General features: G+C 36.3%; 4 protein-coding genes across 16 annotated transcripts; 3 read left to right on the forward strand and 1 right to left on the reverse strand.

Moving 5' to 3' along the window:
* Positions 1 to 4949: 4949 nt before the first annotated feature.
* On the forward strand, positions 4950 to 12518 carry LOC141379554 (uncharacterized). The gene is made up of 2 exons (XM_087298100.1): positions 4950 to 6839; positions 6921 to 12518. The coding sequence occupies exons 1-2, from the start codon at positions 6392 to 6394 to the stop codon at positions 9287 to 9289; spliced, it is 2817 nt and encodes a 938-aa protein (XP_087154226.1). The 5' UTR covers positions 4950 to 6391; the 3' UTR covers positions 9290 to 12518.
* A 22507-nt stretch (positions 12519 to 35025) lies between these two features.
* si:ch211-142k18.1 lies at positions 35026 to 49409 on the forward strand. 2 transcript variants are annotated; one of them, XM_087298139.1, is made up of 4 exons: positions 35026 to 35175; positions 40879 to 41518; positions 44190 to 44376; positions 47430 to 49409. In XM_087298139.1, the coding sequence occupies exons 2-3, from the start codon at positions 41010 to 41012 to the stop codon at positions 44362 to 44364; spliced, it is 684 nt and encodes a 227-aa protein (XP_087154265.1). In that variant the 5' UTR covers positions 35026 to 35175; positions 40879 to 41009; the 3' UTR covers positions 44365 to 44376; positions 47430 to 49409. The 2 variants fall into 2 exon arrangements, with proteins under 2 accessions (XP_087154265.1, XP_087154264.1); XM_087298138.1 differs by lacking the exon at positions 47430 to 49409 and having other exon boundaries at positions 44190 to 47036.
* On the forward strand, positions 49263 to 80929 carry chrna2b (cholinergic receptor, nicotinic, alpha 2b (neuronal)). Of its 11 annotated transcripts, none has more exons than XR_015518277.1 (7): positions 49263 to 49790; positions 72079 to 72230; positions 74631 to 74675; positions 74832 to 74941; positions 77201 to 77600; positions 77698 to 78350; positions 78984 to 80929. XR_015518277.1 is itself a non-coding variant. In XM_087298114.1 (7 exons), the coding sequence occupies exons 6-7, from the start codon at positions 77346 to 77348 to the stop codon at positions 79107 to 79109; spliced, it is 1131 nt and encodes a 376-aa protein (XP_087154240.1). In that variant the 5' UTR covers positions 49263 to 49794; positions 72079 to 72230; positions 74631 to 74675; positions 74832 to 74941; positions 77201 to 77256; positions 77337 to 77345; the 3' UTR covers positions 79110 to 80929. The 11 variants fall into 11 exon arrangements, 10 of the variants coding, with proteins under 10 accessions (XP_087154240.1, XP_087154239.1, XP_087154241.1 ...); XM_087298114.1 differs by having other exon boundaries at positions 49263 to 49794; positions 77201 to 77256; positions 77337 to 78350; XM_087298113.1 differs by having other exon boundaries at positions 49263 to 49781; positions 77201 to 77256; positions 77337 to 78350.
* Positions 80930 to 82889: 1960 nt separating this feature from the next.
* On the reverse strand, positions 82890 to 119900 carry ptk2bb (protein tyrosine kinase 2 beta, b). Of its 2 annotated transcripts, none has more exons than XM_087296314.1 (31): positions 119199 to 119825; positions 114362 to 114605; positions 109978 to 110156; positions 107703 to 107790; positions 107544 to 107623; positions 107385 to 107447; positions 107190 to 107244; positions 105692 to 105832; positions 104959 to 105033; positions 104777 to 104878; positions 104334 to 104463; positions 103983 to 104022; positions 102003 to 102031; positions 101864 to 101911; positions 101656 to 101750; positions 101364 to 101445; positions 101080 to 101180; positions 100234 to 100349; positions 97195 to 97295; positions 96894 to 96983; positions 94640 to 94844; positions 93780 to 93888; positions 93622 to 93681; positions 89970 to 90092; positions 89536 to 89685; positions 89402 to 89437; positions 88199 to 88223; positions 88002 to 88048; positions 87744 to 87878; positions 84056 to 84136; positions 82890 to 83927 (listed from the first exon to the last, which is right to left on the reverse strand). In XM_087296314.1, the coding sequence occupies exons 2-31, from the start codon at positions 114551 to 114553 to the stop codon at positions 83691 to 83693; spliced, it is 3015 nt and encodes a 1004-aa protein (XP_087152440.1). In that variant the 5' UTR covers positions 114554 to 114605; positions 119199 to 119825; the 3' UTR covers positions 82890 to 83690. The 2 variants fall into 2 exon arrangements, with proteins under 2 accessions (XP_087152440.1, NP_001410482.1); NM_001423553.1 differs by having other exon boundaries at positions 83048 to 83927; positions 119767 to 119900.
* Positions 119901 to 123374: the final 3474 nt, after the last annotated feature.

Raw genomic sequence — 123374 nt, forward strand, 5'->3', positions numbered from 1 at the left:
AAACGCAGAGCACTCAGCTGACCTTAAAGTACAAATGAAATCAAATCTAACCATATGATTTTGTTAGCTCTCATTGCTAGTTTCATCTGTTCAAGCCAAAAAAAAAATAGTTTTCCCTTGTAATCTTCAATTAAAATCAGTTAAATTGTCAGATTATGTACAGTGGGTGACATTTTAAAAAGAGCATTACCACTGCGAGAGATACCGCTGCCGCAGTAAGGAGTAAGACGTGCCACCAGGGGGCACAAAGGGACGGAATGCAAACGGACAGAAATATAGAGTAGCTGCAAATACTCTGCTACTTGTAAAGGAAGATGAAACGATGAAACAAAGCGTTATAATTCCTTCATTAGTTATTAAAAATTTGTGAACAAGTTTTATTATCATTGTAAACTTGCTAAGTAAAGTGAGGATTAATTTTGAAAAGTAAAATCAAAGAAATAAAAGACAACTAAAATAATTGTACAAACATACATTCAAATAAGTAGGCCTAAATAAATAAATAAACAAAGCATTGTTTTAGCCTTAATATAGAGCAATGTGCAGTGTTTGTTATTTTAAAGTGATATGACTAAGACAGTCAATAAATACGGTTTTCTCATTTACAGTTTTAATTTACATTTTTGTTGTTGATCATATATAGACATATATAAATAACTTATATAATATATTTTATAAAATAATTAATAATATTTATAAAACATTATAAATCTCATTTTATGTCCCAATTACTGTACAAAAATAATAAATTATTAACTAAACAATTTATTTATTCAAAGACATTACCAGCGAAACATAGAGAAACAGTCCGGCACATGGTCTAAAGAGCTGGTCTATAAATTGACCTACCTCAAGCAGATCAAAAATTATAGTAAAAATACATTTGCCACAGGATGTAAATTAAGTCCCGCAAATTTATTTTCAATAATATAGTTTCAGTTCAGTTTTCAAAACGTCAATGTTCTTCTTAAAATTATGATAGATTTATTTTTTTTACTTTTTAAACTATTAATGGCTCAGTATTTTTGTGTTTTAATTTTATTTTTAGTCACCTTGCTTATGCGTGTGAACATAACAGCATAAAAAAGATAAAAATCAGTCAAAAGTTATAGCTAATTCATCAAAAGCTATATTAAAATGCATCAGAAATATAAAAAGAAAATACCTCGCTAAAACAGTCTGTCTATATGGGCTATTTTCATTAGTTATTAGTTAACATACTTAAATACTCAGGGTGCTTTCACACCTGTGAATCGATTCAGTTGTTCCGAAACAGAGATTACAATTGTAACATTGTTGCTCTTTGCTCTTGGAGCGGTTCGCTTTCACACTGCAAAGTTTCTAATTGGACCAAAAGAGCTAAAACAAGTCACGTGCGAGTAAACTCTCTTCACATTGGTCAGAGTGTCAGGGTTTATTTTGCAGCGTCCCGCTCAGCTGTCAGGAGAGGTGGTGGTTTGGTTGTGATTGACAGGGTGCGCGCGCGATGTGTCTGAGGAGAGATGCGGTGGGGAGGGGTGAGAAGGGTGGGCGACGTAGCCTATTTGAGGACCGGGAGGGAGACGCGAGATTACCGGGAGATCATCACTCGTTTGCGGGCATCCGGAGACTCGCGAAACTTCCCGCCATACTCATAATTCTCTCTTCATATAGCCGTAAGCCTATTACATATCCATAAAACACTGTGATATAACCGCGCTCGTATCGGATCGCTTTCTCACTGCAATCGCACCGCTCCAGGGTTCGTTTCAATCGAGCCGAGACCACCTCATTCAAGCGATCTCGGTGCGATTACTTTGGCGCGGAACAGAGCGTGATTGCCCTGTTTACATATGCCAAACGAACTGCGCTAACTGGGCAATCGAGATACGTTCCGAAACAAAAGTGTAGGTGTGAAAGCACCCTTAAACAGCCGCTCAGCACCTTGTTACGCTGCAGGCACTCAAAAAAAAAAAAAAAATGCTTCTGTGAAAAAAAATGCCCTAATGCTTCTGTGACAAAGCATTAGGGCAACTGCATTTTATGCATATGGCAAATGAGTGCGACCTGAACGCTCCGTTGTTGAACGCTAAGATGCTATAGTACAATAATAGACTGAGAGCCTTGGTAAAGAGATTTAGGTTTTGTTGATGGAATAAAAATAAATTAGACTTTTTATTACATTTCGATGTGGGTGAATAACTTAAAATACTAGTGTAGACAGATGAAACTAATCATTTCAAAAATAATATCTTACCAATAAATAAAAAATAAGTCAAAATTAAGTATTTTTTTCCCTTTAAACAAGCAAAATAATCTCAATGGCGCAAAATAATTTTTTGTTTGTTTGAAATATGATTTTTCTTTTTTTTTTTACTTGTGCAATTAGCTGATTATTTTGCTTGTTTAACTTAAATTAAACATTCTTTAATCAAAAAAGCTTTTTGATCAAATCATTTATAGATATTTGGACTAAAAACATTTTTTTTCCATTTTTAGATGCAGCCAAACAAATCACGGTCATCCATCTCATCTCAAACACACTTTAGACCAGGGGTCTCAAACTACCAGCCCGCGGGTCATTAATGGCCCTCTTCCTCCCTCCGGCTTGCAACTCATGTCAGAAACATAACGAGATTCGGCCCCCCAAAACACATGTTTTTGAATCACTATATTCCACCCCATTCCCCCACCTATTGAACGTTTAAAGTACTGCACTATATTATACTGTATTTCAGTTTTACTTTCGGGTTTTCTCAGCATGCGGTCGGGAGTAACGCACAACCATATTATTTCTGGGGCTGATTTAAATGTTAAAATAAATGTAAGTGCTTTAATTTTACAAACACTTTTTTTTGTAAATATTCAAAGGTCATTTGATTATTACCAGTTTATACTACCGGTATATTGTATATTCACTTTTTATGGCTTTCACGTTGTGCGGGTGATGTAACAAATATGCTAATTTTGCTAATATTCGATTCAAATGTTCTCATTTAAAATATTTTCCTCATATGCGCTTTAAGATTTCTTATAAAACGATGTACATTTTACTGCTGGTTTAATTGAACATGTAAAACTAAATTTGAATATATACTTACTTTCCCCCTCTTTGTTGAAGTTTTACCAAAAAGAAAGATACTAAGAAGAACAACTGCCAGTAAAGACAGTAAAGGTACACCAACACAATCTCACTGCAATTCGGAACTTTTTGATTTAGTGGCTAATTCCTATAAATTTTTACGATCTAATTCGTACAAATTAGTATGATTTGCTCACCCCCCAATGACATTTGGGGTTAGGGGTAGGGTTAGGTGCCACGCCTCCTTTTTATAATCGCACATTTTCGTATGACTGAACTCGTACGAATTCATATGAATTAGTTACTAAACTGACAAAATGTAAAATACTAACGTTTCCTCATGAGATCAGGCTGGTAAACATCTGGTAAAGCAACAATCAGTTGGGACAGAATAATAACATAAATTATTATTATTATTATTACTATTTATTGTCAAAATGCTAATTTAAACAGCCACAGATATATTTCAGCAGTTGGTTGAAGCAAAAACGTGCTGGTTCGCATTATCACTGGTGACAGGCAATGCTTGAAATATATACATCAGTTGTGTTGCCCTAGATGCATCAATAACGTATCTTTTTTGTGCTTGAATGTTAAAACGGCCCTCCTATGAATTATCAGTCATTGAAATGGCCCCCCACCAATTTGAGTGAGAGGCCTCTGCTTTAGACCTAAGAGTGTCATACAATGAAAATAAAAACAACAAAATTACACATTAACTCTTTAACAGGCATCATAACCACCTGGTTGATCTTTTATCCATAGGTTATCATTATTATTTTAATTGCATATTACTATTTATCAAAGTTATGTCAGTGTATTATTCAATCCAATATGTGCACCTTAAAGGGTTAAGCCATGCTTTCTTCAAGACATATGAAAATATAAAATGTCTTTTTTTCATGTATTTTTGTTTTAAACTGGCATTGTAATGCCTTTGCCAGCGTCCAGTACAAATGAAGCAGCAGCAATCAGCCTAATGTACTCGAGTGTGTCCAGCACACAAAGCCTTCTCACTGAAGCATTAGCTCAGCAATCTCCCAAAGTGAAGCAGCCCTCATTAACATGAACGACCAGTATCCATCATCATCAGGAGGCTTTGTTCTTTCTAGACATTGACACAATAACAAAAAACAGGTGAGGGTGAGCTCTCCTTCAGTCTAACTGTATGATTGATCTGTCTGCTGTCCTAAAAACAGGTTTATTTTGTTGCTGTCCAGCTTTATTCAGAATACAAAATATCTAAAAGTTAGTTTCACTCCATTCGGATCTTGAGGGCATTTAGGACATCATTCATTCATTTTCCTTCAGCTTACTCCCTTTTTTGTCAAGGGTTGCCACAGTGGAATGAACCACCAACTATTCCAGCATACATTTTACACAGTGGACCAGTGCTTGAACCAGTGACCCTCTTGCTATGAGGCGACATCACTACCTACTGCGCCACTACATATTGGGAAAACAGTAAATATATATATATAAGTTTTGCAAGTTGTAAACCGAAATAAAAGTACAAAGACTGCCACCTGGTGGTTCAAAGAGAAAATTCATTGATATTAACTTTTTTAAAATTTGGAGAAGCACTTTAGCAGCATCTAGACCAGCAGCCTGTAAGTACATTTAAGATTTGTTTCAGTTGTTGTGTATGGTTTGAGGACTTGTTTCCAGCTGTTTGTGTAAAGTTGTAGGACATTTAAACTTGCTTTCAGTTGTGTATAATACTAGAAGTTGTTTAGCCACTGTTTCCTTGGTTACTATAAGAGCTTGTGTAGCGAACGCAGACGCGGTTTCGCGTCGTCCGCCTCAGTTTCGGCCCTTGTTTTGACTCGGGAGGCGTGTCCAAACGCCAGGTAACCACTATATAGTGAGCACGCTAGCATTAGTCGGCAGGAGAAGCAATTTAGCAGCATCTAGACCAGCAGCCTGTAAGTACATTTAAGATTTGTTTCAGTTGTTGTGTATGGTTTGAGGACTTGTTTCCAGCTGTTTGTGTAAAGTTGTAGGACATTTAAACTTGCTTTCAGTTGTGTATAATACTAGAAGTTGTTTAGCCACTGTTTCCTTGGTTACTATAAGAGCTTGTGTAGCGAACGCAGACGCGGTTTCGCGTCGTCCGCCTCAGTTTCGGCCCTTGTTTTGACTCGAGAGGCGTGTCCAAACGCCAGGTAACCACTATATAGAGAGCACGCTAGCATTAGTCGGCAGGAGAAGCACTTTAGCAGCATCTAGACCAGCAGCCTGTAAGTACATTTAAGATTTGTTTCAGTTGTTGTGTATGGTTTGAGGACTTGTTTCCAGCTGTTTGTGTAAAGTTGTAGGACATTTAAACTTGCTTTCAGTTGTGTATAATACTAGAAGTTGTTTAGCCACTGTTTCCTTGGTTACTATAAGAGCTTGTGTAGCGAACGCAGACGCGGTTTCGCGTCGTCCGCCTCAGTTTCGGCCCTTGTTTTGACTCGGGAGGCGTGTCCAAACGCCAGGTAACCACTATATAGTGAGCACGCTAGCATTAGTCGGCAGGAGAAGCAATTTAGCAGCATCTAGACCAGCAGCCTGTAAGTACATTTAAGATTTGTTTCAGTTGTTGTGTATGGTTTGAGGACTTGTTTCCAGCTGTTTGTGTAAAGTTGTAGGACATTTAAACTTGCTTTCAGTTGTGTATAATACTAGAAGTTGTTTAGCCACTGTTTCCTTGGTTACTATAAGAGCTTGTGTAGCGAACGCAGACGCGGTTTCGCGTCGTCCGCCTCAGTTTCGGCCCTTGTTTTGACTCGAGAGGCGTGTCCAAACGCCAGGTAACCACTATATAGAGAGCACGCTAGCATTAGTCGGCAGGAGAAGCACTTTAGCAGCATCTAGACCAGCAGCCTGTAAGTACATTTAAGATTTGTTTCAGTTGTTGTGTATGGTTTGAGGACTTGTTTCCAGCTGTTTGTGTAAAGTTGTAGGACATTTAAACTTGCTTTCAGTTGTGTATAATACTAGAAGTTGTTTAGCCACTGTTTCCTTGGTTACTATAAGAGCTTGTGTAGCGAACGCAGACGCGGTTTCGCGTCGTCCGCCTCAGTTTCGGCCCTTGTTTTGACTCGGGAGGCGTGTCCAGCTGAATTCAATCAGCTAGTGCTTTGGGGTTATATAAACAACTAGTTCACCGCGGCAGCGGTCGCGGCAGCCTCGTGTGAAGACCGCCTCGTGTGAAGACCGACGAGGGTACAGACCATCGACTCTACCTGCGCGACTCCACCGAGCAAAGACACCGACAAAGCACTTGAGTACTTTACTGTATTGTTTTACTTTACACTTATTTTTTGTTGTCAGTGCACTTTTATTATGTGTTTTCTAATTCCTGTTGTTACTAACACTCGCAAAACACGGGAGGTACGCTGCAGACGTAATCCTCACAACCTTCGTTCAATACATGTATCTACTATTTCACAACTCTCTCTCTCCGTGGGCCTCTGGAATTGTCAATCAGCTGTTAACAAGGCTGATTTTATTACCTCCATAGCTACATATTCTGACTATAATCTCATGGCTCTAACTGAGACCTGGTTGAGGCCGGAGGACACTGCTACACATGCTACTCTTTCTGCTAATTTCTCTTTTTCCCACACTCCTCGTCAGACAGGGAGAGGGGGTGGGACTGGACTACTAATTTCCAAAGAATGGAAATTTACTCTGATACCGTCCCTGCCAACAATCAGCTCCTTTGAATTCCATGCTGTCACCATTATCCACCCCTTCTACATAAATGTGGTTGTCATCTACCGCCCACCAGGTAAATTAGGTCACTTCCTAGATGAACTGGATGTTCTTCTCTCATCTTTTTCTAATTTTGCCACTCCCTTATTGGTGCTAGGTGACTTCAACATTTACGTTGACAAACCGCAAGCTGCAGACTTTCAGACTTTGCTTGCCTCTTTCGACCTAAAAAGAGCACCTACTTCTGCTACCCACAAATCAGGTAATGAGCTAGACCTTATTTACACACGACACTGCTTCACTGATCAAACAATAGTAACTCCACTACAAATATCTGATCATTTCCTTCTGTCTCTCAACATCCACATTACTCCTGAGCCGCCACACACTCCAACACTGGTTAGCTTTCGCAGAAACCTACGATCTCTCTCACCCAATAGACTATCCACCATTGTTTCAGACTCTCTTCCTCCATCTCGCAAACTCACTGCACTTGATTCGAATAGTGCCACTAATACACTCTGCTCCACACTAGCATCATGTCTAGACCGATTATGTCCTCTTGCATCCAGGCCAGCCCGTGCCAGTCCTCCTGCACCCTGGCTCTCGGATGCTCTCCGTGAGCATCGTTCAAAACTTCGGGCTGCGGAGAGAATTTGGCGGAAAACTAAAAATCCTGCACATCTCTTAACATATCAAACTCTTCTGTCCTCTTTCTCAGCTGAGGTTACTTCTGCAAAGCAGACGTATTACCGTCTGAAAATCAACAATGCCACTAATCCTCGCCTACTTTTTAAAACATTTTCCTCCCTCCTCTATCCTCCTCCTCCACCCGCATCCTCCACACTTACTACTGATGACTTTGCTACATTCTTCTGCACCAAAACTGCAAAAATCAGTGCTCAATTTGCTGCACCTACAACAAACACGCAAGATACAACACCAACACCACACACACTCACCTCTTTTTCTCAGCTCTCTGAGTCTGAGGTGTCCAAACTTGTGCTATCTAGCCATGCAACCACCTGTCCACTCGATCCCATTCCCTCTCATCTCTTGCAAGCCATCTCTCCTGCAGTCATACCAACACTGACTCACATAATTAACACATCGCTTAACTCTGGTTTATTCCCCACTACATTTAAGCAGGCTAGGGTAACCCCACTGCTAAAGAAACCCAACCTGGACCATACGCTACTTGAAAACTACAGACCAGTATCCCTGCTTCCATTCATGGCCAAGATTCTGGAGAAAGTAGTGTTCAATCAAGTCCTGGACTTTCTTACTCAAAACAATCTCATGGACAACAAGCAATCCGGTTTTAAGAAAGGCCACTCAACTGAGACTGCCCTGCTCTCGGTCGTGGAGGATCTCAGACTGGCTAAAGCAGACTCTAAATCATCAGTCCTCATTTTGCTGGACTTGTCAGCTGCTTTTGACACTGTCAACCACCAGATTCTGCTATCTACGCTTGAGTCACTGGGCGTTGCGGGCACTGTTATACAATGGTTCAGATCTTACCTCTCTGACAGGTCATTCAGGGTGTCTTGGAGGGGAGAGGTGTCCAACCTACAGCATCTAAACACTGGGGTACCTCAAGGCTCTGTTCTTGGGCCACTTCTCTTCTCCATCTACACATCATCTCTAGGACCAGTCATCCAGAGACATGGATTCTCCTACCACTGCTATGCTGATGATACCCAGCTATACCTCTCTTTTCATCCTGATGATCCCTCGGTTCCAGCTCGTATCTCAGCCTGCCTGTTGGATATTTCACACTGGATGAAAGATCATCATCTTCAGCTGAACCTCGCAAAAACGGAAATGCTTGTAGTTTCTGCCAACCCGACTCTACACCATAACTTTTCAATCCAGATGGATGGGGCAACCATTACTGCATCCAAAATAGTGAAAAGCCTTGGAGTAACGATTGATGACCAACTAAACTTCTCTGACCACATTTCTAGAACTGCTCGATCGTGCAGATTTGCACTCTATAACATCAGAAAGATCCGACCCTTCTTATCTGAACATGCAGCTCAACTCCTTGTTCAAGCTCTTGTTCTCTCCAAACTGGATTACTGCAACTCTCTACTAGCTGGGCTTCCAGCTAACTCTATCAAGCCTCTTCAACTGCTCCAGAATGCAGCAGCACGAGTTGTCTTCAATGAACCTAAACGAGCACATGTCACTCCGCTGCTAGTCCGTTTGCACTGGATGCCAGTTGCTGCTAGCATCAAATTCAAAACTCTGATGTTTGCCTACAAAGTGACTTTTGGCCTAGCACCTTCTTATCTGCTCTCGCTTCTGCAGATCTATGTGCCCTCCAGAAACTTGCGTTCTGTGAATGAACGTCGCCTCGTGGTTCCATCCCAAAGAGGGAAAAAATCACTTTCGCGAACGCTCACGCTCAATCTGCCCAGTTGGTGGAATGAACTCCCTAACTGCATCAGAACAGCAGAGTCACTCGCTATTTTCAAGAAACGACTAAAAACTCAACTATTTAGTCTCCACTTCACTTCCTAATCTGCAATTGCCTCTGAATATCACACTAACTGTACAAAAAAAAAAAAAACTACTAACACTTCCCTTCTTAGACTTTACAGACCTGAAACTTGCCTTTAGTACTTATTCATTGTTGCTCTTGGTTGTGTAAATTGCTTCCTTGTCCTCATTTGTAAGTCGCTTTGGATAAAAGCGTCTGCTAAATGACTAAATGTAAATGTAAATGTAAAATAGAAACGTGTACAATTACTTTAGTACAAATTGTGATAATAGACATGCACAATATCCAACTTTTCTTTAAAGGAATAATACATTTATGCAGTCATGCACATGTTTCGACAGTTAGGCCCAATCCCAATTCTATTTTTGTATCCCTTTCCCTTCCCCTTGGCCCTTACAACCGAGGGCGAATGGGAAGGGCTTCAAAATTTACCTCTAAGAATTGGGACAGCACTACAGCACCTGCACATGTCATCATATGTCCTCGCTATCTCATGCTTCATATGACATCAGACGATGGCGACTGCTGAAGTTATTCTAGTTGTGGTATTTTTTGGTATTTACCTTCATAACAATCATAACAATCATAACAATCTAATGTGGCAATAAGATTGTAATACTGTGCATTTAACACGATGGCCATACTCATCTATGTAAACACACCAAAAACAACATTAACATTACAGCAGACATAGTAAAAAGCCCATTACCAGCCACTAGACATTACTGACAGGGTATTTGAGTGTCATCAAGTGTCAGAATGTTGTGGGACTGCTGTACAGGATTTATGATTATGGATTATAGTTTGCGTAATTTAGCATTTTTTATTTTAGCTTTAAAAGTTTTTTTGTTTTTTTTTAAGCATGACAGTAAAAACGCTGTTATGAATATTTAAAAACATATGCTTGCGTGTTGTAAAAATTCGTAATAATGACAAAAAAATATGTGGATCTCTTTACTTCCTGGTGCAGTGATTCTGCTGTTGTGGCTGGTGTATTCTGGGAAATTTTCTTACCCCTTGGTTTCGAGTTTGGTGCTGAAAAATCTTCATTCGAAGGGGGGAATTCACTCCTTCCCCTTAGCCCTACGCCTTCAACCTAAAGAGAATTGGGACACCCCTACCCCTTAACGTGAATGTGCAAAATGAGGGGTAGGAGTAAGTGCTAAGGGGTAGAATTGGGATTGTGCCTTAATATGACGGTGATTTGACGCTTTACAAAAGTTGCAGACACCTTTACCAAAATCAAAATGCTTTTGTGATGCAAAATTAATTTAAACTTCCAGTTGTTCTTTACACCGATTAAAAGAAACGGCTACTATAATACTATGACTACTATAAAAAAAAGAAAATACGCTCTAACTGTAAAACTAAATAAATAAAGACCAGTGGTGGAAAGAGTACTCAAAATTAATACTCAAGTAGAAAGTACCATTACTTGGCCAAAATGTAGTATGAGTAAAACAATCTATTGTAAATATAACTAAAAATCTGAGTAAAAAATTGCCATTTTAAAAGTACTCAAGTGTATAGTGAGTAATGCAAAAAAAAATTGCATTTACTTGCAACTTGGCGATTTTGGTCACCATACCTGTAAACAAATATCATCTTCCCATTAATGACATGCAGTCTAAACAGTCTCTGGGCCATTGAGCGTAAAGATTTTAAACTTCTTCTTGAACACTTTTGCCTCCACTAATGCTCAGACAGTTTACTGCATTTATAAAGTGTCCATGTCTCGGGGTTGCTCAGTATGATGCGATCTACTTTTTTATGTGCGATTTCACTGGACTGGAATCACAGAACTTGATTTTGACCACAGGATTTTTCTATTAAGCCAATCACGGTAGACCAAAGATTTATACACTGGATATTGCATGTGGACCCTGAGCATGTGTCAATAGCGCTGCTATATTTGTACAGGGCATCCAACTCAAATTTCATTCAACCGCACAAGTCAAGACTAAAGTCGATCTGATGATGCTGGACTTTAGCGCTGTGTATTGGTCTAGTAACGAACTAACAAAGAAAACAAAGCACAGAGGCAGAACATTTCATAGGTAAAAAAAAAATTTCTTCCATTTATGTATGTACGAACTTTTGTGCAAAACAAGTATTAATGATAATACAGTTTCTTATTACACTGACCATAAGTAGCACCAACTCACACTTAATTCTAGGCTTATGCTAGTTTTGTTAAATAAAATAAGCAAACATTGTAAATAAAGTATGACAACAAGATGCTGTGGTGCAAAATCTTGCATTACTGTCGGCTAAGTGAAGTAACGGCTAGTTACATAGAGTGTATACTGCAGAATGCATACTGTCCTTCTTAAATAATTGAATATTGCAAATGTTATATACCATTTAAATCAAAAAGGTGGATGGGCACATTGAGACGCAGGGATATCGATGGTTCACACAAGTTGTTCGTAAGGGTGATTCAGTCTTAGCGAATCACTCCCTCAAGTATAATAAGAAGTTAAAGATTTTTAAAACTACTTAGTAAATTACAAGTTCTGAGAAAAACTACTCAATTAAAGTAATTTTTAGTATTTGTAATTTGTTACTTTACATCTGTTATGTGGGTCTGTGTTATTTAATTCGTTTACTTATTTGTTGCCGGTTTGTGCTTGTTGCACTCGAGTTATAGGAGGAGTGTTTTTACTCTGCTTATCCAGGATTGGATGATGCCCGTGACGTCACTAGGGATTCCCGTATATAAGGCTGACAGCAATGGCGGCTCAGTCTCTCTCTGTCCTCTCTGTTTTTTTTTTTTTTCTCTTCTCCTTTATGTTTTTTCACTGATTTCATTCTTGTTAAGAAATGTAAAGTGATTGTATTGTATCGTATAAGAAAACTGTATATGCTTGGTGGTGGCTTGCGCTAAGGTGGTCTGGCTGGCGGTGCTCCGCATGCCAGGCGATCGTCCATCTACATGCCACTCCATTTTGTGTTTTGTTTTTGTTAACCTTTTGATTCTTTAGTTTGTAATGTGTTAACTAGTTTGTTTGTTTTGATACTTTGTTTTGTAGCAGGTAGTGGTTTATTTTTCATAGTCACGTTTTGTTATTTATTTAGTTTAGCGAAGGTAAGCAGTAGGAGTTGTAGGTAAGATCTGTCCAATTAAAAACAGTATAGTCAGAGACCTGTTTTCCTTAGCTGCCCTACCTGTGTACTGGATTTTTGTTAATGTTGTTTAATCTATGATTTTGAAAATTAAAGAGTATTGACGGGATGTCAATTTATTAATCCAATCGTCTGTGTCTTTCATATGTTCAGCTCAAAACCTTGAATGTTGTTGTTGTTATTCGAGCCAGTTTTGAGTTTTGGGTTGTAACAACATCACTGATAAAGACTTTTTATTTCTGCATTTGAGTTTGGATTTGAGATTGTCAGTGTATACGAGCACATGTTTGTATAGATATTATCACTTAAACTTTATCTTGTTTAATGTGTCCTTTTTTATATTTAAAATTTTATTTAGCATTTATAAGATATTAAGCAAAACACTAGTAATTTTTGAACTTATTTTGAGCATATTTTTGTTGTTTTCCAGTGAAGCTCCTTTGGGAATATTCTTCTGTATATAAAGCATCATATAAATAAATGCGACTTGACAAAGCGAAGCCACCTTGATGCTGACCATTATAATTGTGTTTATGCAAAGTGGCCGTTTAAGAAAATCAAATTAAACAAGAAACATCAAGTGCAGCTTTCTAGCTCAGAGAAAAGTTAAAGGAGGTTAATAATGTCCCCGTTTGATCCTTCTATTTGGATGAAATGTGATATGATTACAGTTGTTCGGCTGTGAGCAGATCCCACACCATCAGCCACAGTAATATGAGCAGGTTCTGTAGCCAGCATTGTTCTCATCTGAACCCATGACTCTTTCATTTAAGAGCAGGAGCAGACTGATAAGGGCTGAGCAGATCACACAGGCCAAGGTGAACAAGGACGCTGTCTGGACATTTACTCCACTTACACCGGGCAGACAAAATGCTAAATCATGAGGATATGCACACCAATACACTGATAATTCACACAAAAAAATCCAGCTTTTGGAAATGACACACAAACCAGCCTCATGTTAATAAATCATGTTATCCTACTGTTGTGATATAATATGAGCCTTTAACAGTGCTCAACATATATGAGCACACCCCTCACAAATCTCTCATTGAAATGAATATCTTCTATAGGAAGCTTTACAATATTATATTTGTGCATATACATTAGAATATTCAGTGCTAAAGCCAAAACCGAAGCTAATCTAACGGTTCAAAATTAGTACACCCAAATGCATATGTTAAGTAAATATATTAAGTATTTTTTAGCAAAATTCAAAAGAAACTAAAAATGTATAATGAAAAATGTATAATTCTTTTTCTAAAAATGTTTGGTGACTAAAATATAATTTTAATAAATATATTACTTTAATAGATCTGTTTTGTTCAAATGCACCAAAATATATTACTTATGTTGACTGAGAAATGAATAAAAATATTCATTTTTAAAATGGGTGTGTACTGTATTGCTATACTGTACTGTCAGCTGATACTGTATGATCCTTTCAAGATTCATATTTCAGCTCAATCACTGCCATTTGAAAATTGTTGACCAAGTGGATATAATTCATATTCATTTATATGATCTCTTTCGAACATTTTAGTATGATTAGCTCATCCCTCAATGAGGGGTAAGGAGAGGGGTTTAATAGAATTAAATTGTACGAATTAACCACTTTTCTGGCAATACATCAAATAGTTATCACCTTTAATTTCAACTTTTGATTTATATAAAACATAAAGCGTTTTCTTACACCACACAGATCAGCTTTTTAACAGAACTAAATTCAAATTTCACTGCCATACACAGTATGATTTGATGTGAAATCCTAACACAATCACTCGTGTGACCTTAAAAATAATAACAACAATAACATATTATTATTATTATTATTATTATAAGTATAAGAATCTAAATTATGGAAAAACAGAAGTTATGCAATAGAAAATGAAAGAAAATATGATATATTTAAAGACTTTATATATAGAGTATGTGGCTGTAGAAAAACTTACAAAGTATAAAAATATTGTCATGCTGGTAGACAAGGAAGGTTATCTTTTATAAGTTTTATTCAAAACAAAGTCACTTAATCAATGTAAGGAAGCAAAGGAGTGGTAGTAATGCTGTAGCGATCTTCTTTCACAGCATAGCTAATGTACACATCAGATGCTAACGATCTCACATATGGTTTGCTCGTGGGAACATCAGCAGATCAAATCAAATCAAATCAAATCAAATCAAATCAAATCAAATCAAATCAAATCAGGCCTTTATTTGTCACACACACTTTTAAATAGTGAAATTGAACCCACCCGACCATTCACAAACATTAAAATTTTCAGGGGAAGACAGGTCACAGGAGGTAGCATTTAGAAAAAGGAAGTAAGATACATTTCAGGAGAGGGAGGCAAAAAAAATCTCCCTCACCTTGCTCTTGAATTAAGGCAGTGTAAGATCAGGGAGGGAAAAAAAGCCCTAGTAGTCAAGCAAATGAACATACAGACAAGACAATATGTCAACAGGGGATGGGAACAGGGGATGTGGATATAGTCTGATGAGGGCGGGCAGCCATCTGGTCCAGCAGCCAGGGGGTGCTAGTCACAGACCCACCTACCCCCTCCAGTGGGTGAAAGCACACTAAAGCGTGGGATAAGGGGCTAGGTGGTGATAGTTTATCTGTAGGTGTGTATGTGTGTGTGTGTGTGTGTGTGTGTGTGTGTACAGGTGTCCTTGACAGGGAGCAGGAATTTCAGAGAGTCTCCTTATCTTGCTATCCTGGAGAAGTTGTTTTTCTCCAGCAGAGGCCGTCTGGCAGGAAAAAAAACAAGGGAACCGAAAGAGTAGAAAAGTACTTCAACTCTAGGTCAATATCTGCCAGTTATACAAATACTTAATGTCCATCACTCGTTTCCAGATCAGGCCAAATGTTGTTGCTAGTTTCACCTTGATGCTTTCCAATTTGCGGTCTAGGACCAAAGTCTGATTATTAGCGACCCTACCCATTAGCGTTTCAATCAAGCCGGCCAGCCTGGTGGGGTTTTGAACAGCACTGACTGCTTTCATCGTCGATACCCCAGGGCCCCGCATTAGCCCATCAGCAGAAACCCTGTTATCAAAGTTCCGAATAGGTAAATATCTTCAATATCCTCCAGAGACAGAGTAGCCAGGCACAGGACGCGCCACTTTTCCCACCTGTCCATCATGTATCCAGCTGCAAATGTCCCTGCAGGACAAGTGGGCTCTCCAGAGCCCAAACTTCTTGTCGAGAAGATGGTGTCAATCGCATTCAGACACCAGTTGATCAAATCCATAATTCCTTATTTGTTTGAATAGCAGAGCACAGAGAGCCTCAGAGATAGAATAAGATGAAGACAAGAGGAGCTAGCAAGGAGAGATATGGGACGGCGTGGAAAAAAGTGCGACCGCCTTCACCAAGAGCCAAAGAGAGAGGGTGAGAAAGGTCAGTATACATAAACACAGTTCATCAAGTCAATGGCAGATCTTCTAGTAGACATGATATTAGTGTAAGCACTTCTCTTGATCAGTGTGAAGGACTCGAAGTCTCATAAGGAAACATCCATGGAAGAAGGGGGGAAAACGAAGGACCGAAGATGAGGACAACCATCCGACTTCAATACCGGCCGATGACTGAGAGGAGAAGGTAGGTTTTTATAGTGTCCTTTGGTGATGGGGAACAGGTGCAAGTAATTAGAAAGCTGGTGAGAGTTCACGGGATTGGATGGAGGTGGTTTGTTAGGGAGAGGGATGATTGGGTGAGCAGGAACGAGACTGGGATGTAACAAATATAAAATACCTATCTGTGCAAACAGAAACATAGAAATGTCTCTAACAAAGTGTCTGGTGTATAAGAGAGGAAGGAATGTATTCTATAGATGGTTTCAATAAAATGTTACTGTACAATAAAATGTATAAATGTAAAATGTATTTAGTATGATAAAACAGAGCTGCTTCTTCCCTATATTATCATGACCATAAGAACCAAAAATGGTGGACTGTGGCATAATAAAAGCTTTGCTGCTTTCGTACCGCATTGCGCTCATCTCTCATCAGCAATTGCATCAGTGCTGGTTTCACTTTAACAGCTTTCAGTCTTACTCTGCTTCATGCTCCCATGAAAATAATGAACATGACCTCTGCTGGAGTCTCGTATAGTAATAAAGATGACAACTTCCATGATTCCACACTCAGTCACAGCATCATCAATCTGGGCTTTTGTTTCACACACTCTAGTGGCAGAAATTACATACTGTGCCTAAAATTGAGTGTGTCCTCGCTGCAGCCTGCAGTTCTATAACGTACTGGATGTTATGTATTTGTGTTATTTGTGCTCTGTTTATGTTTTTCTCTCTCTCTCTTTCTCTCTCGCTCTGTTCTCTCGTATCTGCTTTCATATTCTCAGGATCTGATTATTGGTCAATTCAGTCGTCAATCATTTCCTCCCCGGTTACATTAATCTGACGTCATATCGAATAAGCAAAGACCACCCTTTATAAAAGTCTGACTGAAAACCCTGTCTGACTGTGTATTTTTGTTGCTGCCTGTTTTTGTGTGTACGTTATCCGTCCGTCCTTCATAGCATATATCATTCCATTTCTCATTTACATTGTTTACGAGGCTTGGACGGAGCAGACAGGTAAGCTTGTCACATGACATACAAAATGTAGGACAACTCTTGTGTATAGTATACATCAGTTTAGGGGCGAGCGCCACCTCTTGTACTTTTTGGAAAGATAAGAGTAGATTGTTAGGACTCGGAAGACCCTTCGCGTGTTTGTTATTTTGTTTCATATATTTAGTTAGTTAGATGCTTCTGGGGAGATATTGTTTGGGTTTTGTTCTTTTCATTTCTTTAGCGCCACCCACATCCCTTCTGCTGGCTGTCTTGTTTTTCCCCGTCTTTGTGCGAGTCCATGTGTTGTATATATTGTAAATATATACTTTTGCCTTACTTTTTTTTCTTTTTTTTTTGATTATTCGTTGTTTTTGTTCATTTTGGGTGTTGTAAAAAAAGACTAAATTTTTTGGTATTTACGTTGGTTGTCTTTTGCATTTAATTCACTAATTGTATAAATTTATTATACATAAATGTCAAATCTCATTCCCTAGACTAACAGGAGGGGTTGGTAACACTGGATCAGGTCCAATACATTGTGGACGTGGCACGAGAGTTTTTTGCTAGAAATTCTAGATGATAATTTTTTATATTTATTAATAATTTACCTATTGCATTGTGTGTTAACGTTTATACCTACCCAAACCCTAAACCCAGTCATCACAGTTGCATGGGTGTTACCATAGTGGGTGTTACAATGTCCACTATGTATTGGACTCAATCCAGTATGTAAGGTGCATATACATTTATAATGCAAACAGAATTATTTTTTTTTTAATTAGATTCGTGCTTACTTAAAGTATGACTTCAGCTACTGTATATTAAACTCAAATTCCTGTTTACATGTCAGATTGATAAACAGAGTAGAGTCTGAATCGTGTTCATATTAGAATATGATTGTCCATGTAGATGTATTGACCGTGATTAGAGGACGAAGAGTGTTATAGCATCACATGGCTGTGAAACAGAGGAGCTGAACAGGACTATCAAAAACTCTGTAAGTCAGATTTTATTATAGCAGACAAAAGACAGAGCAATGTTTTGTCAGTGTCTGATTCTGGGAATCCTCGTGGCCTGCTGACTTGGAAAACGGTTTTATGATGGTGTTGGTCTGCTGAGAGGAAAGCATGAAGAGATTTTGTTCATGCTGAGCAGCTGCTTTTCTGTCCTGTAAAATCAATATTCTGTACTGTTTCTGTGGCATTTTAATGCTCAGGCAATATAAAAGTAAATCCACCAGATGGAATTTTTGGTGCTAAACTGCTCTTTTTGGATCGCAAAAGGGTATTAATTTTTTAGTGAGTGAATGGTAATAAACATCTTGTATTTTTAAGTAATTTCAATATATTATTATTATTTCATTCATTCATTTTCTTTTCGGCTTAGTCCCTTTATTCATTAGGGGTCGCCACAGTGGAATGAACCGCCAACTTATTCAGCATATGTTTCACACAGCGAATGCCCTTCCAGCTGCAACCCATCAATGGGAAACACCCATACACTTCTATTAACATACATAAAATACAGACAATTTAGCTTACCCAATTCACCTATACCACATGTTTTTGGACTGTGGGGGAAACCAGAGCACTCGAAGCAAACTCACTCGAACAAGGAGAACATACAAACTTAACACAGAAATGCCAACTGACCCAGCCGAGGGTCGAACCAGTGATCTTCTTGCTGTGAGGCGACAGATTTACCTATGTAGCTTTACCTATTTAACTTTGTTTAATTTATATATAATTTTTATTTTGGATATGTTATTTTAGTCAATATATGTTTAAAAACATGTTATAGGATTTGTACAAATAAATAATAAACAAAGCAGTTTAAACTTTAATATTGGGATAAAAACCTTACAGCTTTATCATTCATTTTCTTGTTGGCTTAGTCCCTTTATTAATCCAGGGTTGCCACAGCGGAATGAACCGCCAACTTATCCAGCAAGTTTTTACGCAGCAGATGCTCTTCCAGCCGCAACCCATCTCTGGGAAACATCCACAAACACACATTCACACACACACACACACTCATATACTACGGACAATTTAGCCAACCCAATTCACCTGTACCGCATGACTTTGGACTGTGGGGGAAACCGGAGCACCCGGAGGAAACCCACGCGAAGGCAGGGAGAACATGCAAACTTCACACAGAAACGCCAACTAAGCCGAGGTTCGAACCAGCGACCTTCTTGCTCTGAGGCGACAGCACTACCTACTTACCTAGATCAGCTAACTCCTTCTCCCTGGTACCACCTTGCACTCGATTGAGCGCAATGGGAGACAGATCTTTTAGCTCTATGGCTCCTCGGCTATGGAACTCGCTTCCCCTAGATCTAAGGAGCAGTACTAGTCTTCACACTTTTAAATCTCGTCCAAAGACTCATATTTTTAAGCATGCTTTGCTTTAACAATTTTTTATCATGTTATTTTATATTCGAGATGTGTGTTCATACCTGCTTGGTCAATGCTTGTTTAGTAATGTTTTATAATTTGTTTTAGCATGGCTGTTGATGCTTATTGTAAGACAACCTTGGGTGTCTAGAAAGGCGCCATTTACAAATAAAATGAATTAATTCATAAATTTTCTTTTTGGCTGAGTCCCTTTATTAATCTGGGGTCGCCACAGTGGAATTAACCGCCAACTTATCCAGCATTTATTTTATGCAGCAGATGCCCTTCCAGCCACAGCACATCACTTGAACCAGCGACCTTCTTGCTGTGAGGCAACAGCACTACCTACTGCGCCACTGCATCACCTTAAATGAATTATTATTATATTATTATTTTCCTTGCCTTGACGGTTTTGACCCTCGCCTTGTTTGTTTGTTTGTTTACATTGTATTCTGCCTACCTTTTGACCATCCACCTGTTATATGACCACAACTCTGGAATTGCCTGTTTATATCTGTTTGCTATTGTGTTGACTGTTGCTTGCCTGACCATTCCGTTTAATAAACCTTAAAATCCGATTGTCAGCGTCCACTTAACATAACAAAACTACTGTTTTAATTAACAACCGTTTTAATTAACAAATTTTAAATACCTAGTAAATAGCATATAAACTGAACTTCATTTCTTTCAATTGTTAACTGCCTCAGTTTTTTTTTAGCCAGTAATCGTTTTCCTTTAGGTTATCTGGTTTAAACACTGGCATTAAGAAAATTGATTAATACATGAAAATTCAGACTTAACTATTAAATATTGATTTATTGTTGTATAAAAACACACATACACACACATCAAGATCTCCAAAATGCTTGAAGTGACATGAGGTTTCTCCTGTCTCATTAATAGTATTCTGTACCACTCTGCTCAGGTTCAATGTGCAAAAGATATATTAGGTGTTCAGCTAAGCCAATCTGTTGACCAATCCTGGATATCGAATATGCCATAAAATATTTCCAATCTCAGCAAAAGGTTTTACAGCTTAGCCAAAGGCAACTAGTTGTCCTTGAGGAGAAGACTGACAGATGCAAAGCTTTTCAGTGGCTTATAAGAGCCATAAGGTAGACATCATGTTACAAATGCTGCACAACGTCTTCCACCTTCTGCTGTGATTTAGGAAGGATGTAAATCACCGGCTAATAAGTTTTATTTTTATTTTCCTTTCAGAAATGCTCCACTTCTTTTTCTGGCATACGCAGCTGTTTGATCATGTGCTATAATGGTAGTTGCTGTCATATACTAAGTCAAAGATTTAGTTTGGAGGACACTTTACTACGTCACTTGGGGATTTTAACTGATTTTCATGTCTTTTAAACATCTTTGATCCTAAACAGCAAGGGGCCGAGGGCAAATGCAATTAATTTGCGTTTACAAAATGAGATGGGATTTGCACAATCAAGCCATCATTCAATTTTGCCCACAACACGCTTGCTCCCAGTAGTGCTGAATGTCGGCTTGAAGTGGTACCGTGGGCCTCTTCAGGCCAAGAGTGGAGTCACGTAAAAACAGACTGAAAAGAAAATAAATAAATAAAATAATTCTTAATGGCTGGAGTGGAGCGGCCATGAAATCATGAACAGAAGCCAATCAGCCCATTCAATCTCTTGTGCTTTATGAGCCGTGCGAGTTCTTAGCACTCTATGCAATGAAGTGGGACACAATTAGCATGCCAGCAATTAGATATGAAGTTCTTACACTGCATTTAAGCAGCAAGCTCTTTGCTTAAAGGGGGTTTGGTGAGGTGGTTTGCAGAAAATTGCTTTCGGCAGTGAATCGCATCAACGTACATGCTTGGTTTGGTCATATTTTCTGCTGCTTGTTAGCTGTCTCTGAGAACCTGCGTGCTTGATTTAGGACTGTTACATGTTAATTAAATGATGTGGATGGATTGCTGTGTACTGTAGATTTATTTTGACTGATCTGGTAATTAGAAAAAAAGCTAATTTGTCTGTTAAATGCCTTCGCTCCATCCCCCACCCCAATCCAAACAGTTATATATTTGATTAATGTTGGCTTATTAATTAAAACTTTGATTACCAGTCAATAAAAACAGTCAGTTACCAGTCGGTTCACACACTCTCACTCACTTTCCTTTGGCCTATTCCCTTTTTACTAGGGGTCACCACATCAATGCAGGTTTTACATGTTTGCCACAAATGACCTTCCTGCCACAACCCAGCCCTCAGAGTGCAGTAACTCATGCAACCCCCAGTGCTGCAGGAAACACCCAAATACTCTCTCATTCACACACTACGGCCAGATTACTTCATCCACTTCACCTTTACCACATGTCTTTGGACTGTGGGTAAAACCAGAGCACCAAATGGAAATGGATCAGATCCATCCTGACTTAGTTAGGACTTGAACTGCAGAGCATGTTGCTGTAAAGCAACCTTACTAACCATTATGTCACTGTGCCACGCCGGTTTCAATTCAATAATACAAGACCTGCTGATCATCCTCCCTGATCTTGCAGAGTCTTTGTAAGTAGGCTTAATTAATCAAATCTGTATCCTGCTGAGGGGGTCCTCAGTCAGGTAACAGAACAGCTGGCAGTGGGAAATTTACTAGGAAGCAAACAAGTCTACTGGGGCCCTCCCTGAATTCTCGGGACCACCTGTGGGTGGAGTTTCCATTCTCCTGGGAATGTTATCCCATTGCCATGATATTCATCTTTACCAATGTGATGTTTTAGAAACAAGTTTGGGAGGAGCACACACAGATAAATGACAAAGCTAATAGAGTGGAGGAACTATGACGTCACTTTGTAGGCTAATCGGCTGCTAGCATAAAACTGGTTCCCTCGTGAAAATCAATAAAGGATTTTTCCATAGGCTTTTCAAAGATTGCAAATAACAAGCTCTGTGTTCAAACACAGTTCATTACACTTACATGTCCAGCTGGATAATCCTCACACGAAAATACAACTTGGAGCACTTTTGGATCTTAACGCCCTATTCACACGGGGCTTCAGCGTCAACGCTTGACTGAAGGCGTGTCTGAAGTTGGAGCTGAAACGATCGTCAAAGAAGCGTCAGCCAATGAAATTCAGTCAGCAATAGGCCACTGTCTGAGCTGGTGTATTTGCATACAGCGATCTGATTGGCTGACGCTTCCGTCGGCGCTTGAAAAGTTGAGCTGGTCCCAACTTCTGCAGCGAGGAACGCTCCTGAAGCGGCGCCGACGGATCCACAATGCAGTTCGGCAACGCCTGACGTCACCCTTTCAAAGTGAATGGGAAGCGTTGACGCTGACGCCCCGTGTGAATAGGGCGTAAATGTAAACGCAAGAGTTAAAAAGCTAACATTAGGCTATAAACGGACTACAGTGCCCTCGGGGCGCTCGTCTGTGACTTCAGCCCCACCCTGCTACAGACAACTTATCAAGCTTATTTTTAGAAATAATGTCCATGACAAAGAGTTAATCTCTCTGTATATTATATTATAATCCACGCTATATATTATAAACAAATAAATACGCAAAAAAAACATAGACCTATGTGCCTTTTGGATCATTTTTACGTGGGAAATACATCTGTTTTGCTTTGCTTTTTCTAAAAGTTTTAAAACTGTGTGTATAAATTTGCCTATATAGTATTTTCATCAGACATATTTAAATAAGTGTATCGCTCGCGCACACAGCCTGCTTACCTTAACAGATGACAGAAATGAGGCGTGAGGTGGAACAAGTCTATCAAATGGCTGCAAGTTCCATCATCATGGACACAGAGCAACATTCAATATTCCTTTTATGTCACGACGTACAGCGAAAAGCAGCCCATACAGTCACATCTGCTATACGTTTTATGGAGGAGTGTAAATATTGCAGTTATGACTGAGTAAAATGTGTTCAGATGAATAAAAAAGATGAAAAATCACTTGATCACGTTAAAATGACAGTTAATATGTCTGTATTTTTACACATTTATTCACACGTTTGCATTACTGAGGGCAGGAGAGAGACAGGCTGCACTGGTGAGCAGTATCTTCATAATATACAGTAGTTTAATTAAAATAAATGATCAACAAATGAATCTGTCTCGACAGCCTTTACATGTGAAGGCATTATCTATACACAATCTGAATTCTTAATTAGAAAAACACAAAAAACTGTAAAATACTATTCATAAAAATACCTAAATAACAGACAAATCCAAATGCCCAACAGAAGCGAGCTGCGCTCCAGACCAGATCAGCTCGATGACGTATAATGTCTCCGACACCGCCTGTAGTCCCATTTAGCAACTTGATAGCAACCGTCTTTTATGCTGCAAGTTAAAAATTCAAAAGTGTGCTGTAACTGATGTGTTTTATATCGTAGAACAAAACGTGAAAATATATTGAATTTGTGTTTGCCACGGACCTTATTTAAACGATTTTACTGAAACCCTATTCAAAAAACCCATTGACTTTGGGGCGAGGGAACCGGAAGTGCTAAAATGCAAACTCGCTTCCAGATTTTTGCATACAAATTGACGTCATAGTTCCTCCACTCTATTCATCATTGGCAGTCACACTACTACCCAGTCAGCACAATAAATAATAGATTGTGTATAAACAATCAAGTATGTCCAACATCCATTATCTCTCTAATGTCACCACCCTGACCCCTCATCTTCAAACCAGACTCCTTTCTCAGCTCAGAGTGGAGTGGTCTTTGGCCAGGCTAGACACTGACCTCGGACCCATCTCTAAGGACAAAGGGAATAACCTGGGCTCAGGAATCTTTCCAAGCACAGAGATCTCTTTATTTACAGCACACCAAATACGAATTTGCTTTACTCAGTCAGTTATCTGTAAGTGTGGACTTGTGAAATGTACTTGACCTGCTAATGCAGTCTGTGTTCAGTCCACAAAGCTGAGGCTTCGTGCTCATTGAAGATGGTGCTCCAACCTGCTCTATTGTTACACTTGTTTGAAGGGCACTTCTGTCCAAGCTTCAATTTATCCCAGTTAACCAGAAACTTCAACCAGCTGAGGTGCTGGAACACCTTGTTGGTGTTGTTGATCAACAGTTTCCAAAACTGGGCTAAAATAGTCAGTTGGTGAGACTTGCAGAGTTAGGTGGAGCCAGAACGGTCGGATGTTGTACTGATTTGGTCAACCTTCAAAGAAAACTGCAACAGTCCCTGTCAAAATAAAACTGAGATTTGAAAGTATCTTTTGACTGCTGCAAACCAATCCTCATGAATGAGTTTCTGCATCCTTTAGAGCAGGGGTGCTCCATCCTGTTCCTGGAGATCTACCCTCTTGTAGAGTTCAACCCTTACCAAACACAACTAAACCAACAAAGTAGCATCTGAAGGAGCACTTGGTAATTTAAATCAGGTATGTTTGATCAAGGCTGCAACTGAACTCTGCAGGAAGGTAGATCTCCAGGAACGGGGTTGAGCACCCCTGCTGTAGAGTGAGTGGTTCAAGAGGTAGCAATCCAGGGTTGACCTCTTTTTGGCCATGAGGAAGTAAGACCTGTAAAACTCATGCTTCATCTTGTCTGCAGGGATTGTAAGGACAGCAATCTCCTTGTGCAAAATAGGAACATCATCAGCTGTGTTTCCATACAAATATCCACATTAGGCTTATGCACAAAAATGCAATATCGCGTAAAATATTTGAAATTAAAGCACCTTTTCCATTCAATGAGTCAAAGGCGACAGAATTGTCACTTTCTGATAAACTGGTACCAAATATCAAAACAAAAAAAATGGAATTTTCTGTGGTAGGAGAAGCCACTGTGGGTATTTTTCTTATAAAATAAATTACTTGTGCTATTGAAGTAAAATTGAAGTATTGAAGCAAAAAATGCATAGTTGATTTTGGAGGCCCTTTTGGAGCGCAACTGATGAAAACTGTTCTTGGAGGTAATAATACTGAACCACTTTGATGACAGACTTTGGCTAAAAATAGGTGGATTAAAAAAATAGCTTGTGACTGCCACAGATATGAAATGAATATCCCTGATCTTGGGAGACCATCTGCTAAACTGAATCTGAAAGGGCAAAGTCCTCTGTCTCTGGGTGGACTGTCTAAGGGATACTTCACAGCGTTATTCAAAAGCTCAGCTGTGTCCTGAGACAGGGAGGTGTCACCTTCCCAAGGGAAGCTCTCTATGGCTGCTAATATGGATGGCTTTTGTGGATAAATTAGGTGCCTTTCCAAGCCTTGGTGAGCTCTTCATGTTCTCTTGGAAAAAAAATAGCATGTGAGTGGGGCATGGTCAACACCAGACCAATGGCCACTGCTTCAAAGTATATAAGCATGTTTGTCAGCTCAGTGTAAATTTCATTTATAGTTTGCCCATGTTTTTATTTATTTATTTATTTATTTATTTATTTATTTATTTATTTATTTATTTATTTATTTATTTATTTATTTATTTATTTAAGTGTGCAGCAAGGGCAGTTGTATAATGCACATGTGACTTTTATAATATGTCCTGTCTAAGTTTCATAAGGCAAATGTAAATCATACCTAACACAGGCCTTTATGACATCCTGTCTGGCTCATGCTGACTGACCTCAGCAATAGAGGAAAGGATGCTGACTGAGACGCCCTTTGACTTTCACAGCCGGCGATGTGACACCTGTATGTGTGTGCATGGAACAATGCTGACCCAGGATTTCTGGACACACCAGGACAGCAGTGTGTGCTATTCTGAGCTCAGCTGTCTGACTATTTATAATTTGGTCTTTAAAAAAAAAATACACGTTGCACTATAATGTAAGACAAAATTTATGCGAGTTCTCATTTGCCTCAACAATGAAGTAACTCAGACTGCACTAGAAAATGTTTGTTAGGTCCACCAGGGTTCAGATGTTGGCATTTATTTAATTTAACCCCACTAACAGAGAAATCATACCAAAGCTTGTTTAAATTCAATCAAACTAAACCAGCCAAACTCAAACACCCTTTTATTCTAGAAAATAAGACCCAAGTGGGTAAAAATCTGGTATGGTTTAGAACCATATGAGTGTATGTGATAGTTTCAATATGGAAAGCATGGCCACGGAAGTTTGATTCAGTGGGAACAGAAGATCAGAAATGGTTATAGATTTAATGAGATGATTTCTAGATAGAGAAGATATGATGAGTCACAGATCCTGTGAGCAGTCAGTGAAATTACAGCTCTCCACTGGCCACTCAATCCATTATTATTTCCCAGACAGAGAGCACTGTTTCCATCTGAAACATATGATGCTTTCAAATTGAATTTGGAGACTGACTAAATTAAATCCTTTTATATACTTGTTTTTTTTCCCCATTTCCAGCATCTGTTCCAAATGACTGCCAAAATGATATCTTTTATCCCAGACAGATCAGGAATTGATAGAGTTTTGGATTTAGAATTACTCTGATGTGTACATACTGTACTAGTTTAGGAATAAAGGCAATTATTAATGCATCCAGGAACATATGTCTTCCGTATTCTGCTTCTGCAGTTACTCTGCTCTTAGGCAGATGGCAAGTAAATTCAATATAAAACTGATCTGAGAGGAGTTTTGTAATTCAGTTTAGATAACTAAGGGCAGAAAGATTGGTTATTGAATAAAAAGGCAAGAAACCTATATAGAATATTAAAGACAGGGAATAAATAAATAAATAAAAATCAAGGAACAAAACAGTTTAATATTAGAATAAATTTAAGAAATTTAAAAGTAAAAACGTCAATACAGCTTTAATTATTTCCATACATGTGTGCCTTTTCATTTTTTAGTTCTTTATAATAATAATAATAAACTATGATAATCACACATTTTTTTGTTTTGTTTTACAAGAATTTAAAACCTTCACAACAGTTTAAATAGTTAAAAGTATGCTACTCTGTTAACCCTTGCTGTAGATTATGCGGTAAATAACTGTAAAATAGTCAGTGTTTTGCTGCAATAATAATTGACTTTAAACAAATTACAGTAATTTACTTTATGTACCCATTACAGGTAGTAACTGTAATAATAAACGGTAAATTACTGTTCAACCATTGCTGTCCCATCTACTCTGATGCGTTGTGTTGCTATTTATAGAGAAATGCTGTCTTATTCTAAACATAAAGTTTTTAGACTTAATTAATAAATGCTGGCCCTTTAAGGAAACCAGGTGTTTGATGTGTTTACTTTTGAGTGCTCCATTCTCTGTTTATCAATGCAGATGCAGAGTCTGATATGTTTTAACCTGAAATAAGAATCTACAATGAGTCAAATGTAAAGTAAAATGTGTTCAAATGTTTTTGAGGATTTCTAAAATAAGTCTGTGTATTGTTGTTATCTTGAACTGTACTTTAATGCTATATTGTTAGCTAGTTAGCCTCTTCTCATATAACTTTTTACATTACTTTCATTTAAGTATAAGTATTAACTGGAAATTGCATATTGTAATGGTTTGGCTAATACCGTAATGGTTTGGTTACAGTAAATAACAGGCAACTCTGTTGCCAGTTACTCACTGTAACCAAACCATTACAGTGACTAACTGGCAACAGTGTTGCCAGTATTCTACTGTAAAAAAAAAAAAAAAAAAAAAAAAAAAAACAGTAAGGTCTAACAGTGTATATTTAGAACAAGAATTAATTGATGACAAATTAAAAGCCCCAATATATTCATTCACTTTTGTTTGGCTTGTTTGCACTGCCAATTATCTTGGCATATGACAAATTAAAACTACGTAAATTTCTTAATTTAATTGTTCTAAACCTGGTTGAGTTTCTTTTTTTTTCTGTTGAACACAAATCAAGAATATCTAAAACATGTTGGAAAGCAGCAGCCATTGAAATCAATAGTAGGAGCAAAATACATGGAAATAAATCGTCACCTTGGAATTATAAGATTCTATCTGCGTTCTAATTGGTTTTGAGATATTGAGCTTCAAAATTTTTGCATTCCATATAGCAAACAGCATGTCTTAAAATGTAAACAACTTAAAAAAAACTTGCATAACGTAAATAAGTTGTCAGATAAGAATATGTCAATAACTCAATTTTGACAAAAATGTCAGATAAAACCATATAATTCTAAGGTGACGAAATGCTGCTTCCAAGATTCTTCAAAATATCTTGGTTTGAATTTTAATTTGGGGAATGCACCAGTGTGCAGCATCCACTTGGATGACATGATGGCAGCCATATTGCGCCACTGCACATCAGCTGATTGGTGGAGAGGAGACACAGTGATGAAGCCAATTCTGATATGGGGATGGTTTGGAGGCCAGTGGGTAAATTTAGCCAGGATGCCGGGATTAAACATCCTGGGTTTTTTAACCACCACAAAGAGTCAGGACTTCGGTTGAACGAGTAATTTTTAAAAAACTGCACTCACTGAGCAGTATAAAGCCCCCATCGATATACTGGGGTGTTAGGACCCATTTCCCAGAGATGGGTTGCGGCTGGAAGGGCATCCGCTGCGTAAAAACTGGATAAGTTGTCGTTTCATTCCGCTGTGGCGACCCCGGATTAATAAAGGGACTAAGCCGACAAGAAATTGAATGAATGAATGTTTAGACCCACACAACCCACAGGTTGAGCGCCCCCTGCTGGTCTCACTAACAGCACTTCCAGAAGCAACCTAGCTTTCCCATGTGGTCCCCCATCCAGTTACTGACTCGGCCCTTCTTGCTTGGCTTCAGTGGGCAACTATATGAGAGCTGCAGAGAGCTATAGCTCCCAGCAAATGTGAACTAATTATTATAATTTAAGTTAATACAAATCAAATCAGTTAATTAGTAACAGCATTAGAGTTTACAGTGAATCTCTTTTTACAGAAATAAACCAAAGACACTCATCCATAATAATTAAACATGTAAGACTTGTTTCCCATACATGCCCAAGTAGGTGAAAAATAAATATTTGCATGATCAATATTTTAATACTTAAAGAATCTTAAAAAATCTGTATAGAAAAGCTCATGGAAGCATCTATTTTCTTATATTTAGTTGTTTTGAGATGTTTATTGCTGCTTATTGAACTCTGACTCTAAATTTTTGGCTGTATTATTGATTCATTTTGGCATCTTTTGTCAGTATATTTGAATGCAAGAAAAGAAAGAAACTCTTAACATCCTTTATTACAATACATTCACTTCTACAATAGATTTATTACAGTTTTCAAATGAAGCTAGAGTTCACAAAGGCTTTAAGTGTTGACAAAAGGCTTTTCTTGTGTTCTCATTAATGTAACAGGCGTCCTGCGTTTGACCTGCATTAACTGTGTTGAAAGAATGTAGTTTATAGAATATCATTTCATTTGTTTAATTCTCCGCACTGAGAACATTATTTACTGGCGTTCATATGTATTTCTCAACCAAATCTAAAGCACATTGGCAAGTTTACACAATGAATAAACAGTGTCCTTCTGTAACTGCCAGACCAATTTTGCAGAGTGATGACGAATATAAACCATAAGGAGAAGAACAAGATTTTATCCTCTTTCCATCCAGCATCGACATACTGTAGAGAGCTAGTTCATTATTTGTAATGGCCCTTTTTTCTTAGTATAAACTGTAGCACCATCTTTTTTTTTTTTTTTTTTTTTTACAAAAGTGGGTTTTCAGTTTACAAAGAGTAAGTCTGTGGTCAAGAGTACACTGCAAAACCCAAAAATTTAAGGTAACTCAAAACTTTTAAGGAAACGATTGCAACAAACCATTTAAGTTCAATAACTGGGTTTTACAGTGTACTTAAAGAAACTTTCACACTTAAATCTACATTTTCAAGTAATCTGAAATGAGACTTTCTAATCAATTACTGTATAGGGATTTTAAATTCACAAAGCGATGAGACTGAGTTTTCTACGGCAACATCTTTGCCGTTCTTATATTAAATGAAACTTGCAATGTAAAACTAATCCTAATGAGTTCTGTGAACTTAATCCATTTGAGTAAACAAAGCAATCTGAGCACAGTAAAACCCAATAAATGAAGAGTACTTGAACCAACTGAGTACAGTAAAAACCCAATAGGATAAGGCAACTTAAACTATTTGAGAAAACCGATTGCTACAAACCATTTGAGTAAAAAAACTAATCTATATGACTACTGTGAACTTATTTCAATCAAGATGAAGTGATCAACTCATTACCTTCAACACTGAGTTCAAAACTCTATGAGTAGAATTAATGTTCAGTAAATTTTGAGTTCACTACACTCATTTTATTTGATAAAGTTGACTGTTGGGTTTTGCAGTGTAGCGTTTTTATGGTCACTTTATTTTAAGGTAAAACTCTTGCAATAAACAAAACATAAAACATTTAGCTCAATTAAGTACTATTGTGCTGCTTAATTTAGTTTGGGTACTGGTTAGGATTAGGGGTGTAGACTATAATCATGCTTTATGAGTTCTAATAAACAGCCAATATCTTAAGAATATGCAGGTAATAAGCTTGTAGTTAGTCTTAAACTTAATTCCTGGAGGACCGCAACTCTGCACAGTTTTGCCCAAGCCCTAATCAGACACACCCGATACAACTAATCAAGGTGTTCAAGACTACTCTGGAAGACCTCGATTAGCTGGATCAACTGTCTTAGTATAGGGTTAGAGTTTGAGTTTGAGACCTATGAGTCAGAGGGAATTGGTACTTAAACTAAAGTGTTACCATATTTATGTGTATTTTGTTTTAGTTTGATTATTTTAGTTTGATTAAAAATACAACAAAAAATACTTTTATTATAATATTTTTTTGTTTTAATAAATTTTAGGATATCATTTATTCATTTGGTTGATGATTTGATGACCATAATTAATAATGTCCCTCATGTTCTTAAAAAATATAGGTTCTTTATAGGCATTTATGGTTCTATAAAAGAACATCCAAACAACCTTTTCATTCCACAAAAGCTCCTTTTCACACTGTAAAAAATATTGGTCTGTATTCGGTTGTAAAATTGCACTATGGGACCTTGATCTCTGCTCTGTCAACTTCCAGCCGCAACCCATCACTGGGAAACATCCATTCACACTCATTCACACACATACACTATGGGCAGTTTAGCCTACCCAATTCACCTATACCACATGTCTTTGAACTGTGGGGGAAACCGGAGCACCGGTTCAACTCTACAATTTAACAAAGTGACTTTTACTGACATTTGAGTTTGAAACAATATAACATATTAGAACTAATATATAGAGAAATAAATCTGTAAAATAACAGAAATTGTACTTTTCTGGCAGTTTATTACAAGGTTTGTAGCATAATATGCAACACCACACTCACACAATATATCACTTTAAACTATTAAATTGTTACTAAAATTCACTTTTTCCAAGGTCAAGGTACCATAATTTAATTTAAAAAGCATAAATAAATGGGAGAACATAAAAACATGAATTACAAAATATGGAAAAATGCTGATTTTAGATATTTTTACAGTGCAGTGTCAATAAAGTTCTTAAGATTTTTCTAAACTAATTTTATTTTATTTTTTAACTGCAAGGTCTATAAAAGAAACTCAAAATAAAGCTTAAATGACAATAAACTATTTTTGGACCTCTCTTTTTAGAGTCAATTTATGAACCATTGCTGAATAAAACTAAGGACTTCTGTTAAAAATCTTGCTGACTGAGTTGGGAAAAAAAAAACAGGAAAGTCTCATAACATTCACCACAGTTATTATCTCACCCATAAATCAAAAGCTTCTCTTCCAAAAAAACATCCACATTAGAAACTGACGTCATGGCCCACTATTGATAGTGAGATCTATGGTAAGAATAATATTACAGTACATGTGTAAAAAACACTTTCTAACCCCTGAAGTATTTCCTCTAGTGTGTGTTCTTGTTTTTCATGAATAAGCTCTTTATGCCCTGTTTTTAGCACAAGCAATGAGAGCCGAGGAGTCAGACAGAAACTTACAGAAACTGCACGCTGAGTTTTCAAGAGCCGCTTAGTAAAAATGTGCAATATGTCAAGGAGAAAAGACTAAATATACAACTAAAAATAGGTGATTGACATGGGATTGTTTGTTTGAAAGTATTTCAGGGTGGTAAAACATCTGACCTTCAGACTGACGTGTGCATTGGCTGACAGAATGAGCACTAAATCCCTTCAGTGAGGTTTTGTTGAAAGAGAGCTTTATGCTTTTTTTTATCTTTTGAAGGGTAACAATAAACTTTTGGATTTTAGAAGCTCTTGCTGTGTTTTTTTTTTTATATATAACTGCTTTTATCCCTTGTGAAGTTGAGGGAAATGCATTGTGCTGTTCAGTTGGCTATGAAGGCTTGTGGAAAATAAAATGTTCCAGTATTAACATTTTGACAACTCTAAAATCGTGTCTGTACACACAGTTTGATGCACTGTTCACCTGCAATGAATACTAGAGGCAATTTGACAACAACTTATTTTCTGTTGCGACCCCAGAATAATAAAGGGACTAAGCCGAAAAGAAAATGAAAGAATGAAGTTCTGTAGTTTTTAGTGTTATGCATGCTTTAGTGAACCAAATTCATTCATATATTTTTTTCAAAAACGTTTTGATATAAAACGGCAAATTTGGTTAAAGGGATCGTTCACCCAAATATGACAATTCTGTAATCATTTAATCACCCTTTACTTTAAACCTGTTTGACCTTTTTTTCTTCTTCTGTTAAACACAAAAGAAGGTATTTTGAAGAAAGCTAGAAACCTGTAACCACCTGTCACCTGTGACTTTCATAATATTAGTTTTTTTTTCTAATATGGAAGTTAGTGGCAACAGGTTTTTAGCTTACTTCAAAATATCTTGTTTTGTCTTCATAAAAAAATAATAATAATAATTTGAAACCACACAAGATGGGGTAAATGCACAATCCATTTTTCATTTTTGGATGAACTACTTTAATGGTAAAGTTTGTCTCTTTTGATCTATAAATAGATGATCATGAAGCAGTGACATGTTTTATTAAATAGGATTGTGTACATATAGCGGATTGAGTGTTTTATGTTACAGGGTGAATTTATACGAACACCATTTTAACTAAATGTAAATCTTTTTGTGTTTTGACCATTAACACAATGGCTGATCCTGAAAACAACAAGAAAAATGCATGTGCAACCTGCACGTTTTTGAGCACAATACCATTAGCATTTCTATTTAAACTACAAAAAATGCTGCTATAAATGGAAAATGGAGGTCATTTCACCTTGAAATCGCTGTGAAATGTGTAAGAGGAATTACAGTGCATCCAGATTCATAGCGCTTCACTTTTTCCACATTTTCTTTTTATGTTATAGCCTTATTCCAAAATGGATTAAATTAAATTATTTTCTAAAAATTCTACACACAATCAATACCCCATAATGACAATGTGGAAAAAAGATTTTTTGCAATTGTAGCTAATTTATTAGAAATAAAAAAAACCTGAAAAATCCTATGTACGTAAGTATTACCAGCCTTTGCCGTAAACTCTAAATTGAGCTCAGGTATATTCTGTTTCCACTGATCACTCTTGAATTGTGTCAGAAGCTTAATTGGAGTTCACCTGTGGCAAATTCAGTTCATTGGACATGATTTGAAAAGGCATACACATGTCTATATAATATAAGGTCCCAGGGTTGACAGTGCACGTTAAAGCACAAACCAAGGATGAAGACAAAGGAATTGTCTGTAGACACCAGAGACAGGATTGTTTCGAGGTACAAGGCTAGGGAAGGTTACAGAAAATTTTCTGCTGCTCTGAGAGTTCCAATGAGCACATTGGCCTCCATCATCCATAAGTGGAAGATGTTTGAACCACCAGGACTCTCCCTAGAGCTGGCTGGCCATCTTACCTGAGTGATCGAGGGAGAAGGGCCTTAGTAAGTAACTTTATTAAACTTTTCGGTCCCACTTTATATTGTGTCCTTAACTATCATGTACTTACATCAAAAAAAAAATAATACAATGTACTTACTGTGTTTATAATGTATTTGAGAACACTTGTGGTGCTTTTGAGTTGGGATAGAGAATGGGTTATGGACAGGTTTGGTGGTATAGGTAGGTTTAAGGGTGGGTTAAGGTGTAAGGGATGGTCAACAGTGTATTTACAAATGTAGTTACAAAAGTTAATTACACATGTAATTACATACATGTATTTAAGCACAAGTACACAGCAAATACATGTATTTACACAATAAGTATATTGTAACAAACTATTATTTCCTGTTTAAGTACATATTTGTTAAGGCCACTTAATATAAAGTGGGACCAACTTTTCAAGGTTGAGAGTTTTTGAAAGAAAGATCAAGGCACAATAATGCAATTCAAAAGCTCATTTAAACAGGGAAAAATACAAAATAAAAATGTGAATCACAAAATAAAGAAAAACTGCTAATTAAATTATATTGTTTTTAGCAGCTTTCATTCCTTTTGTTGTTCCTGCTATTAAATAAAATGGACGAGTCAGGTATAGTCATGAAAAGTATTTTCCACTTTTCTGCAAAACTATGGTACTTTATCAGACATCAGGGCACAGATGTGAAGTAAATTACCCCGCACTCTCCCCTAAATATTCTGCTCTCTCTCTCTCTCCCTCCCTCTCTCTCTCTTCCTCTCTCTCTCCCTCCTGACCACAAAAGAAAATAATCATTGAGTTTCTCCTTTTTTTATAAACACTCCCTCCCCTTCCAGTAGTCTCCAAATAGGGGCACAGACTTTCAGGTTCTCAAACTTTGCTGGAAGAAGTGAAAAGAAGTTTAGGGCAGGCTGATTATGTGTGCTCCACTTCTCTGCCTCTGAATGGCAAAGCAGAGAACAGAGCTGTGAACGTTTTGACCAGACACATGGCTCTACCTTGTGACATGCCAGAAGATTCTGGTGAGTTCTGCCAGTTTTTTGGGGGGGCTTTGTGTGTTTGCTTAAATGTATTAGGACTTTTACCTCTTAAACCAGATATAAGCACCGATGGAGCTAGTTTATCCATTTTGCATGCTTTCATGGTCTAAATATTAAACTGACCACTGATATGAGGGCATGACTCAATGCTTCAGTGATTTCTGGAAATATATCTTTATTACATTCTTTTAGTCATAGGAATTGCTGTAAGATGCACTGAAACATATTCTCTTTGTCACTGTTATTAGCTTTTAATCTGGATAATATTGCTTGAATTCATTTTTACATTTGTAAGAAAATAAACCGAAATCTAGCAATGCAAGTTTTTACTTCCAGTTCAATGAGAACTGTGGAATTTTTTGCATTAAACTTCCAAATGTGTTTGTCTACTCTGAAGCATGAGTTTTGGTTGAGCAAGATGAGTTCCAGACACTTGGCATTATTCTTGACTTTTTATTTGGGCATCAGGCTTTTTCATTATAAAGATACACACTTCCTCGACTTTGAACTGGTTTTGGCATTCATTTTAGGAATGACACAATGCTACTAAAAGGTGCCTGAAGGAATTGTAAAGGTCAAAAGTGCTGTTTGAATGGGCGTCCAACTCTATCATTTAGATGTCTAATATGTTTAATTGTTTTCTCCATTGTAAAACATTACATGCTCTGGACTGGCGGTGCAGGCGATTATGTGGGATAACAATGAAGGAGAAAATGTAATCAAAACCATTGTTCATTCACAGTGTTGATCAGTAAATCTAAAAAATAATATTTGCATGCTGTCCGTTGGTTTAAGAATGATATGCATCTTAGCAAAAGTTGCAATGTTTCTCATTCAGACTTAAAAATGCTAAATGTGTTTCAGCTTTTAATTCACATTGATGAAAAAGATTCATTTATTTTCTCGATGTGTTTCAGGACTAAATAAGAAATAAATCCCTGCTTTCATCACTGCATGCACTGCAGAGCAGAAGTTCATTACAGGCTGTGTCGGTCTGCTGAGTTACAGATATTATCATTCCTCCATGGAGCACAAATGTCAATCAGCGAGCATGAACAACTAATTACTGCTGTGAAGAAGCAAAGATGCTCCTGATTATACTTGTTTAAATTGTTCTTAGTAAAAGAGCTTGATAAACATTGATATAGGAATAATAACATTTTTTTTTTTAAGAATGCATCCCCATTGTTAAACGAAGGTGACTGCAGATTTTTTTATCTATATGAAAACACAATAAATATAAACAAAAAATTCAAATAATATATATGTTTAGGCAAATTGTGCTGAAGAACCTAAATGTGCCAACCCAGTGGAAAAGAGCTGCCGTTTTCCCTCAAAGACAGCTATCGCATTTCACACATTTCCAGATGTTGAGAGTGTTGGGATGGCCTGGAATAGACAGGGCACTGAAAAAGACATTACAGACGAGGCAATGAGTCCTCTGTATGATATTTTAACACCACCGCTGTTTTGTAGCAAAAATAATGACAAGATTAATTAAAGAGTCAATACTTGTTTTTCAGAGACATGGATGGGTAGTATTTATATGACACATGTATTTCAAAGATGTATTTTAAATACAAAATAGTATTTTGTAATTTGCTTTGATAGGGTTTATGAAAGTGGGTTAATATTTTGTATCAAAAGATTCCTGTATTTTTGTATTTTTGTATTGATTTGGGCTTTCTCATGTATGTGCCTAGGCTTGAGATGAGAATGCAGAATTGATTTATATTGAAGAAGGTGGATAATGCTTGGAGTATGGAAGGAAATTATGTATTGCATGACGATATCTACAATTCCTTGGCTGTTTAAATTGCCTGTAGTATAGTTAATGAAGAGGAAAGATGTCTGCAAACAGATGTCAAAGTGGGACAATATATGAAACAAAAATATTTAATAATACAGCAACTCAGTTTATACAGCCTTGTCACCCAACTCAGGTTATTCGGCATCTGCAGGATATATTCAAAAAGTTTATTTGCAAAAAATGATAACTCTAAATAATAAATTATGTGGAAATTACATATGAAAATAACTAAAACTGGATTTTTATTTTAGTTTTCAGAAATCATGTGTTACAGTGTAGGCCTTTTGAGGAGTTCAATTGCAAAAAAAAAATAGATTTATGAAAAATTCTGTAAAAAAATAACACTTCATATATCACCCTTTTAAAATATAGGAATGTTAGGACGTTGAATAAGCATTGTACAGAGATTATTAATTGTACTGGCCACACAATGGGTTGAAACATAATCAACATACACATGTATAGTACTATATTCTAACTCATTATTGAGCAGGGCTTCCTCTATGAGATTTGTTAAATGTGTGTGTGTGTGTGTGTGTGTGTGTGTGTGTGTGTATATATACTAAATTAACAAAAAAGAAAAAAAGTATAGATATCTAGCTACTCATGTACAGTAGTAGAGGCAGAGAATCGGCTAATACTTGTTTACTTCTCGTTTAACTTCGAAGGGATTGATCGAATAGGCCTAATTATGGAAGGTTTGACAGGAAGGTGTCAGGGTTCTGCCACTTTGGTCTTGAAAATTCTTGTTTTGGTGGCAGAGCTCTGACACTTCTCATGTCTGGTCCTGTTTCTGTCTCTGTGTGAGCGCGCGCCGTCGTGGGTGTACGTAGAGTGTGCGCGCTCCTGCTTGACGCGGCCGTGCGCGCGCTCTGCGTCCCTCAGACGCGTGCGCTCTTGTACTCGTGTTTGTGTTTTCGTCTGTCAGCAGCATGGTGTTTCATTCCCAGCGTCTCAGTCTTGTTGGTTTCGGTTTTGGTCGGCGCTGGGATGAAGCATGCATGCTGCATATGTGAGCGCATGGTGAGTGTTTTCATTCATCGTGTGCTCGTGTCTTGCGTCTTTTGTCAAAGCACATGGCTCGGTGTTTACATTGGTCACGTGCTTTTGTCGTGTGCTTCAGTGTTGTGTTATGTGAGCGCATGGCTTGTATTGTCTCTCTGTGTCATGCGCTCTCCCGTCTATTGTCTAGTCCCACCCTCCTTGTTAACCCATATTTAGTTAATTGTGTTCACCTGTGTTTCAATTTACTTTTTTGCTTTATAATCCCCCTCATGTTTTCAGTCCTTTGTCAGTTCGTCGTTGCTAGTTTCCTGTCTTGTTGTGTCCAGCCCTGTCTTGTCCTGCCAGTCCTGCCAGCCCTGCCAGCCCTGTCAAGTTTGTTTTTGCCTTTGTATTCATGTTTTCCCCTTCGGGGTAGTTTTGTTTTGCCTTTTATTTTTATTTTATTATTAATAAATACCCATTGTTTCTTTGCACTTGAGTCCTCGCTCCTTTTCCCCACCACGACCGTGACAGAAGGTTCATGCTAACTTGTAAAAGTATTTTGTAGTATTTTTAAAATACAAAAATACAGCATTTTATTTTGATACATTTAAGGCTGCTGTATTTTGATACACCTAAAATGGAGGTATTTGGTATTTTATTTTAAAATACATAAAAAAAAAAACACATTTCAATGTAAAAAACATTTTTTAGCTTTTTTTATTAAGTTTTTTTAATTTTTTTATTAAGAAGTCAATCATTATTACATGCATATATAAGTAGCAGCCATTGCATTGTCCAAGTGACAGTAACATTTGGTTTCTGTGGACTGTACGTATTAGACCAATCACAAAACACTGGGATATCTGACCAGTCAGAGTAGACTCTTAAAACGGGGGTTAGGTAGACCGAATACATAAACTAATCATTTCAGCCACAGAAATAAAAGAGTCAATGCCTAAATGTATTTTATGAGAAAATTAAAGTTTTTGACCTTGAATGAGTCTACTCCTTATGTAGGAGACCTCCAAAATGAAATACAAATGTATAATATGGGCACTTTAAGTGTTATACACTACATCAAATTGAAAGCTTTTTTAATTTATAATACCATGTAAAAAACAAAACTCATTGCCACCCAACAATAATCTACGGCACCGATTTAAAAATGCGAAAAAAAGGAGAGTGTGAGAGAGAGATAGAGAGCCTAAGACTAAACAAACAGCTTCACTTCCTCAGAGGGGTCATGTGCTCCACCTCAGGGCCCTCACATAAATGAATGCGCAGGACGACCCCCTCCACGTGCTCCAGAAAACCCTGTAAAAGTGTGCTGCTTCATTTAGCTTTCACATAACAGCTGGCAGACAGTCTAGTTTAGCAAAAGCAGTAGCTGCTTTCATCCCCTGACCTCTTATTATCCTCATGTTTTAACAAGTGTTACACGAAATTATGGGAGTATTTCGTTGCTAGTTTAATATCATATGACCCCACCCCCCCCACCCCCCCCCCCAAAAAAAAAAAAAAAAAAAAACATATTTGGACTCTTTAGATGCAATTCAAAAATAAAAATGCCCTTGAAAAATGTAACTAAATAAAAAGTGAGATTTATGTTAAAGTTCCTCTATCATAATATTTTAAGAGAAGTTTTATAAACTAATTTCCAGAGGAGCATGTGATATAATTGAACATTCTCATCTGTAATCAGTAATAATTTAATCAGATTGATCCAATCTTACAATAAATATACAGATTTTACCCCACTGCCTTACCTTCATTTTGGAAGAATCCTCCTTCCACTCCATCTCCTCCTTTCCCTCACTTTTATAAGGGGAGCTTTCGAGACCTACCTGATCTCGGACCCCCTTTATATGCTATTGACCAAATAGCATGCCAAATCTGCCATTTTTTAAAACTAAATGCTGTCTCTCTGTATCGATAGACATCAACAGAAGGACCACCATTCCTAAGATGCAAGCAAATGATCAGACTTTGATTAAAGATTACCAAAAAAACTTTTCTTCAGTGGATTAACTGGCACAGATTAGTTACCAGCTTTGCCATGAAAGTACAAAAAAGTTATTGCAAGTTATGGCAGTTATTGTTATTGTTTGTGTATTATCATTTGACCGGACTTTACTTTTCAGGTGAGCATTTGCGATACATGCATAACTGTATAAATGTACATGAGTGGAATATTAAGCTATTTTGAACTTTAATCGCACCATGCACGTAAGCTCATCGACAGTGCACTACACTGTTCTTATACCTTGATCGATGCGAACAAATTACCCTTGCACGAGACATTCTATTAAAATAAATGGGTTTCCTAGCACAACCCTATCTGCATCCAGTATAATAATCAGTTTAAGCTTGCACAGTTATGACTGGATGGAGAGCAAAACTAGCGCTGAACACTTCTATGCAGAACGGTGCAGCATAGCCTTTTTTGGAATCATATTTTTATGCAATTTTTAATGTTGTGGCTCTCTAGCAAATATACAGTACTTGTGATACACTTTTTTGTTAGAAAGTTCATATATCAGTGTCACGCACATCCAAATGCATACTCTGTTCTGTTGGTCAGTCACTAATAATGCATTTCTGAAACTAACCGACCATTCCTAAAACATTTAACAGTCTGAATTTGGTCTTGGGGCATCAAGGTGAGTTGGGTCAATTGGGTAAGCTAAATTGTCCGTAGTGTATGTGTGGGAATGAGTGTGTATGGCTGTTTCCCAGTGATGGGTTGCAGCTGGAAGGGCATGTCGATAAGTTGGCGGTTCGTTCTGCTGTGGCAACCCTAGATTAATAATGGGACTAAGCTGAAAATGAATGAATTTGGGCTGGTTCTAAAATAACATGATCTGAGCTTTTGTTTATTTTGTCCACAGATGAGCTCAGAGTTTTGCAACAGTGGTGATTGTGTGGAAAATCCTGTCCAGTTCCGCACGGCTAAAGAGAGACCTTATATTTATCATCGTTTTGGTTCTTCCTCTCCATCACTCACTAAGATCTGGTCATTATGAAGCTGTGCTGGACACTTTTCTCATGGCTTCTCACACTGCTAGTGATGCCAGTTTACAGTCAGAGCGGTGATGATGGAGAAGTGGGATCCGGTGACATTTCTGGGCCTTTGGTCAATGGCAGTTCCTCAGCCTCAATCCTCCATGCGGTCGGTGACGAGCCAGACAAGAACAGGCCGCTTTTTCAGACTCTTCCAGAGACGGAGAGCGGCGACTGTTATGTCAATTTCCACACCAGCCAAGTGATGTCACGGCGGTTACGAGCTTTTAGAGAGGAGGTTTCATATCTAAAGGCCATCCAGCATGGGAACCAGGCAGTGATGGAGAATCTGGTCCAATTTGTAGGAGCAGAAATGGGGGATCAGCGATACGAAGAGGTGATCCAAGAGAACATTGTCGGGATCAGGGAGGATCATGGGAGCTGTGGGAGTGTGGTGACGAAAGCAGCAGAGGAGATGGAGAATCAGCTGGAAGGAGACGCTCAGGCCACTCTGGCTGGAATTCAGAAGTGAGGGGAGTTTAATCTTAATAGGACAGTCATTCGCTCTAATCTCCAAGGCGGAGGTCCAAGGTTTTTAACTATTTAACTGTCACACAAATTGAAATTGATATATGACATATAGTATGCCTATTAATTAAAGATAAGTTCTGATTTAGACATTTTTAATGTACTGAAAAATGTATCTTACTGTACATTATGTCAGTGGTTCCCAAACTTTTTTTGCCTGAGACGGCTTTTCAGCTTGAAAATATTGTACGGCCGTTTTAAGGTAACATTTAATCATATTATCGCTCATAGAAATTTGCAGTACAGATGCAAAAAGGTTGTTTTCAGACAAACAGTATGTTTATTACTATATCTAGATATGTTTATGAACAAACAATAGCCTGATGTAAAATTTAGAAGCAAAACATCAGTAGGCCATTTGTAACTGAAGAACCCTATATTAGTTGCCAATTAGCTGCTAATTTTTCAAAAGTTTCTTGTCAGTGGATGTGACGTCCCTCATCTCATTTTGGATGTGTGTCAATACTTTTGCAAAAATACTCTGGGCTTGTTGCAGTGTTGGGGATGAGTCATCTGCAATTGTCTTATTAATTTGGACGGCCTCATGCATTCATTAGCAAGAACTTTGGTGCAGATAATGTACTGTGGCTGGGTCAGGGACTCTTTGCTTCGAGAAAATGGAATAAAACCATAGTTCAGGTAACTATCTTGGTATTTCCTGCTTTTCGTGTTTCCAGTATTGCTTGCGATACCAAAATGTTTAGAGCTTCCTCACCTGGGTCCAATATGCTTTGCTCATTAGTATTAGCTGCTGAAGGCGAATCAGTGATATCAGTGAAAATGGCGGACGTGAAACAACAAACTGAGGATGTGATTATGCATGCCTTTCAATCAATATTGGTGGACAGGGGTACCGCACTCCTACGTTAAGTTAAAAAAGGGTCTATACACTACACACGTCTGTCCAAACAGTTTAAAAAGATTTTTTACCATAGGTGACCTTTAAATTACTATGTATCCCAAATATATTTCAAATGTAAAAAATATATTATAATGTTATATTATATTAAGATTTTTTTTTATTTAATTTAGTTTTTATTATAATTTTTCCAATTAATGGAGAGTAAATAATGTATATATTGCTTATGACTAAACTATTTAGGTTTAAAACATAGTTCAGTGGTTCTCAAACTGTGGTACACACAACATATATTTCAAAATTTATAACAAATTATTTATATATGAATATGATAGCCTATATTTTTACATATAGCCTATATTTATGAGGTCCAAGCAACATTTCCAGGTTTTGATGAATAGGCTAATATGTTTATACTTTGCCTTTAAGTACAGTTTTTTTTGTTGTTGTACTTTTTAAGAACAGTAGCCCATCATTTTTAATTAACTTTTAAAGGGACATTTTAATTTAAACGTTGACATTTGATTTTGTTTGTTTGTTTGTTTTTACCTGTAAGCACAGTATTAACGTTCAAACTATTTATATTGTTTAAAGTGGCTGACAATAATAAATATTCTTAATAATAGGAATTTTAAAAATTAGGAATTAGGAATTTAAAAAATTAGTGCAGAGCTGTAGCTGCTTCATTGGGCCTACTACACTACTGTATTTCAATATTGGTGGTATTAATGTTATATGGTGGTGGTAATTTATTTCTGTGGTGGTACTTGATGAAAAATATGTAAGAACCACTGTTTTAGTTTTTTTACATTAGACATTTACTAACACTGTTCATTTTAAATACATTTTATTTAAATAGTAATTTATATATCTAAAATTTGGTGACACGGTGGCTCAGCGGTTAGTAGTGTTGCCTCACAGCAAGAAGGGCACTGGTTAGAGTCCCGCCTGGGCCAGTTGGCATTTCTGTGTATTGAGTTTGCATGTTCTCCCCATGGTCCAAAGACATGCGGTATAGGTGAACTGAATAAACTAAATTGGCCATCCGTAGTGTACAGTATGTGTGGAAATTAGTGTACATGGGTGTTTCCCAGTACTGGGTTGTAGCTGGAAGGGCATCCGCTGTGTAAAACATATGCTCGATAAGTTGGAGGTTCATTCTGCTGTGGCGACCCCATTTTAATAAAGGCACTCAGCCGAAAAGAAAATGAATGATTTATATATCTAAAATGTACTGAATATAAAGTACTAGCCTATATCTAAAATGTACATTTACTACAATGTTAATGACTAAATGTAATATATATTTTAAAAATTGTATTGTCTTTTGAAATATAAGGATACTGTATTTTATTTTATACATTTAATTTATACATTTTAAATACATTTATTTATTATTTACATACACTTTATACATTTCTTTTCCCCAAGTAATAAAATTACCCTATTATTGCAGCTTAAGTTTCAAGTTAAAAGGCAGTGAATTAAAAAAAATGTAGGGCCTCAAACAAACCACAGTGATGCTGCTTAGATTCTGGTGTCTAGGTTTTCCATCACCAGCCTGGACAGCAGGAAGGAATGTAAATTTCAGCCCCTGTGAGGCCCCTGGTTTAAGAAATACTAAGAGGCCCCTGTTCATTTCCTTTTTCCCCTTCTGTTTCTTGCTCTCCTGCATGCTCTCTCTCTCTCTCTCTCTCTCTCTTTCTCTATCTTGGATATTTTCTGATTTTTTTTCTTCTTTATGTTCTTAAGAATAAAAGAAGAGTCTCTTGCCTTTGAAGAACTGTTGCGTGCCGCCTCGGACATCGCTACTCGACTGGAGAGCACATCACGAGCCCTGCATGTGGAGATGATGGAACAGCTGAAGAAGAACACCAGACAGCGCGCTGAGCTAAATGAAGCCATCCGAGCTGGAAAAATACGATAAAAGTGTTAAATGGCATGTCACAACCTCATTTATGCATATTGTTTTAATAGCAATGCTGTCACATTATAGAGTCCCATACATGGATGTTTCTAAATAATGCCCAGCAGGCACAGGACATAAACATGATGTCAGATTGACGTTATACCCCAATGTCGTGGGGATGTTGCATATTGTTTGGAAATGAAAATCGGGTTGACGTAAATGTCAGGCTGACTTCAATGTACAACGTCCAACCTAAAATCAACAAAATATCAATTCAATTCAATTCAATTCAATTCAATTCAATTCAATTCAATTCAATTCAGCTTTATTTGTATAGCGCTTTTACAATGTAGATTGTGTCAAAGCAGCTTCACATAAATGGTCATAGTAACTGGAACAGTGTGGTTCAGGTTTTAGTGTTTAAGTTCAGTTCAGTTCAGTTTAGCTCTGTTCAGTGTGATTTAATCATTACTGAGAGTTCAAACACTGAAGAGCAAATTCATCGATGGGTAGCTCTACCAATCCTGAACCATGCGAGGCAGTGGCGACAGCGGAGAGGGAAAAAAAACTTCACCTGATGGGAGTGAAGAAAAAAAAACCTTGAGAGAACCAGACTCAGTTGGGCACGACCATTTTAATTTCTCCGCTGGCCAAAAGTCTTGTGCAGAAATTCATTCGCCGTGGTTTATGCTGGAAGATGGCCTCAATGAAGACTCGTCTGTCCCTGGAGCGTCGCTGGAATCAGACTCATGTTCTCCACTCCCCATGACCATCAGCGCAGCAGCAGCTCAGGATATGGCCTGGTCCCGAATATGGAATCCTTGGGATCATCACGTCGCTGGTCTTGGATCCAATCAGTGACTCCGCCTAATCTGAGGACCTCGGGATGAGTATCCCCAGGTGAAAATAGAGAATAAACATCTAATGATGTTACAGCTTGATGTTGTTTGGACATTACCACTAGGGGTGTGGCAAGATCGCATATCTAAATTGTAACGAGATCTTGCGAGTTGTGATGTTATGATGAAGCCTGAGAATGAAATTAGCCCTAAAGATTGGAGGCAGGTTCGAATTTGAACTGCAAATGAAATGTGTTTAGCTTGTCCTTTACTGCGTAGAGTTTATTAAGATAGAAATAAAACATCATTCATTTTATATTTAGAAAAGACACCTTAACTGTTTTGCAATTTGTGATTTTTATTTTTTAGTTGAATCTATTTTCCATTCATATATTTGCAAATATTTTTACCTACAGGTTGGGGTTGGGGGGACGTTTGGTTCATAGGTTGTTAGGCGACCATCAACCCTCATTAAGTGGCCCAAAGCCACACCACCTGCAACTTGATCTTCCATTGGTAAATTAATTTGATAAAAAAAGTGTGCGACATTTTCACACAGGAAAGCATGCTTTATGAGGGAATGTAACTGATATGATACGCTGCAACGGCCACTTTAATAACAAGATCAATGTAGCAAAGATAGCGAGCTGAAGATAGACAGTGTTGTTGCCAGGGCGGCCAGAGTGACCTTTGATGCTCTCACCGCCTTCAATGTGAAAGCACAGTTACTCATTAGTTGTGGGTTGAATTTGGGCGCTCAAGTGTCTCGGTAGATGTAAGAGAGAGAATACTGTCATCATCAAAATAAAAGATTTTTCAAAATAAAAGATCGTTCAGATTCAGATAATAAATAAAACAGAAATAATCATTGACTTCTTGTGCGACCCGGTACCAATTTATCCTTGGACTGCTACCGGTCCGCGGCCTGGTGGTTGAGGACTACTGCTTTACTGCATATAGTTCATTAAATAGAAGTAAAATAACATTCATTACAAGTTGAGTTAAAAAAGCACATAAATAGTTTTGCAATGTGTGTCATTTTTCCATTCATACATTTCATCATTGAAGATTTCTTAAAAATAGTGTAAAAATCTCGTCTCGCCTCGTTCTGATGAACAAAATCTCATGTCATCAATCTCTAGAGTAAGGGTCTCGTCACACCCCTAGTTAACACTATTAGATATAACGTCTATCGGCATTGGATTTTTTGTTGCCATACCAACAAATAAATGTCAGTATTTCACATCAATATGACGTTAGTTTAAGATGCTGGCTCAGCATTGGATTTTGGTCACTTAAAACAACCTAAAATCAACCAAATTTCAACGTCATTATTTAACGTCAAAATTACATTGTCTTTAGATGGTGGCCAGAAATTGAATGATGGTCACCTGACATCACAACCTAAATCTGATCTAATATTAATGCCTTATGACGTTGTGTGCCTGCTGGGTGTTAACTAGTGGTCAAAGGCCAGAGAAATTATATTTTATTTTTTTATGAAGTCTCTTTTGCTCACTAATAGTATTTATTTGGAAAAAAAAGAATATAATAAAAGCAGTAATATTGTGAAATTTTGTTTCAATTTAAAACATGTTTTTGTAATGAAATTAATTTGAGCATCATTACTCCAGTCTTCAGTGTCACATGATCTTTAAAAAAGAATTAAAATGTCATGATTTTTTACTCAATAAATATTTATGATTATTATCAACAGTAAAAAAAAATGTTGGGGTGCCAAATAGTTTGTAGAACATAGCATTCAAACAAGGTATTGCTAAAAAAACTTTAAATCAGTCCCATTATTACTTAGTTTTTGCTTTATTCAAATAAATGTTACACATCAAAGAACCCAGAAACGTGGACTGTTTTCATGTCATATAAAGCAGAAAGACATAATTTCACAATGTTACCATTTTATTATTTTTTTTGTTGTTGTTGTTGTTGTTGTTGAACAAATCTGTTGAGCTGAAAAGACTTTTTTCCAACATATAAAATTATTTCAAAAATCTCAAACTTTTACTAGGAATTTACAGAATTAACTTTATCTCCTCTTCTCTCTTTGGATTGTTTTCCTGCAAAGAACCTAGAGAATAGACTCAAACTATATTTTTCTCCCATGTCTGATGTTCATTTGTGAGCCGTAATGAAAACATAATGGCTTTGTCTACAAGAAAAACTGAAAAAAAATGGTCTTGGCAGTGAGGTGACATCTTTAAAAAAAAAATCTCTTTCCAAACACAGACAACCCCGCAGCAATGGTCTGGCTGTCTCGGCGCTCAGGAGCAGATGGTGAAAAGACTGTATGAGGCTTTGGAAATTGCAAGCAGCAGCTCATATACATTACAGAGAGAGAGAGGAGAGGTTCATGAGGGGTCATGGGGAGATTATCGGAGAAAAAGTGGAAGAGTAAAGAGGGGGTTACTTATATTTCTGTAAATTCTATAAAGTGCATTAAAATGCATAATTATAAAAATAAAGTTAAGTAAGGTCGACATTGCTTTTAAGTGAATGGGTTTACTCATACTTTTTAAAGTGAAGTTATTAATCGCTTTTTACAGTGTCTAAAGTGACAATAATAATTGTATGGTCAAACAATTACACACAACAAAACTGTTATGAATACTGTCACAACATAAAGATAACCATAAATTTAACCATGGTTTTACTACAAATAAACCAACAAACATGGTTGTGAACAATGGAAACCACAAATTAACCATGGTTTTCCTACACCATCCTATTTGTTTACAGTTGGGGTTATCAATTGTGTGTACAAATGGTGATCAATACATTTTTGATATGGTCAATTTTTGTGAGGGTATTTTTTCAGCTGACAAACTGTCAAATCCTTGACTGCAAATCAGAGATTTTAAAGACCTCAAGCATTTAAATTGGCAGACAATAAAAAATGGTAGCACATGCTTAGAACAACAATCATTATTGGCATGCAGTGTGTGTAAGCTTATTCTAATCTGTTCAGATTTGTATGAACAGCCTTTGCTCTTGTGAGAAATTGAAGATATTTTTGTATAATATTGGAAATATGTGGGTTCTCATAGTAGCCTACTTGAAAAACTTGTTAAATATCAGGGAGCTAAAAAAGTCAGTCAATATATAGTCAATATAGATTTTTATAGTAATTCCTCAGCTAGAAATTGTTCTGTGAGACTGTAAACTCTTTACATTGATTAAGTATAACATCCAGTTAACAAAAACCTTAAAGTCAATGAAAATAAGGTGTGGAAACCCTGAAATGCTATGAATGTACAATAAAAAAACTGTAAATAAACTGCTCATTTATGTAAAACAAATGTAAAATCCTATTTATAAATAAAGCTGAAATACAAACATGAGGGGAAATGATTAATTATATGTATGTAGTCTTACTACAAAAATTATAGAAAATTTGTAGTAGCCTAAATCTGGGTTTTTAATTATTATCATTTGTATAACCAGTTTTAGATTAAAGAATAAAACCCATGGTTATTCTTTTTTATTTAAGAAAATCCTTGTTTAAAAAATGATATAAGGCTATGGTAAAAACACAAATATTACGCTTATAGTTAAGTTACCTTGCACGTTAGCCAATTGAACCTTGTTGAAATTCGTCCGTCCATTCTTTATCGCGTTCTCAGACGTATACAGGACTTCAGCATTTTGGCGCTGTATGTTTACATAAGCCATTTATTTAACTGAATTATTGTTATGAATGGATCGTAAAGTCACTCGGAGTTTGTATCACTTTCAGCTGTTGATTGAGCTGAGCTCTCGTTTCCCTTCGGCATTCATTCAGCTATCCTGACCTCTAGCGGTTTTCGGCTGCAATAACAAATCATGGTAAAAGTAGTTGTACATAATTGAAGTATGTTTTATTTTTATTTATTTATTTTTGGTCAGCATTTCTGATTTTGTCCGAGATAATTATGTTGTTTTATTAAAAACAAAAAAACGCATTTAAATGTGTTGCTAATTGAATTCGGCCTAATTGAAATTCTGTGATAGGCCCCTCCTCCCTCTATGTCTGTCTGACATGAAAGTGTAGATGCGGAAAGAGAGAGGGAAAGAGAGATGCTCAGTCTGGAGTAAATCCTGGAAACAGCAGGAGCCCGGTCAGGAGTGTAAACCTGCACTTTCTGACATAAATGGAGTCCCTTTGGAAAATATCTGCTTCTATATCAATACTTATTTTTGAATGGACGAGGAAATAAATACTTTTGCAGCACGGAATCTGTGTTTTTGATCTTCAGCTGAACAGGTGCGCCAAACTAAAGATTCTCAACCTGCCTGTTCCCTCTTTTTTGTACGGAACTTCCGTGTTGGAATAACAAGAATGGATAAACACTGGATTTATGCAACTTAATTCAAAATATATTTACGAAAAACACTTGAAAAGAACATCTCACCTTAAATATTACAACCAGCGGGTTGAACAACAGGAAAAATAGAAGTCATGAAAACAACTGAATTATACGGAAACTGGAGCGTGGAATCCAGCTGAAAATAGAAATGTTTTGAAAGTGTTTGGCTGTATAATGGCAAGCTTTACGAATCAGCTGGTCTTTCTGAGAATTACCCTTCTCTGTACTATCATATGTGAGTCAAGTAAGTTTCATCTCTAATTTTCTCTTTTTCCCTCCACAAAGAGCCAGAATTGAAAATATAGATAATTTTTGTTTTAATAATTTTAACATAGCAGAACTTTGTCTGGTTCCTCAAAGAAACTTTTAGTAAAAGGTTCTTTATACATAATATAACCTTTGTGGACTAAAAAAAGAATCCATGGACTTCATAGAACCATAAAATAAACAACCTTTTTTTTTTTTTTTTCACAGTGGAAGCGAGGTACAGTAGCTGGTCATTATGCATTATCCACAATAGTCGGTCAGTCATAAATAAATACACACATACATTCATAAACAAACAACATAATGACCCAGTATAATCAGCTATACAGTGGGTTTGTAAGCTTGAACAAGGTTGCCACAGAAACACACAATTCAGCCTAATAGCATAAGCATTCTTACAATGATCGTTCCTTAAAAAACTTTAGTAACAAGCTTTTCATTTCACAAGACTTAATTAATATTGAAAAAAATCCAAAAAATATATAATAATAATGTCTTTATTTGTTCTTTTAAGAAATGTTATTTGTGGAACCAAAAAAATGTTTTCTCTGTGGGATCACCACTAACACCCTCATTTTGGAATCTTTATTTTTATGGCACAAAGTTTACATTTGTTTGGTTTATGCTTTATCAATTTGATTCACCGTCAGTCACCTTCTGAAATTTAAAAGCTCTGGTTTTTAGCTGGTTCAGAGTGAGGGAACAGCTTAAAAAATTAGAGATCTTTATTTGCATCAATGTATCCATGAAGAATCTTTAATTCATTGGGATTTTACCTTTTACAAATTTTCTTTACTGTTGGGAAAAGGAGGTTCTTTAGATTTAAAATTAGTCCCTTTATTAATCTGGGGTCCCCACAGCAGAATGAACCATCAACTTATCCAGCATATGTTTTACAAAGCAGATGCCCTTCCAGCTGCAACCCATCACTGAAACATCCATACACACTCATTCACACACATACACTACGGACAATTTAGCTTACCCAATTCACTTACCGTATGTCTTTGGACTTGTGGGGGAAACCGGAGCACCCAGAGGAAACCCATGTGAACGCGGGGAGAACATGCAAACTCCACACAAAAATTCCAACTGTTTCAGCCGAGGCTCCAACCAGTGACCTTTTTGCTGTGAGGCGACAGCACTACCTACTGCGCCACCGCATCACCTAGATTTAAAATTGTTCTTCACAAATGTTCCTCTTCAACACGTCACTTTGGATGAACATGTAAAAAAATGAATAAATAATACACAAATTTGATATTTTAAGAACTGTTTACTGAAAGGTTCCATGAGGAAACACTGATAGACTTATATAAGGCATCACAGCAAACAAACAAACTTCTAGAAAGAGCATCTTAAATCAGCTAAGATTAAATCAGCATGCAGAGTCAGATTCAGGGGTACAGTACAGTCTGAGTGGCTTTCACTTCCACATCCAGTGATTAGAATGGTGCGCACGATTGGCAGTAAAATGAAACGTCCTCTCTGGCCAAACTGGTGCTTAAATCAAAGCAGATTTATTAGGCTTTGCTCATCACTCTGCGTTTACATCTCTTCACTTCACCACGAGCGTCTCTTTATTTGTGTGACCGCTTGCTGTCAACAGCACTGGACTCCTGATGAATGAACATCACAGGGATTTTCAGCTGCGCATCTGCGCCTTTACTCTATAGTGCTGCTGTTCGCATCCAATCTACTTAAGATCGAGAGTTGAAGGAGGAGACCTGAAGAAGTAGGTCTCTGTCCAGTTTCAGGTCTGAGCTTTGATACAGCCTGTAAAAGTGTAGAGTGTAATTCGTGCACCCGCTCTGCTTCTTTCAGACAGCAGATGTAGTTTGAGAGGCTGAGGCTGCGCTACTCCAAACTACAACTGGGATAAAGCTACATCTAATGGACTTTTATATTGTATAAAGAAGAAATATAAAGGAGAAAGGAAAGTCTGGTGCTTAATCTAGGTTTAGTTAATGTGCGTTTTATTCAAGTAAATAATTTATATTTTTATTAAGTGACCTTGAAACCTTTGATCTCAAAATTTAGGAAGGCTACAATGAACTCATTTTGTTCGTATTATATTAAATGTCTCTCTTAGGTGGGATACGGGGTAAGGTTAGGGGATTGGTTTGGTATGGGGAGGTTTAGGTTACGGTGTAAGGGATGGATCAACAGTGTAACAATTGTAATTACAGAAACTAGGTACAGACATAATTACTTGAAGATGTTTATATATATATATATATAGCTATGATGTAAAAACAAATATCAGGATTTAAAGCTAATGATTTTTTCTACTGGCATAATTGGGCCAGTGGTTCAGATTTTTATTTGCCCTGCCAAAATTTACTGATCCATGTTTTAAATAATGTGTCAAAAAGAATGTCTGTGAATCTAGAATTTAAACGTTTTAAAAATGTTAACAAATGTATAATAAGAAAAATTCAAAGTGATATGTAAAAAATAAGAGCAGTATAGAAAATGTGCTGGTATTATATTGCTGTTCCTAATTATGTAACGAAAGGTGGCTGACTTGCCAAACTGACTGCAAACCAAAGACTATAGAATATACAAGATGTGTCACTCATATCTTTTTGAATGGGGAACAGGGTAACTGTCAATATGGTGAATAAAGCTCTGGCTACTAGTATAGGAGCAAATCAGCGATCGCTATATGGCAAATAAAGCCCGCCTTCTAGTACAGGAGCCAATCATTGATCGCTATAGAGTTACAATACTCTAGGGGAGGGGCTTGGACCAGACGTGAGTTTCTGCAGATTTTGTGTGATTTAGGCATTTAGAATGAAACTAAAGGGACATTTGTTGTTCAATTTTATTGGAGATTCCAACGCAATCTCAGCAATTCGTAGCTTTTTGATTTAGTGGCTAATTCGTATGAATTCATATGATCTAATTTGTACAATTTAGTACGATTTGCTCATCAACCAATGACTGACAACCTTACGACTGTACTCGTACGAATTTGTACGAATTAGCCACAATCCTGACAAAACATAAAATACTTACGTTTCCTTGTGAGATCAGGCTGGCGATTCCTAATATGAAATGTAATCGTAAGCTTGGCAAGCAGTTTTGGAGAATTTGATGTTTCCCCATTTAAACAGAATGCCCGAGCATACTTCCCAAAAGGCATTTTAAAGATGGCCGACGAGTGAAATGACTTGCCTTAAAGAGACTTTGGCAAAACATCACTTCATTTATTTGTCGTGCTGTACCAATACAAATGTCTGCTTCCTAGATGTTAGAAACAGACATTTTCTTTAAGCCACATAGTTTGATGTTGCCTCTTCACTATAACCAGGTTATAGAAAGAAAAAATAAATTCTCACAACATCCAATCAGAAAAGAGGAACCAAAAAGCAATATTGTGTTTACAACATCACAGAGAAGGTAACATTTAGAGGCTTAAAACCACAAATTGTTTCTCGATTCTAAGACATTATTTTTATATTTTATTTGCACGCAATTGACAAATAGTCTCAGGCAAATAAAACTTTAGTCAATAGGCAGCACTGATCTGGCCAGTAACGATTCTGTCAGCTGTCCCGAACATCTCTCATGCAAGCCCCGGGCCATCTTGTTTATGTATATAACAAGTGCCTTGTACCAAATGACTAATTTAAATGTAAGTGCATAGTTATTAAAGTTACTTGATATAAAACTGTACCATAATATATTTTATTAATATTTGTAATAATACTACTGTTACAACCTATTGTACTCTATTATACTATACTTTTATACTACTACTATGATAAATAAATGGCTATAAGAAAAAACTTACATATAATCACAATTTAAAAAGGAAAAACTGACTTGTTACATTGTATTCCTGTTAGAAGTAAACTAGAGATTAATGAATGATGTGGAGAAATTGATACTAAATCACCTACACATTTGACCATTTATTAATTGATGGATTGATTTTACTAGTGTAAATTAACTTTTTAATTTTACAATTTGTTTAGTATTTGAATTAACTAAACATATTATGTATATATTTTTTATTTTTTTATTATTATTATTATTTTTTATTTAATTATATAATCTGACTATATGGAAAACACCCGAACTGTTCCACAAAGTATACCGTGTTGCTGATTAATTATCAATTTCATTTAAATTTCAGTCATTTACATTAATCTATGCATTCTTTTTTAAACTTATACAGCTCAGGTGGGCTGTTTTCTTCTAAATATACACCATTCCCAGCCAGCCTCTGAGTAATAATAGCTTTAGACCGCATGTCCTGTCCATAATATGCTTATAAAAAGCAAGAAATGTGCCAGAGGTGAGAAAATATTTGTCTCCCCGTCTGCAGGCTGCTGACTGTAGTCGCTGACAGTGCTTGCATTTCATATCATGTCCCGCTGTGCTAATGCCCTGTGGTGCAGACCCTAAATCTGACTTGTTAATGGCATGTTGTCACTGGCCCAGAGTGTGACTCATTGTGCCAGCAGGACCCGAGGGAGATCACTTTCCCAGCCACGCTATACAGCACTTAAATAGCCAGGCTGACACATGCTAGGTGCAAACCCTGTCCTCTGGGTTCAGTTCTAATGTCCCGTCAGCTCAGAGATGAGACCACTGGCTTAATGGTGTCGAGGCTCTGTCCTGCACAGGTGTCAGCCAAATGTTGCAGGGATTTCAGGACACCAGGACAAAAAAAAAAACAACAACTAGAGAATCAATCATCATTCAGTTACTGTATAGCCACTCTGGTCCACATACTGTAGTGTACAGTGTAAAGCTGTCTGATTCTTGGAGATCAGATGTTGGTGTGTCTGGGATGAGGTAACATATAAATAGAGGATGATAGATTTATTTATTATAGTTTTTGAGCCATTCAGCAATATTAGGCAGCACTGGAACTTTTCATTGTTGATGTTTGCATTTACTAGTCTGTTAGTAATTCAGTTAGTCAGTCTTTTTTTTTTTTTGCATAATTTTATTTTGCATGTAAATGTGAGAAGCACAGTAGAGAAAGAACAAAACAAAACGATTTTTTTGCACTTTAACCTCGCCATTTAATGCATAAACAGTAATCAACATTTGAAGTGGATCAAAACTGTTTTTTTTAATTATCCTAAGGCAAGAATAAGTGTTGTTCAATAGTTTTAGTACAACTTTGATAAACCACTTTAAATGCTGACTACTGTACAGTGCTCATTATAAACTAGCACACCCCATTTTGAAAATTAATATTTTTATTAATTTCTTATTGAATACCTGTAATATTTTTGGTGCATTTTAACAAAACAGATTGATTAAACGTACACTACTGGTCAAAAGTTTGCGGTAAGGTTTTTTTTTTATATGATTATATATAAAGATTTAAATAAAAACAAAAAGATTTATTTAAGATTATAAATAAAATTATTCTGTTCATCAAGGCAGCATTTATTAAATGTAAAAAAAAAAAAGTAAATTGTTAAATAATTATTTGATAAATATTTATTTATTACTTATTATATGTATTTTCAAATGAAATTATGTCCAGTCATTATTGCTTTTATTACTATTACCATTAATAATAATAATAATAATAATAATAATAAATGTATCCAAAGATTGGGAACAAGCAGCCAGGCAGGCACATCATAAACAAGCCCGACAACGAGCTACTGAACTAATTCAAGATGGTGGACAGGAAGTCATGTCAATTAGGGAATAATTTATTTAAATGTTCTCTGTGTTATCCAAGAAATATAACGAGACCAGTCTCATGATAATAGACAGAACTATTCAAAAGTCATTTAATAAATTTTGTATGATTTGAGTCAAGAGTCAAATCAGAGGGAAAAGAAATGGATGGTGGCCCACTCGGTTCAAAAGTTATAAAGATAAACAGATGTGAAACTTTGGACCCTTTAATTATTGACTTAAATAATGGGGAAATACCTATTAAGTGTCATATAGTCTAGGGAAAAATGTATATGTTTTAGGTCTCTCTGGAGCATTTGGGCAGTATGTTTGACGGCGTCTACTAAAACAAGGATGTTATAAAATACGTTTTATACTGAGTTATTACTGGAAAATTTCTGTGGTTATATATTATGGATGATGCACTGGGTCATCCCTCCATTAGTGGTGAGACCACTCGGTCCGTGTATCATCCGTTCATTTGATTATTCCTTTTATTACGGAAAACGAAACATCAGAAAAACGATGAATATTTCGTTTTTCTGTTTATTCTGTAGGCAGAAAAAACGGAAACTCATCTGTTATTCTGCTTATTAACTTAAAACGAAATATTAAAACAAACACAAAACCAAAACGAAATAATGAGTCAAAAAATGGTCCGTGTACGGTCCGTGTACGTTTTGTTCATTTGTTTTCCATTTTCAAACGGAATAAAGGAAATGGAGAAAACGGCCGTTTTTCCGTTTTTATTTTGCTCACGAGAAAACGAAAAAACGAGATTTTGGCTGGATTTTCGTTTTTTGGTTTAGGGTAGGAAAACGGATAAAAGACTTTAAAAAGCATTTTACACATGTAGGCGGTGCTGAAACGCCCACTTTCCTCTAATTGGTCAACCAAATCTGCACTCGTGACGTCACCCTCAAAATAAAAGCCTTACACGCAGGCTTTTAATTATTATTATTTAATTATATATATAAACAAAGTTTACATATTCTATCATTCGAACCACACACAGTTAGCAGGCTTACATTCATTGCGTATGTATAAATTAAATAAAAACGTAAATCAGCAGTATTCTTAGACATTTGTCATTAAAATAAGGTCATAGTTCACTGCCAAGCTTCTTGCTGCTGTGCACCTGATGCTGAGCAAAGATAGCCATTTCCGAGGAGCACCTGGTTTGCATGAATGTTTCAGAGCTATTGTAGGCCTAAATAATAGCCTACTCTGTATAAAATAATAATTTATTATTATTATTATTATTATTATTATTATTATTATTATTATTAGGCCTATTATTATTAGTATTGTTATTATTATTATTTACTTAGTTATTCAATGGTTGTAAGAACACATTGGACCCTGCATGGGGCTATAATAAATGGTACCTTTTGTTTCTATTGGATTTTCTCCTATTTTAATTTAATAAATGCCTTTAGCCTATTGTAAATATTTATTTGATAATTAATACTTTTTCATTGCAACGTCAAAGTAGGCCTGTCTTATTATTATTATTTTTTGTTATTATTTTGTCGTTGTTGTTGTTATTATTATTGTGGCAGGGACATAGCCACAGGTGTGGCAGAGTGTGCTGGTGCCACCCAAAGTGGCATCTTGCACCTGAAAATAGATGCCTTCGCGCTCAAGCCCGCGCAAAAAAACTTGCACAGGCAAAAGTAATGATAAATGTGTTGAAGGAAAAAAAACATTCTAATTATTTGTTAATAAAATAGTGCAACATTATTCTCAGTCAGTGTAGGCTGAAAAAATTAAGATCGCCAGCATTTCAAGGGTGGTTTTATTTTTAGTTCATTGCTGTGACGCGCTATATTTCACTAAGGCTGCATGAGACTGCGCATCTTGCTTATTTTCTCTATTTTACATACAGAACATATCATACAGTCCAGGTTCTACCGTTCTAGTGAGTGTGGGGCATGGCTGTACGGTGGTAAAGTGGATTATTTCTTGGCAAATTCATAATGATTCACTTTGTTTAGTAATAAATTTCATAGTTATAAAATAACTACATTTCAAGAATATGTTAACACTTTCAACTATTTAGGATTATTTATTGCATCAAAAGTAATTTCAAAGTAACATTAAATGTACGTATAAACTGCTTAATTTGTGTGTAAACACCTAAGATGCAAAAAGCTTATTTAGACCAGAATAGGCCTACTAAATGCAACGGTCAATGTATGTAAACTTATGACCTAAAATGTCTTAAATGACTAAATTTAAGTCTTTTTAAGTTTTTAAATAATTTAAGTTTAACATAAATGATTTAAACTTTAAACTTCAAATTAACAGAGTATGGCAAATAAATTGTTTATTAAATGGAGGTCAGGTGTCTATCTTAATTATAATTATTAAATATTATGACACTACAGTTGTGTATTGGAGAGTACGCACCTTTTAATTAATTAATTTTAAATAAGTGGTTTATCCTAAATAAAATGCAATGGGATCGGTGTGCAATGGATAGTTTGAAAACCCCTGGTTCAGACTAGACGAGCTAGCTGTCTGTGCGCTGCGCTAATAACTTGGCATTTGCTCTTTTCGGTGCTGCCAGATGCATTTATAATGCATAAAAAATAAAAAAGGTAATTCGGTAAAGCGCGCGATGCGCGCAGAAATAAGCGCACTATATGCATATGTCGAATTAAGTTCTCTTTTTCTTTAATCAAGACTTTTCCATTCGAGGAATTACAGTTATTAATACCTTAGTCCTTATAAACGATCAGTTTATAAAATACACAATTTATGGATCAAGCCTAATGAAGAATAACAAGAATATGCAACGCATTATGATCCTTGAATGATCAGAGCGCATTTATATAAACTATATATTTTATATAATTCATAAATATTAAAAAACATTATACATTTAAAGTAATGGAACATTATATGTTATAAAATCTAAACTATTATTTAGGCTACAGGCTGTTCAGCGCGTGCGTCAAAGAAAAGACATGACACAATCTCTATAAAAACTAGTTGTTTATTTACAATATCTAAAGGGATATAAAACATCTAACATGCATCTCCATTCTCAACGAGTTTCTGTGTTCTGCATCCTTCACAGACCGAGGTCTCATTCCGAGGTAATCTATAAATATTCTCGTTTGGTTCTGGCACATTCTTGATTAAAAGTGAAACTGACCGGCGCAACGGATGATTTGTCATCTAGAGTGACTACAGTTATAATACAGGTTATGGAACTATTTCACTTTAATTTCATATTATTATTTTATTAAACAAACAAACGAGTTTTTGTTTTGGCTCTGCATGCAGCGTATTGGATCTTTGAAGCATTGCACTTCAAATATTATTCCTTTTTTTTATTATTGTATTTTTAATATTTTTAATTATACAACACAAAATTGGTTCTAAACAGATACATTTTCCTATAGGCTATGATGAAGTGTATATTTTTGTTCACACAGGTCCTATACAAAACTGTGTGGATGGATGATTTGTTTCTCCGTGAAAATCACTCATTTAATAAGCAAAACAGGCCAAAATGTTGTTTAGCTTGCTTGCGTCAAACTGGATGGACAATTTACAAACATATTGAATACAAAGGCTGGTTATTTTATGCAATGAGGGACCTATTACAAATTAAAGAAAATTATTTGCATATTAAAACGAAAATATATAATACAACAACAGATCCTACCTCTTAAGAAATGACTTTAGATAATGTAAATAAGCATCAAGTTTTTTTTTGAGATTGTGTGTCTAATTCAGTAGTGTAGTGTGTTCGCGTGGGTTTCCTCCGGGTGCTCCGGTTTTCCCCACAGTAGACATGCGGTACAGGTGAATTGGGTAGGCTAAATTGTCCGTACTGTATAAGTGTTTGTGTATGTGGATGTTTCCCAGAGATGGGTTGTGGCTGGAAGGGCATCCGCTGCATAAAAACTTGCTAAATAAGTTGGCGGTTCATTCCGCTGTGGCGACCCCAGATTAATAAAGGGACTAAGCTGACAAGAAAATGAATGAATAATGTGCAATACTAATTTAAAATACGTATCACTAACCTTATATGTGAAATAGCAGGGCCCGCTGTAGCACTTTCTCAAGAAGAGCAGATGTCAAATTATTAGCGCAACGCACATGTAGCGAGCTTATCTGTTTGTCGGAACTACTAGACACAATTTTTTTATCAACTATAATGTGTTTAATTAGTTAATTTGAAATTTATTTCATTATTCCAGCAATAATTGTTGAGTGAAAGAATGCGCTAGAAATATGCATTGCGGCTCCCTTTATTGTACAGGCTTATTGCACTTAAACTTTTTTAGGTTCGGCTCTCAAATTAGTAAGGTTATGAGTAAATGTTATTTAAAATATTTAAAGCCTGCCATCTAGCCTACAATAACAGCAAATTTAATAATAAAAAAATAATAAGACAGGCCTACTTTGGCGTTGCAATAAAATAGTATTAATTATCAAATAAATAATTACAATATATAATTAAAATAGGAAGAAATAAATGAAAACAAATGGTACCCTTTGTTTTTATAGCAGGGCCCAAAGTGTTCTTATTCTGGTTCTGGTAACAACTATTAAAAAGAAAAAAAAACACACCAAACAATAAAAACACTAGTAACTGATAATGATAATAATAATAATAATAATAATAATTATTATTATTATTATTATTATTACTATAAAGCCCTTGCTCTGAAACATTCATGCAAACCAGGTGCTCCTCGGAAATGGCTATCTTTGCTCAGCATCAGGTGCACAGCAGCAAGAAGTTTGGCAGTGAACTATGACCTTATTTTAATGACAAATGTCTAAGAATACTGCTGATTTACGTTTTTATTTAATTTATACATACGCAATGAATGTAAGCCTGCTAACTGTGTGTGGTTCAAATGATAGAATATGTAAACTTTGTTTATATATATAATTAAATAATAATAATTAAAAGCCTTCGTGTAAGGCTTTTATTTTGAGGGTGACGTCACGAGCGCAGATTTGGTTGACCAATTAGAGGAAAGTGGGCGTTTCAGCACCGCCTACATGTGTAAAATGAATTTTAAAGTCTTTTATCCGTTTTCCTACCCTAAACCAAAAAACGAAAATCCAGCCAAAATCTCGTTTTTTCGTTTTCTCGTGAGCAAAATAAAAACGGAAAAACGGCCGTTTTCTCCATTTCCTTTATTCCGTTTGAAAATGGAAAACAAATGAACAAAACGTACACGGACCGTACACGGACCATTTTTTGACTCATTATTTCGTTTTGGTTTTGTGTTTGTTTTAATATTTCGTTTTAAGTTAATAAGCAGAATAACAGATGAGTTTCCGTTTTTTCTGCCTACAGAATAAACAGAAAAACGAAATATTCATCGTTTTTCTGATGTTTCGTTTTCCGTAATAAAAGGAATAATCAAATGAACGGATGATACACGGACCCCACTCGATGAACAATGCCAACAGTTGGTCGGCAAGTAAACAAATATAATGAATGAAAATACATAGGCCTATGTGTATAGCCTAGACTTATAATGTAATGCACAGTAACGTGTCATTTGTTTGTTTTGGTTGTCTTCGTTTTAATTGTTTCATGATGATACGATGGTTTGCTTTATCTGCCTGCCTGATTCCCGCTGAACTGGGTGGGTTGTGAGATGTTTGATTCAGGGGACGTTCTGGGGGTGGGTTTTTTTTAAATGATGCGCTGTGAGCTACTAGCCCAACAGAGGAAACGCGACATGATTTTGGCCTCACTGCTCAAGCAGTGAGCATGGCCTAGCCCGATAAAAGGCCTGGCTCACACTGGTCCGGCAGTGGAAATGCGTCTAATAGGTGTCTACCCACCTTCAGTGCTTGGCCCTTAAGAATAATATTTAATATTAGAGTGATTTCTGAAGGATCATGTGACTGAAGATTGGAGTAATAAAGCTGAAAATTCATCTTTAAAATCTGGAAGAAATTATTCAATTAAAATATAAACTACTTTTGAACAGTTATTTAGTGCAATAACATTTCACAATTTTACAAATTTGTATTTTTGATTAAATAAATGCAGCCTTGGTGAGCAGGAGAAGCTTATTTTAAAACATTACAAAATCCTACTGACATGGTAGTGCATATTTATTAAAATAATATTTTAATCAACAAACCTTTTTAAAAATAGAAGCATAATACATTTAAATTCAAGTGCAATATTTCAACAACAAAAACAGACTTAAAAACTACAAAATTACAAATCATTTTTATAAATTGCTTAATTTTCTTCTTTTTCATTTCTTCCTAATTTTTCTTCTTTTATTAATTTTTTTTATTATTTATTTTCCCCTAACATATAAAATTGGGTCTGCTTATTTTTTGACTGTTATTGTAAGTTAATTTATAAGATTTGCTTCAGATTTGGATTCTGTACTCGCTAAACTAATGTAAATATTGTTGTATAGCATTCTATTGAAAATATTAATATAAAAGTTAGTAGGGTGCAAGCAATGTCATGCTGAGCCCAGTATATAGAATTGTCCAATGTCCAAGAGTATCACTGCAGCATGACAAAGTCTGTCCCGTTTTGATGGCTTCTTCTAATGCTGCATTGAAATGCATTCGTTGTTTCCCAGTTCACAAAAGACTAATGAAACTAATGAATCATTTGTGGACTAGACTGCACTAAGATTCATTACAGATTTTAGAACATTTCTTTGAAAAATAGAAAATGCCATTATAATGATAAAAGTGTTGCATGCAAAACTGTTGCAAACAATTTATTTGTGTTAAATTTAAACAAACAAATTAAGTTTAACAATGTTCAACTTAATTTGTTTGTTTAAATTCAACACAAATAAATTGTTTACAACCACTTAACGTAAAAAAATTGAGTAAATCCAAGGAATCATCTCTGAATAATTTTTTTCAGTGTATGATATAACAAGCCAGTGAATTTTGTTTGCAAGCACTTTCTTTTGAAATCTATTCTATTATACATTGATGTGTATTTTAGTAAAACAAAATAATTTGAAAGATTTGTTAAAATAACACAAGAAAAATGTTCAGACTGATGTTTCAAATTCATTCAAATTGACATTCAGTCATTTCTAATTAGAATCTTGTTTATTAAATCAGGAGTGATGTGTCTGTGTGTTACTCAGACGTGTTTTCTTCATTTGGAATTTTTAAAACCAGATTCATACACGTTTGTTTTTAAGAAAAATAATGAACATTAGATGACAAATTCCCTTAAATTTAAATTTCTGTAATTTAACGTCAGTTATTTTATGGTAAATTTATGTCATTTAAAAAAAAACACACAAAAAAATGTAAAAGAAATATTTTTTTTACAGTGTAGATAAACTTAAATATTAATGCTGTTCATAATAACTGTTTTGCTTTTGCAACTATTGCTCACATATAAATATCTATAACCATGTATTAATACCCATATTACAAGATGAATGCATAAGCTAGCTAGAATTGTCATTTATAAAAGCCTAAAATTAGAAATAAAGACCAAAGTCATATCCTGTTAAAGTTTATCCATCTCATTAACTTTGGAATAGGCTATATGCACACAGACTTTTAATTTTCAGTCAGGCAGCCCAATGGCTTTTCATTACTAAACTGTCTGTTAGATATACGATATAAAGTGGGTCTCAGATCAGACAAAAAGCACTGCATTCAATTGCATTTCCCCCCACCATGTCTTTAAAAAATGACAGTTTATTTTACCCCAGTATTTTTAATGGAATTTCTACGGTCTTTCATCTTGTTTAAGGCTCAAACAACTAAATGAATGCTTAAGTCTTTTTAACTATATGTATTGTAATTATATAACAGCATCGATGCTGTAAAAACAACCTTGTGAAATTGAAAATAGTCACATTATTTTTTCATCGGAAGTTTATCGCTGACTGCTGTGTGTAGAGCCCATTTAAATTTAGTGATATTAACTCAAGATGTCTATTTTAAGATGGCGGATGCATCAATGTGTACATTGAAGTTAACTGCGGAATTGTAAAAATAACAAAGTTACTTGCCAAATTTGTTGCCTTAAATGTAAATTTCTCAATGTTAGCTTTTTACACTGAAATGCATACTCAGCATAGCTCCTGAAAATCCCATGTTGTGATGAGTCAGAAGGCATTGAATCCATTTGCAAGCTTTATTAAAAGCACACATACATACAAACACAAAGGGGCAATCCAGGAGACAGAACGTGGGACAGGCAAAAGTTCAAAGGCAGGCAGATATCTTACTGGTCAGAATAACAGGCTGGAGATCAGGGGCAGGCAGATGTCTTTCATAATCGTAGAACAAGCACAGGGTCAGAAACACAGATCAGTCCGAAGCAGGGAGTATGGAACGCTCAGAAATGACAGCCAGGCAAATCAAGACTTCGCAATGAACCAGAGCGTGAGTGCGGTATATATACACGGGAGTTGATGAGCTGCACCTGGACTGCAATCAGTGCCAGGTAGCAGGGCTTGTGGGATTTTGAGTCCGTGAGTCGAATTAGAATTCGGGCGATGGCTCCCTCTGGTGGTGCACAAGAGGATCGGCATCGCCCTCATTTACAACAGAACCCCCCTCCTGCGAGCGGCTCCTGAAGCGAGAAGGCACCTGACGCCGGGGTCTACCGCGCTGTCGGGGAGCTGGTTTCTCTGGGAACCTCTGATGAAACTCTTCCGTGAGAGTTGGGTCTAGGATATCCCTAGCATTCACCCAGGACCGTTCCTCTGGACCATACCCTTCCCAGTCCACCAGATATTGGAGGGCTTCACCCCGGCGTCGAGAGTCCAGCACTTCTCGAACGAGATATGCTTCTTCGCCCTCGATCATGACAGTTGATGGGGTCCTGGTTTCCGATTCCTCCTCAGCCGTCTCCTCTCGTGGACCACCAGCGGGTTTGAGTAATGACATGTGAAAAGTGGGAGAAATACGATAATGATTAGGCAAGGCTAAGCGGAAAGACACTGGAGTAATCTGGCGTAATATTTTGAATGGCCCTACATACCTGGGACTGAGCTTGCGGCAGGGTAATCTCAAACGAAGGTCCCATGTCGATAACCACACCCACTGCCCCGGTTCATACGTGGGTCCCTGGCGTCGATGACGGTTCGCCTGAATCTCCATCCTCCTGACTGCCCTCATGAGGTGTCTGTGAGCCTGATTCCAGACCTCCTCACTCCGTTGCAACCTATCTGTGACCGCAGGTAGCTCAGTAGGTTCTCCAGACCATGGAAACAGAGGTGGTTGGTAGCCGAGAATACATTTAAATGGAGTGATACCTGTAGCTGGCTTTATCAAAGAATTTTGTGCATACTCTGCCCACATCAGATACCGGCTCCAGTCGTGCTGTTGCTGATGACAATAGGAACGTAGAAATCGGATGACTTCTTGATTCATTCGTTCAGTTTGACCGTTGGATTGAGAATGGTACCCTGAGGTGAGACTAACATTAATATTTAGATTTTTACAGAGAGCGGACCATACCCGGGAAGTGAATTGGGATCCCCTGTCTGAGACGATATCATCAGGTAAGCCAAACATTCGAAATACATGATTGCACAGGGCTTCTGCGGTTTCAAAGGCAGAGGGCAATTTGGGCAATGGTATTAGGTGACAAGCTTTGGAGAAACGATCAACCACCGTGAGAATGACTGTGTTATTCTGGGAAACAGGAAGATCCGTGATAAAGTCCACCGCTATATGAGACCAGGGCCGTTGCGGAACAGGTAGCGGTTGTAATAAGCCAGCAGGGGTTTGGTGAGATGCCTTCGTTGTTTGGCAAATTTTACATTTCTGAACATAATTAATCACATCCTTCGTGAGAGACGACCACCAGAAACGAGCTTTGACTAACTCCAATGTTGCAGTGATGCCTGGATGCCCCGAGCTGGGAGTGTCATGAACATGGGTCAGTAATCTGGTACGTATATTATTGGGTACAAAAATTAGGTGATTCGGACAGTCTACTGGAGGGTTGTTTTCTCGGTTTGCCTCTTGGATCTCGGTAAGTATATCCCACTGTACTGGAGCCACTAATAAGTTTGTAGGGAGAATGGTCTCATCACTAATTGTGGGTTTATCCTCTGATAGCCTGGATAGTGCATCTGCCTTACCATTCTTACTCCCTGGTCTGTATGTGACAATGAAGTTGAATCTGGTGAAGAACAAAGCCCAACGAGCTTGTCTGGGGTTTAGACGTTTGTCTGAGCGGAGATATTCCAGATTCTTGTGATCAGTTAAGATGGTGAATTGCTGACTAGCCCCCTCCAGCCAGTGTCTCCATTCTTCCAGGGCTAATTTCATTGCCAGTAATTCGCGATTTCCCACATCATAATTTCGTTCTGCGCTGGTCAATTTACGGGAGAAGAAGGCACATGGATACATTTTGGATGGCTGACCCTGACATTGGGATAGCACCGCCCCGACTCCTGTGTTGGATGCATCCACTTCCACAATGAAAGGTAGGTCTGGGTTGGGATGACGGAGAATAGGAGCTGTGGTGAATTGAGTCTTCAGATCAATAAATGCTTGGTGTGCTTCAGAGGACCAGGATAGTTTGTGGGAGTTTCGTTTGGTCATGGCTGTTAACGGTGCTGCTATTGAACTAAAGCCTCTGATAAACCGTCTATAGAAGTTGGCAAAACCTAGAAATCGCTGCAACTCCTTGAGATTCTGGGGTAACGGCCATTGTTGAACTGCCTGTACTTTCGTGTCATCCATAGTAATCCCTTCTGCACTGATGATATAGCCCAGAAAGGCGATCTGTGTCTGGTGAAACTCACACTTCTCTAATTTGGCGTACAGACGATGTTGGATCATACGTTGCAACACTATACGTACATGCTCAACATGTTCCTCCATAGTGTTTGAATATATAAGGATGTCGTCGATGTAAATGATTACCCAGCGATCCAGCATATCCCGAAAGACATCATTCATAAAGGATTGGAACACAGAAGGACAGTTTGACAGGCCGAAGGGCATTACTGTATACTCATAGTGCCCCCTAGTGGTGGAAAACGCGGTCTTCCACTCGTCACCAGCACGGATTCTGACAAGGTTGTATGCACTGCGAAGGTCAAGCTTGGTATAATATTTAGCCTGTCTTAATTGTTCCAGGGCAGGAGGTACGAGGGGTAATGGATAGCGGAATTTTACGGTGATTTCATTGAGCCCTCGGTAATCAATACAGGGACGTAAACTGCCATCTTTCTTCTTTACAAAGAAGAATCCAGCTGAAGCAGGAGATGTTGAAGGGCGAATGAAACCTTTGGCCAATTCCTTGTCGATATATTCAGACATTGCCTTGTGCTCAGGTTGTGACAGAGGAAATATTCGACCTGTTGGAGGACTTGAGCCGGGAATTAATTCAATTGCACAATCACTTGGTCGATGTGGGGGAAGTTGAGTAGCTTTTTGTTTGCTAAAAGCTTCATGTAAGTCATGGTACTCGATGGGGATTCGTTCATCAACGAGTTCAGGTAACATGTTGGTGGTTCGCAATGGGATTTTGTGAATGGGCTGGATACACTGTTTCATGCATGACTCGCTCCACTGCAATATCTGTCCGTCCCTCTAGGAAATATGAGGATCGTGTCGCCGTAACCATGGCAGTCCCAATACCAGTGGATGATTAACTGAATCAATAATGTAGAATTGCATTTCTTCAGTGTGTAGAACACCAACTTGTAACTGTAGCTTATTCGTGATCATACGGATGCGTCCTTCACCCACAGGACGACCGTCTAGTGCTTCCACTGCAAGACAGGAATCATAGGAGCTGAGAGATAGTTCGTGATTTAAAGCAAATGTCTTAGAGATAAAGTTTCCGGCAGACCCAGAGTCGACAAGAGCCGTGGTATTAATCATTCTTTTATCAAATTTAATAATTACAGGAAACAGTACACTGAAAAATGCTGGAACATGGGAAGGACTCACCGATTGAACTGGTGTATGAGGTCGTACGCTGCAGGTGGATTTCCTGTGCCCTGATTGGCCGCAGTACAGGCATAGATGATTTTGCAATCGGTGCATTCTTTCCTCATGGGTGAGACGGGTGAAACCCAGTTGCATGGGTTCATCAGGGGGCGTATCGCCTGAAACGTGGAACTGTGTGCGAGGATTTCTACGGCTGCGAATCAGATGATCAAGACGGATGGTAAGTTCAATGAGTTCGTTCAATTTCTTTCCTTCGTCACGGCAAGCCAATTCAGATTGCAGAGTGGCAGTCAGACCCCGTCTGAATAGTGTCTTCAGTGTGTCTTCAACCCAGTTAGTTTGAGCGGCGAGAGTGCGAAATGACAAGGCGTATTCTGCAGCTGTGTTACGCCCCTGGGTAAGAGAAAGTAACTGCTCACCGGGGCTTCTCCCTTCTGCTGGATGCTCAAACACTTCCCGAAACTGCTTGAGAAAATTTTCAAACGTTGGGTAGTTACATTCCTCCTCCTTCCATATCGCTGTAGCCCATTCCAGCGCTTTTCCCGTTAACAGATTGCATACAAAAGCCACTCGACTGGAATCAGTGGGATATAATGCAGGTTGTTGGTTAACAAATAGTTTGCATTGTAATAGGAAGCCTTTGCAGCGAGAAGGTGAACCATCAAACTTTTCAGGAAAAGCTAATCGGGGACTTACGGTAGCCGGAACACTGGAGACATGCGTTGGGTGAGGAGCTGTCATGGTAGCAGGCGGGGTAACTGCAGGATTCGGATGACGGAGTTGCTGCATAGCTCTCACCAGTTCCTCCGTGAGAGATGTTAGATGGGTGAGTTGTTGATGATGGGTGGCTAACTGAGTGGCTTGAGCGGAAAGTTCAGTAGAAACTTGTGCTAAAGCTGCTGGATTCTGTAGTGGCGAAGTCTTCTGTTGTGATGAGTCAGAAGGCATTGAATCCATTTGCAAACTTTATTAAAAGCACACATACATACAAACACAAAGGGGCAATCCAGGAGACAGAACGTGGGACAGGCAAAAGTTCAAAGGCAGGCAGATATCTTACTGGTCAGAATAACAGGCTGGAGATCAGGGGCAGGCAGATGTCTTTCGTAATCATAGAACAAGCACAGGGTCAGAAACACAGATCAGTCCGAAGCAGGGAGTATGGAACGCTCAGAAATGACAGCCAGGCAAATCAAGACTTCGCAATGAACCAGAGCGTGAGTGCGGTATATATACACGGGAGTTGATGAGCTGCACCTGGACCGCAATCAGTGCCAGGTAGCAGGGCTTGTGGGATTTTGAGTCAGTGAGTCGAATTAGAATTCGGGCGATGGCTCCCTCTGGTGGTGCACAAGAGGATCGGCATCGCCCTCATTTACAACATCCCAACACATGCATCGCAATTTATAACTTTCCGATTTAGTGGCTAAATCAAATTTGTACGACCTTAAATATAGATTTTAGGTTTGCAGTGGAGTTTGGGGGCATTTCTCTTTTTAAAAATCATATCGAATGAATACATTGAAATTTTAAAAATTTGTGCAAATGACTTTTCTGACAATACATAAAATAGTAGGGATGTAACGGTATCAGAATTTCACGGTACAATACCTCGGTATGAATGGCACGGTACGGTATTTATTGAATAATTTACAGGAAAAACAAAACTAATGAAAAGACTCGAAAAAAAGTGCCAAAAGTGTTTATTTACCCTAGCACTGAACATATCGATGACATACAAATTAGCCATCTTTTTAGAACTTCAATTTTAATAACAAAAAACTATTAAACCATATAAAAAAAATAGTTTCAATTTAGTATTGTTGAAAACTCATCACATTCAACATTTAATCACTCACTCACTTAGATAGAGATGGGTTTTTTAAGGAAAATTATCATATAACTATAATCTGGTAAAAGCTGGGATCTCTGGGCATGTCCCCTGCAACAGAAAAAAACCCTCTCATTTGGGACTGAGGTTTCTGGGACAGAGAGATATGATTTAGCCTAGGTTGACAGCAGTGGGTAACGTTGTGCATTGTCTTTCCACAACTTGAGAGGACAAGCCATGAGTGAGATAGAGATCTCTTTGCGGTACAAGTCAATGTCTGCATTAATCTAAAAAGTGTGCTGTGTTCTGCTGTCCCCATGACTGTTTTTAGTCGTATTCCCCGACTTATATTTCACCACAGTCGGGCAGTGCCTTCATATTGTTTTTTTCTTTGTCTGTCACCTTTTCTCCTTTTTCGTATCATTTTAGAAAGAAACCGATATGCTTCCACACATTCAATTTCAAACCCGCTTTAGGTTTGATCATTTCCAGCTCTTTTTCTTCCCCGCTACTAGCAACACACTCCATTTCCGCATTACTGGATCTGTAGTGACAACAGACCACAGTACCTACAGTAATATTGAAAAAAATTATTATTGCGGTATGACGGTATTTACAATATTGTTACATCCCTATAAAATAGTAGTTTTCTTGTGAAATCGGGCCTTATTTTGAGCTTACCTACCCAAGGCACTCTGCAGATACCGCACACTACTAATTTTCAAAAACTCAGCAGTCTTTCTCATGTGTTATCGCTGAGGTTTAAAAGTGTGAAGAATTTTCCTAGAAACATTTTTGAGCAAATCCATTACTGGCAGTGGACGGATGAGACGTGACGATGCGTGTAATTATATATGATTAGATTAGAGAAATGAATGAGAGTTAATCTCCTGATGAAGGGCTGTTACTACTATACGTTTTAGTTATTAAACATGCAAATAGTGCGCCCAGTGAGCCCTAGATGCATTTTTACAGTCCCTGTGCTATTAGTTCATTTAAGCATTTAAGCTTTGCCTTGGTGAACTCACACACTTAATGATTTGTTACGCCACACACAAATCTATTAGAAAACTTTAAAAATGCTGAGCGTGTGAAACCAAGCTTTACACACATTAATGGTGTGCTGGAAGTTCATTAGAGATCAGTTGGTGTAATTTGGTGGATTTCTTTAAATATACGCTTGAGTGAAACTTTCAGACAAATTGTGGATACAACAGTAGAAATTCTCCAGTTTTTGGTGATGTTGTGTGTGTTAGTGAGGAGAGGTTAAAGTGGAAATTCTTACCTTATTTTGAATTTAAGTAAAATTAGTTTTTGTTTCTCACTTTATTTTACATTTCTCGCTATTAACAAACCATTAACTATGACTGTCTTAATACAGTTCTGATTTGATGCTTATTAATAATTATATTAAGGTAGTAGATAGGTTTAGATCCGGGGTGCCCAAACTTTTTCATATGAAGGGAAAAAAACAAACTTGATTGAGGGTGGTATAAATATACCAAATTGTATTACATTAAAACTTCCTAATTTAACAATATTTAAATATATAGAAACAGTTCTTTTATTGCATTAATAATTATATATATATATATATATATATATATATATATATATATATATATATATATATATATATATATATATATATATATATATATATTTTTTTTTTTTTTTTTTTTTACATTTTAGAATGTACTTCTCACAATAAAACTGTATACAATCTAATTTATAACACAATGGAGTTCAATGATTTTATTTTTTATTAAAAAAAGAATAAATATCACTCGATAGTGAAATACATGTGTCCTAAAAGTATTTTTAGCAACGTGCCACGTGTTATATAGACATATATATCTGTCAACATTTGAAAAAAGAAGGACCCTATAAAAAAATCTGATTAATTCACATTTATTAAAACATTTAACTTCAGTTTAGTTTTTTTGTAGCTCAGCAATCAAACAAACAAACAAACAAACAAACAAACAAACAAACGGTTATGTTAGATTAGAAATGATGATCTCTGTTTGAGGGATTTGCCCCAACTTTCCCCATTATTTGTCCATCTCTTCTCTGATTAGTTGTCGGGCCCTAGTTTGCTCATCTCTGGTTTAGATATAGGGATGAAGAAAAAATCCACACAGAATATAAATTTCATAAGTACAAATGAACAACCAATATTGTAACAATAGGCAGGTGATACGCTGGTTAAAGGGGTTTCACCAATCAGGACATGTTCCAGTCAGCCAACCAGAGTTAAGGGATAAGTTTACAGTTTATGTTAAATTTATGTCTACAGTTAAAGGGTTATGTGCGTCCACCACTCCCAGCAAGCACCTTGATGTCTAAATGACAGCATTACGCCAAAATGCATGTAAAAAATGAAAACCAATTTGATGTCAAAATCTTGACATTATGGAGACCCTTTTGATTACCAAAATAAGAACACAAAACTTATAAAAAAAAGTGTTATGCACCTGAAAGCTTCAGTTGCAAAATACAGTGGATTTTGCATCCCTACAATACATGTAAACTATCTTGATGTCAAAAGGACATTAACTGGATCTAACATTTTCATCAAAACAATGTAAAAATTAATTACAGTACTAGTCTATGATTAACAAAGATGTTTACATGTCTTACTTGGAAAAATCACACTTAACCAGCTACAGTAATAGTGAGAATTGGTCTCTAAACTAGTGTTTACATTTTCTTTCACCAAATGATAGCAATATAAATAGATTTTAATAACTTGTATTCATTTTGAAATGTAGTATTGTATACATGGATTTTCTTTTGAATCATTTTATTTGACTGATCTTGCACAAAATGTTCTCTCTTGTTTTTCCTCTTGCAGTTTCTTGTTGTGAGAAAACACATTCTCATGCTGAAGATGAACTCTTTAAAAAGTTATTCGATGGCTATAACAAGTGGTCAAGGCCTGTACCCAACACCTCTGATGTTGTGATTGTCAAGTTCGGTTTATCCATCGCCCAGCTGATTGATGTGGTAAGCTACTACCATCTTGCATGGAAATGTAGAATAATTTCAACATGCGAGCATGATGAATTCTAACTCTGTCATTTAACATAAATACGATTGACATGTATACTAGACTTGTATATTGGCTTAAAAGTACTGTATGTGTGTGCATCTGTATACTGTAGAAAAATAATACAAATTTAAATTCATGACTGCAGTATAATAATTTACAATATTAAATTAAGTTAACCATGTTTTACCAAAGAATACACAAGTCTCAGTGTAATGACAGTAATTGAATCAACTTAAATGTTAAAGCAACACATTTTACCATTAGTCCAGTCTTCAGTGTCAAACAATCTTTCAGAAATCAATATAATATGATGATTTATGTATAGGTAGTTCAAAAGAATGTTCGAAAAGCTTGTAACGGTGGCAATGTACAAAGTCAATATTTCTTATAAACAACAAAGAAAAATAAAATAAAGTAAAAAAAAAAAAAATTCTTTGCCGAGGCGGGATCCGGACCCTGGTCTCTTTTGTGTCGGGGCTCTGCGACGTACCCACTCGGCCACATGACTCTTAAAAAATATTCTTGCCCACAGCAGTGTTGCCATACACCAGTGCACCCCGGAAACAAACAAAAAAAAGTATTATCGACTTTTGCACTAAACAAATGACTTTGCACTAAAGATTAAAGTAAAGAATTGTTCGGGTGCCAGACAGGATTGATACCTGTCAAATTAAATATAATAAATTATGCCCAGATAACCATCCGTTACACACAAAATGAAGTGAAATAAATTATCAAACAAGATTCAAATTTAACTCGGGTTATATTTCAAACAAAACAACAAATCACAAGGAATATTAAATTAGCATCTGTAACAGTGAAGACTTAACAGTCCCGTCCAGATCAAAAACAAAGCACAAACAAAAATAGATAGTTACGCATCAACAAGCAAAACAAAAACTACTTCAATTGTATAATTTGAAAACAACAACAACAAAAAACAAAGAGGGGAAAACAAATCAATACTCACACAAGGGAACTGAAGCTGTATTTGTATATTACTGTTACTGCGTTACTGAACTACTAATACTTATACTGTATGTCATAACTCAATATGTCTCATATTGCAATAAAGATTAATAAAAGTTAAAAATATATACAGTTGAACTCAGAATTATTAGCCCCCCTGATTTATTAGCCCCCATTTATTTTTTCCCCAATTTCAGTTTAACAGAGAATTTTTTTCTACACATTTCTGAACATAATAGTTTTAAAAACTCATTTCTAATAACTGATTTATTTTATCTTTGCCATGATGACAGTAAATAACATTTTACCAGATATTTGTCAAGACACTTTTATACAGCTTAAAGTGACATTTATAGGCTTAACTAGGTTCATTAGGTTAACTAGGCAGGTTAGGGTAATTAGGCAAGTTATTGTATAACAGTGGTTTGTTCTGTAGAATATCGAAAACAAATAGCTTAAAGGGACTAATAATTATGACCTTAAAATGCTTTTTAAAAAATTAAAAACTGCTTTTTTCTAGCTGAAATAAAACAAATCAGACTTTTTTCAGAAGAAAAAATATTATCAGACATACTGTGAAAATTTCCTTGCTCTGTTAAACATCATTTGGGAAATATAAATGAAAATTAAAAACTAAAAGGGGGGGCTAATAATTCTGACTTTACCTGTATATATATATATATATATATATATATATATATATATATATATATATATATATATATATATATATATATATATATATATATATATATATATATATATATATATATATATCCACAATTTTAGCCTACACTTCAAGTACACTACAGGTCAAAAGTTTTTACAGTGATGTGACTGGAATAATAATGCTCAAGATTCAGCTTTCAATCACAGGAAAAAATAAAATACATAGTAAAATATGACAGCGTTATTTTAAATAGCTAAACCTTTTGAAAATGTCACTGTTTTAGCTGTATGTTGGATCAAATAAATACACATTTGGTGAGCAAAAGGAAAACTTCTTTAAAAGAATATAATAAAAATGGTAGTATAAATCTGTACATTGCCAGTTTTTAGTAGTATGTTAGTGAAATGCTTTTTAAAGCATTGTAAGCATGATGGTGTGCATTGTAAGTATGATAAATACAAAAACAAATAACAAAAAATAACAGTTTTTTTTTTCTTATAGATCATTTCTTATAGATCTTTTAACATGAACTTTCTACAGGGTCCTAAATCTTAAAATCTTGATAAACTAGAGTACATGGTCTCTCAAGTCCATCAGAAGATTAAAATTATAAGGTTCTTGTGACCTTCCTGAACCAAAAGCATTCTGCTGGAGCAAACCCAGCATCCTGACTCATCTAATACTATCCGTCCTTCCTTATTTCTCTCCTCCCCAGGACGAAAAGAATCAGATGATGACAACAAACGTCTGGCTCAAGCAGGTATGTGTGGCAATAAAGGTAATATGTGGAATTTAGGGGGGAGAAAGGTTTAAATAATCCAGCATTCAGTAAATAAATTGGCAAAAGCTCAAATAATGTAAGACATTTTACAGTGAATTAATGCTAATTTGTTATATTTTGTGGCCTCTCGTTCAGGAATGGAATGATTATAAACTGCGCTGGAAGCCTTCAGACTACGACAATGTGACTTCCATCAGGGTTCCATCAGAACTCATCTGGGTTCCGGATATAGTTTTGTATAACAAGTGAGTAACCATCCATCTAAGACAGTGATGCCCAAACTAGGGCCGTAACATTTGATTTGGTCTGCCATCCCATCTAAAAAGAGAAAAGGAATGATGGCCATGGATTAGATGTTGTCATTTCAAATCTAATGTAACATTGTTTGTTTGTTTTATTGTTAAAAGCTACAGAAATTAATTAAATGATGTAAATGAATTAGATTTAGTTTAAATGGACAAAAATAATTGTGATTGTTTATGTTTAAATTGCAATAAGTTATCATTTTTAAATGTTATACTGTATTAGTTCATATGACTTAAAGAAATGTTTTCTATTGGCGTTTAAGTCTGAAATAAATTAGGAAATACTCATTGCAACTTCAATGTAATATACAGTACCTTGATATATTTAACTTTGGCCCACGACTAATGATATTCAGCTTTTGGCCCTTTTTACCAATAAGTTTGGGCACCTCCGATCTAAGCTAAACATCATTTAGCATCAAGAAAAGCCAGAGGGAGAGATATTAAATATGTAATGGAGTGTAGACTCTTGTGAATTTGGGATGTCGACTCTCAGAAGCACAAGCAGTGGCAGTTGGAGCATTGGAGTTGTTCTTAAACTGAAATGAACTCACACACTTCTTTAAACTGCCATCTGCTGTTTGAATTTAGTACTGCAACTGCTTAGGCATCATTTCAGTTTACATATCAGTTTGTATACAGGCCTGTAGCCAGCCTGGTAAAAGGGGTGGTAATTTTTTTCTCAAAAAGTGGACCCTTATGCAGTTATAAATCTAATTTTCTATTTAATTATGAGATTTAAATTAGTGTCATTTTAAGCAGTATTTTTTATTTTTTTTTTTTGCTGCTGCATTTGCTAGTCAGATGGTCATCATAACCACACTTTTTGATATACCCAAGAAAATTTAGAATAAAAAAATGTGATAAAAAATACTTAAAACATACACTTATTACATGATGTATCATTAGAAAAAAAATCTGTTAAAGTTTTAAATTAAAAACTGTAGTCTTTATGTTTAACAGAGCGATGGCATTTTCACATTATGTCTGATACTATTTTTTTTTCTGGAGAAAGTTTCATTTTTTTAAAACCATTTTAAGAAAAAATTATTAGCCCCTTAAAGCATTTTTTTTCAATGGTCTACAAAACAAACCATCATTATACAATAACTTGCCTAATTACCCTAACCTGCCTAGTTAAATGTCACTTTAAGCTGTATAGAAGTGTCTTGAAAAATATCTAGTAAAATATTATTTACTGTCATCATGGCAAAGATAAAATTAATCAGTTATTAGAGACGATTTATTAAAACTATTATGATTAGAAATGTGTTGAAAAAAAATCTTCCCTCTGTTAAAAAACAGGTGACCTAATAATTCAGGGGGGCTAATAATTCTTACTTCAATATATGATATATATAGCCTTTTCTTAGAGGCAAAAAACAAACTGGCCAGCACATTCACCTTTCCTTAGTCAGAATTTGGCCATTATAATAGAAATAAATATTACAACATAATAATAATATTAATAATTATAATAATGTAGAGCTTTAAATTTTTCATAGCTTCTCGTTTAATAATTTGATCTGTCAAAATATTATATAATAATAATAATAATAATAATAATAATAATAATAATAATTATGCACATTTATCAATAAGTATAGCAAAACCAGTTAATTTTGACTTTGTGGGGACATTTTTTGTCTCTTTAAAAGAATGAAAATGTAAAAATGCAGATTATTTCCTGTGAGGGTTGGGTTTTAGGGGTAAAGGGACAGAATATACAGTTTGTCCAGTATAAAAACGATTACGTCTATGAGAAGTGTCTACAAGCGTCTGCTAAATGACTAAATGTAAATGTGTGTGTCTGATAAGAAAAAAATTATTTTTGTCAAATACAAAATTTCAACCCTAAAGTCCACACGTAAACACTACAATAAACAGGTTATAACATTTTTTTTGTTTATTTACTCACTATCATACCAGTTATTTATTTTTTATGTATATCATTTTAGTAAAATAACAAAACTATTTATAAAACAGCCATTATTAAACTCATGTAAAGCTGTTTGAGACATAATAATAATGCTTGTGCATTACATCTTCATCTATTATATCAGTGTTTGTAGTTAAAAGTAGGCTAAAAAACTTTTATCAGCTACTCGATTAATTGGTGTGTTACATAATTTTAAGTAATTAATAATTGTAAAAATTTAAAGTTGCAACTGACCAAATAAACGCTGCTGTCCTCTTCAGTGCAGATGGGGAGTTTGCGGTGACCCACATGACCAAAGCCCACCTCTTCCACACAGGTAAAGTGCGCTGGGTTCCACCTGCCATCTACAAGAGCTCATGCAGCATCGATGTCACCTTCTTCCCCTTTGACCAGCAGAACTGCAAGATGAAATTCGGCTCGTGGACTTACGACAAAGCCAAGATTGACCTAGAGCGAATCGAGAACACAGTGGACTTGAAAGATTACTGGGAGAGTGGAGAGTGGGCCATTATCAATGCTGTAGGCACATACAACACCAAGAAGTATGACTGCTGCCACGAGATCTACCCAGACATCACCTACTTCTTCATCATTCGCCGTCTGCCGCTCTTCTACACCATCAACCTCATCATCCCCTGCCTGCTCATCTCCTGCTTGACTGTACTGGTCTTCTACCTTCCGTCTGACTGTGGTGAAAAGATCACTCTGTGTATTTCAGTCCTCCTCTCACTCACTGTCTTCCTCCTGCTTATTACAGAAATCATCCCATCCACTTCGCTCGTGATCCCACTCATTGGTGAATATCTGCTTTTCACTATGATCTTCGTCACTCTGTCCATTGTCATCACCGTTTTTGTGCTCAACGTCCATCATCGATCACCGAGCACTCATAAGATGCCCTGTTGGGTTCATTCGGTCTTCTTGGATTTGATCCCCCGATGGCTGTTTATGCGCAGACCAGCACCTGACAGCCGTCGCAGACAGAAACTCTTGCTTCTGCAGCGACAGGTGCCAGGAATGACAGCACGACCCGCAAACGCTTCCCTCAGTACATCTACTAGCTGGTTCAGAGGGCAGAACTCTGGGGAGGATGAGTCCTGTAGGCACTTCAGTTATAAGGACTTAGAACTAGGGACACTATCTTCGGCCATCTCACTTTCGCTCCAAGCCAGCTCGCCATGTCCTCTTGGCTTAACTCCGCCTCCTCTACAGAAATTTGGCCCAGCCCCTAGACTTGAGGTGGGCACGGCTTCCAGGCAGCTCAGTGGAAGAGCTAATGTTACAAAGAGGCTTGACAACATGATACCCCATGACAACCCAGGGTTCCCTCTGTCCCCCAGCGTCCTTCAAGCTTTGGAGGGGGTTCACTATATTGCAGACCACCTGAGAGCCGAAGATGCTGATTTTAGTGTAAGTTTCTTTCAGAGTCTTTAGCACAGCTGTAGACAAGTTCAGTCCTGGAGACCTGCAGTCCTGCAGAGTTGTAATCTAAGGTTTGATTGAAAAGTCACTTGCACCAACCAGTGACTTTTCATCAATTGATAGTAAGAGTGTTACTGATATCTCGGGATCTGCACACCGGTGGTTCAACTCATACCTCTCAGGTAGGTCTTTCAGGGTATCTAAAAGAGGTGAAGTTTCCAAGCTGCAAAATCTTGCTACTGGGGTGCTTTAGGGTTCTGTCCTGGGACCACTTCCCTTCTCTATCTACATGACATCAATTGGGTCTGTCATTTAGAAACTTGTAATTTCCTAACATTGCTATGCTGATAGGAGCAAAACTCTGCAGGACTACTCAACTCTGTAGGTCTGAATTTGCCTACCGCTTACCTTGCATGAAAAACATGTATATAAACATTTTTATATAGCCACAGTAGATCCATCAAGCTTGCCACCGACCTACATCTTGTTCAGTTCTATTTGAAACCTTGAAACAAGGAGTTGTCAAGTCAAATTCAAACTGTCCTTTACTAGTTACACATCATGCTATACATGTACTATATAATAATCCACTAATTCATCTTACTGTATGTCTTCACACAGGTAAAAGAAGACTGGAAGTATGTTGCTATGGTAATAGACAGAATCTTCTTATGGATGTTCATCATAGTATGTTTGCTGGGCACAATTGGTCTCTTTCTCCCACCATGGCTCGCAGGGATGATCTAGAAACACAGCACTAAATATCTTTTAAGAACATCGAGGACTTTTAATTTATGGGCTTCCACAGTAAGAACCAGCATGGGAACACAAATGACCCTCCTTGCAGCGATCGTCATGCAGTAATAGTGAAATTTCTCCTGCATTTGGGGTAATATGCATGAACTGGAATGTGGCACCAATCACCAGACCTGTCCTCCAATCTATACAACCATATAGGTTCTTTGTCCTTTTCCTGACATATGACCCATAGAAGCATTTACTAAAATAGTGCTCCTACTGCGAGTGAGACACGGGATCCATGGTGAAACTTTATCTATGTAAAACTCAGAACTGATAGAGAATTGCATTATGGTCGCGGAACAAACTTTGATTCAATACCAGAGAACAAACACGTTGTTAAAATATGTACCTAAAACTAAATTGTATTCCATTTGCCAAATTTTGGTCACTGAAAAGACGTAACGTACAAATATTGGGTAACACAAGGGATAGAGCTATGGTACATTTTTTGAGAAATTCTTTCAGAAAATTCATCACTATTCCCGATTAAATCGATTCTCAGTTTAGATGTTCACAGCAGATGGCACTCTCGGCTTTACAAATAGCAGTACGCTGCTTCCAACTCATTTCTTACAAATGCTACTTGAAGCTAAGATAATCTTTAATAAAATTAGTGTTCACACTTTGCACATTATCTACATTAATCTTGTGATATAGAGGCCAACTTACATGAGGCTCTTCCTCATGAGTGTTTAGGTGCACAGTTAAAAATTAGAATAGAGCGCCATCTGCTGTTGAAAACTAAGCTCAGAATCAATTCAAAAGAGAATAGCGATGCATTTGTAAAATATTAGTATTGATACAGAATCCATTTCTCAAATTATTTTTCACCTTTTGCTTTAGTATGGGACCATCTAAAAAGTCCACATGCTACATTTTAAAGAGCTTGTATTTTGATTGGTAATTTTGATTGGATTATTGACAATAATCTAGTTGGCACTCTAGGTCGTAAAACTTTGCTTGCACAAATAACCTATTTGGTTTTTAGGGCGCACTCACACTATGCAATCTGAATCGGGCTCAGGTGCGGTTAAGTTGGCTGGCCCTGGCCCAGTTGGAAGAGGTGTGCCAGAGCGCAGTTCACTTAGGCTTGTAGCTTGAGTGCAAAGTCACCATGCCCGAAACTGAAGATGAGACGCGACTTGTAAGGGACTGTTTCGTATGTGTTTATTAATCATTCTTACTGTTCAATGAACGCAAACTGTCATGGATTATTAAAGACGCAAACCCCTCACTGCATGACAGCTGCACCTTTAGCAAACCCCCTGATTCCTGCAGCACGAAGACTTTATGATTGTTTATGAGCGTCAAAAGTTGCTGATCTCTTCAGCTAAATATCAGACTGCGTCACCGCATCCCAAAACGACTATAACGATATAACTAAGGAAGGCTCCACTGTGCTGAGCGAGAGCGCTTTTTACTGAACAGCGAATCATCGATGATGTAAGCGTGCTCAGGCGCTAATGCGATGTAAGTGCGGGCTGTCAGGGGAGACGGGAGGAAGTACAAGTGTGCTTCGGCCCGGTTCAAGGCAACTGTACGTAGTATGAGTACGCCCTTAGAAGAGGAATTTCTCCAAATGCCAGGTATTTTCTAAAGACAGAGGAGCCAACATTTAAAGAGGTTTATTTATGAAAATGCTTGTATTTGAATGTACTGTATAACCTTGAACATTGTTAAAAATTAAAGGTGCCAACTGGATGAGAGGCTCAGTGATGTACTGTAACTAACTACATTAATAAAATCACTAGGGTTGGTGTTCCTCATGTCGTCCATGAATGTTTTCACTCAAATAGCTCTTTATGCCCATAAGATTTATAGTCAAATCCCAAATGGCACCCAAAAATCCTTACAATCATGCTCAGAGTTCTCACATTGACAGTCAGTAGACATAATAGACTTCCCACCTTTCATTGTTCTGAAAGCTAAAATGAAGAATGGGACACCTTACAGACACACACACAGCAGTGAATAAAGACTGCGGGTGCACATGAAGTGTGACATTTTGAATTGGGCGTATCCTGTTTGAAATGCAGAAACAGACTGCAGACTGCAGACAAGAATGTCTTGGGATTTTCAGTCCATGCAATAGAAGGAAAATAACTAAAATTATATTCTTACAAACAGTCTTTAAATTCTCATCTTTGGTGTTCAGTAGAAAGTCAGCCGTACAGGTTCAGAATGACCCAACGGGATGAATAAATAATGAAAAATAAGTGAATGAATCAATGAATAAATGGAACTGACTTCAAATAACAAGAGAGTAATCAAACTTCAAGTAAATATAAAGAAGCCCTGTGATGGATATTTACATTTTGACACATTTCTGTACTGTAGCTTGATAATATTCCAATTCAATCACTGAAGGTATATGATCTAATTGAGGATGATTTTAGGTATTTTTCTTAACTTTGCTCAAGCCGGAACCCTTGTCTATGGAGGATGAGGGAGCTCTCAGATTTCACCCAAAATATCTGAATTTGTATTGCAAAAATAAACAAATGTCTGGAATGGGATGTGGGTGTAGTAATCAATAACAAATGATGAACTAACCCTTTGAATGCTTAACTCTTACAAATCACAATGATACCACATGTCAAATAATGTGTGCCAAAATCAGGCTGACAGTCACATTTGTTATAATATCTTGTGGTGCTTTTAAAAGCCTGAAAGCATGTTGTTTTTTAATGCTGTTCGTAGACATAAAAAGCACCATTTAAAAAAGGATTTCATAAAGTTTTTGTCCATAATCATAAATGTAATTAAAAAGACAAAAGAACTGTTGAATTATTCTGCAAGCTAGTTGTTAACATGTAAAGCAATATCAATATCAGAGCACTATAAACTAAAGAGCTTGGGGTATACATAAGTTACACACCAGAAATTACACACCCTTAAATCACACATCATATCAGTTCCAAAAAAAAAAAAAAAAAAGAGGTTACTTTAAGCAGGCCAATAGCCAGCCTGGTGAAATGGGTTCTTTTTTTCTCAACTTTTTTGCAGTTATTTGCCTCATTTTCTTTTCATGTGAGGTTTAAATACTGCATTTTTTTAATTGACATTTTAAGCACTATTTATTTCTGGATTAGCTTATCCCGTGGTCATCATAACTACAATTTTTAATGTACCAAAAACATTCATTTATTCATTTGGCTTAGTCCTTTTATTAATCCAGGTCTGCCACAGCGGAATGAACCGCCAACTTATCCAGCATATGTTTTATGCAGCGGATGCCCTTCCAGCTGCAACCTATCACTGGGAAAAATCTATTCGCACTCATTCACACACACGTTATGTACAATTTAGCTTAACCAATTCCCCTATACCACATTTTTTTGGACTTGTGGGGGAAACCGGAGCACCCGGAGGAAAACCCACGTGAACACAGGGAGAACATCCAAACTCCACAGAGAATTTCCAACGGACCCAGGCGAGGCTGGTGACCTTCTTGCTGTGAGGTGATTGTGCTACCCACTGCGCCACCGTGCTGCACCACTTATTATTTGTAAATACAAGATATATCACATCATACATCATTAGTCTATTGTTATTTGCGAGGCAAATTGCAAACTTGCCGGCACATTCAACTTTTCTAGGTGTGAATTTGGCCTTTTGAATAATAAAAAATTAAAACATGATAATAATGACGTAGAGCTTCCAGATTTTTTAGTTTTCTTGTAAAATAGTACATTTGAAAATTTATAGATGACAACAATAGCCTAATTAGTATTAAAATGAACTTTAATATGCTTTAGAATTACCTTTCAGTGCTTCACTCCTTTTTATTGTTCATTTTTTCTTTCTAGAATGTCTGAAATTTAGAATAAAAGTTACTTGTAAGCAATACAGTAGGACAGGAGTGAAAGAAAACTTCACTTATGTCAGATTCCACTTGGTCTTCTTTAATGAGTTATTTTTACAATTTATGATGGCACAGCAGTCAAAATATGACAAAATAGGATGAACTCATGTACAGTATGGGACAAATTCTGGACCTTTGTCAATGGGGGGTCTTTCAAACCACCCGAACCCTCCCTGGCTATGGGCCTGTTAAGTGTAACAAATAACAATAGCAGCTTGTTTAAAACATACACAGCAATAATATCTTCCGAAGCACAAACTGTTTTTAATCATTCTTTCTTCTTTCATATAATTGTAGTTCACAGTAAAAAAAAAAAAGTTTTAGGTTAATCAACTTAAAATTTTATGTTAATATGACAGTAAGTTAAATGGTTAGTTTACCCAAAAAAGAAAAAGAAAATGAATAGAAATTAACAAAATAATTTACATTTTTGAGTGAACTAACCCTTTAACTTTACTTTTTGGAATACCCATCGGCTTTACTTGGATCTCTACATTATAAAAGTTTCCATGGAGAACAGAACATGCATCAGTAAACCTATACTGGTTTTCTATTGGCTGTTTCATGCCCCATTCTGGTGTTGGCATTGCCCTATTACTGCATTACAATCTTATCAAACAAATGAGTAAGTTTGTCCTGCACTCAGCTCTGAATCAGCTCCTCTAGTCTGCTGGTGAGTCTGGATCATCAGGCTTGGGTTTGGCCAGATTAGAGCGCACCCGAGCCTGATCTACAGCATCTAACAGGTTCTTGGCATCCATGGCCAAAGTGTGTGCCGCTGTCAGCATCTGTTTCTTGCACTCCTCCTTCAGCGAGGTGATGGCGTTCTGCTGGGCAAGACGCATCTTACTGATGAGCTCAGCCAAGTCTTTATTTAACAGCTTCTGAGTGCCTTCGATCTAAGAGCAGAGACAAAGGCATGTTGAGTTCACATTAGCACTTATCTGTATGGAGAAGATTTAACTCGCTCTTAGCACCACTTTGGCAACGCCATACTTGGCAAAAAGTCATAGATTCAGATTGATACCTCTGTTCTACAAGAAATGTGCAGAGTTGGTAGTATGTCATCCACACTGTTGATCAGATCTCGTAATGACAGCCCGACAGTCTGCAAAAAAAAACAACAAAAAAAAAAAACGAATATTCAAAATACAAATACAAACTTTTGGGGATTTACACCTACCTAATATTAAATAGTAACTGTTCCTGACTCCAGTAAGTTACAAACACAAATTAGGGATCATTGGAAAGAAGACACTTTGAGCTTTACTGTGGTAAAAGGGGAAGTTACATGCTCGAAAAAGTTATACATGCTATAAAAAGTTATGAGAAAAAAATTTGTATTTTGTTCAATATTTGTTTTCCATATACAAACACAGGAAAACATTAATGCAATGTCCTACAAAAAATATTACTTGAAAGCTAAGTGATTCATGAGTTTATACTTCAAAAATGATTAAGATTGCTTGCAAAATGAGATTTCTGTAAAAAGTTTTCTGAGATTATATCAGTGTCCTTCTTTCCCTCACCTACAGAGGCACTTTCACAAGCATGACCTTCCTAAACCAAAACATTAACAGTTGCTGAATAATTTTGCCTCCATTCACAGTTCATGTATCTTTAGAAAGGAGACGCTTTGGGCTTTATTATCCATCATCTAGAGTTTTGCTCGAAGTGAAAAATGTTATTGATGCCTAAGTAATGTAAAAAAAAATTGCACCGCACTAAACATTTTCATTAACAAATATATAAAATTAGTCCTGGAGCAATACAGAAAAGTAATAGGTCAAAAACTACACATTACATGAATATATTTTTTGAATTTGATATTTGATATTTGAGATGAAACATGAAATCGTTTTTAAGCCCTAAAAGGGAGTTCACCCAAAAATAAAAATGTATACACTATTTCCTCACCCTCAAGTGGTTAAAATCTTTTTTAGTATATATTTGGTTCAGTTGTACACAAATAGAAGATTTTTTTTTCAAAAGCTGAAAACCTGTGAACACCAAACATCCATAAGAAAAACAAATATGGAAGTCAATGGTTACTGTTTTCCAGCTTTATTCAAAATATCTTCTTTTGTGTTTACTTAGGTTTGAATCAAGTGAAGGGTGAGTAAATGATGACAGAATTTTCATTTGTGGGTGAGCTTTCCCTTTAACTGAGAACACTGGTAAAAACCTATTAAAAAACAAAAATTCTATACAAGAATCATAAAGTAAGTTGTTGTAAGATAGTGATAGCTTTTATTTACAACATGTGATGACTTTTAGTCACAGCATGATTTACTTTACAACACTTTTACGACCTTTTGTGCACCTACTAAGGCTGCATTTACACTATGTTGTTGATTTATTATGGCATTTTAGAATAAAATGATCCTCGTCTATACTGGTGTTTACTGCGTTTCAGAAAAAACGATCTCTGTACACACTAAAAACCTAACATGCATGATACCCACTAGGGATGCCACAGTTCTCAATATAATATTGAACCGTACGGTACAACCTCCACGGTTAAATATGCGCTTGTGAATTACAGTTTCCTCGGTTTTGCGTTTAAATAATTTATGTGCGTTTTACATCTCCCCAAATTGACTGTATGTGCCTGTAAGTCCATGAGCTTGGATGAGGAAACTCCTCCCCGCGAGTAAATTTCCAATTACTATGCTCTAAAGTTAGGGGGCGCTTGACCATCATTCCACACTTTAACATTGCGAGCGGGGGTTTAGGCAACAGTACAAGGAAGCACTGGCGAAGTGAGGCAACAGTACGAGAAAGCGCCAGCATTTTTTTAAATCTTCGGTGTGAGGACATTTCGGTTTTGCCGGTAAGTATAATGCCAATAAAAGAAAAAAAAAACGTGAACAAAAAATAACTGTGTGCAAGCATTGTTTTACACGTATAAACATGACTGCACATCTGTAGCACCATCACCCAGCAATATCACTGTCTGAAGGCAGGATAGCAGAGAAGGTAATAGAGTCCTCCAAATAGCAACAATCCCTCGCTGAATCTTTCAAGCAAACATATGTTCACATGTATGTTTATTTTCAAAAAGTAGAATTTTATGTGTTCCCCAGTTTGTACATGGGCTACCAGCAGCTGTGAGATTTCAGTGTTAAGTTTTTTTTATACTATTCACTAAGAACTAGGGTACTTTTCTTGGCTTTTTAGTAAAACAAAATGAGCATCAATACTCAGGTAGTCTATGGCATTAACACGATGCTCAATTGGTACTAATAGACCCAAAGTGTGCCAAGAAAATTTCCCCCACACCATTACACCACCACCACCAGCCTGAACTATTTATACAAGGCAGGATGATCCATGCTTTAATGTTGTTTATGCCAAATTCTGACCCTACCATCTTAATGCTGCAACAGAAATCAAGACTCATCTGACCAGGCAACGTTTTTCCAATCTTCTACTGTCCAATTTTAGGGCCTACTCACACTATGCCATCCGTATCGTGCCCAAGCCCGTTTCCCGGATCGTTTAAGAAGTGTGAGTGCGCTGAATCGGGCTCAAGCACGGTTCACTTGGCCGACCCTGGCCCGGTTGGAAGAGGTGTGCCTGAGCCCGGTACACTTGGGCGGTACGCTTGTGTGTGAGTGCAAAACGCGCCAAAGCCCGAAACTGAAAGCGAGACGTGACTTTTAAGGCACTGTTCCATATGGATTTATTAATCATTCTTACTGTTCAGTGAATGCAAACTGCCGTAGTTTATTAAAGACAGCTGCGCGCCTTCAGCAGACCTCCTCATTCCTGCAGCACGAGAGGTTTATGATTGTTTATGAGCGCCAAAAGTGGCGGATCAGTTCGGCGAAATATCTGACTGCGTGTCCCTGCATCCCTAATGACTGTTTGGCGAAATATTTGACGGCATATCAAACGACTGAAACGATATCACTAGAGAAATCTCCACTGTGCTGCTGAGTGAGAGAGTGCTTCTCACTGAACAGCGCAGCAGCGATGACGTAAGCGTGCCGAAGCCCGTTTGTGGTGTGAGCGCGGGCCGTCGGGGGAGACGGGAGGGGGGACAAGCGGGCTTTGGCCCGGTTCGAGGCAACTGTACCTAGTGTGAGTACGGCCTTAATGTCCGAATTGTAGGCTCAGTTTTCTTTTCTCAGCTGACTGGAGTGGCACCCGGTGTGGTCTTCTGCTGCTGTAGCCCATCCGCCTCAAGGTTTGACATGTTGTGGTTCAGAGATGCTCTTCTCCATAACTCAGTTGTAGCGAGTGGTTATTTGAGTTACTGTTGAATTTCTATCAGCTGGAACCAGTGTGGCCATTCTTCTCTGACCTCTGGCAACAGCAAGGCATTTGTGCCCAATTTTTTGATTTGCATTAACGAGCAGTTGGGCAGGTGTACCTAATAAAGTGGCCAGTGACTGTTTAATAGCAATGTACAAGGAAATCTTTGATGGGAAGTTACTGGTAATTAGATCAAGCCTCAATCTGCATATTACAGTGACTGAGAGAGCTCAAATGCACTGCATGTTAAGAAAACACATGTAACTGGAAAAAGCAGATAGGTTTGTAACTTTTTTGTGTTAGTGTTGTTAGCTTTTTACTTGCATTTTACAGGTCATCCTGGTTTACAATATCAGCTAATAAATCTTCTTCAATGTACTACTGAAGTAAAAAGTCAATTACATCTGTGATGACCTGTGTGTGAGTAAATAAACATCAAACTATCATATTGTTACCTTGACAGGAGAGATGTACTCAGTAGACGACAGTGTGTTAATGTCATTTTTCAGCTGCACCACCACCTTGACTACGTCCATGACACACTGGTACACGGTGTCCTCTGAGCGGTCCAGTTCAGCTGTAGGTGCAGGCTGACAGTGACACAACAGACAAGAAACTGAATCATGGATCCTTTCATTGTATAGTCTAATATATTTATTTACACTTTAAACATTTGTAGTGTACATAAAGGCGTTGGTAAATTGAGTCCTAACCTGCACTGCTATTCTGGGTGGTTTTGAAGGAGGATGATGGAGTTCAGCTTTAAGCAGATGCAGAAAAAAGCCAGTATAAAACATTAATACAGCACTATAAATCTATTTATTTTCTCATTAAATACAGTACAGTATGTGATTTGTTTATAGAATTTAAAAACAACTAAACGATAGTCTGTAGAATACAGAGGACTCACCATAGCTGAGTGGTGGTTCAGGTGGCTGGTAAAAAAAGAAATTAAATTAAATAATATACAAAATTATATAAAAAAATATTAGCACCCATGTGAAATTTAAATACTTTTCAAATATTCCTGCATGCTGTTTAAGGAAAAAAAAATTATCAACACATTTTTAAATATAATACTGTTAATAGCTCATTTTTAATAGCTAATTAGTTTGCCATGATGACAGTACAGAATATTTTCCTAGTTATACTTTATATAATATTTTGCAATAATTAAGCTTAAACTGTAATTTAAAGGATTAATATGGTTAATTACAGGCAAGTCCATGGACAACAGTAGTTTGATCTGTAGCCAAATCTCAGAGGGCTAATAATTTTGACATTTGACATTAAAAGACATTTAGCCAAACTAAAAAAATAAATAAATAAAAATAATTTACAGAAGAAAAAAATATATAATAGGAAATACTGTGAAAATATCATTGCTTTGTAACATTGTACATAAAATATACAGTTAAAGTTAGAATTATTAGCCCTCCTGTTTATTTTTTTCCTAATTTCTGTTTAACAGAGAGATTTTTTTCAACACAATTCTAAACATAATAGTTTTAATAACTTATTTCTAATAGCTGATTTATTTTATCTTAGCCATGATGACAGTACATATTATTAGACTAGATATTTTGTATAGACACTTTTATACAGCCTAAAGTGACATTTAAAGGCTTAACTAGGGTAATTAGGTTAACTAGGCAGGTTAGGCAAGTTATTGTATAATGATGGTTTGTTCTGTAGAATATCAAAAAAAAAAAAAAAATAGCTTAAAGGAGCTAATAATATTGACCTTAATTTTTTTTTTTACATTACAAACTGCTTTTATTCTAGCCAAAATAAAACAAATAAGATTTTCTCTAGAAGAAAAAATATTATCAGACATACTGTGAAAATTTCATTGCTCTGGAATGAAGGGTTCAAAAGCAAAAATAATCTAAGTGCGGTCTAAAATCTTCTAATATCAGCATGTTTCTCAGCCTCCTATGAATGTGTTCAGTTATTTAATTTTATAAGCAATGAAAACAACCAATTCTTTGCAATAATTGTAAAATTACTGAACTTACACACCGGACAGAGACAAAACATGCTCATTTTTAATAAATGTTTTTTATCTGAACTCTTGTAATATGTAATATGAACTTTAAAAAGAAGAACGAACCTCAGGAATTTTACTTCCTTCATGAACCATTGGGTCCTGAAAAAATATTCAAGTATTATTCAATTTGTTGAGTATTCAATTTGTTTTATAAAAATATTTCCATACACAAACAAAAAAATGTGCATCATCCTTACTAGAAGCTTCTCCTCCTTCTTTAACCATTTGGTGTCCTCCTCCATTTGCTCTTTTTGCATCTTCAGCGTGTCCTGTAATCGATCCTTCTCCATCTGCCACAGCCGCTGAGCATCTTCTTTACTGGACGGCCCGAAGCTGAAGTCGCCCTCCTACATCAGATACACACCCAAATAGATTCCAAAATAGAGAAATTATTGTTGTTGTTTAAAAATAATGTCTAATCCATTCATTTTCCTTTGGGTTAGTCCCCTTATTCAACAGAGGTCGCCACAGTGAATGAACTGCTAACTTAACTACCATGGGTTGCACAGCGGATGCCATTCCAGTTGCAACCCATGACTAGGAAATAATGTCCAATTAATTTTCTTTTATTAAACTCAGACAAATAAAAAAATTAAGAAATTTGAAAATAGGAATCATGGCTAAATTTTACCCCAAGACTTAGTCGCCGGTTTGGAGTCTTCGGGAGGGACAGGAGGTTAGTTGAGTCCACAGGTGACTGATAATCACACGGACTGGCCAGATCTGGTGAACTTGCACATAAAGCCTCATTAAGCTGGTGGAAAGAGAAGAATATGTCACATTAGTATGTATTATTTGAAAAGAGATGAATATGTCATATTAGCATGTATTATTATGTTTATTTAGGTTTTATATATTTACTTTTTGAACAAACAACAACAACCTTGATACTAAAGCCCAACCCCAATTCTACCCCTTAGCCCTTCCCCTTACCCCTACCCCTCGTTTTGCACATGCCCGTGAAGGGGTAGTGGTGTCCCAATTCTCTTTAGCTTGAAGGCATAGGGCTAAGGGCTAAGGGCAAGGGGTATACACCCCTTCAAACAAAGATTTTTCAGGACCACACTCTAAACCAAGGGGTAGGAAAAATTTTCTAGAATACACTAGCTCCAGTTGCACCCTGAAGTAAGGAGTTCCACTAATTAGTATTTTTTGTCATTATTACAAATTTTTACAAGAAACAAACACGTTTTAATATATTCATAACCGTGTTCGTGTTTTACTGCCATGCTTTAAAAAAAAATGCTAAAATAAAAAACGCTAAATTTCGCAATTTATAATCCCTAATAATATATTATTAGATTAGGGATTATAGATCACAATCTATAACTTCTGTACAGCAGTCCCACAACATTCTGACTCTCGATGACACTGGAATACCCTGTCAGAAAAGTCTAGTGGCTGTGATTGGCCTTTTTACAGTGTCTGTTATAATGTTATAATGTTGTTTTTTGTGTGTTAACATTAATGAATATGGTCACCGTGTAAATGCACAGTACTTTTACGATCTTATTGCCACATTAAATCATTATGAAAACATAATAAATGGCTTCAGTGATTTCCTGAAGATAAATACCAAAAAATAACACAACTGGAATAGCTACAGTATTCGCCATCATCTGAACTCATATGAAGCAAGAGATCGCGAGGAGAGATGATGACGTGTGCAGGTGATGCAGTACTGTCGCAATTCTTAGGGGTAAATTTTAAAGCCCTTACCCATAACCCTGAGTTGCAAGAGCTAAGGGGAAGGGGTAGGGGTACAATAATAGAATTGGGATTGGGCCAAAATGTACAAAATTCCAGTGAAATGTAAATAAATGTTTTATAATAATAATAATAATGTTTAATATAATAGCAATAGTCTATACTCATTTGAGGCATATTTACAACAATTATCATTTTATGAGACAGTAATAGATTCTATTTTGCTAATTTAGTATGATTACTACTTATTTTTTATATTTTAATAAATGAAGGTCAGTATAAGTTTGTTGTTTTTACCAAAATATATCTGTTATGCTGAATCATGATGCTAATTGAACATGATTTCACTCAGAGTTTGACATTTTACTTTCACAAATTTTGCTGCAAATTCTATCATTTGCTGCAACACTTTTGTAAATGTATTTGTCTACTAACTCTTGTATTTGACCCATATGTAATATTTATTAAAAAATATATATATATTGAATGAATAAGCATATGTTATATTAGTATTAATTTGCATGCATTTATTTTCATGTACACTTTGGTGCTTAGTATTCTAAAAAAAAAAAAAAAAAAAAAGATATCATCATACCTTTATATAATATTTATTTTACAAAATAAAATCTAGAGAAATGTAGTAATGTCTAGTGGCTTCCTATTTTTTTCCATAGAGATTGTAAAATATATAATCTATTACTAATGTCCCCTTTCATACTTTACCTAAAATAATTCTCTAATAATCTCTAGTAATAACTATATAGACCAGGGGTCTCAAACTCAATTTACCTGGGGGCCGCAGGAGGCAAAGTCTGGGTGAGGCTGGGCCGCATAAGGGATTTCACAAAAAAAAAGTCCTCTAATGTCATTATTAACAGTTTTAATTATTTCTTCTGAACATGAAGTGTCCTGAACATTAATAGAACATTGAGTGAAGATTATGAACAGTTCTTCTGAACATGGCATCTTTTGCCTACTTCTTGCTGCCAGAGACTTGACAGCGCTTCTTCTCACAAATCTGAACCACATTTGGCTTTAAAGCGGAAGCAGATGAGACCCTCAGTATGGCTTGAAGATGATCATCATTAAGTCTAGACCTGTACTTTGACTTATTGAAGTCCTAGGGAAAAAAGTGGGGGAACTTACTCAAAACTTCCATTCCCTCACCTAAAAAAAAGGCGTATATGTGTATAAATAAAACACCCCCACCCCACTCCAGTCACATCAGTCTGTACCAGTCTGTATCTACCTATAATATCAACACAGGGCAGGCACGTGCACACATAGGGCTCAACCTGTGCAGAGCACATGCCCTTTTTAGATTTGCATAGAAAGTGTGCTTCCAAAATGATCCAAAGTGCCCCCGCGACGCGACACACCCTCGGTCCCGCCCTTCAGTAGGCGCGCGATAACACCGCTCTTGAGTACGCGCGCGACAACACAGCTGATCAGAACGCGCGCGACAACGCGCATTGAGTGACAAGCGCACTGTGTATGGATAGAATCAGCGGAGCGGGGAGCACTGAGGGCCGCAAATGGCCCGCGGGCCGCGAGTTTGAGACCCCTGATATAGACTCTTATAATAACCCATTTCTCTTCTCTTAAGGCATTAATTGGCAATAGGGCGGCACAACCTGTTTCTAACATGAGATCAGCAAAAACATAACAAACCACAACCATCCAATCAATTCCTGGGTAGGGTTGCACCATGCAGCTGTTAGTAAGTTCTTTCTTAAAGTGCCATGTAAAGTCCTCACTAGGGGTTTAGAACTGCTAGCTAGTTTGTAACTAAATTTGTTTCTCACTTCGGTTGAACCACATGTTCTAAAGGCAAACCGTAGTTAGTAGGTTGTAAACTCATAAATCATACGCAGTCGCATTTGAATGACGTAATATCCAATAAAACGCATTTATATCAAGAAACTGCTAAACATTTCTGCAACAAATGCATCTATATATAACTGTCATATAAAAATAAAATGACATTTTTATAGTACATTCATTTATAGTCGGTCACTACTAGTTATCAAAACATTAAACCTGATTTTTTTTTATCTCACATATGAAAGAGAAAAGAGCAGGAAGAAAAACTCAGTCATTAAGAAATTCTCCTTTTAATTGATAGATACAGTTAACACAAAACACTCATTGATAGAAAATTAATCTCTTCTTTCACAAACCAAAAATAATGCGAGATTTGGGAGGAAAATAAGGCTGTGAGTAGAAGGAGATCATTCTTCATTATGATCGCCAGGTCCTCAATGTAAACTACTCTCGCTGTCATCACTTTTCTAACGTTATACATGGGGGGAGGCTGCCATAAATATTTAGTTGGAGTGTTACGTTTAAACTAAGCTCAGTGGTGAAACACAAAAATATTTAGTAGTGTGTGAGTTTTAACTTAGTGTCCCTTTAATTCACAACTAGGCTATGTTTTAACTTACACACTGCCAGCCCCAGATGATTAAAATAAAGTTCCACTTTTTCCTTATTTCAGATAGCATTTCACTCATATTTGTGAAAAGACTGTCGTAATTTTCATTTCAAGCTGACTTAAAATAAACTGAATACACTACCTGAAGATGTAGGCCGACTCCAAGAGTATTTCCAAAGCGGGTAGTGTTGACTCTGGAGGGCTGAAAGAGTAAACAAAACACACTGCTTTTTAGGAAGAACCTGAATCTGCAACTGAGTGTTAAGAGCAAACAAACGGCATATGAAAGCTGACCGCTACCTTTGGTGGAGGTTCACTAATGTTAATCTTGGGCTCCAGAGTCCGGATGTTACGAGCCTTGTCTCGCTCTCTCTCAGCTTCCAACTCCTTCTCCATTTGGTGAACATCACTGTTAGCAAGTCAGTAAATGAATGTCAAAACAATGGTAAAACAAGAATAAAACATGTCAGTCAGTGCTGTGTTTTCATCGTTATAATTCAAAGACAAACAATGACACCAATTTGCAAATAACTCACAAAAATCAGCTTGAAATAAACTGATGAAGTTTACTTAAATAGAAATAATCAAATTTAAAGAATGTGGTAATACGGAAAAAAAAGCGAACACTACATGGAAACCTTTTCTGCATAAAAAAAAAACATTTAAAAAATGTGTACATATTTTTAGTTGTATTTTTTTCTTAGTTTCCTTTTATTATTTTGTTCGTTTTTAATTTGTTTTTGTTTTTAATGTAGTTTTTGGCTGTAGAATTCTTTAAATTAGATTATATTAGTAAATTTATAAGAGTAAATGAGTTTATATGAGTGAAAAGAGTAAGAAAAATGTAAAAAATATTTCTGTATATAGATTGGAACAGATCATGTCTTCTTGTTTCTTCAAAAAAATGTTTTGTCTCTCTGATTGACAAACATCAATAAGAACAGAGCTAAACTAATAAACAGACAGTGGGTTAATGTGTTTATATGCTGGGTAAAACTAGTGTAATGCTAAAAATCAGCGATCAATGTATGATTAAGCCAATTACCCCGAAGAAAAACAAGTGGAAAACCAAGTCCCTTGTCAGCTTTGGAAGTATAATCAGGTTAAAAGTGTGCATGTAAACCTTGTTTGAATTAAGTCATCTACTATGGGTCAGAAACCTGATATTGCAGGCTAGTTCAGTGAAGGTGGGTCTCTCGCGCGGGTCGTAGCTCCAGCAGCGGGTCATGAGCGAATACAGGGCAGGAGGGCACTGCTCAGGTTTGGGCAGCCTGTTGCCCTGTTCCAGTTGGTTTATCACATCACGGTTGTCCAGCCAGTGAAACGGCTGTTTACCTCGATTCATAATCTCCCAAACACACACAGCTGGATGACAGCAAAACAAAAGAGGATCAAATGAGCATGATGGGGAATGACAAACGTTTGCAAATGTATTATTTGGTGTATAAAGTTTAAATATGCATGTGTACAGATTTGATCCTATAGTATCCATATCATCTGGACACACTTTTTGTTTGTTATTGTTGTGAAAGAAGGTTAACAGATCTCTAACAGACATCCAAACATAGAAGACTTGGCTGAAATAAGACTAAATTTGGGCTGTCAGTGAAAATCTGTTTAAGAATAGCCCAAAATAAAGTAGTCATTAAAAATTTAATAAATAATGATTACACATGTGATGTCTGTCTAATCTGTGCATTTGATGACTAGTCAAGCTTTGGGCTAATCTTAGACATCCATTAGATTTTCACTGAGAGCCCAAAATTAGCTTTGTTTTAGCTAAGACATACAGTATATGTTTGGGTAGACACATTTGTAAATAGAAATTACAGTATCTTCGATCAAATGTAGAATAATTTCAGCACAAATATCATTTATATACACCTTATATCTATACTTTGTATAAATGAGGCACATGTATAGGAAAAATGACACGATTCTGTAAAGTTAACAAAAAGTTCAGGAAAAGTAAACATTAACATTCTCTCAGAATAAAACCAGATTTATGATGTGAGACTTTTCGAACCACAGTGTGTAAACAAACTTAAAAAATGCTCTGTGTATTGAACATGCATTACCCTACATCACAGTAGATAAATTCAGTTCCTGGAGGATCGCAGCTCAGCACAGTTTAGCTTTAACCCTAATTAACACACCTGATCAAACTAATTGAGTCCTTCAGGCTTGTTTTAACCTCCAGGTTAATCTGCGGTCACACTAGAGTTTAAGCTTGCGAAATTCTGTCATAGGGCGCTGCGAAATAGGGTGGGATTAAACAAGCTGATTAGACCTTTAAAAAAGCAAGCGATTGCTCCGTATTTAAAATTTCTGTACAGAGAGGTCATGTTTTGTTCTTCGATTGGTCTCACGCAGTCAAGTGATGTGATTTTGCAGGTTAGAGTTCACCAAGCTTAAACTTTCCAACACAGCGATCTGCGAAACTTGACGCGTGAACTTGCGTTTCTGGTCTGCTGCATTCGCGTGCTTTTGAATGGAAGTCTATGGGAAGAATAGTGCAGCGTGACCACAGCTTAAGTGTGTTGAAGCAGGGTTGGAAATTTTGTTGTCAGTTTTAGTTATTTTTTATATGTTATAAATGAATATTTTTGCTAAATATGCAATAGATCGTTTGGATATTAATTTCAAAACAATCGAAAAATCTACTGAGAAAAAAGGAAAGCCAAAAGTTGTGTTGTCTGTGCTGGGATTATCTTTTGTGCTCTTTCTTCTCACTTCAGTACTGATGAGGGAGAATCCGCACTCTTCCGTGAATCCATCCGTCAGAAAGAGTGAGAAAGCTCATGATTCACAAAACATGACAGATGAGCTCCAGAAACAGACTGCTCTCTGTTCGTCTAGTCATGTGTTATATGAAGGGCTTAACTAATAGAAAAATAACCTGTTGATTTGCCAAGATCTGCTTTAAGGAAGATATCAGTTAATAGAAGGTGAATATAAATGAAAGACTGAAAAAAATGTTACAGTTTTGTCTATATCAGAATGTTTCTTGAACAGTTTTACCAAGGCATTGGTTTAAAATGAACTTGCAAGCACTGAAAAGTTGTGAAGGAAATGAAAGTCAGTTATTGTATGATAATTTGTATAAATTAAGTTTAATAATGGCCCTGGAGCGCTGAATAATGTTTGTAGGTAAAGCATGCCAAAACAGGAAATTGGATTCATAAAAATGAATTATGTGCCCACTGAGAAATTTATGATGACTAATAAAAAGCCATGGAGGCAATTTTAGAAATAATGGCTTCTAAACACCTTTCAGACTTAAAGTATGAATATTTATACTAAAAATGCTTGTGTTTGTCAGCCAAAAGAGTGAATGTCATTCTAAAATGGTTATAATTCTATTGGTATAATGACCATGTGTTAAAATTTGAGGATTTTCTTCTATTCACTCACCAAACATCCACACATCACTTGCCGCAGTGAAGCGTCTGAAGTTAATGGATTCAGGAGCCATCCATTTGATTGGTAAACGAGTAACAGATGCTGCAGACATAATGCAAGGTAATAAGAAAATTCAATGCTTGCTAAACAAAAAATAAACACAACAAAGAATACTTTAGAAGATTTATATAACGTGGTGTTAGTGGAGATTAGGCTATTGTAAAAATAGCATGAGATCAGGGGGTTAAATGATCAATCATGAAATGATATGTTTTCACAAGTATTATGAGAGTGTAAAAACAGCTGAGATTACCTTTGTAATATTCTTCATCCTCTATGTATCTGGAAAGACCGAAGTCACCCAGCTTCACACACTCCGGTGTGGCAACAAGCACATTTCGCACAGCGATGTCTCTGTTAAAAGAATCACACAAAACAAATATGAAAACATCTAACATGGATCATGCAAAAATATATTAATTTGTTTGTAATTCAGCGGCCCACAGGCCATCTAAGACGTAAAAATATTGATGATTTTTAGCTTAAACTATAGACCTTAATCATTCATATATAGTATTATACACTCACCGGCCACTTAATTAGGTTCACCTTACTAATACCGGGTTGGACCCCCATTGCCTTCAGAACTGCCTTAATCATTCGTGGCAGATATTCATCAAGGTAACGGAAATATTTTGCTCCATATTGACATGATAGCATTATGCAGTTGCTGCAGATTTGTCGGCTGCACATTCATGATGTGAATCTCCCATTCCACCTCATACCAAAGGTGCTTTATTTAATTGAGTTCTGGTGACTGTGGAGGCCATTTAAGTACAGTGAACTCATTGTCATGTTCAAGAAACCAGTCTGAGATGATTCACACTTTATGACATGGCACATAATCCTGCTGGAAGTAGCCATCATGGGTACACTGTGGTCATAAAGGGATGAAAATGGTCGGCAACAATACTCAGGTAGGCTGTCTTAACACGATGCTCAATTGGTACTAATGGGCCTAAAGTGTGCCAAGAAAATATCTCCTACACCATTACACAACCACCACCAGCCTGAACAGTTGATACAAGGCATGATGGATCCATGCTTTCATGTTGTTGATGCCAAATTCTGAGCCTACCATCTGAATGTTACAGCAGAAATCAAGACTCATCAGACCAGGCAACGTTTTTCTAATCTTCTAATTGTCCAATTTTGGTGAAACTGTGTGAATTGTTGGCTCACAACTTTCCTGTTCGTAGCTCACAGGAGTGGCACCCGGTGGGTCTTCTGCTGCAGTAGCCCATTCACCTCAAGGTTTGACATGGTGTGCATTCAGAGATGCTCTTTTGCATAGCTCAGTTGTAACTAATGGTTATTTGAGTTACTGTTGTCTTTCTATCAGCGCAACGCAGTTTGCCCATTTTCCTCTGTTGTCTGGCATCAGCAAGGCATTTGTGCCCACAGAACTGCCGCTCGCTGGATATGTTCTTTTTTGTGGACCATTCTCTGTAAACGCTAGAGGTGACTGTGTGTAAAAATCTCAGTAGATCAGCAGTTTCGAAAATACTCAGAACAGCTCGAATGGCACTAACAACCATGCCATGTTCAAAGTCACTTAAATCACCTTTCTTCCTCATTATGATGCTCGGTTTGAACTGCAGCTGATCTTCTTGATCATGTCTACATGCCTAAATGCATTGAGTTCTTGCCATGTCATTGGCTAATTAGAAATGTGCATTAAAGTAATAAATAAAGTGGCCAGTGAATGTATATCAGACAGTAAACTTGTGAGTCCAGTTTAAAACTATGATTAGTTCACAAATTGAACATCACCTACAGTAGGACTGTTGGCCTGAGGCTGTATTAAGGGTAAATGAGGTTCAGTTTCTTGGAAAGAACAACAGTTTTGCTTTATCAGACCATGATGTATCAGCAGGAACCATAAGTATTTGTTTAGTTTTGTCTGTATATGCTTTTTTTTACTCTCAAAGTTTTGGTAACTGTTGACCTGCATATTATGAATCACCAAGGTCCACTGTTTCAGCTAGAATCATCCTTCATATTCTCCTGGAGACAAATATTTACCAAACAAACCAAGAGAACCACACTAATAAAAAGAGAGGACCCCTACAAAAGTACTAAATTCCTATATTTTTTAGATCTTATATAATATTGTTCCTTTGAACTAAGTTTAAATTGTAAAGAATTTTGTTTATTTTCTTGTGTGATCACAGAGTGATTTCCCAAAATAATAGTTGTGCATTGCAAAAACAGTAAAAAGAAAAAAAGGAGTGGTCAGTACGATTTAGTACTTTAGTACTAAATTTAGTACTTTAATACTTTTCATACTTTAGCAAATATGTATTAAATTGTACAGAAACTACACTCAAGATATGTATGATATTCTATGATAGGTATTTTTAATATATACTGTTCTTTTAAATTTACTTTCAGGGTGCTTCCACACCAGTGATTCGATTCAGTTGTTCCGAAACAGAGATTACAATTGTTACATTGTTGCTCTTTGCTCTTGGAGTGGTTCGCTTTCACACTGCAAAGTTTCTAATCGGACCAAAAGACCTAAAACAAGTCACGTGCGAGTAAACTCTCCTTACATTGGTCAGAGTGTCAGGGTTTATTTTGCAGCGTCCCGCTAAGCTGTCAGGAGAGGTGGTGGTTTGGTGGTGATTGACAGGGTGCGCGCGCGATGTGTCTGAGGAGAGATGCGGTGGGGAGGGGTGAGAAGGGTGCGCGATGATGCCTATTTGAGGACCGGGAGAAGACGCGAGATTACCGAGAGATCATCACTCGTTTGTTTGCATCCGGAGACTCACGAAACTTCCGCCATACTCATAATTCTCTCTTCATATAGCCGTAAGCCTATTACATATCCATAAAACACTGTGATATAACCGCGCTCGGATCGGATCGCTTTCTCACTGCAATCAAACCGCCCCAGGGTTCGTTTCAATCTAGCCGAGACCACCTCATTCAAGCGATCTCGGAGCGATTAATTTGGTGCGGAACAGAGCGCGATTGCCCTGTTCACATATGCCAAACGTTCCGAGACACATTCCGAAACAATAGTGTAGGTGTGAAAGCACCCTAAAAGAAAAATGTATTAAGCTTTTTTATGCTTAGCTATAACAATGAATTACATTTTAAATATAGCAAAGTTGACACTTTTAAAGTTTAATAATTTTGTCAATATTACTGATAAATAAAGCCTTGATAAACAAAGTTCTGCCAAAAAACTTAAAATAAAAATCATACTGACCACAAACTTTTTGACAGTAGTGTATACAACATGAAGAACAGAAAACATTCAAGAATACTGAATTGAGTGTCGCACCGATGAACCATGTTCATTCCCTGTAGGTAAACCAATGCTTTGCAGAGCTGTAGGCTAAAGAGAACCAGAGTCACGCTGGTTAAACTCTGCTGATTTTTCGTCAAGTACTTCCCCAGCTGCAAGCACAAAATAAATATTTTTAGATGATGATTAGTAAAGCAAAATAAAATGTCTGCTTTGTTAAGGTCTAATATTACTCACAGTGACATATAGGAATACAGGCTTTCTTGTGTCCTGAATTGCATTTTTAGCTGCTCTAATGGTTTAAATCACAGCCATGCTGAGAGCTCAGGCTGGTCATTTTGACAAGACTCTATTTTGTTGATTCATGCAATATTCAAACTCCTGTGAGTTTGTAAACAGTTTATGAGGGTTTTACAGGGACCATAAATGTTAACCGAGCCATATCTACGGCATTCACTTAATTGAGCCTGCTTCATCAATCACAGTCTTCCCAGCAAATGGAATTAGACTATAGATTGAATGGGAATTTTATTGATTTCATTTTAAAGTTACGTAAACCCCTCTATTTCATCAAATAAATTACCATACATCCCAAAATAATCACTCATAGTGACAAGATTATGGGTCTTGCAATTTTCCAAAAGCTGTGTTTTGACATTTGATAAAACAGTAAATATTAGCTATAAATACATATTATTTACAACTACAATCATGTGATTGTGCATGTGTTTTTAAAAGTCTGTATGTCTGTGTGTGTCTGTGCATATATGAAAAAGAAATAATGAAGCACCAGATCCAATAATAAAAAGACAGTGAAAAGTGGAAGGCAGAGTTCCCTAACAGAGTGATAAGATCCAAAATAAGAGTTATTGTTTTAAGTACCTCCCCTTGTTGACAGAGCTCCATCACGATCCATACAGGGTCTTCCTCAATGACTCCTATCAGCCGCACTATGTGTGGATGGTCCAGGTTCTTCATGATAACTAGACAGGTGTGATGATATAAAGTAAATAAGAATGTGGTGCAAAAAGTCACTAGCCTGTTATTTCCTCCACAGGACTGAAGGACACACACATTTATCACACATTGACCAAGCAAAATAAAATATTCCAAAAAGCCAGGTATTAATAAGTCTTATCAATTATTTTGAGTTTTCATACAGGTACCTGCTTCACCCACAAACTTCTCTCTGATGTCAGGCGCACACTCTTTACAAGTCTTCACCGCAACATTGACCTTTTCTCCATTCTAACCAGGAACATTGTAAAAGAATAAATCTATTAAAGTGTATAAATCTATAAAAAAACATTTGTAATCAGAATAGCTGAGTTAAGTCAATAATGATTGGATTTGCTAACAACATTAAGTTCAATGCAAGAGGAAAAATCTAGACTCTACCAACAAAAACATTAGTTGTCAGTTGCATCATAACATGAATAAAGTGTCTGGATGCCTTGCCTTTTTTTGGTAAACTCCTTCATGAACCTCCCCGAAGAACCCTTCACCCAGCATCCGTTTCAGGCTAATATCTTTCCTGGACAGTCCAACCTTTGCTATTGTGAAACATATGAAAAACCATGAGAGGATTTAGACATCAGTAAAAAAAAAAAAAAACAGTGCACTTCAATGTGAATATGTAAAGTATAGGAACAATTCCTGTACATACCAGGTGGGGGCGGTTTTTCATCTGGGATTTCACAGTATATATCAGAGTCTAATAGAAAGAGTTGATGTTATACATATTGTGAGTAACTATAACAATTCAGTAAATATCAAGCTAAGTTCTAATAAGGTCTGATACTCACTGCTATATCTGAAGCTGTCTGTCTTCTTCCTGTCAACAGGAAAGAGCAAACATTCGATAGGTCATCTTATAAACTAAAGTATCATTTCTTTCTTTTTTATTTTAAACAATAACATAAACAGAATAATAAGAGACAAAAAAAGGCTACAAAGGCAATTTCAAAATACACAAATAGTCAGACATAACATAATACAATATCATCCAGAAAGCATAAGAGAAATAAATAGAATTAAATACAAATAATAATAATTTACAGAGAAATGTAGTATCATTTCTTAACGCCATGACCTTGCAGAAGCTTAAACATGCCATGTGACAAATTACTTAATTGGCTCTTGAGTATTAATCAAGCATTGAGGTTCAATGAGCTGCAAAAACTTAATTAAATTATAGTTTACCCTAAAGTTTAAATTTACTTTCAATTCACTCACCCTCAATTGGTTTCTACTTCTATGTAATAAGGTATTTTGAAGAATGTTTAAAACTAGTAGGATAAAAGATACTGTGGAAATTACAATATGGATACATCAGTTCCCAACATTCTTCAAAATATCTTCTGTTGTGTTCAACAAAAATAAAAAACTCATAAAGGTTTAGAATCAATTATCCAAGAATCTATTCATCACATAAAGTGATCATGTCTCTTCACACTGTTAACCCAGCTGTTGTCATTACTGAAGTTGACATTCCTTAAAATACCAAGTTTTGTCATCAAAACTTAAACAGGTGTGTTTAACTTACCTATTAGTAGGCCCAGAACTTAACTATCAGTAGGCCCACAAATAAAATTTACATTGTAAACATTAAATACAAGTTAAAAATGTATTACTTTTTATTTCCAATATTAAGGTTTTAGTTGTGATACTTCAAAATCATTCCGCAAAAATCCACAATTTTTTTGCAAAACAATATTCTGCACAATTTGTGCAGAAATAGCATAAAATGTCCACAAATTCTGTCTGGCCCTACTTATTAGTCAGCAAAAAACTTTTAATTAATATTTTAAGTTCTTTAAACTTAACATTTTAATTTCTTTAAACAATTCACCATGTCTCTGTTTAAAATGATTGGTTGCGCATGAAATTCTGACAACCGCGCTGATTGGTCAATATATGTTATAAGACACAAGGTCTTCATTTTGCTTGTGATGCTGAATTTTGCTGAAGTGCAGCAGGACAGAGGCACTACCTACCCCATATGACGAAAGTGAAAAGTTAAATTAGTAAGTAGATATATTAATGCTTATACATTTCTCTTAATTGATATACAAACAGGGGCGACACGGTGGCTCAGTGGGTATTGATGTCGCCTCACAGCAAGAAGGTAGCTGGTTCAAGTCCCAGCTGGGTCAGTTGGCGTTTCTGTGGAGTTTGCATGTTCTTCCTCTGTTGGTGTGGGTTTCCTCCAGTTGCTTTGATTTCCCCCACGAGTCCAAAGACATGCGCTATAGGTGAATTGGGTAAGCTGTCCCTAGTGTATGTGTGTACAGTATGTCCTGGTCTTCCAGGTTGGGGTTAACTTAAAATGGCTAAAAGACTAAACTTCCAAATTTAATTTAAATATTAATTTAAATGTTTAAGTACAGAGACCACATTTGGTGAACTTAATTAAGTTGTCGATTTCCCATTACTCAAACGAACTGAGGAATCACTTTCCTCTGATCGTTTGAGTAGTCCCAACTTATTTGGGTTTACAGTGCAGAAGAACTTATTTATTTGTTTATTTTGGACATTTGGAAAATCAGTGTTTTTTGTTAATATAATGAGACTTTAAATTGAAAAAACTAAAATACATTTCTGAGAATGAAAAAGTTTGACAGAATTGTTATTCTGTGCTAAACTAACACTTCAGATATCAGCTACAATGTTTAAGATTCACATCCTATATTATAGATCACTGCAGAGTTACAGTCATTAATATTTATTTTGTGTTGTTATCGTGAGGCGAAGAAACACAGATAGAGGAATGCTGATGTACTCACCCGGAGGGAATTTCAGGAAGAGAGTTGCGCAACTGCACACCTAAGACGAGCAATGATAAATCTCAGCTTCCAACAGAGAAATACAGCCAAAACCACAGGCACCATAACAAAAGGCATGATTCAAAAGGCACAACAATCAATGCACATGAACAAAGCTGCCATAAACTCATAAATTATCAGATCAACTGTAAAACTTCCAGCAGTTTATCTCAGATTTTTCTATCTGAGAAACTTTAGGCAATGAATTAAGTTCAACGCTTCAGAAACAAGCTCACACAAGTTCAGACTCTTTTAATTGACACTGTATGAGACAGCTATTGGCATTCGCAGACATACATTAATTGGGTTTACCTTGAGATTTATTTTTATTTGGTCCAGCTATCACTGATGAGTCTGTGTGATTAAACAGTCGACAGTAGCCATCAATCAGATCCGCCATGTTCTCCGCAATGGTCAGAGATGCCACGCTGACAGACAGAGGCTAGGAATGGAGAAAAGGTCACGGCTAGTTTAGTATATGAATGCCATTGAGCATACTGCATAGGGATGGTTCCACAATCAGGGCTTAGGTTAAGCCAGGACTAGGCCTTCACTGAACTTGAAAATGTACACATATTACTGGTGCGTATCTGAAACTTTATTATGGCACACTGATGCATTTTTTGTTTATGCCACTACAAGTTTTTTTTAGTTAGAACAGCTCATACTTAATTTAGCATAGGACTAGCGTTAAGCCTTGTCTTGAAAACTAATGGATAAAGTTTATCAAAATGTCCAAGTGAGAAAGCACTTGCCTGTTTTGCACCGTCGATTTCAATAAATAACAATGTTCTGCCATCATTCTGTGCATTGTACTTGATACTTCGGATTTGTTTGTATTCAGCAAGGCAGAGAGCCTGGGGAATATAAAACAGTATTAACTTGAAGTAACATTTGGATGTCGATTGACTGTAATAAAGAATATTAAGTAGCTCACCGTGGAGTCTGCTTTGGTTCTCTGACGAATGCCTTTAGGACCAATGACTAAATCCACTGCTAAACTCCAACCTTGCTGTGTGGATTAAAGGGATATTTAACCCATGATCCTTCCTTTGTGATTTATAAAATGCAAGTAAATGGCTATATACACTTTTGAGAGTGAAAAAAAAAAACAATTAAAGGGACAGTTCCTCCAAAAATGAAACATCATCATTCTCATCATCACTTGTTCAAAGTTATTTTGAAGAATGCTGGTTGATGACACCCCTTGACTTCCAGATTTTTTTTACTTACTATGGAAGTCAATGAGTGCCATCAACCAGAAAACATCTTCAAAATATCTTCTTTTGTGTTCAACAAGACAATCTAATAAAGGTTTGACACCATATGATCGGGGGTCAATCATTTTACATTTTGGATAACCTTTCCCTTTAACACTCTTGGTCCATGGGCAAAACAACATTAACACTCTGCCTGTGCAAGGATCTGAGCATTATCTTTAATACAGGCAATAATTGTTTAATTCACCTCATAAGACCCCAATGTATCATCAGCATCTACACATATTGATTTTGTTTTCCCTGTACATCTTTATGGACTAATAATGCAAGCAATTATTGGCTTGTATTACGAACTACGAGGGTGAGAAAATTAAAAGCAAATTGACCTTTCATAATGAAAGGTTTATTACATATTCCCATAATTTTTTATATCAAAGTTAGGAAACTTACCACTAGCTCGCAAGGGAATATTTCCTCATCGAAGTTGGAGAACTCTCCATAGGTCTCAAAGAACTTAACCATACAGTCATCCTCTTTTAGTATGGCATACTGCTGAAATGTCTGTTGTATGAGTTTTCTGAGCTGCCTTTGCTGTTGAAAGCAAAATGTTACACTTTAGATGTAATTCTATTGTCACCGTGAAACTTTCTTATTTTTCTGTTTGAGCAGGGTTTATTTTGTGGCAGTGGCTGACTAATCCCATCTGATTGATTAACAGGCGATGTGGAAAATGCAGAAGGAATTATGCAATCTAGCTGTTAAAATGGAATTTGACAAAGTTGAATAAATCCAAGCACTGTACACAGGCCCGGATTGGCTAATCGGGAAGACCGGGAGAATTCCCGGTGGGCCGGTCCGTTTTTTGGCCGCGAGGGATGGTGTCCCTAGCTCCAGAATCTGTTGCTCTCAGCAGTCACACTTTTTAAATGTATTTATTTATTTACTTGACCACAGTCTTCTTATTCATTATTTTACTGCAGCTCTACTTTTTTAATCTTTTTTCCTCGCAGCTCAGTGAGCCTGCAGGTTAATGATGATAAAACATCGATGAGTCATAACATCATGAACAGCAGTTGTGGTTCAGTGGATAGCACGTTAATTTACGACATGGCAGACCCGGGTTCGATTCTAGTCTGAGTAGTTTTTTTTTTTTTCATTTTTATTGTTAAGACATATAAGACTGTTACGGTTGTTGAACATTTGAAGTTCTAAAGCAGCTGTTTTCTCAAAAAAAAAGACGTGATAGTGTCATTAGAAACTGATTTGGAAATGACCTTATTTTAATATAGTCAGTCGTGAACTGAGGTGGGCCGGTCTGAGGCTTGAAACTCCATGGCTGAAAAGGAGTCCCACTCCGGCCCTGACTGTACAGTAGCTCTGTACACCTGATTAAAATAATGATATGCACTAGTACTAACAGTCTGCAAAGTCTGCATGTCCTATGTGTCTGTACAGTTTCTTCTACACACATTCTGAAGCACATGATGCTTACGCTGTATTTGACAGCATAATTCCTATAAGGTCATGAACACACTCTTCAGAGCTTACGATCTCCATGAGAGTCATTTTTTTCACCATACATACAGTACATATTGCTGAACCTCAAGTATCTTTTTGACAACTCAGAACATTTAACTTGAAGGAATTATACAGAAAATACACTCAAACTTATTTTTAAATAGTAATAGAATGTAATTCAAGGTGGACTATACTTCACGGTTCATAAACCTAAACATTAAACATTTTTGGTTGAGATAATTGAATTTATTCATTAAAAAAGAATTTAGAACAAAAAATAAAAGCAACAAATATAATTTGGCATACAATAGAATATATTTCATGGGTTTCTAGAATTCAGAAAGCACTTGGCATAGCATTTTAACACTTAACACAGTTTACAACTTCAGTTTTCAACTGACATCACAGGAAAGCAAAAAACAAAACTAACCTTCATACTGTCAATGAGTCCTTTGGGAAAGAACAGGTCAAGACCAACGTCTTTTCTAAAAAAAAAAAAAAAAAAAAACAATATACCACCAATCATTCTTGAGAATTACTTTTGCACACATAAAAAAAAATGTTCGGAAAAATATTTATGGTAAAAATAGCTATGAAAATAAACTTGAATTGAATATAAACTTACTCGAGCAGGTCAAAATTGGACTTTTTCTCTAGACCTTTGGCATTCATGTCTTTATAAAATCTCCTGAAAGACAGAACAAATGACAGAGCTCTGAAATTACTTACTTTATAATAATAAAATCAGCAACAATAAAAGCAAACAGAGTCTACTGTTCTTCACCTGATTTCCAAACAGCCCAACTGTAGAGCCATGCCGTCACTAACTTTGCTAGCATGATGCTGCATGTAGTCACTGCGCACCTGCAATAAGATGAAGTTTTCATTTAAATTTTCTAGATACAATCACAGACAGAAAGCAAATCTGCAGATATTTGCTGACCTGTTGATAGAAATACAACAGGAACGTTCTGTCTTCTCTTAACCTCTTCATATAATCAATGGGAATGTAGCGGATTCTGAGGTCATACCTGTAAGAAATGTACATATAAAATTCTGAATATTTTTGATGTCAAATAAATCAGTCAATCAGTGTTTAAAACTTTTTTCAGGTTAAGGTGCTTTAAGCATTTGTAGCAGAAGTTGCTAAATGAAGTTTATTATTAAACAAATTTCGAGAGGTGCACATGCTCATGATTGACCCAGCTGGCCCACATTAGCTAATCATAATCCTTTAATGAAAGGATCCCAAGTCAATATGCATTCTTCAGCAGTCTTGCGTCCTCGTGTTCTCATGCAACATTATCATCAGCTGCCTAAGTTCAGTTATAATACTCAAAACCGCAAGTACGGAGGACGCGTGAAACTTCCCGGATGTGATCTTGATATCGAGGACGCACCAATGCAGACTTGAGCACTGAACTCACTCTGGAAGGCCCAGAAGTCATTGCGACTGGAGGTGGGAAGCACAGCATTTTATTTAGACTTATTATTAAAGTTCAGAGATATAACTTATTTATCTTAGGAGTTTACTTGAATTACTATGAACATCTTAATAAAGGAATAATCACATTAAGTGTGTTTGTTTGCTAAAATTCGTATTAAAATCCGTTTTACTTATATTGTGCTGAGTATATTTATAATGTTTTTATGCAGAGTATATATTTTGAAAAGGTGAAAAACTGTAAATTGTTGTATGAATGCTGCATTGTTTAAATAATTTGCCATTTAAAACACGCGAAGGTCATGTGACCATCAGGAAGAACGCAGCATCTCATTTCTCAAAGCACGCGTGCTCTGCCCTTGCAGTCTCCTGAGTTCGTTCTTCCGAGGATACCTGGCAAGACCGGTCTCCAGAGGGACACAAGTCCGTTCTCTGTGTTCTTGGAATTGAGAAACAGCCAACATATATATCCTGATTTTCGTTCTACATCTGTCTTCGTCAGGAAGAACCCCCCCTCCTCCCTTTAGTTTACCTTTCTTTAGAATGGGCGGCACGGTGGCCCAGTGACTAGCACTGTTGCCTCACAGTCAGCAAGAATACCAATGACGTCGGGTTCTCGCTGGGCCATCTGGTATTTCTGTGCGGAGTTTGCATGTTCTCCCCGTGTCCGCGTGGGTTTTCCCAGGGTACCTCGGTTTCCTCCCACCATCCAAATATGATCTATATTATAGATAAAATAAGCCTTAATCTTTTTTCTAATGTCTTACACAGAGAAAGTTCACCTTGGCTACAACAGTGGGGGAGTTTGAGATCTACCTGAGCTCAATTTCCCCTTGCCCTGCGAAAGGGGGGAGCCCAAGCCTGAGAATCCTTTGAGCTCGGGGCTCTCTCCCGTGTCAGCCCGCCAAACAAACTATGTATAAATCATGTGCTAAGTGTGAATTTTGAAATGATGTCGTTGTGCAATTGTGTGATTGTGTCATTACGCAACTATGAAGCAAAACTGTAATAGTACAGAAAATATAAATCAAGCAGCCATCTTAGTAAAGCCTCATTTTGCTGCCTTTACTTTAAGAAAATATATAAAGTATATAAAAGTTAAGTAAGATAATAGTAATAGTGTACATTTTTACATATTTAATTAATTTTGAATATACTATATTAAATTAACAAAAAACTAAATGTTTGAAAGATTACGAATTAAGATTTTGTGCTTTTTTTTTTTTTTGCTGTTAACTATTACCAATTAACATTCTGACCAATTACAGCGTAGTGTATACAGGTAGGTACCAATGTAGTTAATATTTGACCAGCTTGTTTTCTACAAAAACTTCTTAAAAAATGGACACTGTATCATATTAATATTTGTCTTGTAATACTGCTATCCTACAGTCCTACGCCTGATAAGTTATAAATGCAAACTAATGCCACTTTGACTCATAAAGTAGCAGTTAAATTTACTTTATGTAATATATCAGCAACTTTCCAAATGAGAAGCGCATTGTTAGTCACCTCTTTTCATCTCACTTTGCCTGATGCACTGTTCAGTAGTTTGCTATTGGGTTGCATTTTCAAGAAAATATCCTTTATTCATCATTTTGACACAAAAAGTTATTATAATATACAAAAGTTGCCAAATATATATTCTAAATAGATTTCAGTTGCTTTATTGTTAGTTATTACTTGAAATAAATATTGCTAATGTAGTCAAAGATGTTGCTAAATCTAGCAACAAAATTGTTGAATGGACAACAGTGGCGTTGTGGTCCCTCACCTCCACTCTGCCTCGGCGTGATGGCTCTCATAGCGCTGCTCCACCTCGCCTACAGTCAGGTCTGGGTGCAGCCAGTGAAGCTCCTCAGATTTGAGGTGTTTGAGCCTCAGGCCAAAGCAGCCCGGGTTCTGCACATTCGGGCCCAAACGCCCACTGATCAGAATAGACTGGATAATAGTCTGATGGGTAAGCAAAATACCATGTGTTCACACAATATAATACAACATTTGGGACAATATTAAAATGGTTTCTGTTCACATTTCTCACTAAATGATAATTATTCTTTTTTCGAGTAAATTTAGTGTTTTATTTATAAACTAATTTCGAGAGTATTGCTTGTGACTGCTTGCAGCCAGCCCTGCATTATTCAATTTTTGATTCACCAATTAGACAATACCTAAGCCACTATGCATCTTCGAAAAATTCCCCCTTCCACCTCTACTCCTCCTTTCCTAGATGGGTGGCACGGTGGCCCAGTGGTTAGCACTTTTGCCTCAACACAAAAACGTCACTGATTCCAGTCCTTACAAAACCAGCCGATGTTTCTGTGCCGAGTTTACACGTTCTCCCCGTGCTCACGTGGGTTTCCCCCACGTTTCCAGGTTTCTCCCACCATCCAAAAACATGCAACTTTAAGCTAATTGATTAATCCAAATCAGCACCATAGACATGCACCTAGTGAGTAGTTATCTCTTAAGATCAATCACTAGCTGTTCATTAGCTACTACAGCAGGGGAGTTCTCAAAATCCACCTGAGCTCAAACTCCCCTCTCGCCTTGCAAACAGGAGGGAATCCCGGGCTCGAGGATCTTATGACAAGCTTTATAATCAATCATCAGTGTAAACAACAAAGTGTGAACTCTTGAAGTCACCTTGGTTACTGACACTTTGAGAGTGAAAAATAACATATGCAGGATAAACAAATCTAATAACCATGGTACCTGGCAACACAATAGCCACGTTTCCACTATAGCGCCTAAAGCGAGCGAGCCAGGGCAAGCCAAGGCCAGTCGCGTTTCCACTGTCACCTCTGGGACCTAATCAGGCCAAAGCGGAGCTTTCTTGGGGCCAGCGGCCAGCCTTTTTCGGCCCGCCGAATACCATGGGCCAAAGAGGGCCAGCTGGGGCTTCGGGGCGGAGTGAAAGAAAAGGCAGGCACAGTTTTCCGATCGCACATAAGTACATGCGCCAAACAAATAAATAAATAAATAAATAAATAAATAAGGGAAAGAAAACATCTAGCTTTATGTGGTCTTTTTGCGTATGATCACCTTTATGTTTCCCTCATAAATGTAAAGGTGTTGCATAAAATAATAAAGTAGTTTTAATTTATAGTGACATTCTTTGCTGCGTCCTTATTACCATATTAAAGACACAGCAGACAGTAAAGGTTTTCGAGAGTTTTTGTTAAGTTTAAAAGGTGTATTTGTGCACGTTTAAATGTCTGTATGTGTGTGTGAGACCGAGAAAAAGAGCACTCCCTTTACAGCTCTGTTGATGCTGCGAGCAGCTTTTTGAATTTTATTTTAGATATAATACACAACATTAATACAACAGAAAGACATAAAACTTAACAAATTACGTGCCCACTTTCGTAGACTTTAAACAATATAGTGTCATATCTTGATAAAATAGCCTAAGCTCTATTGAAGTATAATTTAAAGAATTACAAATATCGGATGTAATAAAATCGCATTAAATAAATAAACCAATATAAAATAAACAAAAGCTAGCTACAACAATTTAGGAAGCCTATATACAATACATAAATCAAACCGTTTTAAAGCCACATATAACTTTCATTTTACAAAGACCTATCTGAAAAAAAAGATTTTAGATATTTTCTAAAAACAATAAACACCGGAGAAGGTTTGAAATATTATTTATAAAGTATTTGGATACAATGATATTAATCAAATCCTGCAAACAGAGCATTTTTGTGTGAGTGAAAGCAGAATCTAGCCTACTTTTTTCTGTCACCCAGTCCTGCGCAGCGCCGCTTTAAACGCATTGGGGAAAAGTCCAAACACAAAATGTGTTCTGTGTCCTCAAACAAGTGTTATACATTTCATACAGAGTTATAACAGAGAATTTCTGTGGCTTTATATTATGGATGGTGCGCTCACTGTGCTGGGTCCCTCCATTAGTGACGAGAGCACTCGATGCACAATGCCAACAGTCGGTCGGTGAGTAAACAAATGTAATGAATGGAAATACACAGGTATGTGCGTATAGACATATAATGTACTGCTGTACAGTAACATGTCATTTGTTTGTTTCGGTTGTCTTCATTTTAATCGTTTCGTGATGATTCCATGGTGTGTTTTATCTGCCTGATTCTGCTGAAGTGATTTCGGCCTCATTACTCACCCTCCCGGGCGATTGGCCCGGCCCGGCCCGATAAAAGCCCTGGCTCGCACTGGCCAAATAGTGGAAATGCGGCTATTGAAGTCTAATGAACTGAAATTATAAGTTTGTGAAACTGAAGAAACTGAACAGTATTTACAACATTATTACCTTTAATAACAGTATAAGCAAATGGCCCTGAGTGGGTTAACAAAAGTCTGAAATGCAAGCTCTTTTGTGGCACATAATGATTAGAGATACAATGAATTGAAAATTCTTGGTCGAAACCGAAAAATAAAAAAAGAGGAAACCAAGGGCGATTAACGAAACCGAAACACTGAAAAAAATAATGGCAGTTACTAGTACCACTGCATTTTTGGCTATGAGTGGTTTAGCTGTTGAGTGGTTAAGCTTGTCATCTGACTTACATGTGAAAAAGATTTGAGAGTGTGTATTTAAATAGGACCAGTGCATAAGTTAACATTTTTGTATATAGTAGCCTAAGTCAGAACAGAATAGTTTACCTATTATAATTTGAGGCACTTTTTTTGCAAGATTTCACTGAACATAATAGACATAATGCTCATTATGTGGATCATTTTATGTGCACGCTGTTTTATTTCTGCATCCAAGTAATGATCTTTATATCGCAGATCAAGTACAGTCACAACACAAAAATTTTTATTACTTCATGTCACCTACATCTTGGATCGTCTTACTGTGAATAATTTAGTAGCACATATTGATTTTGTGTGTATAAGAGTTTTTTTTTTCTTTTTTTTTCATTAGAATTCTTCCGAATTCAAAATATAAATGATTCAATGATTTAACTGATGATAATTGTTCAAAATATTAAAAATATGTCAATTATTCATACATGTTTATATTCATTTATGGTTAATACAAAATCAATGTTTTAGGTTCAGAAGAGAAAAGAAATCAATATTTGATGAAATTATCTGAGTCTGAACAAATGAAAAGATTTGCCCTTTTCTAGGAGAAATACTAATAATGTTTATGAATTAAAAAAAATTAAACTAAGGCGGCATTTACACTGCAGTTCTTTATGGTCAATTCCGATATTGTGACTGTATCTGATTTTTTTGATGACCTGCTCACATCATCTTTTAAAAGTGACTCATATCCAGTCGTCTGCATTTACACAGTACACGGCAATGCGCAATGTCCAGGAAGAAAAAAAAAAAAAAAAAGAGCGCTTGGTGACTAACAGCTGATAATTAAAGAGTGCTCTTTACTCTATTCCTGTATGTAATCAGTTCGCAGCTTTTGACAAGCTGTTTTACTATAGTTTAGGACAGAAAGGTTCTCATTTGTTCTTCTTCTTTTGATATATAGGCTTTTTTAAACCATTAGGCATCTTGATGTAATGTCAATGGTGTAATTTATGCACGTGATTTAGTAATGCACTAGATTTATTTTAGTTTATATTAGTTACATGGCAGACATTGCGCACTCTCGCTCTCATTACATGCTTAATATCTGCGCTATATGACAATATAAAAGCTGTTTTAGTCCTTGTGTATGAGATTTGAGCTTTGGAACTCTGCTGAGGTCTGTTCTGAAATGAAAGCGTCTGACTTGACATCATTAGCTTAATTTCGCTATGATTTTTACATTGACAGGTAAAAATCTGATCTACCTGCTTACACTACAGACACGAAAACACAGATCCGATTCATTTCAGATAAATTTTCACATATGAACAAGGCCTGAATCTGATTTGAGTAAATCTGAATCCATGTGTTTTGTTCCTGCTTACATGCACATGGACCATATCCAATCTGTGCCACATGGGAGAAAAAAATCAGAAGTGAGTCACTTGAACAGTGCAGTGTAAATGCGGCCTAATAGTAACATTTAACTCAAACTTATAACTGTGAATTTAGTAAATACACACAAACGTTAAAGTGGTCTCTTTTCATCAGCTGTATATGAGTGTGTTACATTTTCTGTATAAAATGCTTTCTTTTGAGAACATGAAACATCTTGTCAACAGTGAACAGTATGCACACAGTACCTTGATCTGCCATGAGCTGTCACATTTGACCAGTTTGAAGTTCTTGCTAAGGTTGTTGCTGCTACTGAAGCAAACTTTAATGATCTTCACGGGGCCGCCATCTCCAACAGGACCCAGGTCAGGGCTTTTGATGCCCCCATCCCAGTCCTGAGCGGGTACCTTCCAGGAGAGGGTGCTTGCATCACTCGCCATGTCCTAGAAACGTCCTCAAAGAAATCCACACACCATTACACAGTCATCTCATCTGGTAGTTTGGAAAACAAGAACAGGGTTTGGAGTTAGTTTAAGCATTCATGACACATGCTAAAGCTCTTTAACTGTATGTGTGTAGAAGATTCCCATTTTTGAAAACTGCAACCAACAGTGATTTTAAATATATACTGTACAGTGTCTCCTAAAGCAAGCATGATCATTATAAATTTACATTAAATTTTCAATACCTGACAAATGGGTAAACAGTGGTGGTAGTGGTAGGAGAGTGGTACAGTATACATTCATTTATTCATTAGTCTGTTTATTAATCTGGGGTTGCCACAGCAGAATGAATCGCCAACTTATCCAGCATATGTTTTACGCAACGGAAGCCCTTCCAGCCACAACCTAACACTGGAAGGTACAGTATACAGTTTACAGTAAAGCTCTATTACACACTTATCGTTTTGATCCATGAAAAACAATCTGTGATCCTCTTCATTTTTAACCCATATAACACTTTTAAATTAATGAAAACAAATGATTTATTGATTGTTTAAAAAAAAACACTAAAAAATAAAATGTTACATTAATTCTGATTTTCGAAATATTAAATGTAACAGTTCATATTATTAAATGTTTATAGTTTTTTGTACTTTTTTAAAGGCATAATCCACTCAAGTTTTAAGGTGTCATCACTTTTCCGCTTGTTCCAAAACTGTATACGGTAAGTTTCTCTTTTTTTAACTGTTAAACACAAAATAAGATTTTTTGAAAAATGTTGGAGAAGTCATTGACTTCCTTATAGGGCTGGGCAATATGGCAAAAATGCAAAGTCTACATTTTTTTTAACACATTGAAAAATAATGATGAATTTTGACATAAATTGTTATTGCTTCCAGCTTTAAAAGCTATTAACCCAACAATGACTGATGCAACAAAAATTAGAGGATTCAATAAATTACAATATTGTTTATTAGTAGAAACAGATTATACGGTTGGCCTAAAATTAAAACTAATAGTAAAAATCATTTAAAAAGAGTAATCTGACATTATTAGGTAAATTAAATGTGCAAAACATTAACAATATAAATATACAGTACAACTTCCAGCAAGTCTAGACAAATTGTAAAACTTTCAGTTTTTCTTTTTTTATATACTTTTGTAGGTGATTTAATACACTTTTAACCCTTACTGTAGATTATGGTAAATAAGTGTAAAATAGCCAGGGTTTTGCTGTAATAAAAGGAAACAGCATTTTTACTGTAAAAGGAGTAGGATTTGTATGAAATTGTGTAGTGCAAAAAATAAGTTACAGTAATTTACTTTATGTACCCGTTACAGGTGTAACTGCAATAATAAATGGTAAATAAATAAATAAATTACTGTTCAACCATTACTGTCCCATCCACCCTGATGCTTTATGTTTCTATTTATAGAGAAAATAATTTAACTTAAGACAGAACACAATGATTTAGGCATCACCACACACTTCCACAGGATGTCTATATTTTTCTAGACACAAAGTTGTTAGAAAAAGTTTTCAGAAAATGATGGCCCTTTAAGGGAGCCAGGTGTTTGATTTGTTTACTTCTGAGTGTGCTCCATTCTCGGTCTATCAGTTCAGATGCAGACTCAGAGTCTGATATGTTTTAAGTCTTAGATAAAAATCTACGAAAAATCTCTCTATGTTTTTGAGGGTTCCTAATATTAGCTTGTGTATTAAGTTAAATTGTTGTTATCTTGATCTGTGTTCTTGAAAGCTACACTGTTAGCTAGTTAGCCTCTCTTCGTATAACTTCTTACTTTACTTTTATTTAAGTATAATTATTAATTGGATAATGCATATTACCATATTGTACATGCTAACAGTTAAATGTGTCTTTCTGACAACTAAGCAGATTTCATACACATTAAAACCATTCAATTCTAATCTCCTCAGTTAGGTATAAAGTTCACAGAAATCACTGTTGCCAGTTACTTACTGTAACCAAACTATTACAGTGACTAACTGTCAACAGTGTTGCCAATAGTCAACTGTAAAAAAGCCCAGCAAGGTCTAACAGTGTATTTTTTGTCGATAATTTCATCATCTTTGCATAATAACTCTAGGTTAGTTTACTTTCGTTACTGCTTCAACTCATTATTTCTTTATTTCTGTCATCTTGTTGAGTTTCGTAGCAAAGTACGGTAGGAAATGGTCTTTTGACTTCATGCTGATTAGCTGTTGTTGTTGTATATTGCTGCTGTGGGATTGGCTCTTAGATCAATATCCGCCCAATATTGGCCCAGCCCTACTTCCATTTTTTTTTTCTCGTGCCAAAGGCTACCAGTTTCCAAATTTCCACAAAAAAGAAACTCAAAGGTTTGAAACCACATAATGGGGAGTGTGATGAGAAAATGTCAATTTCTAGGCAAACTATCACTTTAATAATGTTAAGTAAGAATTAGATAAGTGCAAAAATATTCTATGCTTATGTACATATAAATGTGTATAAAAAGTAAAAATACTGTGTAAAAATCAATACCTCAGATAATTGATTTCACACCCATACACTGCATATTCTTATTAAATATCATATTATATATATATATATATATATATATATATATATATATATATATATATATATATATATATATATATATATAAACCTTCACATACGTCAATCACTTCCAAAAACATCCTTTTACTGTACATCCACATACAACTGAATAATCCATTAGACTAAAGTATACACTTTGTTTGCTCACAAGCATGTCCTCACACCCATGTGGTTGTATTTTCTGGAAAGCAGAGCTGATACAATATAGATCAGTGATTTGCAGTAGAGTGTCCTGCAGTATCAGTGTTTGACATTAAATCTAAGAACTGCAAGATGCTAGTTTATAGGTTTGTGCATGTATGTGAGCATGTTTCTCTTTTACAGCCCGTCTTGATGTTTTGTTGCCCTGAGGCGATGAATTCCTATAAGGACACATGTCTTTTTTTTAACTCATTCAAGCACGACTGCCATGCTACCTGTATTTGTGTACATGAAACTAAACCAGTTTTGTCCTATGACAATCTTTGTGTGCACTGTTTCTTTACAAAAAAAGTCAAACGAATCATAATCCCTAGTGCTACTGTTCAAAGAACGATGAATGTCAAAAAGGTGTCAATTTTATTTGGTTTTAGGTCTTTGTTTCAACTGAATATTAAACAAAAGTTTCTCAGTAAATTGGACTTTGTTTTTAAAGTTTGTGCTTTTAAATTAGGCCAAAGTAGCAGTGTAGCAACCAGAATGACTGGATTAGTTGTACTGAAATGGTTAATTTAACGGATAACAAGTATGTGGGATTTGACCTCTGGAGGTAATAGTTTTTACAAGCTAACACTAGCTCAGAGCTAAAGAAGACACAGAGAAAACAGATCTAGCACATAGGAAGGGAGAAGCCCAAATGAAAACATTTTCAGTACATAGAAAAAATATATTTTTAAATCTTACTTTAAAAATGCATTTTTTTTAAAAATCAATATGTTTTTCCTATTTTGTTTTTGAATTTTGTATATACAGTTTGTATTGTGTTTTGCTGTATTATATATTTCATATGACCTACAGTATTTTTAACTTGTTGTTTACATAATGAAGCACACTTTCCTAGACTAAAGGCAGAAACCAAGCCCAGGACACTTTAGTGAAATAAAATGTAACATTAATACACTCCTCACAAATCCCAATCAAATGCAGTAAAACATTTTGTATAACTAAATATTTTTCAAATGATGAGTGTTTTATTTAAATACAGTTTTATCTCTTTAACTGACTGCTCTACCAAATGGTTGAACATATTTTGACTGTTTTAAATAATGACTGTAAAAGTCTTTTAAAGAATGACTGTTTTAATAATGGTTTACACACACAGCATTGTTGGTTTACACAGAAATCAAACAAACACAATACTGTTGCACTAATACACTAAATTTTTGTTTTTTTGTAAACAAAAAAAAAAGAAAGCATGAAAAATGAGAATCGGAAATATTTTATGGCATACTTATTTTATGGCATACTTTTTATGGCATTTTTCAAAAAAGTTCATTTTGATTATGATTTTAAATAAATTGGTCTTACACTTCATATTTTCAGGGGGGGGGGGGGGGGGGGGGTTCATAGTATATGTTTTAATTCCAGAACTTCCCATAAACCAACATATGATTTTAGTGGAGGTTGACATTTAAGACATTATGGGATGTGTTGAAAAACAATGCATTGAATGTGTTAATTAGCAATATTGGGAGTTAAGAAATGCTAAGTAAAATGGATTTCTTGATGGGGTAGTTAAAGGTTTAAAATATTAGGTAGCTGCTATTTCTTCATTACTCTAGACCTATAGTGTCACAATGCTTTCAGATGTCATTCTCAATCATTAACAATTATTAACTATTAATTAATAATGGTTCTTATACTGTTATGTAAATGTTGAATGTCTTATTCATTCCAAATAGCTGATGGTGAAAAAACAACGATTAAAGACGTGTAAATACAGTAGACAATCTTATTCATTTTAGAATGTAAATTGTTTATATATTTTTATTTCTGAAGTTCTCTAACTAAATGCTGCACTTCCTATAGGCTACTCTTAGCATTAAGTATAATACACCTACCTGCATATGCTGCTAGCCTTTAATTGTAGGTCATAACTGTTTGAAGTTTCCAGAAACTTAATCCTTCTGACAACAAACAGGCCAAATGAAGTATTGCGTTGGGTTAACGCCTATTACAGGTTGAAATACTTAAGAAACTGACAACCAGAAACCCTTTTGAAGACAAAACAAACACCAAACACAGGCGGACAGAACTATCAAATCCTAGAAAGCATGATGCGTGGACAAAATAATAATAATATCTACACGCTCTATGAAGACACTGGAATGCGCGTGCACGTACGAGTACCTGCGCAGACTTGCCCTCCACAACACACCACACACACTATAACATTCACAAATACGTGTTAAACAGTTTTAATAACTAAGTGTTTGTTAATACATTACGACACTCCGGAAATTGTTCCCTAATATACATAGCGTGTGATTATAATGAGCGAACAACTAACATATGTAGGCTTAATTAACGACTTGTGAATATGACTTTTTATTTTTTGTAATATAGGCTAAGGAGCTCGTGTGAAGTTTTGCTGCTGACGCCAACCCTGTGTTCAGGTCGTTTACTAACCTTGCAAAGCTGTGCTCCTGATGTTTTCCTATTTCCTTTAAGTTCCCCAGTCAAAGTCCAGCTCTGAAAGTCAGGTAGATGGAGAGGGGGTTTAAAGCCACTCCCTTTACTTTAATGCACTTCCTACTCCTGTCCTGACAGCCACAAATACAGAAAGTTATAGTGAGGGAAAACACTGTTAATAACGCGTTCTTGTTAAATTTGATTTGAAACTCCATCCAGTTTTCTAAAGTCATTCCGCAGCATATTTTAGGTAGGAGTAAAAACAACAGCAAAGGCACTGCACCTCACAACTGTCGACATCTTATCTCTGATGTAAAAAGTCGTCTTTTTCAGCAGAAATATTTTCCTCAAACATTTTAAGGTGTTACCGTACTTCTTGTGAACATGGTTGTGAATAATTTTGTCTTTCAAATCAGACACGGCTGTCATCTAGTGGTCAAGAATAGGAACAAGCCTTTTGACGCAAATAAAATTACTTGCATATAAAATGTCTTGGTTATTATTTTACATTGTAAACTTACACGTAGGAAAAACGTAAACGATTAGATATAGCCTAGTTATTTTAAACCAAAAAAAATATAAGCATAACATTTGTAATACAAATAAAAAAATAATAAAAAATTGATTATAATGATTACGAGAAAAAATAAAATAAATAAAAAATAAAATAAATAACTAATACATGCATTAAAAATGCACTCAAAACTGAAAATGTATTCCATTTACTCACCCTTATATGATTCCAACCCATTAGGATTTTCTATGATTCTATTATAATTTGTATTTTTGAGTAAACTATCGATTTAATTACTCAATGAATAAAAATGAAATCTATTTTATTAGAAAGCATTGTAAGCATTGTATGAATATGATCTTGGAACCAGTGATAATGCCTTTACACAGTATAAATTAGGTGCTTTGTAATAAACTATAGCCTGGCTTTTATGTTTTAGGTTCAGGATCCCTCACATACTTATGTTTTGGGGGGGTTTGACATCTAAAAGACAGCTAAGTTATATATTAGTGTATTCCAGTAATACAGTGGTTAGCATAATTGAGTACATCCCTTTTTGAAAATTAATATTTTTATCCATTTCTCTGTGAATAGGCAATGTATTTTGGTGGATTTAAACAAAACATATTTAGTAAACAGATATATTTCTTAAAATTATATTTTAGTCACAGGGCATCTTTAGAAATTGAAAGATAATACAATTAAATTCAAGCTTAAAAAATAATACAACCTACAAAATTTGCTTCTCTTGATTTTTCCTATTTTTAAAATTTGTATTTAATATTTCTCTATGACATATAAAATTGGGTGTACTAGTTTTTAGACTGCTATAGGTTATTTTGTTAGACAGACTCCAGATAACTGACTTCAGTACTGACTAATCTAATTTAAATGCACAAATACGATATTGTAGAGCTTCCTATTAAAAATATGAATTTAAAAGATGAATTTTTCAGAATTATTAGCCCCCCTTTGAATTTTATTTTTATTTTTAATTATTTCCCAAATGATGTTTAACAGAGCAAGGGAATTTTCACAGTATGTCTGATAATATTTTTTCCTTCTCGAGAAAGTCTTATTTGTTTTGTTTTTATAATTTTATAAATTATTTTTTTTATATTTATTAGCCCCTTTAAGCTATAATTTATTTTAATAGTCTACAGAACAAACCGTCATTATACAATAACTTGCCTAATTACCATAACCTGCCTAGTTAACCTTATTAACCTAGTTAAGCCTTTAAATGTCACTTTAATCTGTATAGAAGTGTCTTGAAAAATATCTAGTAAAATATTATTTACTGTCATCATGGAAAAGATAAAATAAATCAGTTATTAGAAATGAGTTATTAAAACTATTATGTTAAGAAATGTGTTGAAGAAATCTTCTGGTAAACAAAATTTGTGGAAAAAATAAACAAGAGGGCTAATAATTCAGGAGGGGGGGGGGGGGGGGGTATAATTCTGACTTTAACTGGATAAATGCTGAGCACTGCACATGCACACCACAAAAGCTCAATAAAAAAAGTGCACTAGGATTTCTTATGACTGGCCAAAAAACTGTCAGCCTCAGCAGATGGCAGTATTTTCACATGAACATTGAAAAACAGCGAAAGAGTAAAAAATAGAGTCACCATCAGCCACTGCAAAACAGCTGAACATAATTCTATGTGCAGTGTCTAGAAAATGACAATATGGTTGATTTCCTGGTCGCAGACACAGCAAAGGCCTTAAACTTTGTTCTGACAGCTTGACCCCTTCAGGATGAATGAACCAGTGTGGACAGATGGAAGTTACACTAATCACACATTAATAATCAGACTGTTTAATGTGCAGAAGAATCACAGTGCAGACACGCACATCAAAAGCAGACCCATTTTACCTCACTTTTAGGCAACATCCATAATTTTTAGGTCATAAATTTCAGCTGAAATTTCAAAAGTAATCATCTATGCAAGCAGTATTGGGTAAGTTACTTAAAAAAAGTGAATAATTACTACATTCATTCATTCATTTTCTTTTTGGCTTATACCCTTTATTAGGGGTCGCAACAGCAGAATGAACTGCCAACTTATCCAGCATACATTTTAACGCAGCAGATGCCCCTTCGAGCCGCAACCCAACACTAGGAAACACCTATACACTCTTGCATTCACGCACTCGTACACTACAGACAATTTAGCTTATTCAATTACCCTTTAGCGCATGTCTTTGGTCTGTGTGGGAAACCCGAGCACCAGGAGGAAAGTCACACAAACACGAAGAGAACATACAAAGTCCACACAGAAATGCCAACTGGCCCAGCCGGGGCTTAAACCAGCAACATTTTTGTTGTGAAGCAATCATGCCCACTACGCAACAATGGTGCATAATTACTATATAATTAATTTTAAATTACTTAGCAAATACTACAGTATTTCTAAAAGTAATTTAATTACTCAATAAGTAATTATTTAAAAGCAATACTAATTAAAATTCCTGTAAATGTATAAATCATAAATGGAACTTTAAATGTGTGTCAAAAATTGTATTACAATATTGCATTTTAACAACAAACTACATTTTCACTTAAAAAGCAGAATTGCTCCACAAAATAATAATAAAAATAATAATTTTAAATATTTTATATAATATCACAGATTGGTTTGGCAAAAGTAAATTACATCCTAATATTGGAAAAACAAAAAAACAAAAGAGCAATATCTGGGAAGTCAAAAAAGAGCAGTAGATACTAGATCTTATAAACCAGTCATCATACAGTAAATGGAAAAATAGTACAGCGGGTCTCAATTTGAAGTATTTGGGCACAATTATTGACAATAAATTGAATTTAATAATAATGTAGAGGCTGTTTTTATGAAGGCAAGTCAGCGTCTCAGTCTCCTCCACAATTTGAGAAGTTTTAATGTTAGTAATTTAAACATGGCATATAGATCATTAATAGACAGTGTTCTCACATATAATATTGTTTCATGTTTTGGTAACACAACACTTAAACAGAAGAAGAAACTATTGCAAATTATCAATCAGTCAAGTAAGATAACTGGTTACAAACATTATTCACTGCAGTTTCTATTTGATTCCTTTATGGA

Source organism: Danio rerio, chromosome 20 (genome assembly GCF_052040795.2).
Source record: "Danio rerio strain M-AB ecotype USA chromosome 20, GRCz13ab, whole genome shotgun sequence".
NCBI classification, from domain to species: Eukaryota; Metazoa; Chordata; class Actinopteri; order Cypriniformes; family Danionidae; genus Danio; species Danio rerio.

What these genes read in the sequence shown, in the direction of transcription:
- LOC141379554 (XM_087298100.1), top strand. Translation starts at nt 6,392, where the DNA reads ATGTGTTTTCTAATTCCTGTTGTTACTAACACTCGCAAAACACGGGAG. An exon ending in TGTCATCTACCGCCCACCAG is followed by an intron (nt 6,840 to 6,920) that starts GTAAATTAGGTC and finishes TATTGGTGCTAG; the next exon opens with GTGACTTCAACATTTACGTT.
- si:ch211-142k18.1 (XM_087298139.1), top strand. Translation starts at nt 41,010, where the DNA reads ATGAAGCTGTGCTGGACACTTTTCTCATGGCTTCTCACACTGCTAGTG. An exon ending in ACTCTGGCTGGAATTCAGAA is followed by an intron (nt 41,519 to 44,189) that starts GTGAGGGGAGTT and finishes TATGTTCTTAAG; the next exon opens with AATAAAAGAAGAGTCTCTTG.
- chrna2b (XM_087298107.1), top strand. Translation starts at nt 49,721, where the DNA reads ATGGCAAGCTTTACGAATCAGCTGGTCTTTCTGAGAATTACCCTTCTC. An exon ending in TACTATCATATGTGAGTCAA is followed by an intron (nt 49,791 to 72,078) that starts GTAAGTTTCATC and finishes TTCCTCTTGCAG; the next exon opens with TTTCTTGTTGTGAGAAAACA. An exon ending in GATATAGTTTTGTATAACAA is followed by an intron (nt 74,942 to 77,200) that starts GTGAGTAACCAT and finishes TGTCCTCTTCAG; the next exon opens with TGCAGATGGGGAGTTTGCGG.
- ptk2bb (XM_087296314.1), bottom strand. Translation starts at nt 114,553, where the DNA reads ATGGCGAGTGATGCAAGCACCCTCTCCTGGAAGGTACCCGCTCAGGAC. An exon ending in TGTTGTATTTCTATCAACAG is followed by an intron (nt 107,624 to 107,702) that starts GTCAGCAAATAT and finishes ATCTTATTGCAG; the next exon opens with GTGCGCAGTGACTACATGCA. An exon ending in AGCTCTGTCAACAAGGGGAG is followed by an intron (nt 100,350 to 101,079) that starts GTACTTAAAACA and finishes TTGTGCTTGCAG; the next exon opens with CTGGGGAAGTACTTGACGAA.